The sequence below is a fragment of the Nelumbo lutea genome, chromosome 3 (genome assembly GCF_056320005.1).
Source record: "Nelumbo lutea isolate HS-2025 chromosome 3, American lotus-T2T, whole genome shotgun sequence".
Taxonomy (NCBI): Eukaryota; Viridiplantae; Streptophyta; class Magnoliopsida; order Proteales; family Nelumbonaceae; genus Nelumbo; species Nelumbo lutea.
The window spans coordinates 115,279,977-115,406,623 of NC_142686.1; the positions used below are offsets into that span (position 1 = coordinate 115,279,977).

A 126,647-nucleotide genomic window follows, 5' to 3' on the forward strand; every position below is an offset into this window, starting at 1 on the left:
CATAATTGATAATCTCCTTTATTTTGCCTTAAATTTTTTATTTATAAGAAAATTCCCCAGTAAATGATAATACTCCATTGAGTGATTATAATTGATTTTCCTCGTTAATTTATTCAAATGTATAGCATTCTAAATTCCACTATTTTTGTGAATATTTCCCATCTCTTGTCCCTGTGGATTTTCACGTGCCAAAATTTTGGCATTTCATTTTAGACGGACAACATGAAACTAATCAAAATCTCAGTTATTTGGCTGAAGTTTCAGATGCTACCAAGAACCTTAGAGCAGCCCCATTAATAAATGATAAAATGGTGGAAAGTGGATTGAGATGGTCTCGCCATATGTAAAAAAGAAGTGATAGGCTGCAAGTTGAAGGGCTCAGAGGAGTATGCAGACCCCAAAGAGGACATGGATTGAAGTAGTGAGAGTGAGAAACGATTTGAGGGCCTATAATTTAATAGTGGATATAGGGCATTAAACAGAAGTCACATCTGCCCCTACAAAATGTGTCTCAAAAACGTCCACAGCACCCAATGACAAGTACGGAAAATGATTTTAATACACGCTCAGATCTGCATGTGGGATGTTCTGTGAGGGCAGATGTGAATTCCATTAAACAGAGTGAAATGGTAAAGTAGGATTCATGAAACTTCCCATTTGACTAAACAACTGAACATATTATATTGATTTCAGCTGAGACCTTAAACTGAAATTTTAGTTAAATTTCAGGGGTTCTTTTTTTGGATTTTGAGAGGGGGGAAAGTTGGTCAATGGGATTTTGGTTCGTATTGATCAAGAATCCTATGTTCTTTTTTCAGCTTTATGTGGGGATCAAGGAAAATTTATTTTCCGGGTAAGTGATACCTCCTATCTCATAGGTGGGTAAATAACCTTCCCACTTGAAGGTAAAGTTGTTAATACTTGAATGAGACAAAAATGACCTTTTTAATAATGGATTTTTATGGCTAAAATGGTCATTACCTTATTTACCTAGGAAATAAAAGAACATGGGTAGATGAACTTACCCGAGTAAATATTTCCTAGGAAAAAATTACCCAGATAATTACATTTACCCAGATAAATAACTTACCGAAAAACAAAAGGGCTTCAATATTTCATCCGAAAGTTTTTAGGACAAGACAATCAAATTCATTTTGTTCATCTGCAATGGATCCATATCCATTAGTAATCATAGGCTTCCATGCAAGTTCAAGGACATAATTAATACAGATTACATGGCTCCTTGTATGCATCATTGTGCGCCATACTGTTATGGTTTGGACTTTAGGCTTTAGGCCTTAGATGCATCCAATCTGCAGCAGAATGATTCGTTTGCATCTCCAGAAATGAAGTAAGCTTAAAAGTTGCTTAAACGAAAGTAGCGGCCATAATTCACACAATACACGTAAAGGAAAGTGAAATGGAATCCGACATTCTCAATTGCAGAGGAATATGCATGGGTGCTGCAAGCGTAGTTTTCACACGATTGACCTGTTGTTATCTCAGTGGAAAACATTCTCCACAAGATATCTCTGTCCTTGCTTTTGAAATTCTGTGTGGGTCAGTGGGTATCTGAAATAGTAGCTAACATCAAAATCAATCACAGGCTAAATTTCGATTATTTGAATGAAATGAAAGAAAAGAAGTGTTGGCCATGACCGTGAACCTGTTGTATGAAAACTTGACAAAAACAAATATGAAATATGCCTACAATAGTGGTTAGTGCTAAGATATGGATATACATGCACATGGGCCAGCCCGCATGTATGATTAATTGGGACAATTGGGTCTGACGCCATTAAAACCGATTAAACTTAGCACCTAAGTACTAACAATTTACGACTTCACCTTGATAATTGAACTTTAATAAAACTAAAAAAGATTAAACTGTATATATGTTGATAACAGCAAGAACTGCTCCCAACCAGAATTAATATTACAGATTCTATTAGGTAGACTGACCTATTGACAGAGTTCGGATCTCCTCCTAACAAAAAACCGTCCCAATAGATTCCAACATATTCGGTGTTTGCACATCTCATGCATCGTGAATCACAGTCCTTTGGTGAGATGTGCGGACAGATCATTTTGGAGCCATGTTGGTAGGAGATCCCAACTTCTATTGACAGCATAGCCCCATCCACGTTTACAACATTTTAAAGGTTACCGATCGTTGATTCTATTTCAAATGTTAGTGTTTATAACATAAAAATTGTGGCTCAAGAGTTGATTAGAGGAATATAATTGTAGAATAGAATACCTATTGACCCATATTGATACTTTAAGGCTGTGTTTGGTTTGAAGGAAAAGATAAGAAAAGGAAGAGAAATGTAGGGAAATTTTTACAAACCTTGTATAGGTTTCCTTGCCTTTCCACACTTTTTCCTTCAAACCAAACACAATCTTAAGGGTCTGTTTAATACTTTAATTTGTGATCAGAATTATAATTGAAACCCAAATCACCTGTTCTACTGCCTGCTAAATTCATAAGATATGCATGACTTTTATAGAGGGTTGGTGTCGAATAAAAAGAAATAAGATTCGGTGATTTTTAAGTCAAGTGTCATTTATTTTCTATTTCTTTTTTGGCCACATGAAATAAAATTCTCATTCCCAAATGGGGGAGGCTGGAATGGCCATTTCACAAATGGAAGAATGCCATTCCGCCAGAAGTGTGAGTCAGAATCCCACTTCTTTATCCAACCAAATGGCTGAAATGGCAGAATGACCCATTTTAATTCCGATTCCAGACCAGACCTATTCCTGCAAACCAAATGAACCCTAAACCTTGAATGTCATCCACTCTTATATATGGTTGCAAGGTTCAAAGTATTGACTCTCGATCAGCTTAAAAAATATGGACTCTTGGTACGAAAATTTAATATATCAAGAGTTCTAAACAAATACTATTCTCCATTAGACCAGATACTTTGTTTTACATGTTACAGATTACAAGGGGATTAATGGATAGGGATTAGGGTCAGCAGGGTGCACGTGAAATCCACTGATCTTACCAAAGAAGGCATGCACTCACGTGGGTTTATTTGATCCGATGCCTCCATGTTGGGAGAGACACTGACCATCTCAGCCAGTCAGCTAATGAGTCATCAGCACTAGATTAAGAATCTGTTTGGTACTGTAATCACTTAATAAACGTTTTGTATGGGATTTATCTTGAAAAATGAAAAAAGTGGCTGATAAATTTTTTGATGTTTGACAACTAGGCACCACATAAGCTGAACAATAAAAGCAGAACACCTTGGAATGGGGAGAAACATTAAAATGGAGCTTCCCCCATTGATTGGCTCTCACACAAATGGAAGAAACGTTTGTTTAATAAACAATTTATCAAACAGTATTTCAGAATAAATGCCTATTGACAATGAGCTAGTGGTTTCAAATAAACAGCAACGACACCAACTAGATACTTAAAACACACAAACCTCTGCATTTTACGACTAATTAGAGAATATATCCTCGTGCACACTCCAATCTCTGAATTTATCACTATAGGGGGGAGGGGGCAGCTAAAAGTGAACCACATACATCAGTGACTATGCAAGATCATTAGCCCTTCTGAACAAACATCTCAAGAGCTACTGCTAAATTTGCGACCAGACATCTTCTCAGATTCATACAGAATATGATTTATAAGTCCCCTGGCAGCACTGCATACACAGAAGGCCACAGTAAGGTGAAAATTATTTAACCCTGTTTCCTAATTTGATACAAGAAATAAAATAATGAACGGAAGGGTGAGCTAATACAGGATTTAATCTTCCGGGGAGACGGCAAAAGTAGGAGAGGTGTTAGTTTGACTGTCAACTTTCTTTCAATCCACCCCCCAAACATTGGTCAATAGAAACAAGGAATATAAGTGATTAGGAACTCACTCATCCTTTAATTTCTGAATCTTCTCTGGATCTGTCTCATGCATGTGTTTTTTGAACTGCTGCCTTACCATATCAACAACAAGCTCTGTATTATGTTGCTGCAGATTTAAGACAAAGAAAATAAGGTTAACCTAGCACTTCAATATACAAACTGAAATGAAACCCCAATAGAAAGTAAGCTCATGAAATCTATGCTCAGTAGAAAAAGTGAAACAAATAGAGAGAAGAGCAAGTTTCTCAATGCAGTAACAACCGGATCAGATATTCGGGGTAAGAAGAGTTAACCTATATAAAATGGTAAAAAATTACTTAACTTGAATTCTAGGATACAACTAGGACAAGAGGATCTTGAAATCAGTACCTGCCAAAGTTGAGTAGAAGACTGGTGCCAGTTGAGACATAGCAATCCAGATTAAGTCATCCAAAGAACACTACTTTAGGTTTCACTCTTTCCAGATTTGCAGTTTGCTTATTAAATGGAAAAGAAATGCAAGAAATGGAAAACTTTGTATTTACAGACATGTATACCTAGGGCAAGAGTCAGATGTTTTGGTTCAACAATTTCCATGACCTCGCCTCGTGCTCACACCCAAAACCCATGCAACGCCCATTGTACAAATAGATACACTCTAAATACTTCATTTGATAAAAGTATTAAACACCACTAAGCCACTCTCCTTACCTCAGTTTTGAGCGTTACCACCACCCATACTTGTTTCCAGCTTCTTCAAGTAAACTGAAAATCTGTTGTCCTCTTCTATATGGATAATATATCATGTTTCCATCTTGTAATCCATCATGTATGATGACACACCCTCTGGATTAATGAATTTCTTTTCTGTTGATGTGAAGTTTTGCAGAGGGGAGATCAAATTGGCAAAGTTCAGGGCTGCACTGCAACCCTCTCCAATTAATTACTTTCAACCCAAGGACAGTGGTAGTAGTATGCTATATAACAGAAGACAAGAGAATCACTTGAAACTGTAATCCAATAACTTGCATGTGCTTCTTGTTAGATAGCTAGACAAAATTTCCTTTTTATGCATGGCTAGAAACAGTAAAAGTGGAACCCCATATCTTTTAAAACCTTAGGCCTGAAAACCACAGCCGAGTATATTATTATTATTTTTTACAACTGATAAAATAAAATACTATAATATAATTTTTTGTGACAATGAATATAAACTCAGATTAAATTTTTGGGCAAACCCAAACACCCGGCCCAGCCCGCCTAGAACCAGGCCTAGGTATGGTGCAGGCCAGGCTGGACCCAAGCAGTTGAAAATGCTCTTATAACCCTATGAAAATCCAGCCCAGCCTGGTTCATGATCATCCCTAGTACATGTACAAAAGAAAATAACAGTCATAAGCTGTCCAAAAAGTACATTAAAAAAAAACAGGTTCAGTTTTGTTGTTATAACAACCCTAGGCTTGGGCTCTCCCATGATAGAGTCCGGATCACCTGCCAACAAAACATGTTCGAACTCCCTACCAACATCATCTGACACCATACATCTCATACATGATAGGTCCCACTTTATGGTGGGCCCTAGTTTTATAGTGAGATGTGTGGTGTCAGATCGAGTTGGTAGGGTGTTGGAATGCATTTTGTTGTCAGGAGATCCCAACTCCCCATGATAAAGCAGACCTTCCAACTCCTCTAGCAGGTAAATCTGCTACAGCATTAACAGATCAGGGGGCCACCTGAAAATTCACATTTGGCATCTCTAAAGAAATAAATCCCACCAAATAATACATTAAAAGTTAAGAGCTTCTTAGATTTTTATTTTTCCATCCGAACAATTGTTGGAAAGGTTTGCCACCTAAAGAAGTTGATGTAAAGACAATAATTTCATAACAGTCTGGTTAACAACCCTTGAAAGTTAAGCCCCACTTTAGGAATGCATATTTTTAAGCATTTATTGGAAAAAGCATTTATTTTAAGATGGGACCACACCAATAAGAACTTATATACGTTTGGGAAATATGCCTGCATAAGTGGTTTTTCAAGAAATAAGCCCATTTTGAATAAGCTCAAAATTTTGGCCTTTTTTCAAAGCGCTTTTGAAAAAGCACTTGCACTTATTGGCATCTCTGCCCTGTCTTGGCTGGCCATGTAATTTCCAAAATACCTATACTACCTCGTTTGAAAGAAGCGCTTTTCCACCAAACACTCGTGCTTATCCTAATAAGCACTGAAGAAATAACTGTTACAAGAACTGAACTCTCCAGGAAAACTAAGAAACCTAATCAAACATAGTCAGCCACAAAAGGAAAAAAGAATCTTAAATCAATCAAATTATAATCCCTTTATTTTGTTAGAAACAGTCTCCATTTTCTTTGAAGCATGGCCTCAAATTTTCACTTAGATCTATATAAAGAAGAGGAACAGACTGAATCACAAGGTTGAGACCATCAATGCAGTTGGACCAGCCTGTGATGTTGTGAGGTTATTTAGCAATTAGCATTAGCACTTAGCAGCATATTTTCCTTTTTGTTCACATAAGTATTGCAATTTCACTTTCATAGATTGCATTTTAACAAATACAAATATATACAGTGCAAATACAGGTTTGTAAATACAAAATACAATGCTTTGCACTGTACATATTTGTATTTGCCCTCTTTCCAAACCGAGCCTTAGGAAAAACAAAAAAAACAAAATATCAGTCCCATTATTGCAAGATCAATATTCAAAATAAAAAAAAAAAAATAGAGATGATTTACTTCTAATATATTTCTCAAAAATAAAAGTGGAGACAAAAACGCTGTTGCTTTGTTGATCCAACTAAATCTAATTTGATTAGGTATTAAAATTTTGCTGTACGCCTTAAAAGTAAAGTTCAATTAAAAACATTAAATGTAGCTCCAAAATGTGAAACCCTACGTGCTTGGATTGTGCTAAGGTTGAAATTTCAACAAAAAGATGCATATCAATTTCACAATTCAAGAAAATTAGAGACGCATACCCGATGACCAATGAAGCGAGCTCTTCTGAGGCATTCACGGTAGAGCTACAAAAGAAAAAGGAAAAAAAAAATCCAGGCCTTCAAATAAAATTAGGACATGCCAAAGATTCTCAACAGAGGACATCTTTTTCTTATAGAAAGATTGGAAGAGAGGGTGTTGTACTAACTCTTATCACATTGTTGGCGAGTTCGGGAGGTAAAGCTGTTTGGAGGGAAGGCATGCCTTCTTTTTCCTTCAAATCGTTTCTGAGAAACAAACATGTAGTTCCCAAATTAACTCCTAAACATCAAGAAAAAAAGAAGAAAGAGAAAAGAATATGCAATCCAGCACTGAATCAAAAAGTATCAAACCCAATTAGGCATTCAAATCCAAGCAGAAATGAAATAATTCCATTTCATAAGCTACAAAAATACAAAAAAGCTTCTGAATCAGCAAATTTATGTACTAAAGACATTAAATCGAACAAGAGATGTATGTAAAATACGAGTAGGGATTGGAAATAAACATGACGATTAGAAATGAACAAAAATTACCATCACATTTTAAATTTGACCCGAGAATTTAAATTTTCAAGAAATATAGTCAGTAAAAAGAACAGGATTTCAAGGACGATTAAATTACATGTTCGTTCAATCAACCCTAGCTCCGCTTCAGTCTTCGCGTCTCCCCTTCGGCCTTCACTAAACAATGACACACGCTTCAAACCAAATGAGAAACGAAAACCTAAGATGGGCTTTGGGAGTATGCTGCAAGTCAGGCTGCCCAATTGATTCGGGCCCATTGAAATCTTAAACAGATTTCCAACCCGACCCAAGTAGGAAGTGGTCATGCGGCCCATGGTCATTAGGGAGCTACCAGCACGGCATCACCGTGTAAATGGAATATTTTTTCGAACTCAAATGTATGGTAATTCTGATTCATCATTCACGGTGGTGGCGGTTCGGAGAAGACCATAAACCGTATTTACAGAATGGCTAGCAAGGTAAACTTAGCGTCTGTTTGGCATTGATGCCTTTGCTCCAGAAAATGGCAACCACCATATCAAAAAAAATGGTGCTCCAGGAAATGCCTGTTTGTTTGGAATCATTTTTTTATAAAAAAAACGGTACTCCAAGCCATGCCTTAGAAATTGGGAAAGCATGGCTTGGAGCAGCGCTGAATTTGACGTTTCCTGGAACTGTAGTTCGTTACTGTCAATAGGGACATGACGTGGCACTGGATAATAGGTACCGGTGCTGAAACCGTTTCCTAGAGCATTGGAACTAAACAGAAAACATTATTGTTGCTTCAGGATATGTCCTACCTGATAGCAATGCTTCCAAACAAAAAAAGACACTGTTTTCTACTTTCAATCCACACAACAGGACACACTTTTCTGAGAAAACAGTGCTGTATTTGCAACATTGATGCCAAACATATACTTAAATTTTGAATCCATTTCTAAAAGTACTGTGCATTCATCATCGTTGATTTGTTAGATCAATGCCCAGCTTCGACTATCATATGGAAAAGATATCATATCTGAAATTTGTTTGACCAATCAACTAATATAAAAAATCATGGGTGGATTTTGATTAGTCAAAATTCTTCTGATATCATATCTTTCTCGCATCATAGATTTTTTCTTAATAAATATATAAAATTAGAAAATCAATAAATATATGGCTAATTATCAGTCAAATGAAACATGGATAACTTAATAGGATCATTTGTATCATTTATTTTTAATGTAAAATATATTAAAAACTCTAAATTAGAATATCATGTAGGATAGCATTAGGGGTACAAGTCAAGCCGGATTAGGTTAGGTGAGGTTAAACCTAATCCAACCTGATCTGTGGAACCCCAAACCCGACATTGAATTCATGTTGGTCCAAACTTCTCTACTTCCTTTTTCTGTTCTTATTACCTAGATTCAAAGGCTCGAGATAAATTCAGGTTTAACATTATTATATATAAAAAGACATAATTATCATGTTTAAAAAAAAATTGCCCTTAAATTGATATACATACATAAGCATTTATTATATACATATATAAATATTTATATAATATTGAATATAAAGTCAAGTGCGAGTGGGGTTGGTAAAGGCCTCAACCCTAATTCAATACAAAGTTAAGTTGAATTCATTACTTCTCAATCCTAACCTTAACCCAAATTTCAACTCGGACCAACCCAACCCAACTTGGGGCTAACCCAGCCCAAGTTGGAGCCTTAAATACTATATGGCTATACTTATCAATCACTATATAAAACGATATCTTATTTAACCTTTGATAAATTAACGCAATATATATATATATATATACCATAAGCAGACCTCCTTTAGTTTGTGATATAAAACGATAACCTATTTACCCTTTAATAAATTAGTGCAAACAAATTATTTAAAACAATATCTTATTTACCCTTTAATACATTAACGCAAAAAATCTATATAAAATGATATCTTATTTACCCTATAATAAATTAATCCAAAAAATTATATAAACCATAAACCAACCTCCTTTAGACCATAAGCAGACCAAACACAACCTAATTATTAGTGCGACAAGCCTACAAGAGACTAGTGCTTTGGTCTAATTAGTAGTAGGGATGGAAATGGGGCAGGTTCGAGGAGGGTTTTGTAAATTTTAAACCCTACCCGCCTCCCTAAACTTCCAACCCATACCTGCCCCAAAACCTGTAGTAGGTTGGATTTTGAGAATCCAAACCCTCCCCACACATCAAAATGCAAAACCCTCCCTGAATTCAAGGGTAAGGCGGGTAAGGTTTAGAACCTGGATCTAATTTCCTATTATATTTTGTTATATATAAGTAATAAATAAGTAAAATAACACAAATTTCAATTGTTTGATTAAGACATGTAAAAAATACATAAGCTATTAATTATCCTTCATATAAAATTCAGAATGTTATTAAATTTAACACCTAATACATAATGTTTATATGCTTGCCAACAATATATATATAGTCAGGGAGGGTTGAGTTTAGCCTAATACCGTACCATACCTGTACTTGTATAGGTTATAGAATCCCAAAACCCATCCCCGCTCCAAAACTCATCCTCCAAGTAGGTTAAAAATTGCCATCCCTGATTAGTAAGGTGGAGCACAATTTGCATGGGCGCCCCACAGCACATCCCAAGAACTCCCATTGATAAATACAAGAAATGTTTCCAATGCACACTAAGATATGCATATGGGGCGTGCTATATGGGAAACCAACTTGAATTTGGTGGAGCCAGTTTTCTGGTTTTTTTAGTGGGGGAGAGTTCTATATGCTTATCTTAATAATATAAGTGGGGATTCTGAGAAACTTTAAAACATAAGGGGACCAAGCTCCTTTAGCCTTTAGCTCTGCCCCACCTAGTTCAAAGGATGAAACCAAGATGGATTTCTTTTTCCTCTTTGTGCCATATATCAAATTGAGGACTTAGGATCAGTCCAAAATGGCCCACCTTTAGCCTTCACAGGTAAGGCTCAGATTGGAAGGAGTACAAATGCAAATATGTAAAGTGCAAAAACCTTTATTTGTATTATTTGTACCTGCACAAATAAAGACATGCACCCACACGAATATAGGTAATGCTCCATGATGCATGAACTATATATATATATATATATATATATATCGACACTTTTGCACTCTATCACACCCTTAATATGATTAACTAGTGGGGACTCGTGCGATGCATAGGAAAATCTGAAAGATTGAATAATTTTATTTACTATTAATTAATTGATAAATTAATAATCAAAATTTGTTGTTAATTAACAAAAAGCATTCAAAGTTATTGTAAATATTTAAAATTTTAATAATTGTATTTTTCATTTAGTGTTGATTTACAGAAAATAATTATTGTTAATTAATATGAACATATATTTTTTAATAAGTTTGATTTTATTAATCATTTGTAGAAATTTTAATAACTATCTTTATTTTCATTGTTTTTAAATGAAATTTTGATTGACTTTAAATAAAAAAATAATAACAAAAGCTAACATTTTTATTAATTTCACTAATAATTAACAATTATATAGGAATGGAAACGGGGCGGGGCACTCCATCCCTATCCCCGCCCCAGAGTCAAGACACTCTACTCCATATCTGCCCTATCCCAAGTGTCAGGTGGGTTCAGGGCAAGACAACCACTCCTCATCAAGGACGAGGAATCCTCAAATTCTCCTCGCCCCGTCCCTAGTGTTGTGCAGGTTCAAGGCAAGACACCCACTCCCTGTCAACCCAACATTCAATTTGATGACAAAAATGATCAAAAGGATATACCGAGTATCAACCACATGGTAAATTTCTAAAAGTATACTAAGTTATCTTTAATTTTCAAAGATGTGATTTTATGAAAATTTTAGAAATTTTATTACATTTGTGTAATTTTGAAAATTTATTCAAATTTATTTTTAAATTGCTATTAAATAATTTATTTCTTTTAAAATAATTTACTTACAAAATTATACTAACTTATCTTATATTTTCTAATATAAACTAATCAATAATTTCCTTTTTCCAATATTATACTAATTTATCTTAATAATTTATGTAATTATTGGTTCAAATTACAGTTTTCCCTTTTCCATGCTCATTTATCTTTAATAATTTTCAATATTTTATAATGAAAATACATAATTTTTCAATAGTTTTCCAAAATCTATCAAATGTAATAAAATTTCCTAAGCTTTCCAAAATATTACAAATACATTTTGAATAAACTTTCAAAAATTTTATATCTTTTAATTTCCAAAATGTTATTTTATGAAAATATAGTTCTATGATTTTTTTTTTGAAAATTTTATTACATTTGTGTAATTATGGAGATTTATTAAAAATTACTTTAAATTGTTATTAAATATTTATTTTTATTAGGTAGTTTACCAACAAAGTTGCATTCTCCTATTTGCATTCGATTATTAACTATAATAATAGCAATAACTAAAATTTTATACTTTTTGATAATTGTTAAATATAATTCTCAATTTTATAGAAATTAGTTAAAGAGTTTTCAATTTCTATAAAATGTTGTTATTTAACATGAATCTAATGGTATTTACCCAAAATACTTTAAAAAGTCATGATGAGTTAATTAATAACAATATTTATTAATTTTTGATAATTCATTAACTGTATTTATTAACTTTTGGTAATATGGGTTGGATTAAATATTAACCATATTTAACTATTTATTATTTAATATGAATATATTAAACAAGAGAGAATAGATATAGATTGGGGGAGAGATTTTGTGAATTGATAGGGGAGTGGGGTAATACGTTTCTAATGGCTTAGAGAATATATTTTAGGAGAAAGATTTTAAGAATATTTTTAGATAATTGAGTTGGGAATAATAGCATGATTTAGTGAAAATGGTGGGAAATGATTTAGTGAAAATGGTGGGAAAGGGAGAACGGAATAATAAAGTAAGGATAGGCATTACATATTTACATGGAGTTGCTTAATTACCACAAAACCTCGAATTACCACTAATATATAGCATATTGGCAGTCACTAGTGCAGCAAACCATACTTCTATTTCAGTGCATGTGTAAGTTGTTTCCATCCCAAGTCGAGCTTACTTTCATTTGGCTGCTTTTTATTTTCCCTATGTTGTTTCACGTTTGTGTTGCTTTTGTTACTGGTTCAAAATCATCAATAACAATAATGCAGATTTTTTAGAATACCCTTAACTTTTAGAAATGGATTAATTATACCTTAATCCATTCACATGTGACACAATCTTTTTTTAAACCCAAACGTGAAACAACATAGGGAAACGTGGTGATATGATGTGTTTCCGTCTTGCGTCATTGTGTTGCGTTCCGGAGTCTGCGTAGTGTATTACTATTAACAGTTCATCGTCAATTAGGAGAAACGTGGTGATATGATGGCTTAGTTTTTTGATACGCTCAAGTTATCTAATAAGAGGGAGAAGGATCTAGAATAAGGAGAAGAGAGAGAGAGAGAGAGTTTGTTTGTAGAAAAGCCAATGCCAGCTCCATTCATTCAGGCTATATTTATAGTCTTATGGTGCTACAAACTGGGAGTAGAAATAGGAACTACTGCCGCTTAATCTTAGGAGCTTATCAACAAAAAAACAGAATGCACTTATCTAGGAACAGAAATTGAAGACTTATCTAATGCACTTATCTAGGAACAGAAATTGAAGACTTATCTAATGCACTTATCTAGGAAACAGAATGCACTTATCTAGGAGCAGAATTGAAGACTTATCTATTCTAACAGAATTAAAACTGAATGGATAAGGCTTATCCCAACTAAGAGCTAACATGACCGGGTCTTCTGCTGCTATCCACTTTGACCGGGTCTTCGGCTGCTGCATGCATGCACGTATCATTCTCCTCCCCCCTGAAGGACCCTTGTCCGCAAGGAAGTCGGGATAAGCTTTTCTGAAGCGCCATTCATTCTCCCAGGTTGCATCCTCAGCTGACGCCCCAATCCATTTGACCAAGACTTCAGATTTTGGGCGGTATTTGCCCTTGTGAATAATACGGCGATCCAGGATTGCTTCCGGTTGGGGTAGGATGGTCGAAGTATCCGAGATTGGAGGAAGTTGAGTGGAAGTAGGGGTGATGGGTCCCAAGTGCTTCCGCAGCAAACTGACATGAAACACATTGTGGATTTGAGAGCCGGGGGGCAAGGCTAAGCGGTAGGCTACTGGACCAATCTTCTCAATGATTGGGTACGGCCCAAAATAACGTGGGGCGAGCTTCATGGAACGCCGAAACGCCACCGAGGTCTGCCGGTAAGGCTGTAGCTTCACATACACGAAGTCACCTACTACGAACGAGACTTCTCGTCGGTGCTGGTCCGCTTGACATTTCATCCGGTTTCGGGCTACTTGGAGGTTATGTTGTAGCTCGCGTAGGATGATGTCCCGGTCACGCAAGTATTCGTCAACTACCCCTGCTCGAGCTGTACCCGATACATAGGTCAGGAGACTAGGGGGTGGGATTCCGTAGACTGCTTCGAAGGGTGTCATTTTGGTGGAAGAGTGAGTGGAGGTGTTGTAGCTGTATTCTACCCAAGGAACCCACTCTACCCATTTTCGCGGCTGGTCACCTGCAAAGCACCGTAGATATTGCTCCAACGTTCGGTTAACAACTTCGGTTTGCCCATCGGTTTGGGGGTGGTAACTGGAGCTCATACACAATTTCGTCCCATGCATCTGAAAAAGTGTCTGCCAGTGAATGGGTGTTTTAAGGGAATGAAGTGGTCATATTTTGTCAACCGATCCACAATTACCATGATAACCGTGTACCCATTGGAGGAAGGCAATACTTCGATGAAGTCCATGGAGATGTCTGTCCACATTTGAGTAGGAATTGGTAATGGCTGAAGCAATCCCGTTGGTCTCATGCAATCTGTTTTGAAGCGCTGACATACGTTACATTGTTGCAAGAACTCCTTCACCGTCCGACGCATGTGGGGCCAAAGGAAGCTGTGCTTGATGCGAGAGAGGGTCTTATAAAACCCAAAGTGTCCCCCTACAGGGGATGAGTGGCAGTCCGCCACCACCTTTGAAATCAAGGTGGAGGTGCGGCTCAAATAAATCTTGTCCCCCTTGAACCATACCCCATCCCGTTGAAGCAACTTGTGGGAGGGTCGCTTTTTCATCAATTCCCCATAAAAGGTGTCTTGTTTGACCTCTTCTTGTAGCGTCGGCCACCAGTCTGCGTGTGGTATAGAGATGGAAAGAAACTGAAATTCAGCCATACGTGATAAGGAATCCGCACCTTGGTTCTCAGCCCCTTTTTTATACTCGATCTCATAGTCGTAGCCCAGTATCTTTGGCAGCCACTGCGTTTGTGCCGGTGTGGTTATCCTCTGCTCGAGTAAATATTTAAGACTTTTTTGGTCGGTGCGGACTGTGAATGGTTTCCCAAGCAGATATGGGCGCCATTTCTTAACGGCTTTGACAATAGCTAACATCTCCTTCTCATAGGTGGATAATGCCAAGGCTGAACCTTTCAATGCTTCACTGAAGTAGGCCACCGGTCGGTTTTGCTGGATGAGGATGGCGCCAATCCCGGTTCCACTCGCATCGCATTCAATTACAAACCGTTGGGAGAAATCTGGTAGACGTAGGATTGGCGGTGAAGTGAGTGCCTTCTTCAATTGCTGAAAGGCCAGCTCTACTGCCTCGTTCCATTGAAATCCCCCTTTGGTCAACAGTTGGGTTAAGGGAGCTGCAATGCTTCCGAAGTCGCGGATGAACTTCCGGTAATATCCTGCTAACCCGAGGAAGCCACGGACCCCCTTTGCTGATGTCGGTGTAGGCCATGCGAGAAAAGCTTGTATTTTGGCTGGATCAACGGACACGCCTTGTTCTGAAATCACATGACCCAAGTACTCGACCTGCGAAACCCCAAATTGACATTTTGACATTTTTGCAAATAATTTGTTAGAGGATAATACAGTTAGAACAACTCTCAAATGAGATAGGTGGTCTTCCCATGATTTAGAATAAACCAGAATGTCTTCGAAGAAGACCAAAATAAATTTCCGGAGGTATGGGCGGAAGAGGTCGTTCATGAGGCTTTGAAAAGTTGCAGGTGCATTCGTCAAGCCGAACGGCATCACTAAGAACTCGTAATGCCCTTCATGTGTTCGGAAAGCCGTTTTAGGAACGTCTTCTTCTTGCACTCGAATCTGATGGTATCCCGACCGTAGATCTAGTTTGGAGTAAAATTTGGTGCCGTAGAGTTCATCTAATAATTCATCAATCACGGGAATGGGATACTTGTTTTTAATAGTGATTTCGTTCAGTGCTCGGTAATCCACGCAAAACCGCCAAGCTCCATCAGCCTTCTTCACTAGCAAAACCGGCGATGAGAATGGGCTATTGCTTGGTCTTATCAGCCCTGTCTGCAAAAGCTCCTTCACCATCTTCTCTATTTCGGTCTTCTGGTAATACGGGTATCGATATGGCCTCACACTCACCGGTCCTTTGTCGGGAAGCAGTGCAATCCGATGGTCATGTGGTCGTTTAGGAGGCAGGCTTGTGGGCGGCTCAAACACATGGGAAAATTCGGTGAGAAGGTGGTCCATCTCGGGTGGAAGAAAACCTGGTTGGCCGCTGCTATGTGAAGGAACTATTTGAAAAAAAAATCCCGTACCTTGTAACCCATTGCATTCCTTGTTGGTTAAGGCTTCGATGCTGGCTCGTCCCAATCCTTGGAAGGTGCAAGAGAGTCCCTACTTTTTGAACGTCAAGGTTAGTTGTTTGTAATCCATCTCGACGGGTCCAAGCGTCTCTAGCCACTGTACTCCCAACACCAACTGGCATGCTGCGACGGGAAGAACATAATAGTCAGCGGTAACGGGGTGTCCTTGAATGGCGAGGGTGAGAGATCGGCACTGCCCCATACACTCGATCTTTTCACGGTTGGCCACCATAACTTGAAATTTCTTGTCTCGGTTCACTGGCAACCCGAGCTTGGAGACGATGGCTTGGTCAGTGAAGTTGTGGGTGCTACCGCCATCAATTAATACGGTCACGTTCTTGTTTTTCAGTTTCCCAAGAACACGTATGGTTTGCGGGTGCTCAGCTCCTGCAATAGCGTGGAAGGAGATTTCAGGGATGGCTTCTTGGTTTTCCTCCTTTGATTCAACAGTCTTCGCGTCCGCCGGTTCCGGATCCTCAATCATGAACAGTTGTGGACGTGCACAACGGTGGCCGGAGGTGAACTTCTCATCACAGTAGTAACACAGCCCCTTCTCACGACGTTCTCGCGCCTCCTGGTTGGTGAGTCGCCGGAATGTTGAGGATGGAGCACTGGAAACCTGGTTCGCGTGCGAGCTTGGTGGAGGCCCAAGTACACCGGCCATGGGGTTGGGCGACGCCTTCTGGGTTGTCATGGCTGATGGGGATCGAATCGGTTGGCTAGCTCTCCGCTGTAAGTGATTTCGTTCCTCAATTAACCGGGCCACTCCAATCGCCTCTATCAAAGTTTGAGGCTGCTTGATCTTCACATCTAAACGAACGTCATCACGAAGTCCTGCAATGAAACAGCCAATGAGAAAGCTCTCGGGCAGGCCGTCAACTTGGTGAGAGAGCCTCTCGAAGGCTTCTTGATAAGCCGTCACAGTGGTGGTTTGCTTTAGGCGGGTTAATGCCTCTGATGGGTCCTCGTAGTCGGTGGGGCCAAACCGTTGTAACACCACTTTGGAGAGTTCTTCCCATGTGAGCGGTCCGCGATGCTTGGTCAACCACCTGTGCCACTGTAAGGCGATGCCTTCCAAATGGAAGGAAGCTAGCTGCACCTGTTGGTCCGGAACAATATTTTGAAATTCAAAATACTGCTCCGCCTTGTAAATCCAACCGCTCGGATCATCCCCATTAAATTTTGGGAATGACAGCTTGACGTGTTGATGAGGGTGGTCATGGGTGGAGCTTGAACGGGAAGTATGGGGCTGTGAGGATTCTTCATGGGCGAAGGGGTTGGTCTCGGGAGTGGTATTGGGAGTGGTTCGTGAGGCTCGAAGGGCTTGGAGTTCGGTTAACACTGCTTGCAAGACAGTGTTCATTTGGTCGAAGCTCGACTCATGTCGTGCTAAGGTTTCATTGACCTCATTGCGGAACTCCGCGTTCGTCTTTCCACGGGTGTCCATGGTCGAACCGGCTCTGATACCAATGATACGCTCAAGTTATCTAACAAGAGGGAGAAGGATCTAGAATAAGGAGAAGAGAGAGAGAGAGAGTTTGTTTGTAGAAAAGCCAATGCCAACTCCATTCATTCAGGCTATATTTATAGCCTTATGGTGCTACAAACTGGGAGTAGAAATAGGAACTACTGCCCCTTAATCTTAGGAGCTTATCAACAAAAAAACAGAATGCACTTATCTAGGAACAGAAATTGAAGATTTATCTAATGCACTTATCTAGAAAACAGAATGCACTTATCTAGGAGCAGAATTGAAGACTTATCTATTCTAACAGAATTAAAACTGAATGGATAAGGCTTATCCCAACTAAGAGCTAACATGATCGGGTCTTCTGCTGCTATCCACTTTGACCGGGTCTTCGGCTGCTGCATGCATGCACGTATCATTTTTTTGGGGAAAATTTTCAATTAGTCCCTGTATTGTATTCTGGGCTAATGTCAGTTTGGTTTCCAAACTTTAAAATAAGGTTTTTGAAATCGATTTGGACAATGAACTGATTAGGGGTCCGATTTTCGAGTTGACATCTGTTTTGACAAAAAAAATTTAAAAATGAAAAACGGTCAAAATCATTGAATGGTTCAACTGCTTAGGTCAATAGTTTGCTGATTAAATCAGTGATTTTTTTGGAAAAATATCCGGTTTGGGGGGAAACCGGAATCAGTCACCTGATTTGTTCTTGATTTTTCTGGTCCGATCGTTCGGTCTGGTCAGGTTTTAAAAACCATGCTTTAAAATGTGATAATTCAATATCCAAACTTTTAAAACATGACAATCTAGTATTTGCCGTTAACTAGCTGTTAATCCGCCGTTATATGGCATTTGAAAAAGATACAAATGTCCTTCAAGTATTATTTAATTTTCTTTATCAACCATCTAAACATTGACAAAAAATTAACTGTCTTAAATCTTTGCCTTTTCCATTCAAAAAAGTTGGGATTACGTTTGAATGAACATTTTGGTGACTCCAACTTTCTTGAACAGAAGAGAAAGATTTGAGACTGTTAATTTTTTGTCAATGTTTGAATAGTTGATAAAAAAATTAAATGACTCTTGAAGGATGTTTGTGTCTTTTTCAAATGTCGCTTAACAAGTGGTTAATAATTAGTTAAGAACAAGTACTGAATTATCACATTTTAAAATTCGAAGATAAAAATAACGATAAAGCCAAAGTACAGGATACTAATCGCAAAATTTCCTTTTCTTAGTTTGGAGACGTTTATGGTTTACCAAAAAACAAAAAAAAATGTTTGAACGACTATGCGTCGTGCATGAGTGAGGGTGATCACCGGTGAATTTTCTTCGGCAGGGCGTCTTGAGTCACACTCTCGTCCTCGGGAACTAGGATTCCTATAATCCAAGCCCTCGAGTTTGCCACCTGGCGTTTGTTACAAGGATCAAATTAGAAGCAAGATGAGATCAGTTCCAAGTATTACAATGAGCTACTACTTTGAAAAATGTAATTTGGGTTTTAATTGTGGCCTTGGAGGACTATTTTTTTTCTTTATAAGACTATTTGAACGTCAGTACAAATAGATTTAATATTGGTCTAGCGGTTTGACCCATCCATTGGTACGTTTTGATTCTCAAGCATGGAAAAAGGTGGCAAGAGATGGCTATAGGCCCCAACACCCATGTACTAGTTCAATAGCTTTAGCCTTTTTTTCCTCGATTTCTTTTGAAAACTTTGATTCTTTTTGTTTATTCTTTTCTTTTCGAATATTATGCCAATAAATACAAAGGAGGGATCGTACACAAAAACTTCCCAAAGTCACCTATCTTGACGCTATTTTCTATTTTTCTTCCAAAACATACATATGCTCAGAATTTTGTTGAAATCCGGTACATTAGTGCTTGTTCTGTCGCATCTAGACATTTATTCTTTACGTTACATGAAAATTCTTGACCTGAAGGACATCTATTAGAATTGTAATCGGATCGGATCCCGCTACATTCTCAACCAATTTGATAGTGCTTAAAATGAACAACAATACATCAGGATTGGGTTCAGGATTGGGTTAGGGTTTAGACTCGGTGAAAATTTAGCAACTACCAAATTCAACCCGACCCATATTAGGATTTTTTACAAATTAAAACTTTGTAGACACTTTGAATGCATGGAAATTTAGTAGGGTGTCAACGGTATTTGAAAATCCAATATCAAACTCAATATTCGATATAATCAAATCGAATTCGGATAATACAAATATCTAGTCAGTCAAATTCAGATTTAACTTGATTTGATTCAATAAATATCTGAATTCGACCAATTTTTTAGTTCTTATATATAATATGTAAAATATTTTATATGATCTATATATAATAATTAAGTTATATAAATAATTTATATATTTATATACTTTATATCAATAAATATTTTATTTTATATATTTATTAATTATCTAAAATAATTAATTAATCAAATTCGAATATCGGATTTTCTAGTCAGATTCAAATTCGGATATTACTTGATCCAATTTACATTCGATCCGTTTACACCCCTAAAATTTAGTCGCATATTAGAAATATCTCCCTATAAATTTAACATATATGTATAAGAGATGTTCCTTTCCATTATCTAACTGGAGGCTAATGTAAACATAATTTTGCCTATAAGAGATCTGGACTCACCTAACCCAAGCTGCAACCAAGTGTATAGTTGTGTAGAGAAGAACCCTGAATGATGTCTCAGGATTTTTTAACCTGGAAAGGTTATTTGACACCTTTTATTCATGGTAGAAAGTTTAGTTCAAGTCCTAGGTGTGAGTCCATATTAGTTAAACTTGATGGCTATATAGGGGTCGTTTAACCAATAATAGTGCCCCATGTCTACCCAGTCATCAATTGCTTAGCTGACTCCAAACGTTAGGACTGTGTCCTCACCTCCCAATACCCAAGACATACATAGCTGGGACCAACATAGAGTAATGGCTCAAATTGTTTGTGCCATTATTCCATTTTATCATACCATTTGAAGATTTGTAATATGAATTCGTCTTTTTCTTTTGTTTTTAAAATATTGCATATGGTTTCTTTTTGTAGGATGAGATTTTCCACTTTGAAGAAAAAAGTAGGGAAATGAAAAAAAAATATAGGAAAATCTATACAAGGTTTGTAAAGGTTTATCTACTTTTTCCTTCAAACCAAACTCATCATAAGTATTTTCAAGTAATGTTTATCTAGGTAAGTGCATTTGATTGTACTTTTTTCTTATTAAGTATTTTTTTTTTCATTTTTATTCTTGTACTTTTTTTTTTTGTTTTTAGCATTTGTTTAAATAATAAGTGTTTTTGTGTCATTAAGGTGTCGTTTGATAACACTTTTCAAACCTTTGAAGTTTGAAAATGTTGCTTTTCAAACGTCAGAGGTATTTGGAAGTGCGTCTGAATTTAGGTCTGAAAATTATTTTCAGATCTAAAACAAGCATTCAAATGCGTTTCAGACCAGCCTGAAAGTCCAAAATACCCTTGAAAATGTTGCTTGCGTTTCTCCCTCTCACCGTTTATCTTCTCCACTTGCCACAACGACAACAAGTGACTCCTCTGGCAAACTAGCGACGATGAGTTCCGACCTTCTCTCTCTCTCTCTCTCCCTCTCTCGTCATTGCAATCGAATAGTCTAATTTAAGGGTAAAATAGTAAAATTAGTGAATTTCAAATATTGAATGTTTGATCTAACACAAACAACCTTTTTTGTTCATAGCCTCTAAAAAATCAAAAAACAACTATTTCTTTTCAAAATTTAAACACTTTTTATATCTTTTTAACTTTTCAGATTTCAGATTTATCAAGCACCACTTAAATTTTAGTATCTTTCTTTTAAGATGAAAAACTAACGCACCTAGAAAAAGAGTAAGACTTCTTTTGGTAGATTGCCAAAAATGAAATTTATCTGAGGAGTAAAGTTATTTCACTTTGAGTCCCACATTTAATTTACAAATAAAAAATACAAAAAAAAACTTGTTGAATTTCCTATGGTAAAAGAGCAAGGCCTAAGTGAAAATCCTATTAAAAACTAGGGCAAACTAATTAAAAGAAATTAATTTCTCGTGGCTTCCATATCTTTTAATAAAATAATAATTTATTTATTTGAAATTATTACACAAAAGCAATCATATATGACTACTACGTACCCAGATGAAATTTTAAAGTTAAGGATATGAATGTAGAATGCGTGCCGTAAAAGAGGAAAAAGGACATATTAGGCCCCTTACCCCATTATGTTATGTGATACATAGAAAAGAAAAAAATTAAAAAAACTTAGGCCATAGCCCTCCCTACTTAGTACTTAGTGCTGCTGATTTTTGGGACTTTGGATTTCCTTCTGGTCTATTATTAATGCCAGTCTTTCATTTGTTCCGTATATATAGGAAAATGGGGTTATTTGCCCCATTTAGTTTTTAGAATGTTATTTACCCCCATTCAGTTTTATTGAGTTTATTGTCGGGTAAATCCGTTTCCAAGATACAATTGTTTAAAAAATAGTTAAGAATTAATGACTATGAATAAAGTGGCCTCATTCCGCTACACGCATGTTACACAATATCAAACCCTCGTACTCTACTCTGTTATTTAAAAAAAAATGTAAAATTAGCTTCTATTAAAATATTAAAAAAAATTTATAATTTTTTAATGTGCCAGAAGTTCAAAACTGAACTTTATAATTACCAGATTAAAATCCAAGAATATATCCATGAAGAATACGAGAGGAGATGATGATGAAATTCTTATGCTAATGCTATTCCATTGTTTATTAAACATTGTATTTGTGTGATCTCTGTGATCATACAAGCTCACATTAATTAGTAATTACATCCATCGTAAGGCAAAATTCTCAGTCCGTTCACCCTTGCAAGTAAACCTTCTAGGTGAAAAGACAAAGGAAATGGAGATAGGATCGTTCTTCTTTTACTTCCATGCTTTTAATTTAAATGCACTAGAAAAAAGGGAAGTCATACATATAGCAAATGAAACCAGCAATTCTCCATGGCCAGATATGATCCAGAAAGGACATAAGAAATTAAACGATGAAGATGGTAGCTAGCTGGAACATAAGGAGAGTTTGAGAAATGGTAGCTAGCTAGATCATAAGGAGAACTTGAGATCTAAGTCGTCGTCGTCGTCAGATTTTTTATCTTTTGGTTTATTACTCTGTTCTTCGCAGCTGGAAGAGGGTCCCTGAAACACTGACAAAGGGCTCTTCAATTGGAAATCCTCCGCGAAATCTTCCCATTGGAACGACAGAGTCCAGACCGATTCTTCTTCTTTGGATTTCTCTCTATCCTTTTCCTTCTTGGATCCGTTCACTTTTTGTCGCAACTGATCACGAACGCTCCGGAAGCTTCTAATCAAATCAAAAAATTTCTCCATCTTCTTCTCTTCATCAGCATCGTCTTCTTCGATGACTTGGCTCTTTCTCTTTTCTCGTTCCATAATAACTTTCTTATCACGACAGAACACAGATGAAAAGATAAAAAAAGGAGTGAGCTAGTCTCGCAATTTCTTTTCTAAGTACAAAAGAAGGAATAGATGGGGCAATTTATAGTTCCACTGGACGAACTCCTGCACTAAAATGACCACAAGGTCCACAACTATAATCCCTCCCAAGTCCCAGCACAACTCATGTTTCATTACCTGCTTTTTGGTGGGTATAGTTGTAAATTCATTGTGATTAGATAAGTCTGCCGTCACCCAGCATGCGTCAGACTGTTGCCCTTAAACGGCGATCTCGTTGATGAGCGCGCCCTACTTTAACCGTGGGTGAAACCGATACTATTGATTTTTTGAAAGTTGGTAATCGAAAGCGAATTGAAATCAATCGGTTGATCGGTTTCGGTTGATTATCGGTTTGGTGTGTCGATTTTTTAGTTTTTTTTTTATAACATATAATAAAAAATTATAAATAATATATATATATATATATATATATAGAAATATATGTATACCGGTCGGTTTGGTTAACTATTGATTTTCTATATTGGTTAATTGAAACTGAATCGATCCATCTGGTTAATCAATTTTTTTGTTCAATTTTTATCGGATTAGTTTTTCAGTTTTTTTTGCTCACCTCTATCCTACCAATTTGGAAAATTTGATATCCAAAACCAATAAGAAATTATAATTTTATATGATATATTTATATAAAAATTATAATTGATAAATTTAATATTTAATATTTATTATATATTATAAATTAAAATATTTTTTATTATTTTTTATTTTTAAACATAATAAAATAATTATATTATAAATTAAATTTAAATTTGACTCAAAATTTATAAGAATAACAATTTCTACCATACCCAATAGGTACCGGCCCCTACCCTCCTTAATTGGGCAGATCAGATACCTTCCTCATCTGAACGATACCACAGTCATGGAACCATTCTCGGCTGTTGAGACATTCAACAATAAAAGGGTCCCACCCATGACCTATCCCATCCTAAATCAAACCATTATCACTTGAGATTGAGATTGAGGGGAGTTAACATGACCACAGGTTCACACCGGATTGGTGCATAAAAGCAACTGCGCATATGCCAGAATTAGGGCTGTTTGTGGGTTGGGTTGGGTCGGTTTACTATGGATTTTTCAACTGACCCGACCTGGTCGGGTTACCTGACATAGAAATCAAAACCGATCTAGTGTTAAGTAAAACCGACCTGGTCGGTTTGAGTCGGGTTGGGTCAATTTCGGTTCTAAGTTCATCCCTATGATAAAATCTTGCTAATTTAAAAAACAATCATAAATTGAACATCATTTCAGCCATCTCCTATGATAAAATTTAAATGAAAAAGTTAATAATAAAGGTTGTTCACTAATCACTATTTACTAATCCAAAGTTTCTTGCAACCATTCAAAAACTAGGTGGCCTAATGGTCTTTGGAACTTCATGTTTGAACTAGGAACTAAATCGGTTCGGTTCAGGTTGGTTTCGGTTTTCTTGTGTGAAAATCGAAACTGACCCAAATCATCGGTTTAGGAATTTGCACAACCCGAAACCAACCCATGCTGATGAAAACCTGATTGACTCGGGTTGGGTCAGTCCGGGTTGGTCAATTTGGTCGGGTTGGGCCTTCTTATGAACAACCCTAGCCAGAATATGGTCAGAAATTGGTACAACTAGATTCCAATATGCTGATAGAAAATGACCGCATATAACATATGTGATAGGCTCGCTAAATGTAGAGAGCTTTATTTAAACTAGAAAATGAAAAGATCCTTATTCAAGGTTTTTAAAATCGTACCATGACAACCAACCGGTCAAGAGTCCGGTTCTTGGGTTGAACTGTTTGATCGTTCAAATCGAATAGACGACCAATTTAAAAAAAAAATAGAAAATAAAAAATGGTCAAAACCGTTGAATGGTTTGAATGGTTCAACCACCCAGGTCAGCAATTTGCTGATCAAATCAACGTTTTTGGCAAAAAATTCAGTTTTGGGAAAAAACGGTCACCTGAATAGTTACCGATTTTCCAGTCCAACCATCTGATCTGGTCCAGTCTGATTTTGAAAACCATGCCCTGATTACAAGTTTATAATCAAAGCCAACCATCTAAAATGGTGGCGGGTCCAGGTCTCCTACACCTGGGTTGCAATGGTCTCTTTATGGATGATCTAAATTGGATTCATTTATAATTGGATAAAATATGGACTGGTCGTGTGCAATTTAATATAATTTAATTCAATTATATATAATGCCTGCACTATTAAAAGTATGAATGAATTTTTATTAAAATGTATTTATTTTTTCAGTTTGGTCTTTTTTTTTTAATTATGAAGGAAGAAAATATATAATCGAAAATACTACTTTTTACCTCATCCGGTTCTCTTTCATTTATGATATTAATCCCTCATTTTCTTTCTTGTTATGCCTAGTTTTGAATTTGGTTCATTGCAAGCATCGAAAATTTCAGTTACTACTTTTTTGCTTCATCCAATTCTCTCTTTTAAGTTTTATATTTAAAGTATAAATTCTCATTTCCCTCATTATATCCTATATTTAAGGTTTCTTTTTCACCAATAAATTCTATTAATTAGATTTATATCCAATATTTTTACCTTCAAGAATTAAAATATATATGAAAATTTTCAAATAAAACCTTACATTGTTCATTAGGATGCACCACTACTAGTGGAACTAGAAGGTACTTGTTTGTGTTCCTGGATCTGCTAGGTGACTATTAGTTGGATCCATTGATACAAGATCCCAATTAGACCTGTTCATGGGCTGGGTAACTTGACGGGCTGACCCAACCTGGCCCAATCTAAGTTAGGCTTGGACCTAAAATATCGGGCCCAACCATTTTTTGGCATCAGGCTCGGGCTTTCTAAAAAACCCCGGCCTAAACTTGAGCTTGACTTGATAATATATTATATAATATATATAATATTTTTTCTTTATTTTTTTTCTCTTTTTTCAAGTAATAGTGAAATCTTTCATTTTTATTTTTAGGTTTTGAGATCTTTTAATATAAATAAAATAGTTTTTAATTGAATAAAAAAAATTTGTTTTTCAAATTCCTGACTAAGCTCGAGCTCAGGCCTGAATATATTCCGTTAATATAGAAGCGAAACCTGACCCGGTCTGACCTGTGGGCAGGTCTAATTGGAATGCACATAAATCATGCATTCATGCAACAATTTATATCCTGCTAAGTAAGCAACAGGAGTGCGCAACCATTCAATCTCTCACTATGTACCTTGCATTTTATGACTGACTTGGGGTATAATCAATGTTTTCACAATATGCTGAACTGCCAATGCATTTAGCTAAACTTGCTTAGAATTGGAAACAAAATCTTCATGAGCACGGAACTCCTGAACCAAAAAATCATGTACACATCAGGAGATATTCCATACATATGGCTGGATGCTATGCTCTTAGGGTGCTACATCATTTTTTGCTTTCAAGACATCCTGTCATGATCTTCATTGGTAAAGGTAAAGTGTTAGATCCAACAACCTTATTTCAATTTCTTAGTTGGTTCAGCTTTTATGGAAGGAATGTGTTCGTTGATATCAAATTTCAAACCATTGGATTCCAGATCTTTAAAATACGCAAAAAAAAAAACAATTTTTATTTAAAATATATTTAACTAAAATTCATTATGACTTCTCTAGTGAACTAAACAAAGCCTAAAGGTGGAACTTAGGTGGGCTCGGGCCTGGGTATGAATCCGATATTTAGAATTTTAGATCGGATTTGAACATAGCTGAATCCAACCTTATTATATGCGTGTGCTTCATCTTATCCTCCTTTCTCATATATGTGCATATTTCTTTTTAAATGAAATCATTAAATATATAACAACGCAAAATTAAAATTTTTATGGATTTTCATTGTCTCTCATAAAATTCATATTTACTCCCTAGGGGTGTGCAAAAAAAAAAAAAAAGAAAGAAAAAAACCCAACCAACCGAAATTGACTAAGAAATCGGTTAACCCAACCGATTGGTTCGATGTTTTTAAAAAAATCGAAGGTACTGGTTCGGTTTCGATTAACCAATATAGAAAATTGGTGGTTAATCGAACCAACTTGTATACATATATTTCTATATAATTTTTATATATTTATATACATTATATATTTTATATTTTTATATATTATAAATTAATAAATATGCAATATATATAAATATATATAATTATAACATATGATATATTATTTATTATTTAAAATATAATATTCTATATATATTTATAATTTTTTATTATATATTTATATATTTTTATAATATATACTGTAAAAATTAAAAAATTGAAAACACTAATGAACCAAACCAATAGTTAACCAAATCGGTCAACCGGTTAACCAGCTAGCTTTGGTTTGGTTTTGGTTACCTGTTTTCCAAAAACCAGTAGTACTGGTTCGATTAAGCACCCCTATTACTCTCTAATAAGATCATTCTCTCTCTCTCTCTCTCTCTCTCACACACACACACACACACACCCCTTAATAGTCAAAGTTTGTAACATCTCCCCTCCCCATTAACACCTCTTATGTAGGGGTATTAATTAGATGGGTCGGATTAAGTGAAGGGCCAATCTAAATATGAACCTTGGCTTGAACCCAAACTAATGTCAAAACCCAAATTTGCCCACCAATTGTGGGGTGAAACAATTTTCTTCTTATATAAAAGTCTAAAGAAACAATTTCTCGTTTTCATGGGTTATAAGTTTTTTTCTCTATTTTTTTTTATTAACTTAATGTAGATTTGTTTCATGGATTCTTTTGGTTCAACAATAAAATGTAGTAAGAAAAAAGTTAACGTTAACCGTTGGTTATCTTTGTTAATTTAATTTTGAAATTGTTTTTTTACTTGGTTATTGATCTCATATTAAGCACATTTTTTTTGGCTTTAGAAGACTATAGTGGAGAGTAGTCCATCCCCCAAATCCTTAAATCCCAACCTTACCCTTTCTATTATTTAACTTTCGTTTATTAAATCCCGTTCATCATCGCACGGGGTCCCACTAGTAACAGAAAAGAAAAAGGAAGAAGTGAGGTGAGGGATCCATTACTAATGTAAGAAGTCACCACAAACCTCCTACTTTTAAATTAAATCATAAAAAAATATAAGAAGTCAAAATAAAAGAACCTCTCCCATCTTAATTATTTCTAATAAAATCCATCTATTCCTCAAATAAAAACCTCTAAGTCTTAATCGTTTCTAATTAAATCCATTACTGATGTAACCTGATGTAACCGTTTTCGATTACGTACCAATGTTTTGTGATGTAAAATTTTTTGGCTAAGTACCTCGTTATTTGACCTAGTGGTGGCGTGCCTTAGTGATGAGCTACTTGGTGGTGAACTGCCTACTGGCAAACTGCACGATGGAGAACTGTCTGGTGGCAAACTGCCTGGTGGTGAGCTCCTTGGTGGCGAACTGCCTGGTGGCGAACTGCTTGGTGGCGAACTGCTTAGTGGCGAACTGCCTGGTGGTGAACTGCTTGGTGGCGAACTGCCTGGTGGCGAGCTGCTCGGTGGAGAACTGCCTGGTGGTGAATTGCCTGGTGGCGAACTGCTTGGTGGCGAATTGCCTGGTGGCGAACTGCCTAGTAGCGAACTGCCTACTAGGCGGCCGGTGACTTAGAGAATGCTGGAGCTCCCTGGTGTGGCGCAATCCGACTGCCCTCAGCATGAGGTGGTCTTCTTTCCTTTGTAGGCAGTGGGAGCTGAGGGACCTGCGAGAACTTCATCTTTTCCTCCTCTTTGTAGGTGGCGGGAGCTGAGGGACCTGCGGGAACTTCATCTTTTCCTCCTCTTTGTAGGTGGCGGGAGCTGAGGGACCTCCGAGAACTTCATCTTTTTCTCCTCTTCGTAGGCGGTGGGAGCTGAAGGGCCTGCGAGAACAGAATCAGAGGTCTTGGAGGTATTTTCCCGGTGGGGGCTCTCCGATGCTTAAGTTAGCACTCTTATTGTAGAGAGCTTTGAAGATAATATGAGAGAGCTAGAGAGCAGAGTTACTTCCCTTTTTTCATCCCCCTCCCCTTTGGGGGGTGATGTCTTTATATACCGGAGTCCTCGCGGGTTAGGTGGGTGAAAAGCCTCCAAACGGTAAGACTCGTCGCATCCTGTCAGAACCGGGGTACAATGGTGAACTCCTCGAGGTCGTCAGGCTGGTGCTTGTGTCAGGCGGCCATGTCGGCGCCTGGGCCGGGTTGTCAGGGGGCGCCTGTGTCAGTCGGCGGGTCAGTGTCTAGGTTAGGTCGTCAGGTCGGCGCCTGTGTCAGTCGGCGGGTCAGTGTCTAGACCAGGTCGTCAAGCTGGCGCCTGTGTCAGTCGGCGGGTCAGTGTCTAGGCCAGGTTTTTCGGTGGGCGCCTTATGGGCGGCTTGGCCAGATCATGCGCTAGGCTGGTCCAGGTCGGCCAGGTCGCGCAGGCCGTGCGCGCTGCGCAGGTTGCGCGTGCCGCGCGCAGTTTGCACAGGTCGCGCGCGCGCGCCACACAAGTCGCGTGTGCCGTGCGCAGGTCGCGCTAGGCTGGCCAGACTGGTGCCCGGGTGGGTCACCAACTTCGTAAGTTTGTTGGCTGGGTGTTTTCCTAGTTGTCATGAGGTGCCACGTGTCACAATTTCACTGGAGGGCCAAATCTGCCCTCATCAATAGCCCCCTACTCCCGAGCTGATAGTAACTCAGCGAAGGGAGTAGATTTCTTTTGGCCCTTAAGTCGATGAGCTAGTAAGTGCTGATCCAATTACTAGTGTGGCCCGTAGGCTTTGGTAGCGACTCGTAGTCTACTCTTCTTTGACTTTTGCCCGTGCCGGAGAGGCGACCGGGTCTTTAGTAGTAATGTGGCCCGTAGGCTTTGGGAGTGACCAGTGGTCTACTCTTTTCTAACTTTGCCCATGCCGGAGAGGCGACCGGGTCTTAAGTAGTAATGTGGCCCGTAGGCTTTGGGAGTGACCCGTGGTCTACTATTTTCTAAATTTGCTCGTGCCAGAGAGGCGATTGGGTCTTAAGTAGTAATGTGGCCCATAGGCTTTGGAGTGACTAGTGGTCTACTCTTTTCTGACTTTGCCCGTGCCAGAGAGGCGACCGGGTCTTAGGTAGTAATGTGGCCCGTAGGCTTTGGAGTGACTAGTGGTCTACTCTTTTTTGACTTTGCCCGTGTCGGAGAGGCGACCGGGTCTTAAGTAGTAATGTGGCTCGTAGGCTTTGGAGTGACTAGTGGTCTACTCTTTTTTGACTTTGCCCGTGCCGGAGAGGCGACCGGGTCTTAGGTAGTAATGTGGCCCATAGGCTTTGGAGTGACTAGTGGTCTACTCTTTTTTGACTTTGCCCGTGCCGGAGAGGCGACCGGGTCTTAGGTAGTAATGTGGCCCATAGGCTTTGGAGTGACTAGTGGTCTACTCTTTTTTGACTTTGCCCGTGTCGGAGAGGCGACCGGGTCTTAAGTAGTAATGTGGCCCGTAGGCTTTGGAGTGACTAGTGGTCTACTCTTTTTTGACTTTTCCCGTGCCGGAGAAGCGACCGGGTCTTAAGTAGTAATGTGGCCCGTAGGCTTGGCCTGCATCAGCTTCGTAATGTCGGTCACCTACTCCTACAAGAAGCTACTAGGGGCTCGACCTTCGAGGGCAGCACTACTAACTTTAGGTTGCTAGCTCACATGGGAGCCTTGGAAGGCTCGACCGGTAAGGGCGCCTATGTAGTCAGTTGGCTGCCAACTCCCGCGGAAGCCACGAAGAGCTCATCTTTGTAGGGGGGGACCTTGCGGAGAGGACTGATGTGGCATTATCTGAATTGAAAGTAAGGTTGGTAGAGCTACTTAGTCCGTTAGCTCCCTGCATAGTCTCTGAGTTCATATAAAATGTAAACTATAAAGTGATAACTTCAATTTCTAAAAAGTGAGGACTTAGTTTTGGCAAGATGAGAACTTAGCTTTTGTAGGATGAGAACTTAGCTTTTTGTAGCGTGTTCCCACAGACGACGCCAATTGATGTAACCGTTTTCGGCCACGTACCAATGTTTTGTGATGTAAACTTTTTTGGCTAAGTACCTCGTTATTTGACCTGGTGGTGGCGTGCCTTAGTGATGAGCTACTTGGTGGTGAACTGCTTACTGGCGAACTGCTCGGTGGAGAACTGCCTGGTGGCGAACTGCCTGGTGGCGAACTGTCTAGTGGCGAACTGCCTGGTGGCGAACTGTCTAGTGGCGAACTGCCTGGTGGCGAACTGCCTGGTGGCAAGCTCCCTGGTGGCGAACTTCTTGGTGGCGAACTGCCTGGTGGTGAGATGCTCGGTGGCGAACTACCTGGTGGCGAATTGCCTGGTGGCGAACTGCTTGGTGGCGAATTGCTTGGTGGCGAACTGCCTGGTAGCGAACTGCCTACTAGGCATCCGGTGACTTAGATAATGTTGGAGTTCCCTGGTGTGGCGCAGTCCGACTACCTTCAGCATGAGGTGGTCTTCTTTCCTTTGTAGGCAGCGGGAGCTGAGGGACCTGCGAGAACTTCATCTTTTCCTCCTCTTTGTAGGTGGTGGGAGCTGAGGGACCTGCGAGAACTTCATCTTTTCCTCCTCTTTGTAGGTGGCGGGAGCTGAGGGACCTCCGAGAACTCCATCTTTTCCTCCTCTTTGTAGGCGGCGGGAGCTGAAGGACCTACGAGAACTGAATTAGAGGTCCTGGGGGTATTTTCCCGGTGGGGGCTCTTCGACGCTTAAGTTAGCACTCTTATTGTAGAGAGCTTTGAAGATAATATGAGAGAGCTAGAGAGTAGGGTTACTTCCCTTTTTTCATCCCCTCCCCTTTGGGGGGTGAGGTCTTTATATACCGGAGTCCTCGCGGGTTAGGTGGGTGAAAAGCCTCCAAACGGTAAGACTCGTCGCATCCTGTCAGAACCGGGGTACGGTGGTGAACTCCTCGAGGTCGTCAGGCGGCCTTGTCGGCGCCTGGGCCGGGTTGTCAGGGGGGTGCCTGCATCAGTCGGCGGGTTAGTGTCTAGACTAGGTCGTCAGGTCGGCGCCTGTGTTAGTCGACGGGTCAGTGTCTAGGCCAGGTTTGTCGGTGGGCGCTTTATGGGCGGCTTGGCCGTATCATGCGCTAGGCTGGTCTAGGTTGGCCAGGTCGCGCAGGCCGCACGTAGTTCGCGCAGGCCGCGCACGCCGCGCAGGTCGCGTGTGCCACGCGTAGGTCACGCTAGGCCGGCCAGACTGGTGCCCGGGTGGGTCATCAACTTCGTAAGTTTGTTGGTGAGTGTTTTCCTAATTGTCACGAGGTGCCATGTGTCATAATTTCAATGGAGGGCGAAATCTGCCCTGATCATAACCAATGAGATCAAACAACAATGAAAAATGTACAATACAAATTTCACCGGAAACTTCGATTATCAGCTGCCCAAGTAGGGGGAATCATTGGCCGGGATCAGACCGGGATAGAAAAATGATCACCACCATGTGCAATTCAAAATCGAAGGTACTGATCTCTGAATCGCTGTTGTTTCGGCCTGTTTATTGGCTCTTATTTCGGCCAACGACAATTGTTTATAATTTTCAATCTTTTCTTAGTGAAGAAAATAATGAAAAATAACAACGGTTCTTTTGATCATCTCGAAGTTTCCATTCAAATCAGAAATTTATCATTTAATTTACATGGTCATAAAAAATTGCTGAAAAGAGTAATACCCAATAATAATAGTCAATCAATTAAGAATGGGTGTTAGCGACTTAGCGTAAAGAAAGGAAAAAACAAGGAAAGAAATGAGGGTCTGCAATCAATTTTTTTATTTTTTATTTTTTTTTTATTTCTTTCTCTTTTTGTATACGATTGCGAAGGATGGTGTTAGAGGGTCAATTTCAAGTCTAAGGTACCTTCTCCGTCTTCTTTTCTTTTCTCTTCTTGCTTGTAACGAGGAGGTAGGAGCTGTATCAGAGGCCTCGTAAACTTGATTTCTTCCTCGAAGTCTACCATTTCGAACTTGGGAACCCAGCCCGACTTCTTCTCCTGCACATCCATCAGCTTCGTCCTCTTCCCCGGAGGCGAATAGGACGACTCGTTAATTTCCAATCTTCTACGATCGCAGCCGTCTCTGAAACTTCTGATCAACGCAAAGAACCTCTCAACCTTCTGTTCTTCTTCGTCTTCTTCCTCTTGGATCTCTTGATCACGTACACATTTGTTGCTCCTAACCTTTCCCATTTGTGGCCAAAAACCTCTCAACTTCTTCTTCTTCTTCACCTTCTCGATGTTTGGTTTCTTTCAGCGATGAAGCGCAGAGGTAGATGCTTATATATACACGGTTGTGAGTGGCGTAGCCCTGCCGACCAGTTTTCGTCACCAGAGAAACGTGGAACGCGGAACGGATGGGACATTTCGGCTGAGGCGTAGCCTCTGACGTAAAAACAATCACGTCATGGCATATCGAATCCATGTGTAGAGTGATGACGATGATTGAGTGTCAGTCCACATGACGGGACAGACAAGAGAGGACAGATGATGAGACGACGCTTTTCCTTTCTACCCTGTCTAGGCTAGAGTTTATATTGTGGACCGAGTCGTCATGTGGGCGCTCGCTGGTTTCATTTTGGTTGTGGGTTTGGTTCGGCCGACATCCAAGGTTCAACAGCCAAGTTGGCCTTCTTTGGCGTTCCAATGAGCTGAATCGAAACAACCGTTGATCAGACGGAATGAGGGGAAGTTGATTTGATACATCGTCATCTTACGATCACATCACGTCACATCACATTCACAAGTAACAGGGTCAATTAATTAGTTAAAAAATAGGGAAAAGTACGGAAAGACACTATGCAGAATTCTGAATTCCAGCCCCTTACAATTAACCCTGTCCCCCTATAAACCACTGCCCGTGAATTTGACAGGATGCATTCCCCTCTACGCCTAATAAATTCTGAACTGGGCTGATTTGTATTTCTCCGTAAAAAGTATGGGTATATTTATGAAAATATAGATTCAAAGGCTAATCCATTCGTTCGTCAAAACTACGTGCGGTTGGACATCGCATTTAGAGATCCATCCATGAATGGTCATTTCCTATTCTTTTCTTGAGAATGAAATCTCATTCTTTTCATTTCTATTTGTATTGAACCAAATAGATTATGAAAATAAACCACTTCAATTTCGATTTCAATACCAATTCTGATTTCAACAACAAACCAAACGGACCCTAAGAAACGAAGAACAATTGTACTTTAATTGTAAAACGAGATGTAGCACGAGCAACATGATTAGCTTTTCCAAGAATAAAGAGTTGAAGTGTTCACGTTGCAAGCATCAATTAAAATAATACAATATCAAAACGATACGAGTGATCGGATCAGCTGCTCACTGAGCACGCTCCACATGCCCATCCCCTCTGTGCATTGAGAACATCTCCCGTGCATGTGATTGGGAGATATTCCTATTACACGGAGGGGATGGGCGGTGAGGCGCCTCACTCTGTGGTCTCTCGAATCTCGACAAGTGGGTATCGATACATATAGATGGAGGCGCCTCACGAGTCGTAATCTGAGGCACTACCTGCTCTGCCCCAAAAACTGTGGTCAGATTAGCTGTGCAGCCGATTGTATAACCAAAGACAACGCCTCATTCCGGCCATAAATTCTAAGCGAGAGTGATTGTAGGCCATATGTATTTAATGATTAGGATTTGAGTCGAGAAAAGTCGAATAGTACTAGGTTCAAGTTCGGTTTGAGATTGTTCTATAAAGTTTGAGCGTGGTTTGAATTAGAATCTTGAGCTCGAGTTTGGATCGAGTAAAAAATTCATAAGTTCAAGCTCAATTTTGAGAAAAAAATATTTTAAAAAAATTATATATAAAAATATTTTTTATTTGATATTTAAAAAATTAAGAATTATAATAATTAATAATTATAATATTTCTATTATATATATTAAATATCAAATATATATATCCGAACCAGCTCACAAGCTGATCTCTAATAGGCTCGAGCTTGACTTGTTTAATAATCAAGCCAGTGAATTGAGCTCGAGCTCGGTTGAAACCGAGCTGAACCGAACTTTTCATAAACCGAGCTTGAACAGTTCGTGAAAATCTCGGCTCGTTGCCACCCTACTGGCATGGCATATCTATAGAAACAGATATACAAGATTATGGCTACATAACAGATTGGACCCTATTGGATACAACTAGCTAGTTCTAAATTTAGTTTTTTCAATATTTGAATTCCAACCGAATTTTGTCCATTGGGTTTGGACTGAATTTAGATAGTGATTATCATGAATCAAGTAAACTGAAGATAACTTGTGTGATTATCATGAATTCAGATGAAGGATGTACCATTTGCAGGCATAGATAAGATTATGGTAGTCACGTTTTTTTTTTTTTCCTTTTATATTGATAATTAATAATGATGATTATTTAAGTTTTATAATTTATGTAATAGTTTGCCTTTATTAAGAAAAATGATTTGTTACAAGTTGAAAGGGACGAAAAGAGCTGATTATAGGTAGACCCAAAAAGATATGAATGGAAGTAATAAGAAATGATTCAAGTATCTATAATTTAATGATACATATGACACCGAAGTAGAACACAATGGTAAAATAGAATTCATGTCACTGACCCCATGTGGTTGGATAATCTCTTTGTTCATTTCCACAGTTGATATAGGCCTTATGTCTACGGGTGGCTACGAGCTGAGCTCAAATAATAATAATAATATATAATAAAAAAGTATATATAATAGTAATTAATTATTATAATTCTTAATTTTTTAAGTATCAAATATATATATATATATATTAATTATTTTTATAAAACAGTTTTTTCAAATCAAACTTGACCTTGAGCTTAAGCCTCGTACTGCCTTGGTGAGCCAAGCTTGAATAGCTAGTTATTTGGCTCGACTCAATTTGAATTCATCCCTACTTATGTCTCACCCCACCTTGTATAACGAATGTTAATAATATATTTATGTACCAATGCCCGCTCGTAAATTAAGATCAATTCCAAATTGACACCTACCCCAACATTACTGCTTTCGTCCCTCGTATTCCCACGCCGGTGTTATATGGCATATGCCAAGGTCTAGATTCTAAGTTCTAGAAGCTCCGGATGTTGTAACACAAATAAATGTGACCGGAGAATGCAACTTGCTTAATTTGAGAATAGAAAAACCAAGAACGGAGGGAGCAGGGTTTGGTGTTTTAATAGACGTTGGAAAGAGAGATGACAGCCCACGTCCCGACCAAATGTTCAAGAGTAGGCAACTTTCAGCCCACTAGCCCAGTAGTGCTCCACAACTTCAACTTGGTAGGCAAGGCATGCTTTATATATGTACATATTTTAACCTATTTCTATTAAAAATCAATAAAAACAAGACCTTAACCGCTTTCCATGTTTGTGCCTCCCATGTGAGAGATTTCTGTTTTTCATTAAACTACAATAAACTTTTACCCCACAATTTTCCATTCACGTGTTTGTGTTTTCAACCCCTTATCGACCCAACCGGTCGTACAGGTATCCTCATCACAGTTTTGGTTTTGGGCTATTAGCCAACCCATAACCCGTTATATGCATCCATCTAATTAAGTGTTTTCATCCACCCGAACAATTGTACTGTTTCCCCATTGACCCGTTCAATAGACAGATTGCCATAATATATATATATTTTTTTCAAAATTCTTATATCAACAACATCATGAGTCCACTCATTGATACGGAGTTGAATCACAGACGTATAGTAGGGGTGCCAATTGGACCAGTCCTTACTCTGGACCATTTTGGACCTGTCCAATTTGATGTCTGGACCGTCCAATCTGTTCAAATTGTTTTAATTTAGATCGGTTCTAACCCAAACCTGGTTGGATGGTTCATTGACACCTGTATTCTTATCCTCTATCACTGGATTAAATATTAATGGGCTAGATGTCATTTCAATTTAACCAAATCCAATATAAATCCAATGAGAACTGAGAATGGACCAGGTCCAATCCAATAAATACTTTGGACCATTAAGTCTGGATTGGTCTAATTCAATGTTTTATTGGTTCGTCCAATTGATCCAAATTAGATTTTGATTTAAACGGGGTCCAACCCAAAACCAATCTGCTGACACCCCTATGCATAGAACGTATGGACTGGACTAGAGGGATAAGTAGGCGTGTTCATGGTTAACCAAACCATGGGACTGTTTTCCAAATTGAACCAGTATTACTAGTTTTTGGAAAACCAGTAACCAAGATCAAACCAAAGCCAATTGGTTAATTGGTTGACTAGTTCGGTTAATCCCAATTCGGTTTGTTGATTTTTTATATTTATAATATATATTATAAATAAATATATAAATATACAATAAAAATACTATAAATACATATACAATATTGTATTATAAATATATATATATACATACATACATACATAAATATGCATATAGTATATGTATACCGATTGGTTTGATTAACCGAAATGTTTGGTTTAGTCTCATCGGTTTAATTTGTTTGATTTTTAGGTTTTTGATGATCACCCCTATGATTGGTCTATGAAGAACAAAGCATATAACAACAAGACAAGATTAAAGTTCTTTGCATCACCCCTAGGTGCCTGTCTAGGCGTCGCCTAAGTGATAGGTATGGATTTTTTTTTTTGAAATAAAAAACGTATATCCTAGGGTAGTTCCCTAGGTTCCATAACCATATTTCTTTAGTAATTAATCATAATTTTCACAAAATCTTTGGAGATTCAATACAGCAGTTAGCAATGTTTATGTTGATTAAACCCTAACAAATAACGAAATAATACAAAAAATAGTATATAAATGCATAAAATGAATATTTTATTTTAAATATGTCTAATTTATAATTATAATCTCAAAAAAATTAAGAGTATAAAAGTATTTTATAACATAACATATAAAATTGCTTGACGATTAGGCGAGGTAAGCTTCCAAGGGTGCCTTATCACCTAGGTGTCACATCGTCACTAGGGGTGTCAATTGGATTGGATTTGGTCCAGTCCATTATAAATGGACCAGGTCCAATCCAATCCAATTTGGACTGGTCCAATTCAATGTTTGGACCATCCAATTTGTTCAAATTCATTTTGATTTAGATTGGTTTCAACCCAAACCTGATCCATTGACACATATATTCTTATCCTATATCAATGAACCAGATATTGGCTTAATCCAATCCAATCCAATATAAATTTGTTACGAACAGACCGGGTCCAATCCAATCTAATAAATATTTTGGACCGGATTGATCCAATCCAATATGTCTTGTTGGTCTGTCCAATCCGTCCAAATTGATTTTGGAATGGATGAGGTTCAATCTAAAACCGGTCCATCAACACTGTTAGCCGCCACCTTGACAATCATGTTTCCTACAGAATGAATGTTCTTAAAAATACATGGGATGAGCTTTTTAATAATGGGAAAATCTATGATGACAAAAAGACATGGTAAAAAGAAAAGCTTTGACCAATCAAAACTCACTCGTGAATTTTGATAAATACCAATCAAAACTCACTTGTAAAAAAAGACCAGTTTTGATTTGAAGAACCATAAAAATGTATCAACCATTATATATAGGACTTCAACTAGGACACTTCATCATGCATGGTATTTTCATAAGAGGCCTCATTGTCCACTTCCTTCTCTCTCAATATATATCCACTAGCAAAACAATGAATCATCGCTCTCTATGGTAGAAAGGGTCTCCGTCCCTTCATCACCCCCAATCACTGCAATTAAAATGCATATTCCTCTTCCACTTCTAGCATTAACAAATTTGTCTTTGTCCCATATACTATGCATTGTTACTTTCATTCTAACTTTGATAATTATATCACTTTCAAGCAATCCTGGTGTTTTCAGTTTGACAATGTATTCAGGTCCTATAGTTCAAGGCAAGGAGCTGAAGCTTGGGAAAACATTAAACTAGAATAACCTGTTGTGGGAAGGTCATAGTCTCCATCAAGGTAATATGTTCAATTGAAAAAAAGCATCCGATTCAGTTTGGAAGGAGTACAAATACAAAATACAAGGTTTTGCATTCTACATATTTCTATTTTTACTCCTTCCAAACTGAGCTTAAAGATTTCTTTGCAGGGTAATATTTTGTAGTCTTAGTGAGCATCTTCGTGTTCTGCTTATATTGACTGGAGCAATTTTAAATCACCAAGCTTAAAAACATATTCGCAATATGACTAAAATATAGGCAATGCACATAGATTCTACTCTATATGGTCTTATGACCAACAACAACAACAACCTTGAGGTAAGGAACGAATAAATAAATTTTCAATTCAATTAAAAAAAAGAACAGCTTGGTAGGCATAAACTTTTGATGATTAATACAATAAAGTCAAATTCCAAGCAATATTAACGTAGGGCTACTTGGCGGGCCTTTGTTCGCACCATGTGGCATCGGCTAGATCAAATTCTGACTAACCATCATCACTTTTTTCAACCACTCATAAGGCGCAGTTAACTAAAAAATGTGGTGCTTATCTCAAGGTAACCATATTCAGAATCTCAAGAGAATCATTCTTGGCTATTAAGGACTAAACTCTGAGCCCTTGTCTCTTGCCTGGTCTTATGACCAACCTTAAGCACTCGACTAACTTTACCATCAGAGTCTCTGCCTTTGGGATAACACCCGGGGCCTTTGACATGTACTCTTCTTTTGTTTTTAAATCGGATCTGTCGGCCTCGAACACCAATGAAATCTCCTTGTTGCCATCGGCATCATATTTGACAGCAACAAATATCAATCTAAGATCTTAATCCATTAACTTATTTATCGAATGCATACCAACATTCTGCAACCATGGGAAGCAAGAAACTTTCACGAATTCTTATTTCAGATGCTTCTTTAGGAATTTTTACTTCATATGATAGCAGTGTTTCTGATTGCTCTTGCAACTCACTCATCCCTTTACATTTTTCTGTGTGGATTTAATCTGAAAATTGAGCTTCTCAAGTATCAAAAAAATTTGGCTGAAATTGGCAGTAGTACTACTACCATGGAACCAGCACGACGCAATTTGAAACAAACCAGCATGCATTATATATGTCTCGAGTACAAACCAAAAGTGCATCTTTCAACTTCATCAATTTAGATCTACCAACTTATTAATCGCTTAATAAATGGAACTTTTATCTATTAAAAAAATCGGAATTCGGATAATCATGATAAGGAATTGAAGTTGGAATAGCCAAATGGAAATGAAAGGGAAGAACATCTTATCAGTGTACTTACAAAAATACTACCAATGTGAGTCCATTACAAATGGATCAGGTCCAATCCAATCCAATAAATATTTTAGATCATTTTGGACCAGTCTAATTCAATGTCTGGAGCCATTGAATTGGTATATGTGTTGGTAATAAGCATGGTTTTTGAATCGCTATTGATGCAGACAGTCAGACCGTTTGGCCAAAAAAACCATTAAGGCAACCAGTTCTGTTTTACCCCAAATCCCGTCTCTGACAAAAAACCATTGAAAAAGTCAATGACCCATTGACCGGGGTGGTCGAACCATCGACCTGTCAACCCATTCAACAGTTTTGGTCGTTTTTTATTTTTAATTATTTTTTAAAATTTTTGTCAAAATGGGCCATCCATTTGAACCAGACAGTCGGATCGTCAACCCAGAAACCGGTGGCCAGAACCATTCCATTTCCGGGTCATTTTTTAAAACCATGGTAATAAGCATCAGCCATCTGTAGCCAGGTTCCCTAGTTGAGTGCTTTTCAAGATCCATTGGAAATTAAAGTTTTATATAATTTGTTTTCCTTGTCTATAATTAAGAGTGTAAATCAAATTGCAACCAATGTTTTATGCCTGATGTTCACTCTTTAAATGAATGGTAAAGCTAATCAATTCTATCCCTGTTATCTTAGTCCATTTAAATGAATAATTCTCTCTCTCTCTCTCTCACTCTCTCTCCTAAACATTTTGTTGGTAGATAATTCAACAAGTTGCAGCTTCCTTGTCGGAGGTACTTGCATCAAGCATCTGAAAACTTTCTGTTAAGAGGAAAAAAATTTATGGATTGTGAAGCAAAAGAAAGAATTTGGATATATGGAAGGGTGAAAGAAGAGAAAGATATATTACAGTCGTGTATTTTCTTGGTCCCTGATCACAAAAGCAAACCCAAATCTATAATTGGCTGAGTGCATAAAAATGCATTATCTATGATGTAGTTAGTTTTGTGTATCATCTATATCTATATAAATACTGGAACTGTATGCTACGTTAGACGGATTTTCCCATCTTCTTTTGTATTTCCAACCCTTATTACATGTTTTCTATTTTAAGGTGTTAACCGTTCTTCATAGATAGTTGCAAGCAATTTCATGTGTTGCACTGCATGTAAATATGTAGTTCTCTTTTCCTTTTTTCTTTACAGTTGATGCTCATCTGGTCTTTCTGCCACATACATAAAACTTTTCATCTTTCATCTTTCTTGATTTTTGTGTAAATTGGGTTATATGTTCTTAGCAGTAGATGCCATATGTACTCTGTCCTTCAATTTCCTTCTTGTTCTGTTCTTATTGAATCACGTTTGTTGCTTATAGAACACTGATTTTTTTCCCAACAGCATCATTAGCAAGTTAATAAGAATATCAACTCAAGTAATTCACTAATTTATTTTTGTTTCCGGTCATTGTAATGAGTATTAATGATTTCTTCAATTTTGACATTTTCATTGTGGGGAGACAAGAAAAGATTCCAAGATTGTATAGGGTTAAGCTTTTGCAGGAATAAGAATATATTTTTTTCCTTCTGAAACAGGGCAGTATTTTTCAGGTAACTGCAGCAGGAAAAAGACTGATAAAAAGAAGAAATAAAAGCAAAAAAGAAAAAAAAGGAAAACATTAAAAGCTACGAGCAAGAGTCAAGAGAAAATAACCCAAAACAGACAACGAAAAACACAGTGTTGGCCATGGAGGGCAACTCTTCAATCTGTAATTGCTATGCTGTACCATAACTTTTTTGCAGTAACTTTCAGAGACAGAGAGAATGTTTTTAGACCCAAAAGGATGGTTCACACTTCCCAGAAGTATTTTAGTAATTCAGTCTGCTCTTTTATCCTATCTGTACCAAAAACCAGATAGAACCTTCAAAACCAAACAGCCTAGTTGAATTTATAAACCGACCAATCCATGGCGCAACGTTAGCCGATGATCAGTCTAGTTGAATTCTGGACTAAGCTTGAACCCATCTAAGATTTTGTTACTGGATGGAGCAGGAAGCTTTATTGTGAATGGCCTGGTATTACGAGAAGAACATTGAAAGATTCCAACTCCTCTGTGTCAGCTGATGTCCATCCATATAAGAGAAGCAGAAAAGCTTTTTATATGTTAATGGGGTTCCACGCAACATTGTATTGTATAAAGTGTGTTAGTGAGATTCTCTCTCTGTCCGTGGATTCCTTTCTCTTTTGGGTTACTTTTGTGCAGCTTTCGATATCCACATTCTTCCTCCTCCAGCAGTCCAGCCCCAATCCCTGGCAGTGAGCTTCAAACCTCAAAGTTAAAGTTTCAAACAAAAGGGTCCCCTGCTGTCTCACAGTGCCACAGAAGTGCCCATTTATATATATATATATTCAGAATCTTTTGATATAATTTGCTTATGCATAATAGATTCAATCCAGTCAGGTTGAATCATGAATGGAATCAGGTGGGACATGATATTTCACATAGTATGATGATGATGGTGATGATCAGAAGGTGGAGATGATAGACCCAGTGTAATGCACATTGTCTTTTACAGTTTAAAACAGGTATGCCAAACTACTTTATACATCAAATTTCTAACCGGGTCTATCATGCCTTCCTTCTGGTAGGGGTGTCAATTGGACTGGACTGGTAGGAGTTCATTACAAATGGACCAGGTCCAATCCAATCCGATGAATACTTTGAACCATTTTAATTTGGATCAGTCCACTTTAATGTATTTATACTGTACATATTCTCCTATTTGTATTCCTCCCAAACTGAACCTAGCTATATGGAAACATCTTGGGAATGGGCTATCTGTAAACTCTACAAAATTGTTTCCTCCAGGGTTCATCAGCTAGCTAGCAGTTAAGAATTTGCAATTTAAACAGTAACAGAACCGATTAAGGAACTAATTAAAGCCTGATTAAGACAACGGCAAAGAATTAAAAGTGATACAAGTGGGAGACCGAATAGACAAGGAAATGGGTGACTCTATGAGGGGCTTTAAACGGCAGAATCCAGTGACTATTTTCTTCTACTCTCACTTTTCTAGAAAGAATGAGTATTGAGTAGCACTAGACGGAGCACGTTTGTTAAAAGTTAGGTGGTCTCTAAGAAAGACCCACTTCGGGGAGATCAACATCTTGTCTACTATAACTTACAAAACAGCCAGAGAGAGAGAGAGAGAGATGAAAAAAAAGGTAAGTTTGGTGGGTCGCTTTTGGAATTTAGGTCGTGCACCGTCCTTACCTTTTCAGAGCACGTAAGCCTACCTTCAACCCATGATTATTGTAGACGTTACGCGTGAGAGAGAGAGAGAGAATAGCCATCCGCCGTGCACCACTTCCGCACTCACATATCGAAGTCACTGTGAGATCATGGTCAAAACCCACTCTCCTTCACTCACTCTCAAAACATATTCTCTTCGTTTTCCGTTATTATTGCAGTCCTGTTAATGGGTTCTTTTTTAATTCATGAAGACATGAACAGATGAACTAACTCACTGCCGCGTTATATTCTTCTGTTTATCTTGCTCTCCTCAAAGGTACTTAGGCCTGAGCAACAGGTGGAGTATGGAATCGAGCATCTATAGATTATCATCTATATGTGGGCGGCTCTTTTCATGCAGAATCAAGACAGGCAGGAGCAGGATTTGTTATTAAATCAAAACTTGACACACTTATTTGCACAGGCAGCAGAAGAGTGGATGCAGTAGACAGTACTAAACATGCAGAATGGAGAGCCTAATTATTTTTTGGTCTCAATCAGGCAATCTCGAAACAGATTAGATCTCTGGTAGTCTTTACTGATGCAAGTGCTTGGCTTCTATAATCAGACGGAGGAGGATTGGATTATCAAGCCCATCAAAGATGAAATTATATATGTCTATGTTTAAGTTTTTTGATATTATATCTGCAAATCATATCAGTAGAACTCTAAACTCGGCTGTTCTTGAACTTGCTCATAATGCATGTAAATATAATCATACTATAAATTCTCGACCTTAAGTCTTCTCAATCTCCCCATCCTGATATCCTTTCTCTGTCTCCCGTATATAAACGAACATGAAACTATCTACTCGCTTGCTGAAAAGTAAGCAAACCCACGAGACAGAAAGCATTTAATTTGTTGTGTGACTATCAGTAATTATTTTAATTATCTAGATTTTATTGAGCAGGATCATGCATAGAAAGAAACGGAAAGGTTCCTATTAACAAGGTGATAATTAATAATTGTCATTGATCAATATTTAATGTTGGCCAAATCTTAATGGATAGCCATATGATATAGGCCAACTACTGTGATACTTCGCCTGTTCACACCCATTTCAATATACAAAAGTGCTCCAAGTTTTCTGAACTTGGATATAAATTAAAAGCTGTTGTATCTCTCAAGACTATATACATTAATGTCGTCTCTAACTTTTCTAGGAGTGATAACTGATAAGTTTGAGTGATCGCCAGAAAGAAAAAGAAAAGGAGTAGAAAACTAGTGTAGTGGAGTCTGGATGAAAAGTAAAAAAAAAAAATCTCTTAAACTAAAGTTACAGTGGAAACAAGGTATATATATGGTGGAGCATAAATAATACAGCACTCCTTAATTTTCCCAACTATATTATATTATACTTTTCATCTCTTACACTTTATGAAATTTTTGTCAGCTCCTAATTAAGTTAATATTATATATATATATAGAGAGAGAGAGAGATTTGCTTTACATGATGTAGTCTAGTGATTCAGCAGTGTTCTATGTCATTCTCCAGTATCGACCTTGGTATACCATCCAGCAAGCAGGAGACTGGTGGAATGGTAAGCGTCTCTGAAGCGCCATAAGCATTCCAACAAAATGGATCCAACACAAACTCTCCTTGAGCAGGAAGAAGTTCCACATCCGAGAGGGTTAGGTTGGTGCATGGGACTGAGTCACTGCAGGCAAAATGCATTGGTGGGCTCCTCACATCATAAGTCCCCTTGATGTTTGTATATGAGATATCCGAGACAAAGACCGCAGAGGTTTGGTTGAGGCAGCCTTTGGTGAGGCAGTAGAACTGGTTTATTATGATGGGATTCCTCACAGTGTCCATTCGCACATTGTTGAAGCTCACCCCAGATACAGACCCTGATCCTCCTTGCCATGTCTTAATTCGAACTCCATTATCTGAGTGCTTTATGACTGAATTGGTAACTGTGATATTGGAAACACAGGCTCGCGAGTTACGGCTACCTAGACTCCCAATGCTGAACAGAAGGAAAAAGTATATATATATGAAGTTTGTGAGCTTCAAATGAACATAGGTGATACATTAATTCATCCACAGAAGAGAGAGTTCATCAGGGTCTGTATATATATATATACCTGATTCCATGGCTGGGGCCGCATGTGATATTGTTTATGTCTACGTCATAACAACCAGATCCAATCGATACACAATCGTCGCCTGTAGTGAGGATCAGTTAGTGCACAACACAGTAAGATGTATTTTGTGAAAATATTGAGAGATTCTCTGCATATATATACCATTTGAAATGATGGAATTATATATCCGGACAGAGTTGGTGTTCTCTATGTGAATTCCATCAGTGTTGGGACTGTGAGAGGGTGACTTTATGGTAATTGTATCTACATGGACGTTTCTGCAGTTATCAAATCTGAAGTGGAACTGGGGGCTGTTCCGAATCTTAAGCCCCTGAATGGTTAAGTTGGAGCTCATGAAGAACCTTATGGCCTGCATTATTACAAGATCATGTCTAAGAAAAAAAAATCTTTGGTGCATTAATTAATGTATAACGTAAAAACTAGGAAATAATTAATGGTCGATCATAATGAACTTACTACAGGGCTATCACAGGGTCCGGGCAACGTCGTTCCATTAACTCCCTGTATCATGGAAACAGTTAGTCATCAAAATTTAGACCCCTGAAAATTGAATTTGTGGAGTTCAGAAAGAAATTTAGCTTCTCTACCTTGTGGGGTTTACAGGGAAGATTCCACCACTTTTCACCTCTCCCATCAATAAGACCACCCCCTTGCATTGTCATTCCATTGATTCTGTAGAATACCAGCCACTGGCGCCTACTGTAATTCTTAGGCCAAGACTCAGGCCCATCAGGCGGCATGAGAGCACCATCAATCTTCTCATGAGTTTTGAAAAAGTACCAACATCCAACACCCATCAGCATTTTCTTCTTTAATTTCTCTATGTAAACTAAAGCAAATTAATATGAGTTCAATTACAGATTAACTTTGAGATAATCAATCTCATCACATTACCTGAAACACCAAGCCATTTTGACAAGGGCCTGTGAAAATTGCAGACTGGATCATGAAGGAGTAGCCATCAGGAACAAGGAGGACTGCCGATTCGGATTCACAGGCTGCATCCCATGCCATCTTGAGAGCTGGAGTATCGTCTGTAACGCCATCTCCAACAGCACCAAATGACAGTACACTGAAGATACCACTAAAATTACTAGCTGCAGGCTCAGGTGGTGGTGAAGGGGGCTGTGAAATGAAGGAGACTCGATGGCCGTGCTTGTGCTTGGTATGGTTATGATGATGTCTAGCTTGAACGGAAAACAAGGAAATGCAGAAAACCAATAACAGTGCCCGGGCCAATTCCATGGCTGATCCTCTGGTTTAACTTAGATGAGATGAGATGGGAAACAAATGGAATTAGCAAAGATGTATTCTTATTTATAGGGACAACAACCAGTTGGTCAAGAATCAGAACCGTGCCCAGCTTCAAAATTCAAAGAACCCGACTGGGATTTGAGCCCAGGTTTGGACAAGCTTTGCCATTGTCAGAAACTGGAACAAGGGACGATAAAAAATGAAGTTACACACTCGACACTTCTGGAAGTCGGAGCACACTCGACACTTCGTCTCCTTTGTATACGTGACCACTAACTTGGAACAAGTTACAGTGAGAGACGACAGAGAATCGATCAGCAAGGTCGGAGCCACATTTATAAATACAGTGAAGTAGTGGGAGTAGCTCTTTTGAGGTCATTTAATTTACACCCTGCAAATATTTTAATGGACCGAGAACCGACCAATTGCATTGACACATATCTTTTAGAGAATGTGGAGTCCGCATATGACCGTCCAGGAAAAAAGGTGGAAGGATGGGATATGAAGAGATGGGATTGGGAGCAGGCGGTAATAGTCTAAGATCATCGCCCCCATGTTCTTCCCCATAACTTTCACTTTCTTTGGTCCCAAGTCTAGTTATTACGCCGCAGTAATATATTATTCAAAGCTTCTTTTAAAGCAATACCTTTTCAGTTTTCAGTTTCAGTTTGGTATCAGAAGCCCCATTTATTGAAGGAATCACAATTGCACTTGGCTGACAAGGAATATCAAATAGTATATATACCATCTGCACCGAGTTCCAGAAGCATTTGAATCGATCCAACACCACCCTAAAAGAACAAAGAGCTCATTCTGATAATAATCAGCAATGATCATTCCAAAAACTATCACATTCATTAACTCATAATTATAAATATATTCTTGCTTGATGAGCAGGAGCCATTACTCATTTACTTGTAGTTGTCAACGATCAGAAGATTCAGATTCAGCTAGCTAGTAGCGAAGAATTTTATCTTAATCAGGTTTCGCGAAATTTAACATTTGATAGTACTGGTGACTGATATGGGGATGGCGGTCTGGTTTCGGATTACAAATATTTAATTTTAGACAAGTCTTTGTTTAACAGGCCTGAAAGGAATAAATTAATTTTTCTTTTTCTTTCTGCTGCTTGTCTGGAGTCGTGGACATTGGACAAGCCACGCTGAGAATGTTGTTGAGAAGCGTAATCTACTGACCAATAATATTGTATGTGGTCGGGTTTTTGCCTCAGTCTCTTTTTCTCTGAAATATGTTAAAGCCCACTTCGGTTATCTTTTTGTCTGAAATGGGTATGTGCTAGGATGCTTGGCTTTTAAAATGAAACAAAATAAAATAAGAAAAGGCATGCATCTACTAATTAAAGTTGTAAAAAAAAATTAATTCAACGAAAATGGATAAAGTTTGGGACTGAAACATCTTCTTTGTATGTATAGATGCATATCTACAAGAATATCATAGTTGCTGAAATATTCTTAAATTAATGCATTTTGTAGCTGATCAAAGTTTAAATAAAAGGGTTAGGATGTCATAATTTAGTAGATTTAATGACTTGAATTCGTGTTTAATTCATCTAGGAACATTATTATATAATTGTCACTGTAATTGAATCATGCAGCGAGATGGAGCTCCTTAAATCGTACATATACTTGATGCAGCTTTCTAAAGTTAAGAATCTATCAGGTTTTCTCAGATTCTGAAAGCTTTGAGTTTAAGTTCAACATTGTCAGCAGGACGTGTAACAATGAAGGGTTTCTCTGAACAGAACTGTTTGGTTTGGGTTCCCCCCTCCTCCCCACCCACGACCATTTGGCTAAGTCGTTCTAACTTCTAACCCCTCCTCATCATCAGGCTGCTGACCAGCTGGGGTTCAGCTCGTAGGCAGGTCAGCTTTGATCTTGGTGTCTTAGATAAACTGTCTAGCTTTCACTTTACAGTTGAGTAGCGAACAATCCATCTCAACAAGTACTGAATTCAAGCACTGAGAAACTAAAATATATATAGAACACTCATGGTGAAATTTATCATGCTTAACAGTTCAGCTGCAGGGGCAATCTCCATGGTTCCAAGAGGTAAAGTTTCCAGCCTTTTGCAGGTCTCCTGCATCAAATCGACCCTGTTGTATGATTTTAACGCATCGAGTAAGTTATGACCAGGGGCCCTGATTTGGTCACACCCCTAGAACCGCAATGTCTAAAAACCTAATAAAAACCGGCTGACTGTTCAGTTTAACCGAAAAATCTATGAACTGGTCCTGCTTTCATGAAATCACCTAGGTTACTAAGTAATTGAAATTCTAAAATGAGTGTAACAAAACCTAAATCTAAGTGTGCACAAAGGTTGTCATGGTAATGATTAAACTATGACAAATTCAAATTGGAGGTTCAACTGTTCAAGTAAGAGAGAGACTTTGAATAATGATTTGTGGTAAAGAAGGACAAATTTTCAAATTAATGAATCTTGAATTACCGTTTAAGATTTATTCCTAAAATTGCAAATACGACTGAGTCACCTTGTCCATAATTCATCAACAAGTAATAAGATTCAGGTCTTCCTCTATGGGAATCATAGTCACCAAATATGAGGGCTAAAATTGTAATAAAGGAGGCATAACAAATCACCTGTATAACAAAGAAATGAAGTTACCTTCTTTAATGTGGATTTTTTGGACCGTCTCTGCCCGGAGCCTCTAAATGTATGTATTATAGTAGTGAGTGAGGTAGACACCTAATGATAGATGGCAGTAAAGAATTTTATGCAATGGAAGAAAGCCAATGAGAAAATTTATGCAATGGTACAAAGCCAAGACAACAAATCCAGAAGGACCAGAATCCATGTCTTTAATTCCTCTTTTACTTCCTAAAGAAGAATTATATGACATATTCGACAAATATTGATCAACACAATGATTGAACTAATAAAAAGATATATGACACAATCAAAGGCAGCTCTCTATTCTCGTTCAATAACAATGGCATCATATGGCTTCAATGGTTAATATAAATAAGCACTAATATCATGTCTTCAATGACATCATATGGGATTTAATCGTTTTTTGCCCTTGAGAAAATCTGCTTAATTACCAATAAAAAGAAGAAGATGATTCAAGGAATAAGCTATCCTTCATTTCTTCTCAAAATTCACATTCCCGGAAGAGTTCAATAAAAGAAAAAAAGTGAAAATTTACAACTCTAACATCCTCGCTTCCTCTTCCTCCTCCTCCAAAGGAGAGTTCATACTCTCGTACCCGTTTATCACTCGGCTCGTCTCATAACAAGTAGTAACAGGCATGATGTTTATATGAAATTTAAATAAGAGCAAGAAATGAAAAACTTAGTTATTTGTGCCCAAACGATAAGCCTGCAGATGGATTCTCAGTAGCTCTTGTTATACCGTCTGGCCAATGACTGCAATCAGCAACTTTGGGTTATTAAAGTCCTGACTACTATTACTTTGGGTTATTACCATGGTTTTCAAAATTGGACCAGTTCCATTTTTCTCTAAAATCGTTTTTTCTTTAAAACAGTTGATTTTGGTCAATAAACCGTTGAACTGGTTGGTTAATCATTCGAATGGTTTTGACAGTTTTTTAAATTTTTTATTTTTTTGTTAGAACGAGTTGACCGTTTGGGTCAAATGATCGGACCATTCGACCCGATAACCGGACCCCTAACTGATTTGGCTGCCTGATCAATTTTAAAAACCATGGTTATTACTACTACTTGTTGGGTTGGCCGAACACTTAAATGTCGGATGAGTCCAAAGATATGCAGCCTTTAAAAATGAGGGTATTGGGCCTCAAAAGCACAAAGACAAAATCGTGAATAATTGATTTAAGTGATAAATTAAAATAATAAAAAATAAGAAAAGGAAATGAAATTATATCGGAGAAGAAAAGGTTTTCTAATATTCGATTTGGTTCTTCGTCTCGATTTCGTGCTCAAGACTGCTTTAGACAATCAAATGATTGTTTTTGTGGTGGATTTCATCAAAACCTCAAATTTACTTAGGGCTTTTTGCTCTAGATTTTAGATCTTACAACTGTTCTTCAACAAATAACTTCAAAAATCAGATGTCAATCCCTTTAGGTTCAGTTTGGAAGGAGTACAAATACAAATATGTATAATGTAAATACATACAAATAATATAAATTTTGTAGAGCGCAAAATCTTATATTTTATATTATTTTGTATGTATTTACACTGTACATATTTATATTTGTATTCCTTCCCAACTGAACCTTTGTTGAATCTCTAATGTTGCTGCAAATATTATCGTTCAATGGTTGCCCTTTATATAATCGAATCAGTTCTCGGATTCTTGGGGTGAATCGCAGAGGAGGCAAGTCATTCTTGGATGTGCAACGAATCTCCAAAATCAGTAGATCTATACGCTAATCGTTTGAGAGAACTCGAGCAAAAAAGAAAAACAAAAATAATGGAGCCTTTTCATCAGCGTATGAAGAAGAACAAGGCAGAAGAGTAGAGAATAAAACAAGGGTTCGAGCGATGGAATGGAACCTATTCAAGGGTTTCTTCCCATCTCCAACTGAACCGCATGTTCCAGCGACTCCCTCTCTCTAACAATGCTGGACGTCACTGCGAGTACGGTAACTTTAATGCCATTCTGTTCAAAAGAAAGAAAAATTCGAATAAAGCTTAATGGTTCTGGTTCTGCTCTTGGGTCTCTGTATTTTTTGTCTCTTGGGCCCACTGTCGTCCACGCCGGTGTTGTTGTTGTGGTTATGATCGTGTTTGCCTGAGTTTGTTGTGCTGAGATACTTGCCCTCATTTTCTGCAATCTGATTTACAGGAGGGAAATTTTAGAAATGTCGATAAGGAAAGTCGTGAGAATGGAAGAAGTGGAATAGTAACCGTTCACTTTATGGGGAATAAACAATCGTGGGAATATGATCTCTTTGAATGTGGAAGATGAAACCACTCAGAAAGGTACTCAGAAGTGGAATAGTTTGTGAGAGATGAAACCATTTGAATTTGCGTGGGAGGAAGGGGATAGTAACCGCTCACTTTATGGGGAATAAGCAATCGTGGGAATATGATCTCTTTGAATGTGGAAGATGAAACCACTCAGAAAGGTACTCAGAAGTGGAATAGTTTGTGAGGGATATGAAACTGGTTGAATTTGTGGTAGTGAGGGCATTATTTTCAATTTCTATTGCCGTGAGAGTAAGGGACATATATGCCCTCTATATGCATAAAAAGGGAGGACAGAACATATCCAGTGAAAATTCTAAAAATAGGGGCATTCACTCTTTTATTACGCACATTTAAAAAATGTAAATTAAAAGACTTGAACCTTGGTTATTTGTTTAAAAAAATAAGAAATTTACCATCTATCCACTATATTCAAGTATATTAAAACTTAAATATATTATATATAATATTTATATAACCCTAATATATACATATATGCCACCTCATCAGATGTGAACCGCTTTCTTCTTTGATTATATGACTGGTCCGGTTCTCTGAAAATTGGTTATAACATGTTTGCCATAACAAAAATCCTAATATCTCACTACATTAAGAGACGCGACACAATTTTGTTGCATTCATGTATAACCTCTGGCCCTTACTAAAACGTGTGAAAATCTGAATCGGGTCCAATTGTGTATCAAAACAACCCATTACAGTTCAGAATCCTCTACTGGCAATGAGGTGAGTAGAGCCGTAGAGGATATGAAGCACTCATTTACGCATCCATGCACCTTCTATTTTGAAAACTGTGGTTGTTCTCTTACTGCATGCAAACTCATTCCCATGGCCTCCCTTTATTCGTCAAATCTAAACATTTTAATGTTTAAGTTTAGTTTAGGAAGAGTATAAATACAAATATAAATGTATAAAGTGCAAATACAAGGTTTTGCATTGAACATATTTGTAATTGCATTCTTTTCAAATTGAGCCTCAACCTGTGTTTGCACTATACAATATTTGTAGAAAAAAGAATATGAATTTTATGTATGGTGTTGAATATAATAATATTTTGAATTTTATGTGAATGATAATTGGAAATGGGTTGGGATGGTTATGCGTTTTTTACAAGTCTTAATCAAATAATTGGAAATTTTACTGTTTTTCATGTTATTTTACTTATTTGTTGCTTATATATAACAAAAAATAATAGAAAATTATATGTGGGCTCTAAGCCCAACCCACCCCTACCCTTAAATGCCGGGAGAGTAGGGTTAGGGAGGGTTTAACATTTTCATGTGTGATGAGGGTTTTGATTCTCAAAGTCCAACCCACTAAGATGCTACGGGTTTGGGGCAGGTATGGGTTGGGATGATTAAAGAGGCGGGTCTAGAATTTACAAAACCCTCCCTGAACCTGCCCCATGCCATCCCTACGAATGAATCCTTACCTCTTTGAGCTTCTCTGAGGTTTGTTGTTATAAGTGGTTGGTCTGGGTTTGAAATTGTTTTCGGTTGTTTTTCAGGCATGGGTGCAGATTCTCAATGGTGTGGATGGAAACATCATATGCCGGTCCAGTTCCTGATCAATCCTCTTACACACCCAGAGTGAGGGGGGTGTGCTTGGGTTTAAGGCCATGCTTGGGAGTGCTTAAACTAAAAATAAGTGCTTATTTTTGCATTTGGCACCTAACTTTTTCAAGTGCTTATTTTTTAAAGGAAACACTTATTTTATATTGGGCGTTTGGTAGTCTTTTCCTCTAATAAGCATTTGTGACTATTTTGTCCTTTATTTTCTTACAACTTTTCAAAATATACCATTTGAAAGTATTTTTATAAAAACACTTTTATGAAAGTACTTTTATGAAAGAACTTGTAGGAAAGCACTTTACAAAAGTACTTTTATGAAAGCACTTTTACAAAAGCAACTTTATAAATGTACTTTTACGAAAGCACTTTTGTGAAAGTACTTTTATGATAGTACATTCGTAAAAGTGCTTTCATAAAATACTTTCATAAAAGTGCTTTCATAAAAGTACTTTTGTAAAGTGCTTTCCTACAAGTTCTTTCATAAAAGCATTCTCTTAAAAGTTCTTTCTTAAAAGTACTTTTATAAAATTCAACTAGGGATAATTTTGTAAGTGACGTTTTAAAATTCAACTAGGGATAATTTTGGAAGAAAAAAATTGAATAAGTGCTTATTGTATAAGCACTTAAAAAGTTGGAAATTTGGGCTTAAAAAATAAGTCTTTGCTTTTAAAATAAGCACTTATTTCAGGCTTATTTCCCAAATACCAATAAGTGCATAATGGACCAAATAAGAACTTATTTTTAAGCACTCCCAAACATGGCCTAAGATCAACTCAAGCCCAATTCTAAGAGTCAGGCATAAGACCTAAGCCTGGACTGAGCTCAAGGGATACCCTGATCTGGCCAACCTATTGAGACACTCAGGTTTGCCCATTAAACTTAGGTGGACCTATTAGGCCCAATGTATTAAAAATGTTCTAAACCAATTTAGCATTGATAATCTAAAACACTAAATAGAAAAATTGTATATTTTTGTGTATATACAAGTGTGTATGTATCTGTATGTATAGGGGTGTCAATTGATTGATTTTGGATTGGACCCTGTCCAAACCAAAATCAATTTGAACAGATTGGACTGATCAACAAGACATTGAACTGGACTAATCCAAACTTAATGGTCCAAATTATTTGTTGGATTGGATTGGACCTTGTCCATGTGTTGGAACCAATCTAAATTATTTATATCAATGATATAAGATAAGAATATAGGTGTTGGTCCAGGTGTTGAACAAATTTGGATGGTCTAGACATTGAATTGGACCGGTCCAAAATATTCATTAGATTGGATTGGACTTGGTCCATTTGTAATGGACACACATCGGATTGGATGGGATTGGAACAAATCTAGTGCAATTGACACCCATATGTATGTATGTAGTAAGGCTAGGTTTGAATTGGACTGTCTAAAGGCTAGGCCCATCCTCAGCTTTAAAGAAAAAATGTCTAGGATTTCAAACTTATAAAAGTTCAAAGTCAAGCCTACATATATTATTTCAGAAAAGAAAGGGTGGAAATCTATGATATAGGTGCCACCTAATTGGTTACTACTTTAGGGGTGTTCCTTTTTTGGATTTTAAGAAGGGAGAAAGTTGGTTAATAGGATTTTGATTCCCATTGACAAAGAAACCCATGTTCTTTTTTTAGATTTATGTGGGAACTAGTAGGGGTGGCCACGAACTGAGTTCTTCATGAGCTACTCGAGCTCGACTCATGAAAAGCTTGGCTTGGCTCGGCTCGGTTTCAACGAGCTTCAAGCCGAGCTCGAATAGCTACATAATAATAATAAATTTATAAAAAATAATATATAATAATAACTAACTATTATAATTCTTAAGTTTTAAATATCAAATAAAAAATATTTTATACATATTTTTTATTTTTATAAAACATTTTTCTTAAGTCGAGCTCGAGCTCAAGGTTCTAGCTCGAACTGAGCTCGAGCCTCATACTACCTTGGTGAACCGATCTCGAATATCTAGCTATTCGGCTCGGTTAGGCTCGAATCCACCCCTAGGGACTAGGAAAAGTTTATTTCCTGGATATCACTTACCCGAGTAAATGATACCCATCTCCTAGGTGGGTAAATAAGTTTCCCACCTGGGGGGAAGTCACTAACACTTACACGGGCAAGTGCATTTCTCTGGATAAGTAACTTACCAAAAAGAGTGATACCCATCTCCTAGGTGGGTAAATAAGTTTCCCACTGGGGGGAAGTCACTAACACTTACACGGGTAAGTGCATTTCCCTGGATAAGTAACTTACCAAAAAGCGAACGGGGCCTTTATAATACATGCTGATTGGTTAAGAATATCTCCGGTATAATAGTCGAGTCCTTTAGTATTTCTAATAACCCTAGTTTTCCTCTATTTTTTTTCCGGAAATTGAGCATTGCCTAACCAACCTATTTACATTCACAACCTTTTTCCAAAAAGGGGGGTGGGGTGGCTAAATTTCCATCGCTTTTTGGATGGCAGAATATGCAAGCGGATGAAATAATTTAAGGGTCCGTTTGGATTGTAGTTGGAATCAGAATCAGAATTAGAATCTTCGGAATCGGAATTGGAATAGTCTATTTTCATAATTTGTTTGATTCAAACAGAAATGAGAATGAGATTTGGAATCAGCAAGAATGAGATTTAATTCCCAAGGGAGGGGCAGGGAATAACCATTCCCTCAGCTGTCACTAAAATAGATCTCCCCAGCCCAGCAGCAGAGATCTCTTCTCTCCTAAAAGACATTGATAGTGCAATGGGCTTTATGACTGTTTCCTTTTCCTCAGTTAGCAGAAAGCGCAGAGAGGTATGCAGGATCGAGGTTTATTTTTGTTTGATTGCTCGGAGTGGCTCACAAATTTAGCTGGAAGTGATTCTGCATAGCTTTTTCTGTGTTTTTCCTCTCTGTTGCTTTTTTTTTCTGTTACATGTTTGTTAGTCTTATTTGTTTAAATGAAGTACTCCTTTTCCTATCCAAAAAAAAAATTCAATTAGTCTTAACCGATATCCTAGGTCCAAACCCATTTGTGATCATCCTTCTCAAAGCTTATTTTATCTAATAATCTGAATGGTTACCAAAAACCAGCTTATCTAATCTAAATTAGGAAGAAGATAAAGAGCCCAGGACAACATGACACAGAAATCAGGTTGGAATTAAGCAGAGCAGTCCAACCCAAACCTTACAGGCACCAGCTTGGCGGAGAGCCAAGAATAACCACCCTGAGTAATGCGTGAGTATGATCCTGTCTCTGTCCCTGTCCCTCTCTGAATTGATTCCAATCCATCTTATCAAGGTGGTTTCGCCCATAGACAGTGGGAGATGTGCTAAGCTGCACCCATTTTCCTCGAACCGATAACTGATGACTCTCAGTCTCAGACAATACAATCTTTTATTGCGTTGCTAACCTGTAGCACAACTCTTGTCTTTCTTGACCTCAGTATTCAGAGCTCTGGTGCCCATTTAGATTGCCCGTTCCCTGCATCCCTTCCCTGGAACCATTCAAGCAAGGTCTCCCCTCTCCACTTGTCTAACTTGGACATCAGCATCTCCATGCAATCCAGAAAGAAACTATACTGAAAACCAGAATCATTATTATATATCAGATTCAAATGCTCTGCTTCTATAACTATATCAATCTGGATTCTGGCAGATAATTTAATACAAAATGAGGTACTAACAATAAGCCCATTTCTGCTACATCACATCACTCTATAAGGGAAACAAACCCCAAAAGGGATGGAGCCTAGGCCAAGACTGTGAGTGACACAATTAATGTCCACTAAAAGTATGGGGCTCTTGTAGTCTCTGTACAGTATTCTCCCATCGATTATCAACGTTCAAAGTTGCAAACATCAAACACTCCCTAGCTAACAACCAAAATTTGCGGTTTCCGAGATGGACTGAGGTTCTCCGTCCAGCAAGCAACTAATGGGAGGGATGGTAAGGGTTTCTTGAGTCCCATAAGCATTCCAACAGAAGGGATCATCCACCAGCTCGCCTGCCGCAGGCAGAAGCTCTACCTCAGAGAGGGTGATGTTAGTGCATGCTACCGCGTCGCTGCATGCGAAGTGTATAGGTGGGCTACGCACATCGTAAGTACCCTTTATGTTCTTGTAGGACACATCGGTCACGAACACGGCCGAAGTCTGGTTTAGGCAAGCTTTGGCCAAGCAGTAGTACTGGTCTATGATGATACAGTTCCTGACGTTCTCCATCTGAATGCTGTCGAAACTGATCCCAGACACAGACCCCATTCCCCCTTGCCATGTCTTTATTCGGACCCCATTGTCTGAGTTCCTTATGAAGGCGTTGCGGACTGTTATGTTTGACACACATGCTTGTGAGTTATGCACTCCAAGGCTCCCAATGCTGCACCAAACCAAAACCAATATCAAGACTTTACTCACTCACCTCATCGCCACTCTAACGAATAAACAATTCACCTCAATCAACTAACCCTGTTCCTATTATATGCTTAATTGCGCTACACTTACAACAAGTCAACCCATTTCAATTTACAATAACTTTGGGTCTTTGTAAAAGTAAATGCAATGATTTCTTTTAAGGCCCCATTCATTTATCAGTATTCTTATGCCTTTATATTGGGTCCTACAGTAAACGAATTTTTCAGAAAGTATCAATTCTCCGGGTTACCGACACCCTCTTGAAGGATGGATAAATTGCTTAACATTGGCACTGAAGTTAATCGGATAACTTTTGCCCAAAAAACACTTGCCCAGATAAACTCGCTTACCCAGGTAGGTGACAAAGAATGGAACTAAAGTGGCTCAGTTTTGGATCAATTGAATCATAGGAATATGATCACGTAAACACATACCTAATCCCATGACTAGGCCCACAAGTGACGTTCTCTATGTCGACATCTGAACAACCTGGTCCAATGGAGATGCAATCGTCACCTGTTACCCAAAAAATAAAAACAGGGTCATCATGTAGTCAAGAATTTAAGGTGTACTAGTTGATCAAACAATCATGGTGAAATTAAATTAAAGAATGTGGGTTGGATTGTTTTCTACCGTTTGCTATGATGGAATTGTATATTCCAACGGATTTCGTGTTCTCAATGTGAATTCCGTCTGTGTTAGGACTGAGAGCAGGGGAGGATATGGAGAGCTTTTCTATCAGGACGCCCTCGCAGCCATCGAATTTCATGTGGAATTGGGGACTGTTTTGGATTCGTAAACCACTGACCACCAGATTGGAACTCATGAAGAACCGAATTAACTGAAACAATAAACAAATAAAAAGATCTCCATCAACAATTATCAAACCTTCTTGATTGATGGAAACTTAATGAAATTGGGGTTTTGCCAAAACATCACTTACAGCAGGACTGTTACATGGTCCAGGCAATGACGTTCCATGAGGGCCCTGTAATGGCGTTTCAGCAGAGTTAACTACCATACGAGCAGAATCCCATTGAAAAATTGCAGAAAGGAAACAGTAAAAATACCCTGTGAGGCTTGCAGGGAAGCTCCCACCATTTCTGTCCATTCCCTTCAATGGTACCACGCCCTGTAAAAGTCATCCCATCCACTCGGTAAAACACAAGCCATTGCTTATCACTATCGGATTTCGGCCAGTTATCCGGTCCGTCCGGCGGCATCAGTACTCCATCCACCTTGTCATAAGAGAAATTTTCCAGTTTAATAAATTTCATCGTAATGCAAATAACATTCAGTGTTTTGGAATTTCTGGATGGTTATGTTAATACATTCAATAAGCCACTGATAAATGAGATGCAAGAACAATGGTGGTATGCATTGTTACCTGAAACACGAAGCCCGGCTTACATGGGCCTGATAAGATTGTTGAAGTAATCAAGAAAACATGATCAAATGGTGCAAGAAGAACGCCTGATTCAACCGCACAAGCCGCTTTCCAGGCTGCCATGAAAGCAGCAGTATCGTCGGTGGAACCATCTCCAACTGCCCCAAAGGATGTTACATCAAAAACACAGGGCTCCGAGGTTGAATTCCCTGGATCCGTGGGAGTAGGATCAGTGGGAGTGGGATCATTGGAATTGGGAGGAGTAGCAGGAGGATAGGCAGGGGAGAGCGAAATAGGACTTTCTGCATTAGAGCTCCTACTCTTCTGTTTCTTGTGAATATGCTTTCTTCCTTCCACATTGCCCGGATTGAATGAGAGAAAGGTGAAAACCACCCACATAAGCAATAACCCACGAAGGTCCGCCATTGGAGGTGAGATCCGAAGGGGTTAATTAAACAGGCAGTTCTCACTAGTAATGGCGAAACCAAACTTGAAGAACTATTCAGAGTTGGGTAGGAACCCAACACTTCTATCAAGGTATCCGGAAAATGACAGAAATTCAACGGAAACGTTTCAGAGGGGTTAAAACTTAAAGAGTCCAACAAAGAGAAGAGGAAGAGAAAGCACAAAGAAAAAGGTAAACGGTCATGAGCCTCAACTCAATCCCTCATGAAAAGTGTAAACCGGCCCGAGAGGGAAAAGGGATTACGAATACGAAACCTGAGCCTGAGATTGAAATTTATAGGGGTGCAGTCCATAAACAGAAGTACCCAACTTTGCCATGGAAAGGCTGATACTTGTCAAGTTCTTATTGATTACAATGTCAGTGTCACCATCTTTCAGGGAAACGTTTTGAGGCTTTTGGGAAAGCTAGCTTTGGCCTCTGGCATTTAGGAGGGAGGAGACGAGAGAGTTCTTCTGTGGCAAATTTTGGCATGAGTTGTGCTGTTGTCAAGTGGGCTTCTCGGCCAGAATCTTATGATTTCCATTTTATTAAAAATTGTTTTCGAAACTTTTCTGCATTTTGATTTTATGTGTATAGAGTCTGGAGACCAGAATCCAGCTGACGTGTGTTTTTCTGTTATTTTCTATTTATTTTTCTTCTTTGCTCAATTTGGTTAATAGTTGATTAATGGGTGAATGTGGAACTGCATCTTCAACCGCATTAATCAGCTTGTGACTTGTGAGCTGTTATTAATTTGTTCTTTTTAATGGGAATGGAAGTTTCTAGACATGAAAGATGAAACTCCCTCCCGAGTTCCGTCTCCAAACCTAATCCATGCTAATTAAGCCGGGCCTCACTCGATGCCCAACTATGGGGCCGAGTTGAACATGATGAACCTGCAGGGGACCAAGCTTAACGTTTTAATTGGCATCTATAAATCATCAATGCATCATCAAAGGCTATGGTTTTTATTGGCAGCATTCGGATCACCTACACTTAACTTTTCTCTTGTAAGGTTTTAAAAACCGGAGTGGAACCATTTTTGGCCACCAGTTCTCGGGTCAAATGGTTTAGTTATCTGGTGGTTTGAATGAAGGGTCAGTTCTGATTAAAAAACTAAAAAGGTCAAAATCATTGTTTGGGTCGATCCTGTCCAGGTCAGTAAGTTGCTGATGAGCACTTGTTACATACTGAATGTTTGAGTACAAGAGAAAAGTGTAAGTGACATGATCTATCAACTGTTAAATAAAAGATGTTACATACTGAATGTTTGAGTACAAGAGAAAAGTGTAAGTGACATGATCTATCAACTGTTAAATAAAAGATTTTAGGTCCTGAAAGACAAGAAGCTTCATTTTTTGCTAGTTTTGGGATTTCACGACTTTTTCAGGACACCAATCTTTTCAACTTCTTATATTTCATTACCGAATCGAAAAAGACCAAAATTTGGCCTTTTGAGATTTGAAAAAAGCCCAGCGAAGAGACCAGATAGTAATATTCCACCTGGCCAGTTGCTCACTTGTTGGGAGTTTCAAATGTATGGGTTGGTTATTTTGTTCTTTTGGCTCTGTTTGGAAGAAGTACAAATATAAATATATATAGTGCAAATACATATAAAATAATACAAAATACAAGGTTTTGCATTCTACAAATTTGTATTTATACTCCTTCCAAACTGAGTTTTTGGTTCTTGTATTACATATTGCTTATTGCAAACTAGAGAAAAGGCATCGTTTTCATTTGGTTGGGATAAACTAGATATATATAGAAGCTACTTCAAGGTTGCCATGGTCCAAATATATGGCATGTCAGCCAATTGAGCTAAGCTATAGGGTCAGTTTGGAAGGAGTACAAATACAAATATGTAGAGTGCAAAACCTTGTATTTTGTATTATTTTACATGTATTTGCACTCTATACATTTGTATTTGTACTCCTTCCAAACTGAGTTATATAGGGATGTGCTTTTTCCAATTCTTTACTAATTTTCACATACTTTTTATTTAAGGATAAATTTTTTAAACTATCCTTATGGTTTAGTTAATTGACTAATTTCTAGTCTAAGAATAGAGTTAATCAATAAACTAAACATAAGGATAATTTAAGAAAAATTTTCCTTTCTTTAATAATGAAAGATTTGATCATACAACACAATAGACTAATATATACTTGATCTTGGAAAGAGAGACAATCCAATAGAATAGACCATATATGGCCTAATTAACCAATTTTAGCATAACCTTTGAGAAATATACTGGCTAGAAGGAAAACCTCTTCAAGGAAAGCCCTGAAACGTTACCCATCTTTCTAAATTAACAATAAGGATTTGAAGCACATGCACTCTTAGAAAATAAAGATCACTAATAAGGCTTATTAATTTCCTCTTTAACATCATGACCCTTAAGTATGTGTTTGGTGTTTTCTCTAAAGTAGCGTCATGTAGGCATTTTTTTTTCTCATTTTCTAAGCATTTTCAAACAGTTTTAAGTGACATTCATATCTTAGGTTCTTTGAAATAATTTCCTAAGAGAACATAATAGTGACATTTCTTATAATGTAGAAAATGTTTCTCATTAATTTTTGTCTATTTGGCTTCTAATGGCTTTTGTTTAAATGACATCAAATAACATTAAAAAATGTGCACAGAATCCAGAATATTTTATGGAATTTCAAAGCATTGTTGGCAGTCTCTTTTTCAACAAGTGTAATAATATGAAAAAGTTCAGCCAGTTGGTAGTTTAACCATGAACTCATTGTAAAGGATGTGTTGTTTCTCCATAAATGGGATGTAAAATTTTTTCAGATGGAGATATGTTTCAGTTATTATTGCATTCAACAAAGAAGATGTAGTTCAAATTAATATTTCAATCTGAAAATTTTACCTTCCATTTTGAGATTGAGTTGAAACAAATAGAGCCAAACAATTAAAAATAAATAAAATTAAAGATAATATGGGAGCAACAGTCATCAGTAGTCTAGGTAAGGTAATGCAGGAATCTGCAGTTCAGCAGCTTGGTCGGTGATCAATAAAGTGGTTGCATTTGTTGGTCGTACGTGTCACTCTTAATGGAAACAAACAAGATTTAGCAAAACAATCTTCTATCACTTGATATCAATCAAGGGTTTCTCTTGCAGGCCGCATGGTTGATGTGAATAGAGAGGAACTAAACATTTGGCAAACCCATTTACAGTTTCTGTATATTGGACAAATGATCCAAATTAATTAAAGGGAATGGCTACATTATCAAGGAGGCTGAAAAAGGAGGGAGAGTCACCCATCACATAAACCCTCTCTGAGAGCTGAGAGACCCGCTTGGATAAGTGTGCACCCGTGAACTACCACTAAAATGGAATCTTAGACCCAGTAAAGGAAAAGAGAAAGCAATAAAATAGAGCACTCAGTCAGTCTTTCAAACTGTGCCCACAAAACTTAAGATATTACTTTTCCTCAATACAATATCCCCAGGAGTCTAGTGTCACCGCAAAAACAGCATATCATCCTTAATTAATTAATAATAACCATTTCCAATTAGTCTATCAATTGTTTATTATAAACTATAACGTTGGATTTCAAGATTATTTTTTAACAGTAAATGAGGCCTACTTTTCTCAGTTTCTGAAGCTAAAAGACACAGCACACCCAATAAAAAAAAGAGGTCGATATGTTGTTATTATTTTAAATTCTCATAAAAACTGATGGTTCAGGGAGGAGAGAGAAGAAACAAAGGGTCCTTCCTCCTCCTTTTACAGTGGGTTTGGTGATCAATGTGGTGATAGGGAGAAGAGAAGATAGGATGTAAGGCAGTGAAGTGTTGGAATGTGATTGATGAAATTGCTCCATGTCTCGTGACTCTCTATTGTACTTTAGCTTCATATGGACTTGGGGAAATGAGTGGGGCTGGGCTGCTCCTGGTCCGGCCTCAGGCGCGCGACAACAGAATTAAACCAGTCACGGGTAGATTCTAAACTTATGGCGCCCAAGAGATGGCCCCCAACCCATTATTAGGCCATTGCCATTTATTAATAGCTAAGCTGCACTAGGCTAATAGCTAGGGTTTCTTGAACATCTCACCTCACCCATCGATTATCAAACCAAAGACGTAACAACAACAGCTATATCTTTATTATAACAAATTACCAACTTCAGCCACCTCTGTGTTCGTCGTCGTCGTCTAGGATTTTACAATGTTGGAGATTTTCCGGCCATTTCTGCATAGGAAACCACCGACAGCACCACCATGTAAACTAGTAAAATAAGGCTGGGCTGGGTCTAGACTCTAGAGTTTAGATGTGCATGTGCTGTCTTAGCATGTCACGTGAGAGATTTCACGGGCTCCAGTTAGGTTTCCGCCACCACCAGTATGTAAGACGTTGGGTTTCTTTCATCTGATGAAGTGATTCCGGTGATTGGTAGGGGATTCAATTTTCGACACTCGGATTCACATGGTGTCTGATGATTGTTTCTCAAGTATATTTAGGGAGGTTAATGTGAATGGGCAAGTCTTCTCTCTCCTCTCTCTCTCTCTCTTCAGAGTTTGGACGAACAGCTCTCCCTTAATTATCTGATGTAAGCAAATCCATGTGGAGATGACGCGTATGCCATTTTGAGGATTCACGGGTTGGTGTGTTGTGTCACGGGTGGAACCAGCGATAGGGTTTCCACGATTCCACTCCTTGTCTTAGTTATTTCATGGAGGGATCCAGATACTATATATAATTAATAACATGGGCATTGGGCATCGGGTTTACTCCTCAAAGCTTTCTCAGAAACAATAAAAAGGAACTCGACGATCACCGGAGACAGGCACGTTAGATTAAGAGAAAAAATAAAAATAATAATAATAAGGGACAATAAGTAACTTTTGGGTTTAATATCAATAAAAGTAATATTTAAAAAAAAATTAAAAATAGATTAACATTTTAAAAATAATATAAAGGATAAAACATTGTTCATCATCTTCTTCTTGCCATTTGTTCACCAGCACTGTCATTCACCCTCGCTTGCCACCACCTCTATTTCTGGCAACGTTGTCGAAGGTGGTCGGAGGTAGAGGTGGTGGCGGCGGCAGTGGCGTTGGTGGTCATTCCTCTGCCCAGTGCCACCGCTACCACCTCTATCTCCGCCCACCTCCGGTCATGTTGTCGGAGGTGGAGGTGGCGGCGGCAGTGTTGGTGGTCATTTCTCTGTTCAACGCCACCACCTCCACCCACTTCCACCTCCGCTTTCGGCAACCTTGCTAGAGGTGGGTGGAGACAGAGGTGGCTGTGGCGGCATTGGACAGAGGAATGACCACCAACTCTGTCATCGCCACCTTTACCTCCGGCAACGTTGCCGGAGGTGGAGGTGGATATGGGCGGAGGCGACAACAAACAATGGTGGCGGGCAGCAGCGAACGGCGGTGCTAGTGAACAAATGGCAAGAAGAAGATGATAAACAATGCTCTTGTCCTTTATTGATATTATTTTAAAAAAGTTAATCTTTTTTTGAATTTTTTTTTTAAATATTTTCCTTATTTTCTATTACCCTAATAATAATAACAGAAAAAAGAAGACATGAAATCAAATAACAGAACTATCGAGAACGAAACGTTAGTGCAATGGACTGTCTTGGTGAAAATGACTCTTGAAAGGGTAAATAAGCCATTGATCTGGTCAGACATTGCTGGTCTGGGGTGGACTCGAGTTCAACCAAGTTGAATATATGGTGATTTGAGTTCGATTCACAAAATTATGCAAATAATAATATAGCGGGGCCAAGGCGTTGGAGTGTATAGATTTTGAAAAGTCATACCAAAAAAAAGCACCTTAATCAAACATGAGAATGTAAAGTCATGATTCCAAAAGTTTGAATGCATTGAACATACAACCTCAGACTCAATCATCAACTCGAATGGATCAACCGTTAAACTAATCGGATCAAAACGATTCTTAACCAAGTCAACAATTTTTGACCGCTTGTTACTTGAAACCATTTAACCGACCGAATCAACAACGAATTGAAAACATTGTATATAATCGACGAAATAATATTTTATAGTTCAATTTATTGCTTGAAAGAAAGTTGTTGGTTGATTTGTAAAGATTCTTTCCTCTTTTTTTATTCTTTGGTAACAATCGGTACTTGTACTACGACTAGAAGGAGACGGGCATCTCACATATGTGGTTGGGGGAGTCAATTCAGCCAGAATGGTGATGGGATGATGAGGTCTTACCATGTGGGAAGGTTGCCGCAGTCGGTAACTCCATACCACAATCATCAACTCGTGAGTCGCCGTGTAAGACAATATATTCATTCAAATTTACATATTCTATGGTTGAACCCTTTTTTATTATTATATTTATATATAATACATTGTTTGTATGGTTAAGACTGCATATACTTCCATAAAAGCTTTAGGTGGGATCTAGCAGGGTCGTTATCTTAGTTGGAAGACAAAGAGACCGCCGTGATTATGCACTTGCAATCGTACAACGACATCTGTCAATTGCCGCTTTGCCCCACCATACATCCAGGAGTTTTCCATCATATATATTTTCGTTATATCATATATAACTAACATAATTTTTCTGGCAAAGGACGGTGAAGGAAAGAGGGCGATAAGGTGAAGCGCCCAAAAACAAAAACAAACAAAGCATGCATATATGCAGATATAGAATTCGCTACTCGCTAGGGGTGTCAATTGAACTGGATTTAGTCCAATCTCAATCTAATGTGAGTCTATTATAAATAATATCAGGTTCAACTCAATTTAATTTCTGGACCGTCAAATTTGCTTTGATTTAGATAAGTTTTAATCCAATAATAATTTATCATGGATGGATCAGGTCAAATCCAATCTAATAAATATGTTAGACTGGATTGGTCCAATCCAATATGTCTTGTTGGTCCGTTCAATCTGTCCAAATTGATTTTGGATTGGATGGACTCCAATCCAAAACCAGTCCATTAACACCCTTTGAATTTGCATCTGCTTTTCACAGCACATCCCAAATGTGTATCTCATGACAATTACAACAATTACGTGAGATGTTTTTAATGCATGTTGAGATGTGTATATATGGGATATAGAAGTGTTCAGAAAGAATTAGCTGAATTGAATGCAATGGCTGTTTGATAGACTGTATAATCAATAATAATGTCCAACAACAATCATAAAATACATGAACTTACAACCATTCAACCTCTCAACAAGTATTTCGTCATTGCTTTGCGATGTTATCATAAGTTTCACAGCGAACGAGCTTCCACGTTATCAAATAAAAAGGTGGTATTGTAGAGAATGAGAGAGACCTAATTGACCCAATTTAGCCGCTTTTTACTCCTTTGCAATGTCTGTGTCACAAGAATACCTAATAACTGTCACGACACTAATCTAAATGCCTAAACATATTATGTGGTTGAAAACTTTGATAATAACAAACAAGAAGTGCTATTAATAAACAGGGAAAATCTATGATGTGGGAAAGATGTAGTATCCGAAGAATTTTGATCAATCAAGATTCACCCATGAATTTTGATAAATAACAACTGATTGGCCATCACGTTAAATTTAAGATTCTGGTTAACTGGTCAGATGCTTTTCAGATACCATAACATTTTCATATCATAATCGAATCTAATAAAAAAGAATAAAGTATAATTGAGTGATCTTCTCCATTAAGGAACAGGATCTGTTGTGAATACAAGTGTATGAACTAAGCTATATAATCAACCACAAATTAATATATCAGTGTTCAGTACATGTGGGGCCACACCACATGTATTTTCATGTGTATGACAACAGAGTTTACACCTGCCCCTCACAGAATGCACCCCAAAAACGTCCCACTGCACATCCCAACCATGTATTAGAAACATTTCCCAATGACAAGTATGAGATATGATCTTCATGCATGTAGAGGTATGCATGGGAGGCGTTTTTGGGGCGTGTTGTGTGAGGAGCAGATGAGATGTGAACTCATACAAACGCTAATATGTTCACTCATGGTTGATTAATGTAGCCCGACTCACATCACAATCAAGTGTTCATATCAGGCCCCCATTTGCATGTGTAGGTAGATAAGGATTGATGTTTTAGAGAATCCAGATCTGCTTCTCACAGAGTGTTCCTCACACCTCACAGTATGTTGCCAGTCATACATTAAGAACATCTCCCCATGAAATACAAGTAGGTAGGGATGTCAACCAACCAATTTTGGTTTGGATCGGATTCCAAACCTTATTAAATCGGATTTGCACGGTCCATTATAATTATTAGATTGGGTCAATCCAAAATAAATTGGTTCATATTCTTATTGGTTTGAATTGGACCTAAACCAATTTTTCAACAATCCGATCATGAGGCCAAACCCTTGTCCAATTTAAAATCAATCAAAACTGAAGCCAACATAAAATCACTCTTATGAAAGTACTTTTACGAAAACACTTATAAAAAGTATTTTTACGAAAGCACTTTTATAAAAATACTGTTACGAAATCATTTTTATAAAAGTACTTTTATGAAAGCACTTTTATAGAAGTAGTTTTATAAAAGCACTTTTACACGAAATCACTTTTATGAAATCAAACTGACGAAAGTATTTTTATAAAATTACTTTTACGAAAGCACTTTATAGAAATACTTTTATAAAAATACTTTTATGGAAGCACTTTTATAAAAAAAAAACTTTTACGAACACATAAAAGCACTTTTATAAAAAAAAAAAAAAAAACTTTTACGAAAGCACTTTTATAAAAGCACTTTTATGAAAATACTTTTATCAAAGTACATTTAGAAAAGTGACTTTTCAATGCCAAAAGTGATTTTATAAAATTTTTATAATTCATTCGATTTGAATTGGATCCAATCCAATCCATTTACATGTTAATGGATTGGACTGAATTTGTTTTGTATTGGATTTAGACTGGAATGGATCCAGTCCATTTATAAATGGATTCACATTGGATTGGATAGGATTGGACCAAATCCAGTCCAATTGACACATTTACAAGTAGGGGAGATATTGGCGTTGTGCAACTGCAAATCTGCAACTTGCAAATGTTGTGAGGTTGGATCTGTGAAAGAACGAATCCAAATTCTATTTTAGGGTAGAGGAGTCAAGTTTCAGAATCCACATATCTGAAAAGAGGAAGCCCAGAGGTATATCTAATAACATGAAAATGGAAATGGAACTAAAAATCAATAAAAAAAAAAAGAGGAAAAGTTTTCAAACCTGAAGCAACTATACGATATTCCTTGGAGTTAAGTGTGGCTTCCATTTCATTCAATTCGTTCTTTTGCAATAATGTTAAAGCATATACTCTTGGTTAATATGTATTGTACGTAATGTTGAAAAAACTACCTTTATGCCAGCTTAGAAAGCCCGGTATTCGGAACCCAACCCATTTTGAGTTATCTCAAAGGCCCAAGCCCAGATTATTGAGATTCATGGTGCTACGGGATCGACGACCCAGTATAGATGTGATGAGTTGGGATCTCCTATCAATAACACACGTTTCAATCCCGCCATCAATTTCATCTAACACCGCACATCACACCATGGGACAGGGACCCACTATAAAAATGGGATCTGCCATGTGCGGTGTTAGATCAAGTTGGTAAGATATTGGAAAGTATCTTGTTGGCAGTTGATCCGGACTGCACCCCACAATGTCCCACGATGCATCCTCGCCGTATATTGGGAATATCTCCCAATGATAGTACCAGAAATGATGATGTCATCATCTGGAGATGTTTCCAATACACGACAGAATATGCTGTTAGACGTTGTGGGGTGCGGTTTTGTGGGGGACTGATTTAACTGCCCTTCTTAACCCAAGAGTGAGATAAGGAAGATAACATGGTTAGTGTGTTAAAATTTCTAGATTTAGAGCAGCCCTAAGATTGATTCACATGGTCAGACCAGTTCTATTTCACCCCTGAATCCGCTCAATTCACATAACGGTTTTTGGCTATTTTTCATTTTTTATATTGCAATGGACTGTTCACCCAAACCGGATGGTCAAACTGATGGCCCAAAAACTGCTGGTTAAAGCGGTTCTAGTTCTAGGTTGGATTTTAAAACATTGTGTATAATGCATTGATAATTTTGTACTGTGTAGATGTTTTTAGGTCCTGACATAAACTTTTAAATATTCTTTTTATTCTATTTTCTATCACTTCTAGGTTTTGAGTAGGGGTGCCAACCGTATTCGAAAATCTGATTGCAAATTCAAGATTCGACATAATTGAGTCGAATTCGGACAATTCAAATATCTAATCGTCAAATTCCGATATGACCTGATTCGATTTGATAAATATCCAAATTCGACCAACTATTTAATTCTTATATATAATATATAAAATACTTAAATGTTTTATAAAATTTATAGTCTTATATATATAATAATTAAATTATATAAATAATTTATATATTTATACACTTTATATAAATAAAATATTTATTTATAGATTTATTAATTATATAAAATAATTAATTGGTCAAATTCAAATTGAATAAGATATTCAAATATTTAATCAAATTCAAATATTAATTTTCAACATCGATCTGATATTGAATCAAATTCGGATACCAAATTTTTTAATTGGATTCAAATTTAGATATTGCCTGATTCTATTTGAATTCGATCTGTTTACACCCATACTTTCGATAATATGGATCAATTGTTCTTATTGATTTCTTCCCTTCCTATAATTGCTGTTGCTGGTCTTGTGAATTTTGGAGAACGATGCAATTTTGGCACAACCCCCATGATTAAGCCCAAAACACCAAAAAGATTAAGATTTTAGCCTAAAAACTTCACTCCGGCTAATATTACTCTACCAACAGATTTAGGGAAAAAAAGAAAAAAATTAATGAGTTCTAAGTTTGCCATCTTGATTCCAACTCCAGCGGAGCATCTTTAACTTGCGTCTTGATGAGCCAGAAATAAAATTGTATACAGCGGGTTAGGCTATTATTTACCAAGTTCACCCCTATCTATCATATTCATTAAGGCTATGTTTGGTTTGAAGGAAAAAGTAGAGAAAGGAAGCCTGGAAAGGAAATGTAGGAAAACCTTAACAAACCTTATATAGGTTTTTCTATATTTCCCTTACTTTTCCTATCTTTTCCTTTAAATCAAACATAGCTTAAGGATCCCATCTAGACATCATCTGTATTGAACACGGGATATTCATTCGTGATAGATAACCCAGCCCAGTGTACATAATTTTGTCTGCAGCTAATCCAGACTCCCTTAGCATCAGATAAGTAAAAACTTAGTATGACCAAGAAAAAAACCAGATGTTACGCTGTAATTTTCTACACTGAATTAAAAATAAGAACCAATGGTAAAATGAATCGTCAGAAACATGAATCAATGAAAGAGACAAAATATTCCCATTGAGCTCACCAAGTCCATAGGCAAGGCAAAGCAAATTAAAGTATATCCACTCTTCTTACTGTGATTCATGAATCTTTCAGAACAAAATTTAAGACTTCCATATCCTACCCACTGCCTAAAAGCTCACATCAGCTTAATAAAGATTTCAAGTAGAATATGACACGGCAATACCTGCAACCACACAAAATGCATAGTTGTAGACTTGTAGTTTATAGGAGATGGGTTGGATCTTTAGACCGAACCCGCTACAGTTTGGGCTCTGACCAAACCCTGTTGGTAGGCTATGACGGTTGGTGGGATGTGAACAAACACACTGCAATTTTTTTCTCAAAAAAATAAATAAATAAAACCCCCGAAGAGAAGGCTCGTCTTAAGCTCAAATCTGCGCCCCACCTGCTCTCGCCCCACACGGCGAGCGTCCGCCATCTCTCCCTTTGCACGCAATTAGCTTGTCCCGCGTGCGGGCTGACGGGATGGCCGTTATTTCGTCCCGTTAACCCCCAAAACCGAGTCAAACATTCCCGCGTGCTTGAGCTGTCGGTCCCCTGAATCCCGTTCTTCTCCCCTCACCCGAGTTCTCCTTCTCCGGCACCGGCGACCGCTCCGGTCAGTTCACCTTGACCAGGTACTCTCCAACATTATTCTTATGTGTATGATATTTGGCTACACTTCATTCAGTTACCCAAAGTAATACCAGCCGTCGACGCACCGGGCTACACTTCATTCAGTCGGGCGAGCTGCTATTACTTCATTCCGTTACCAGAGCAGAACTCCATGACCACGCAAGCGTAATGCGAAGCTTCCAATTCTGCATAGAGAGTAGGAAGGAATGGATGGTCCAGCATCTTCAGAATCCTCTTCTCCGTCTCCGCCCTCTCTACCTTCTTCAACGTAAGCGCTTCTTTATCCACAACCTTCATGGCGTAACGGCAGCTATCATCGCCGGCACCGGAGGTCCTAAGACGGCACAGGTAGACGCTCCCAATTCGACAAACGAGCTTGAAATCCCTGAAAGCCAACCCGCTCTTGCAGCGGGAAATGACGGAACGTATAGCTTCCCACGCGAAGTCCGACGACCGGTGGGGCTTAAAGGCAAAGCTCTCAGGCGAGTAATAAGACGAAGTCTTGGCGGAGATTTCGAGAGCATCAAATGAAAGACGACTGATGCTACTGCAGCTATCGCTGCTCATCGAACTCTGGCTAGAATTTAGTGTCTCTGCTGAACCGATTTCACCTTCTGAATCCTGCAAAAACTCGTACATTTTAGGATCAGAGACTCCACTTCACCTCTTCAAAGCTCTTCTACGTACGTACGCTTGAAAGGTTCCTACTTCCTACACAATACTACATTGGGTTTCTAAGTTTCTTCTGAAAACGCTTTCAGCAATATATAAAGCATCACCTTCTTTTCCCCAAAGACTCAGAACGTAGCAAGCAGAAATGCAACAAGCAACTACCAGTCAAGGAAGTAAAGAGCAGCAGAACCTAATCTTTTCTCCACCAAGAATCTAGGCTCTCAAAAGAGAGAAAATTGAAAAAAGAAAGCTTCCAGAAAGCAAAGAAGGAAGAACGAATAACCGAGGATTTTGCTAGTATTTCTTTTGTACGATCTCCGCTAGTTTTCGAATCAGATTCGAAGATGATCATAGAAATCCAAGGATTATGACGCGGGAACAGGCTTCGATTCTTTGAGAGCTTGGAATCGTTGCTCCCCAAGTCCAAGTTCCCATCTCTGAACAATTAAAAAAACAGTCCAGATTCGATTTTCCTCAACGAACCGTCAAAGCAGCTTCTCCTTCGCCATGAAAACACCTTGGAAGTTAGTTCTACTCACAGCTTCTTCCTTCTCCACCGAGAGACAACATGCATTGTTCGAACCACCATTAAAGGACCATCAACTTCAACCCCTCGTCAAATCACTGCTCGTTGGAGAATACCAGGTCAAGGTGAATTGACCGGAGCGGTCGCCGGTGCCGGGGAGGGAGACCTCGGTGGGGAGAAGAACGGGGTTCAGGGGACCGGCAGTTCAAGCACGCGGGAATGTTTGACTCGGTTTTGGGGCTAAGGGGACGAGCTAACGGCCATCCCGTTAGCCCCGCACGCGGGACAAGCTAATTGCGTGCGAGGGGACAAAAGGAGAGTGTGGGGGCGTTTGTAGGGCGAGAGGGGGTGGGGCGCAGATTTGAACTCCTTAAGCTAAGCGCAAGCTCTGGCTTAGGTCCTAGGTTCAATGCACAATAATACTAGGGCTCTCACTCCTGCAACAACAATACTTGAATTCAAGTTCGATTGGGCTTGGCCCATTGTCAAATGAATTATTTCATATTTGTTTGTATTTGCATTTCACATCCATAAATTTGACCAACTAACAAATGGTGCATAAAATACTAATAAAAAACTGGCTTTATCTAGCAGAAACAACAAAAATTGAGGGTTTAAAAGGCACTTAAGTTGTGTTTGATTTAATAACAAATAAGAGAGACAGAAGATTCTTCAAGTTTTATAAAATCCCTTAATAATTTTACTTAACAAATATTACCATCATTCTATTTAATGACATTATATTATATTTTATATTAAAACTACATCCTCCAAGTAAATATCATTTTATAATTAAACTTTATTAACCATACGAGTTTTTCATCTCGCATTAATATTAGATTAGATTTTTTAATAGAAAAAATAAAGCCTTATTGGTACACCACCATTCACCAATCCTCTCTCCCTCTCTCTCTCTCTCTCTCTCTCGACATACCTCTTGTTTAACTTTGGATCAAAATGGAACAAACCCGATTCGTGATCGAATCGGCCGATGTCCGATCAGTGGCGGAGGAGTCAGGGCTCTCACTCCTGCAACTCCTTACATCGTTGGTCAAATCCACACAGAACCTAGCGAGCCCCCCCATCTCCAAATACCATGTCGGAGCAGTCGGGTTGGGATCGGACAGTCGAATCTTCTTGGGAGTGAACCTCGAATTCCCTGGACTCCCTCTCCACCACTCCATTCACACCGAGCAATTCCTGATTACCAATGCAGCCACCCATGGCAGCACCCAGCTTCGATACATCACCGTCGGTGCAGTGTGGCCATTGCCGCCAATACATACAAGAAATACATGGGGCTTCCAATATGTTCTCCATGTCTACCCACAAGAACTCTGCCCACGTCTTATTGACTCCGGATCACCTGCCCACCAGAACTCTGCCCACGTCTTGGTCATGTCGACCAAAAACGAGGGAGACAACCATGAAAACCCAGCGTTTCGGATTTCCTGCCCCAGAGATTCGGTCCCGACAATATGCTGGACAAGGATGTGCCATTATATCTGGAGCCCCATCACAACAGCGTAACCTTCAGTGACAATGACCACGAGGTCCACGACGACAGTGTTGTCAAGATTAACAGCGAGGCCAATGCTATAACAACGGCAGAAGTGTAACAGATCATAACAAGAAACTGAAGTATGCAGCACTGGAAGTGGCGAACAAATCCCACGCACCTTACAGAGGATGCCCATCTAGGGTGGCTCTAAAGGACACCGAAGGGAAGGTCTATAAAGGGTCAGACTCCTACTGACTCATGTATGCTCATGACTCCTAAAATGTTAAATCCACTCACCAACTGGACTCTTTACAACTTGCAACTAACTTCTAATTTCTAAAGACATGGTCCACTGAGACTACTAACAACTCATTATAACTAATGACTCCATGCTACAGTGACGGGCTAACATTGTAAAGCATCTCAAATTCTCAAAACTTTAATATTGAAAAGTTGGTAGAATCTCTAACTGGTTGTTACAGAGGCCTAGATCAAGCTGCCACCAGAGTTGGGTTCGGGGTAATGAATGCAAAAACATTATGAATTCTGAAGTGGGCTGCACTCAAATTAGCCCATGCAATTATATAAGTGTGAACTGGATTCTAGGATTCTAGATACTAACTCTTCGTACCAGAATTCATTTCTCATGGTCATGACCTTTCCTAGGGAAAAGCTAGGCATCGAGGAGAGTAGAATATTAGATAGAAACCTGGAAAAGTGGAAATGCCCAATGGAACTAGGATTTAATAAATTAAAGGATGTAGAGACTTAATAAAGGACAAGATGGTCTCATAAACACGTGAGAATACGTGCTTCAATCCAAATGACTGAGAGAATGAGAAATTGGCTGGAGTGAAGTGTTGATTTGTAAGTACTTCATTGTCACAAATGAAAGTTGAAACCGTCACTACCCTCAAAACACATGGTACCTCCCCTGTAATTTTTCCAAAAAAATCGAGCATATCAACAACTCTCTGAAAGAATCTGTGCTGTGATGTGCTCTTCGCTAAATTTATTGGAAGGGGCCATAGAGAGAAGGTGCCAAGGCAAATCGTAATACTTCCATTACTTGAGAGCAGGGGCCATAGAAAGTAGAACTCCACGTCCATACCCTGCGGCCTGGGGCAAGCCATGAAACCAGATATGGATCACTTAAATACAACTATTCTTTGCGTTCCATATAATGTTACATCCTGTTGTTGTCTTGTAACAAGGGTAAGTAAAATATACCCAATGAGGTTTTGGGAAGATGAAAGCAGAAAACCTTGTCGATCTGCTTCTTACAAAATTAAAATAAAGGGGGGAAATGAACGTCGATGGTAACAGCAACAACAGCATGTCACTTGATCCTAGGAAACATGGCGACGCTGAGATTATGCACCAGTTTTTAATAGCCATACATTACACATCGTTGAACAAATGGCGAGTTCACAACCCGAGGAAGGCACACTGCTTCCTTGCATGTTCAGGGATCAACTTCAACAACATCTCTTTTGGCACCCCTTTCAGTTCTGATCAACGGCCGGACATCATCATATACCAACAATGTTAGGCATGCACAGCAGAGCTCAGATCTGCTGACCACGACATATTGCTGACCACATTCACCCAGCCACACATTGGGAACATCGGTTGTACTTTACATTGTTGATATTCCCGATGTACAGCTGGATGATGAACATGGCCAGTGATGTGTTGCGGTCAGCAGATCCAGACTGCACAGCACACACAAAGTAGTTAAATAAAAAATTGTTTCAATATCTAAAAGAAGGTACATACCATGAGGCTTGAAGTTGAATAATGGGGGCATGAAGCGTCCATTTGGTAAGCGAGTATTTGGGTCTCGTAGCTCATCGAAGAAGGGATGAATCAAGGCTTCTAGCTGCATTACATATTGTCAATCTCAATCCTAATTTCATTAGAGGGGAAACAAATGAAAATTATGCAACCAACATGCAAAGGAATCCATTGTGCAATGTCTAATGCTGAGGCCTAGTACCCACTAACCTGGCAGCATCCCAAAGTCCAACAAGGAAGCGATTATAATGTATGAACTAATTTGAATCAAATTTGTCAAATGACCATTAAGTTGAACAATAAGATGGCGAGTATGCCCTACATTCCGTTCATGAGTACACCCACGTTCACACTGGTATCCATGAAAAAAATGGAATGCTGTTTGTAGACCACGTGTAAAAGAAAGCGATCTACTTTGTGTGTTGTAAAATATATGACTATTCTGAACTTTGTTAGAATTCAGTCCTCTTAACTAGATGATACCCTTAGTGGGAAAAATGTTACTATAAAAGGTATGAGTAAGGTGGCGTTTGATGAATCTGAAGTCTATAAAAGTCAAAAGGCTATTATTCAGGTCTGAAATCTGAAAGTAGAAATGATTTTCTGCTTTTTAGAAGGGCTCTGAAAAGATGAGATTGTTTGAGTTGGAGCAATTCTCCAACATCTATAACTGCAAAGTCTTACTTACCCCTCAAAATAAATTGTTTGTAAATATTAAAAATAAATAAAAAATATTAAATAAAAATGTTATTACAAACATTATGACTTCTTGAAATAAATAATTATTTTAATTAGTTAAAATTATTAGTTATTGTAAAGAGACTGTGCCAAATGGGTCCTAGTATCTTCTCTTGTAATATTTTTTTCTATTTTCCTGTTAGCTAATGGGCCTGTTATTTCTTTTTGTTTGATCTCTTTATGTTACTACCTAGCTGGCCACCCACTTAAGGGCACACTTGTAATTATTTTAACATTAATTTTTAGTAAAAAGGATTAGAGAAGAAAGGGAAGGATTATTCGAACCTTTCTTCATCTTCCTCTTCCTTTCTCCATCTTCTTCTCTTTTACTGCTCTTACTTTTCTTCCTCCGTTTTCTCTCTAATTTTTCAAGTTTACACCTATTTTTGAGGACTGGTTTACATCTTGGTATCAAAGCAGGTTTCTTTCTTCCTTCCTTTCTTCTTCTCTTTTACCATACACCCTTAGATTAAGAGAGTGTATGGAGAGATAGGTTCTCTCTAGCTCAAAGGATCTCTGGCCTAGTTGGTATAGGGTTTGGAGAGTTTAAATCTGGCTAGATATTGCCAAGAAGTGGGGTTGTTTTGTTACTGCCCAAAACCCCAACCAACTAGAGATTTTCGAAGGTACAGGTAAAGGTGAAGCTTTGGGTGCGGCACTCTATGCTTGGGAGGTGTCTTTTGACTCCTAAAGGAGGGCAATTCAGGTTTGGAAGAGATTGGGAAGCTCTGGTAGGAGCGGCTGCATCTTCTCTCTTCCTCCCCAACAGTTGAATGGAGTAAAACCCTAGTTTTCAAGCATCTGGGTTCTGGTTTGACTTCAAGTAAGTTTATATAGACCAGTTCTTTGATTTTTGTTTGATTAATGGAGCCATACGGAAGTGAGTTCAAGCAAGTATCGGTTTCTGGCCTTGGATCTATAGATTCCGTTTTGACTGGTGTGACCACAATCAAGCTAGATGGGACAAATTATCTTGCTTGGGCACAATCTATAAGAATTTATGTTTGTAGTAGAGGAAAACTCGGGTATCTCGCAGGTAGTAAAGTGAAACCCGAAGAGACAGACCCTGAATTTGAGAAATTGATGCAAGAGAACTATACAGTCATTGGATGGTTGGTCAACTCTATGCAACCTCATATAAGTCAGCATTATCTCTGGATGACTTCGGCTAAGGAGATATGGGACAGTGTTACTGAAACCTATTCACAAAAGTTGAATGTAGCCAGTCTACAAGTTGAAAAGTGACGTGAAGAACCTAAGACAGGGAGAGAAAAGTGTAGCAATCTACTATTCTATACTGAAATCCCTATAGCAAGAAATTGATGTTATGGAAACAGTTGTATGGGAGAGTAAGAATGATGCTGAAATGTATAGGAAGTTGGTGGAGAGAAATAGGGTGCTTGAATTTCTTACTGGACTCAACTCTGAGTTTGACATCATTAGGCAAAATATCTTGGCCAAAGATGAGGTTACTCTTTCCCAAGCATACGCTATGATAAGCAGTGAGGAGAGTAGGTGGCAGGTTCAATTACAGAGTCCACCTACAGAATACATTGCACATGCTGGAATAAAGCCAAACGGTCCTACTGAGAAAAAGGAGCAGATATGTGAATACTGCAAGAAACCGAGGCATATAAAGGACACTTGCTAGAAGCTTCATCCTGGGCTTCTTCCTAATAGGTTTAAGAATAACAACAGTTCTAAGAAGGGCAGTTAGGTAGGAAAGCCTGAGACAACTAATGTTGCTATAGTACCTGAAGGAGGAAATAAGGAAAGTGAAGAAAAATCAACCATTGAGCAGTTGGGAGGCTGCTAAATCACTTGGAAGCTATTGTTTCTTCATCTCACTCTTCTAGCAACACATCATCATCATCATCTGCATTTGCTAACTTAGGTATTCGTGCTTCTGCAAATCATGCTTCAGTTTCAGATAATCATAAAATCCCTTAGATTATTGATTCCGGTGCATCAGACCATATGACTAGCCTATCTAATCTCTTCTGCTCATACCACCTTCTCTCTGGTAAAGAGAAAATATCCCTTGTTGATGGGTCTCTTGCTCACATTTCTGGCAAAGGGGATATAAAGACCTCTGACACCCTTTATTTATCCTCTATCCTTCATGTCCCTAAACTTAATACAAATCTTTTATCTGTTAGCAGCTTAACTAAATCCATGAATTGTAGCATAACCTTTTTTCCCACCCATTGTGTTTTTCAGGACCTGCAATCTCAGAGGATGATTGGGAGTGGCCATGAGGCGAACGGAATATACTTGCTGGACACACCGGATAAAGCTTTTGGACCACCTCATGGAGTTGCCTTGGAGTCAGTCTTGTCAGAGTCTATTGACGGTCTTGTTATGTCACTTTCGGTCTGGTCATTTGTCTTTTTCTGCTTCGAGTCATTTATTTCCAGATATGTTTAAGGGAGTGTCTTTATCGAGTCTTCATTATGAGCCGTGTGAACTGGCAAAACATTGTAGACATTTATTCAATAAGCAATAAAAGATCTCCTTCTCCTTTTCATATTGTTCACTCTGATGTGTGGGGGCCATATCATTTGCCAACTATGGGGGGTTACAGGAATTTTATCCTTTTTATTGATGACTACTCTCGTTACACTTAGATTTATCTCATGAAATCCAAGGATGAAGTACCAGCTATTGTGCAAAAATTTCATGAACTCATCCTCACCCAGTTTAACACTCGGATCAAAATATTCCATTCTGATAATGCTAAGGAGTATTTTGAGAAAACCCTCTCCACCTATCTTGAAACTTTTGGGGTTATTCATCAAAGTTCTTGTTCCTACACTCCACAACAAAACGGAGTGGCGGAAAGGAAGAACCAACATGTGGTTGAAGTTGCCAAATCCCTCCTGTTTGCATCTCATGTTCCTAAAAAATTTTAGGGAGATGTTGTTCTTACTGCTACCTTTTTGATCAACTGTATACCCTCCTAGGTTCTTACTGCTGCCTTATCTTCCACTCCGTGTTTTTTGCTATGTGCATGTTCACAGCTATCAAATGCACAAATTTAAACCTAAGGCTCGTAAATGTGTTTTTCTGGGATATGCCTCCACACAGAAGGGATATTGCTGTTTTGATCTAGTTAGTGGCACATGCTTTGTATCTCGGGATGTCACATTTGCTGAATTGACTCCTTTCTTTAGTATTTCTCCTGAGGGGGAGAAATCTAAAGAACCCTTTGCTATGTCTCCAGTTGTTCCTCTTCCCATCCCTCTTGAGTCCTCTCATGAGGTGTCCACTTCTCCCACTAGACCTACCTCCAATATTCCTGTTCCTCCTCCACCTCATTCTCTTATAATTCCTCATCCTGTTCTCCAAAGGTGGCACCAAAGGCACAGATTCAGACATGGGCAAGTTGTTTCCACTCCTACAGAAGAGCCTCTTGGTCCTCCCATCATTATTGAGGTAACAGGTCAGCCTTCCTCTGACCCATCTACATCTTTCCCAGACCTTGACCTTCCTATTGCTCTCTGCAAGGGCAAGCGAAAGTGTACAGCCCATTGCATCTCCAAACACCTGCCTTACAGCCTTCTCTCTCCTTCCTACTACTCTTTTCTTGCTTTTGTTTCTTCCCATGTGATACCCAGGTCCGTACCGGAAGCCTTATCTAAACCTGAATGGAGGGATGTTATGAAGGTTGAACTAGATGCTTTGCATAAGAACCATACTTGGGATATTGTTGACTTGTCTGAAGGGAAGGAACCAATGGGTTGTAAATGGGTGTTTACCATTAAATATCACTCTGATGGATCTATTGAAAAGTTTAAGGCTAGGCTGGTTGCTAAAGGCTACACTCAGATGTATGGTATTGACTATCTTGAGACATTTGCTCCTATAACTAAGATAACCTCAGTCCAGGTTTTGTTATCTCTAGCCACTACTTTTGATTGGCCCCTACACCAGTTTGATGTTAAAAATGCCTTCTTGAATGGAGACCTACATGAAGAGGTCTATATGTCTTTGCCTCCAGGGGTGTATGGGAAGGAAATGCAAGGCAAGGTGTGTAAACTGCAGAAATCTATTTATGGTCTCAAACAGTCTCCTTGGGCTTGGTTTGAGATGTTCAAGGCTGCTCGTCTCCTTTGGTTACACACAAACTCAATCTAATCATACCCTGTTCTTGAAGATAAATGGCTCTCTGGTGACCTTTTTGATAGTTTATGTTGATGATATTTGGTCACGGGTAATGACACTCAAGAGGTCAGTAAATTCAAAAGATTCCTTAACTCTGAATTTGAGATCAAGGATTTGAGAGATCTTCGATATTTTTTGGGCATTGAAGTTGCTAAATATAAGGATGGTATCTTCATTTCTCAACGTAAATATGTCATTGACCTCATTGCTGAGACTGGTAAACTTGGAGCCACTCCTATTGATCCCAATCATAAGCTTTCTGCTACAGATGGTGACCTTTTATCTGATAAGGGGGTGTTTCAGAGACTGCTTGGGAAGTTGTTATATCTTTGCATGACTCGGCCGAACATTTCCTATGCAGTAAGTGTTATTAGTCAATTTATGCATTCTCCCAGAGATACTCATTTATCTACGGAAGAAAGGATTCTGTGTTACTTGAAAGGTACTCCAGAGAAAGGTATTCTATTTGCCAAACATGGACACATGAAGCTAGAAGCTTTCACTGATGCTGGAAGCTTTCATTGATGCTGATTGGGCAGGATGTATTGATGATAGGAGATCCACCTCAGGTTATTGTGCTCTAGTCGGTAGAAACATTGTGTCATGGAGGAATAAGAAACAGTTTGTAGTTGCTAGATCCTCAGCTGAAGCAAAATACAAGGCAATGGCACATGGTGTGTCAAAATTACTGTTGCTACGATCCCTTTTAGAAGAATTGGGGGTTGACTATGAGAAGCCAATGATGCTTTACTGTGACAACCAAGCAGCTATCAATATTGCACATAATCCTGTTCAATATGATAGAACTAAGCACAATGAGGTCGATAGACATTTTATAAGGGAAGAGTTTCCTCAGGAGAAGTTTGTTTGCCATTCATCACATTAGACAAACAATTGGCTGATATCTTGACCAAGGGAGTTCTGAGAGGGAAAATGACACTAATATAAGCAAGTTGGGCATGATTGACATCTATGCTCAGCTTGAGGGGGAGTGTAAAGAGACTGGGCCAAATGGGTCCTAGTATCTTCTCTTGTAAAATTTTTTTTCTATTTTCCTGTTAGCTAATGGGCCTCTCTTAATGGGCCTATTATTTCTTTTCGTTTGATCTCTTTATGTTACTACCTAGCTGGCCGCCCACTTAAGGGCATACTTGTAATTATTTTAACATTAATTTTTAGTAAAAAGGATTAGAGAAGAAAGGGAAGGATTATTCGAGCCTTTCTTCTTTCTCCTCTTTTCTCCATCTTCTTCTCTTGTACTACTGCTCTTACTTTTCTTCTTCCTTTCTCTCTAATTTTTCAAGTTTACACCTATTTTTGAGGACTGGTTTACATATGTTATTTACATAAAAATAATATTATTTGCTTTTTAATTAATAATAAATAGTTATTAATAATTATTATTTATTATTAAATAAAATATTATCATTACTATTAAACAAAAAAAATAATTATTAATATTATTAATAAGCAAATTATTAAATATCATTGTTACTAAATAAATATTATTGTTTAACTAAATAATAAATATAATATTTAATTAATAATTATATTTATTATTACTAAATAATATTTAATAATATTATCTAAATAAATAATATAATTATTTATCATTAAATAGATATTATTTATTATTATTAAATAGATGACGACAATGAGGGCATTAACATCATTTCATCACCTCTGAATTAGTAGGACACAAGACCAAGTCTTACCATTTGGGACGTCTTTTCTCTTATTAGACCTTGGAAGTATACGTGATCTCAACACACCTTACCTCTAAAAAGTGTTATCAAACTCCACCTAAATACGTTTTTCACCCCTAACCTAATGACAAGGAAATCAAAATGACATCCAATTGGACAATTAACATTTTAGGTCCACGCGTGCACACACACATACACACACAAAGTAGGGAATATAATTATCAAATTATCCCTTCCACAATCTAGAAACTAATTTTCAAAAAAGTTAGGCTGCAAATGAATTAGAACAAATCGGACATAAATTAGATCCAAAAAGATAAAAATATATATTATTAACAAAAGGAATTAAAAATGTCTTTGATATTGTATACCATTAACAAAATATATTGAAGATAAATTTTATGAAAAATTGAGCTAATTACTCTTCAGTAAAAACATAACATTGAGAGATTTATCAAAAAAGGGAAAAAAAAAACTTAACATCCAGATAGAATGTATATATTTCAAGGATTCAACTATGATAGGGGAAAAACTTCTGACCAATCTACCAGTATCATAAAAGTGATAACCAATCAGGTGATATTAATCAAAATTCATGGGGGGTTTGATTGGTCAAAGCCCTTCCGGTATCGCGTCTTCCAGCAGCATAGATTTTCCCTTCTATTTTTTAGAAACGATTAAGGTAAATCATAAATGTATTCAAAAAGAAGAGAGAGAGAGAGAGAGAGAGAGAGAGAACAAGAATGTACAGCAAAAGGCTCATGTAGGGGCCCAAACACACAGGCATACCCCTGAGCCCACCAACACCAAGTGCAATCAATGACAAGCCCAAGGATAAAAAACTGAAGAAAAAAAAGCATTTCCAATCCAGTTCAGATTATGTAAGATCGGATAAGGGTGGATCCATATTCAATCCAATTATAAATGAATCAAATTAAGATTACCCTTAACAGGATTAAATTCAAATTCAGATTAACGGTTACCATTTCTTTTTTTGATAAGTCAGATTAACAGATACCATTGGCATCCCCTACATGTAGGGCAAGTAAATATCAAAACTATCCTTGACTTTATGGTTAAGAATTTAAGAACTAATGGAACCTTATATTCCAAGAAATAAGAGATAACATAAATATCATCAAGTCATGAATGAAAAATGAAAATGGTTAAGGAGAAGAAGTGGTGTCTACTCACAGCAGTGCATCGTAGGTTAGGAGAGTACTGTAGAAGCCTGGAGACAAGATCAACAGCTTCTGGTGGCATACGCTTATGAAATATCTGAAGAATGAAAATTTAAATATATTTCACGGTCTGAACCAGGTAAAAGAAGATACAAGCACAAAGATGAAGTCCAATTACCTTGTGCCAAGGGTGAGCTTTAATTTGAGGGAATTTAAATTCTGTGTAATTGGGGTTCATGCACTTGATTTCCTCCCTTGTTGGGGTACCCAAAACCTATGTTAAAGAAAACACATTGTTATAAGAAGAAGAAAAATATAAGGGTAATTTATATAGACACCTGGTATAACTTCACATATTTACTGAAGTCTACCTCTAGTTTGTGCATACTAAAACACCCCCCATATAGTTTGCAACTGCTTTACTTGATTGACCTTCCATCAGGAACCATTTGTATTTCCATCTGGGAATGGTCCCATGACCTCTTAAAAGGAGTGGAAAATGTTGGAGGGCATGGATCCAGGGATTTTTATTTTGAAAATACTCCTAGTAGTTCTCACACTAACCTTTTAGGAAACAAAACCCTCGCACCAAATTATAACTTGGTCTGGAGAAGGTATGGAGTGCACGTGACAATGAGAACAGCTAGGGATATTTTCAGAATAAAAACCCTGGACCCATGACGTTTCACATTTTCCTCTTGTTTTAAGAGGTTACATGACCATTCCTAGAAGGAAATACAAATGGTTCCTGATGGAAGGTCGGTCAAGTGTTGGTAAACCATAGAGGGTGTTTTAGTGATAATGCAAACTAGAGGGTAGGTTTAAGTAAATATGTGAAACTGTAGAGGGTGTCTAAGTAAATTACTCATTATGTTGATTAGAATTAGTAGAACATACACCTTACCTTGATTATCTCAACAAGCTGGTCTACTCCACTCTCACCAGGAAAAAGAGGCTGCCAGATATTAAAAAAAAAAAAAAAAGACCACATATTTCAAAAAAGCAGCATAGAGGCCAGATTCCAAGCTGCAAACATAGGGCATGTACCACATACAATATGTGTACCTGTCCAAGAAGTAACTCAGCCAAAACACAGCCTGCAGACCAAATGTCAATGGCTGTTGTATATTCTGTTGCTCCAAATATAAGCTCAGGTGCTCTATAATACCTAGAGCAAATGTAAGATATGTTTGGTTCACCTTTTACCTGTTAAACCAAAAATTACATGAAAAAAACTGACCAGAAGCTCATAAGGTATAAAAGAAGAAAAGGAGAACCCCAAGGTGTAATGACATACCAAGACCTTCGCACTTCCAAAATCACATAGTTTCAACTGATGCGTATGTGGATTGACCTGTAACAAAGAATGGCATTTTAATTACAAGATGTTGAAAATCATATTGACATAAACAGAAAATGATATCAATCTATTAACAATCACAGAAATTAGACATTAAAAGCCTAAACTATTTAAATGTCACCCAAAGGGGACTAGAACCAATTTGTGAAAGCTTTAGAAACTCACCCAAGTGATTTTAGCAAAAAAGGGTTGGTTGTTTAGCTTATATGGTTGACAAGCTAAGAGAAAAGCACTAGGTCATGACAGTAAAGACAAAAGCATTGAACCCAGACAAACTCCTATGAAAAAAAACCACAGTTGCTCAGATCAACACGTATGATTCTTCTTTTAGAAGAGATAACAGACATTTCATTAAATAAAAGAAAAGCAAGATTTGAAGAATTTACAGAGACTTCAAAATTATTGTATATTTGAAAATTAATACCATTAAATCAATGAATGGATAAAAACCATATCAAGGCTGTATTTATACAATGCAAAAGGGGCAGAAAACGATAGCACAACCATATAAAACAGTAGAAATATAGCTGAAATGTTTCAAAGTGAAATTTTTCCTGCTTCGTTAAAACAGAGCCTAAATTTGAAGTACAACTAGTAGGTTCCCTAATTTTCCAACCCTTACAAAACAGGAAACATATATTTTAGGAGTATAAGAATTACATCTAAAGTAAATTACCAAATGACATACCAGAAGATTCTGGGGTTTGATGTCCCTATGGCACACTCCAATGCTACCATGAATGTAAGCCAACGCCCTACAAATCTGCCAGACAAGAATATAAGATAAGAAACCCTGAAAATGAAGTTGTTACAATTTACTATCTGTCCAGAAAATATGCAAACAAACATTAGCAGCTGATCAATAATACATTTATCACCAAAAAAAAATAAAGCAAAAGAAAAAGATAAATTTTGATCCAGCATACTCTCATAAACAGGAAAACTTAAGTGAGGAATAAAGCAAATGTCATGCAGGGCTCTTTAAAATACAAAGAAAATCAGCAAAACTTACAAAGAAGATTGTACAAAAAAAAAAAGAAGAAAATACTCCTCATCGTAGGCCTCCCCAAAGAAAAGTTGGGGTGGGGTGGGGTGGGAAATATACATAAGGACCATCACCTAATGCTGGTCCTGGCCATCTAGGGTCTTGAGAGGGACGGACTGGATACAGACCTAACCTTTGGCATATTCTTGCACAAAGGGGCTACTCTCATACTCAAACCTGTGTTCTTATGCCTGTCTGCCCAAGATATTACCATTGAACCAAGAAATGGCCCCTACTAACTATAATAGGTTGAAATATGGTCTATAACTCAGAGGCAGATAAAACAGGCAAAATTTACCACCAAATAAAATGAGCATAAAACATATCTAGATGTTGGGAAATCCTACACATTACATTGAGTAATAGGATTTAGCACATACCTGATATGTATAAAGTTTCACATATATAAGCGGCATCCGCTGGTTCATCTTATTGTAGTGTTTGATCACACGATGAACAGTTTCAGGTACATACTCAAGTACCAGGTTAAGATAAAGCTCCTCCTTTTCAGTTGTTGAGAAAAAACAGTGCTTCAAAGAGACAACATTTGGATGGTCTAGAAGGCGCATGGTTTGCAACTCACGATTCTTATATCTCTTGTCTTGAAGAACCTTCTTTATTGCTACAGTTTCTCCTGTCTCTAGGCATTTGGCCTGCACAACCACATCATAGGAGCATTAACAAGTTAAAACATGGAACTGAAAATGGCTCTCAATCTCTCATGCATGTTATGTGGACATACATGATACATACAACACTAACAAATTGACAAACTTACCTGAAAGACAATACCAAACGATCCATTGCCAACAACACGCTCGGCCATATAGCTTATGGTCTGCAATATGTAAAGTTTATTGTAAGATCCTCTGAAATATGACAGCCTCAAAAGAAATAATAGAAAAATATACATGTCAAACAAAAATTACTGTACAACAAGATATATAGTAACATATATCTGTCATAATAAATGAAAATTCCGTACATACAACCAAATACAAGCACTGTTTTACATGCTATACGATCAAAAAAGAGAGACAATAACATCACAAACATACCTGCTTAGGCTGGCCATTTCTACCACCTATGGTTGTCACAATTATATGACCTGTCTCTGTCCCATTTCCATCAACCACAGTTGCTTCCATTTCCTATAGAGAAAAGGAGGAATGAAGAAGAAGAAGAAACTAGAAAAAAGTTTTCTTAATATCTACCTGGGAAAACATGCTCCGAAGAAACAAACCTAACAAAAATAATTGGACAAGTTATAGAAACCAAGCATCATCTACCTTGTCATCTCTAATTTTCATGCCATTCATCTCTTCGGGCAACTTATCAACCCCAACACAATTGCCGCTGGGTTCTTTGACTCCAGAAGCAGGTACCATGCTCACTGAAGCCATTTGCTGAAAGCAGAAAATCGATTAAACCTAGTTCCAGCCCTTTTTTGATAAGTCTAGTTCCAGCCCTTTTCTTCACCTCAATAACCAACCTACCTGATCACACAAAAACATTACTTATTTTTCCAAATTCCAACCATATGACAAGCTAAGACAAGGAAGCAGATAAGACAGAAGTCTAGAACTTGTGAAGTGTATGCAACATGACTGAAGACTTTCTTGTAATAGGGATACAGATGAACACCCCAACTAGTGGCAACATATCCTACAGGTGAACGAAATTAAAAAGACTTCTGTGGGATTTGTTCTGAGTGCCTCTATAGAGACCGCAAATGAATCGAGAATATAAAAAATATGCCAATAAACCAATATCCTTTCTTAAAGACAACTTCAATATATGGTATACATGGTCGATTGTCAATAAACAAATATTCTTCCCCTAAGTACTTAAATAGACGGCCTCACATGTTATCCAAGGAATCAGCACCTCAGCCAGCCCCAACTTTGTTAGAGAATGTAAATAGAGACAAATTGTAACAGACTAAATAAACAGATTTATTGGCCCAAATAAATGCAACGTTTCCTCCAAACACCAACATGACACAGCAAAATCTTAAAGATGCTCTATGAATGTTAAAAGTGCAAGTTCATGTTCAACCTCAACTTTTGGTGCTCCATGACTTCCTCCTCGTCTTGAGACAATAGAACAAGAAAAATGGGGTTCCTATTCCATAAGTCAGAGGACCCCAAACTCTACGACACTTTGGGAAAGGCACATCTCAAAAAACACGGTACACTGATACAACATCACTGTTCTGATCAAACATGTAAGACTTTGGTTTCAAGTCCCAGTTTTAAACCGTAGAATTGAACTTATTTAGCATTTTTATCATCTGATCTTCAAAATTGAAAAAAGAGAAGTGAGCACACAAAAAGCAAGGAAACAATTAAAAGACGGATGGCTTAATTGAAGATTTTCGCAACAAAAAGAAGGAAAGGGACAGATCGCTGAGCAGAAATGCGCACTCAAAATATCTCCCTCAAGCAGATGAAGTGAACCAGAAATTTTCGCTTAAGGAAAACAAATAAAAAACCAAGGCAGACAAAAGGACATTTTCTGAACCTAAAAGCCCCCTTTTTTGTAAACTCCTAAAGTTCGTTGTTATCCGTAATTGCAACCACTAAAATGCATTCATTATGGGATGATAAACACGATCAACGGTAGCCTAACTCCCTAAACAGAGGTCGCGTAAACCCCGCGAAATTAAACCGCATCTACGCCCGAGGAGACAGTTAGCTGGGGAAAAAACGTAAAACCCCAAGCTCAGATCGCAGATTAGCACTCATGACCAGTGACAGAAACTGAATAATCACAGTAAATGTATTCGATCCGAATGCAAGCCCCATGAAGATTAAACCCAGAGCTTGAAAAACCACAAAGTAGCGAAAGAAACACAAATAAGCTAATCCTTCTAAATGAGAAAGATGAACGAACAGAAATATACCGATCGGATCAGGATTTTCAAGAGATAAATCCCGCGTCGATCATGGAAACCAATGGCCCCAACGACTAACATGGTAGAAAGCAAAATGGAGCTCGATCCATCCACTTTGATCTTCAACCTTCCTTCTTTTTGCCTTCTAATTCATGAAACGGAGGAGTAAAGTTGGGCTCTCCTTCTTACTCGGGTGAGTTGGACGACAGTCAAGGAAGAAGGAAAAGCCAAAAGCCCCAACATCTATGTGTTTTTTTACCTCGTGAAGAGTCTTTCCCTTTTGACCGTTCAAACCTACCTTTAGTCTTCCTGGATTTTACAGACGCAGAACTGGCAGTCACCGTATACTGAGTTGGAATTGTGGCAAGAGGTTGAAAGGAAAATTATCGATTAGTATTCTATATTTTGGGTCTAATCTCATTTGACCAACAAACTTTAAAACGTGTTAATTCAGTACTTAAATTAAATTGTTAATACCCATCGTTAACCAATCCTAAATTGCAAATGAAAAAATACAAATGTTTTAGGTATGGGTTATTGGGTCAACGGTTCAATTTGATAAAAAAATTAAAAAAATATATATATTATTAAAAATATTGATGGGTCAAATGGATTGATAATTCAAGTGCCCAGGTCAATGAGTCATTGATCGATTCAACAGTTTTTTATTAAAAATCGTATATAAGGTAAAAATTCAAGGTTCAAAGTATCGATACGATACACATATCAGCAGTATCGTGTTGGTACTTAGAAACGGCCAAAACTATATTTTCTTTTAGTTTTTTTTCAAATTTTGGTTTTTTGGAAAGCTAAAAACATGTTTTTTATTATTAAAAAAAAACTAGGATTCCAAAACACCTGAAAACAGGCATTTCGGAGCGTATCTCTTTCAAAAGATACAATACAATATGCCCGATATGGGGCATATCGTATCGATACTTTAAACCATGAATAAAATAGAACCAAGTGTCTAAACGGTTCCAAGGCCAAACAGTCCAACCGTCTGCATTAGCGGTGGTTCGAAAATCATGGCTGCAGGTTTGTCCGTCAATGATTTCTCAGGTAAAGGTACTTCAATTCTTCTGCATTTGCTGGCAACCCTGACTCTGTGGCTCTCTCCTCAACAATCCGTGTAATTATACTACAATTATCTTTGCTCTTGTGCTTCTATATGCTCCCTGGTGTTTGCCACCGCAGCGACTATCAAGGCCAAATCATTTAAGAGACTCAGTTCACATACATGGAAGATGACTGCATTCCAGAAACTGGAATTCATAACATGGTCTTTGATGTGCTAGAACGCATGAAAGACAACAATGTGATAGGATGGGGAGGAGCTCGGATTGTATATCTAGATAAGATGCTAAACGGAGAGGAAATTGTAGTGAAGAAACCGCTAGGACTAGGTAATGCCAACCACGATCATGGATTCAGGGCTGAAATTTTTACAAGTCCAAATATGAGTCTATTTGGAATAGGAAAAATCTATGATGTGGGAAAGACATGATATCGAAAGTGTTTTGACCAATCAAAATCCATCTATGAATTTTGATAAATAACAACTGAGTGATTACCACAAATGCAAATATATACAGTAATATGTATAAAATAACACAAAATACAAGGTTTTGTGCTCTACGTGTTTGTACCAAATGAAACCTTTGGAATAAATTTCGCAAAATAAGATCTAACAAGCCAAAGTTTTATTTCCGTTAAACAAACTCAACCCAACCAAAAGTTCAGAATTATCATCTTCCACCCCAAAGCCAGTTCAATCGAATTGGTTTGTTTTATGTTGGGGTTGGAAACCTCAAAAACATTAATGGTCTAGAACCAGGGGCTTTGATGGCACAAACCTTATATCATGCACGGTGTTTGTTTAATGCAAGTATTGCCGAAAACTCAATATCCAAAACTTACATCTCTGTTTTATCTTCTTAAAGAAGAAGATGATGAACGGCGATCTATTTGAAAAGGTAATTTTATTATTTTCAACAATTTTAAATCGCACATGATGCCACGTGATAAACATAACTAACGACTGGTTAACTGTAAATACTAAATTGACACGTTTTAGAAGTTTAGGTACTAGATTGGCATGTTTTAAAGTTTGGAGCAAAGTTCAAAGCATTATTGCATATCGTATCGGAGCATTCTCAATACACCCCTATAGGGGGTGTTTCGGGTCGGCAAGTGATTCAGGGGGTAGACCGACCTTAAATCAGCCCTTCTGAACCAGATTAAAAAAATAAATAAAAATAAAAAATAAAAATACAGAATACTGATAGGCCAGATACTAGCGTACCACCTGTATTGATACTTTTAACATTGGCTGGAGACCAAAGTGAGACTAAGCCCAAAGTTCAGGGTACTAATGTGCGTACTAATGTGCAATTTTCCCTAAAAAATAATTAAATTCTAATATGCAATTTTCCCAAAAAATAAAGTTAAATACTTAAATGTCCATGTGGTTTAGCAAATGGGCAAAAACGTACCTACTGTTTAAAAAATTACTTAAAAGTATTCCTAAGTTTGTAAGTTCTATGACATTAGACATCATCCGTTGAAGGAAAAAAAATAAAAAAAAAACAAAATGTTAAATTTGCCCTTCGTTATTTCTCAAATTTTCACAATAAAATCCAAGTGATAAAATTTTTTTCATCGACTCTAATTTGTTGGCATTGTCATCACTATTCAAGCATGGACCACCGGCAAATTAAAACTCCAGCTCCAACACAGTCGAAGATGTGATAATAATTATAAAAAACTCAAAGCTCAACATCAACTCTGCAAAGAAAATTTGAAAAAAAAAAATTATTCTAAATTTCAGACCCGACTGCAACGCCATGATGAGCAGCAATTGTTTTCCATGCGAATTATGAACCGTCGAATTTGCGGATGCATGGCTCTGGGCATTGCCAAGTCCAGGGCTGGGAATTCCGGTTCTCTCAAGTCTCAACTTCATTCTTGCACCATAAAGGAAGCCGGTGGTAAGAGAAGCCATCAATTGCCACACGGATCGACCAAGCATTCACCCAATATCTACAACAAATGGGAAAGGTTGCATGAAAATCATTTGCCTGTTGCCTCTTGCCTGTTGGATCATCTCCTTGGTCAAAAACTATTTTGGATTACCCTCCAATCAATCGCCTACAATAAGGACACTCCAATCAATGCGAGTGTACAGAATGCTCTCAAAACACACGTCATAGTTGTTCTAATAGCCAGTGTTACATTTGCTGCCGGCGTTAACCCTCTCGGCGATGTTCACCAAGATGGACCATTTGCTGGGAAGTCAATGGAAAGGACCACCCATTTCAAGGTCTTCATGATTAGCAATAGCATGGCACTTTTCCCGTCACTTGGCGTCGTCGTTGTCTTGGTCAGCATCATCTCTCGTTAGTTTATACCTCCTTAGAGTCAACAAAGTACAACAATCATTGTTGGGATGACCATTGCCGAGAGATATCAATTTCCGAATTGAATCTGCACTCCACAGAACGGAATACCCGGATTGACTGTCAATACCTAGTTCTAATAAAATAGAACAAGAACTTCAGTTTATGCTGAAAGAAATATACAGCAGATGATGATTGGAGGGGGATTTACAAAGGTTGAGAGAAAAATGGTGCGTAGCATCACAAAGGGAAGATATCATCATCAAAAATCCCAAATGAAGGGGCTAGACCAAAAGAGGTGGTCGATCTCAAAGAGGGCCAAAAAAATACCAGGAAATAAGAAAACCACCCAGGGAGAACATAGCCCCCAAATAGGCCTCACTCTCGACCCCACTTTTGGCCATAAGGGTCTTCCAAAGAAATAAACAATCTTGGATGCCATCAGAATTCTGGAGGGCAAGGATCTAATTCACATTTTTTTCTTTTCCCTCACTTCAGAGCAGTTTCTCAAGATGCATGGAACAATTGTAATCAAAATATCTTTCACCAAGCAGGCTTAGTTACTTCAGCAACCTACAGGATCCTGTGCTCATATTCCATGTCCAATCAATCAGATTTGACCAATTCCATTGCCACCATCATGTTTCTCAGGAAACATTAAAAATATATAACCATAAAAAACAGCGTGTTTTGCTAGGTTGGACACTAACCAAATGGAGTCCAACTTAAATCACAAAGAAAAAATTATTCTCTTGGTCACTACACCTCACCTTCTCGATACAATGAAAGAAATAATCCATCGGGTGAAATGACAACAGGCCCATTTGGTAAAGCTTTTCCATCCTGGCAGCATGAAACATGTAACCAAATTGCAGAAGAAATAAATGCTACAACAGTTTTAGTACGATAGGGGCCATTTCTTGGTTTAACGGTAAAATCTCGACTGATAAGCCTGAGAACCCAGGTTAAGTCTCAGAACAGCCACTTTGTGCATAAAAATTCCAAAGGATGGGTCTCTGTCCAATCCATCTCTCCCAAGACCCTATATAGCTGGGACCAACCTTTTTTTTTTTTTTTTGATAGATATAGCTGGGACCAACCTTTTTTTTTTTTTGATAGATATAGCTGGGACCAACCATTGGGTAATGGCCTTTTAACACTTTTGCTATAGTATTCCTCCTTGTGTGTCTAGCAAGATAGGATTTAACAAGAAAGAATGGTAAGGAAGCATGCAAACAGAGCATGGATGCATTACTCAATGGGCAGGTTGACAGAGGACTCCATCCCTCATAAATAACAAATCCCAGCATCTGTCTCACACCCCACCCAAAAAAATAAAACAAAAGAAACAACTATAATAAGATGGACCATTATAGCCAGGGTATTCAGATTCCAGGAGGGGGATGGGAAGAGTTTGATGTCTACAAATAACCTCCAAGAACAAAAATGAAAATCATAAAAATACAAGTCAAGGCACCATATTACCTGTTTCAGATTGAGAAGCAAACTTCTAGTTAGATAGGCCTGAACAATTGCACGTGCACTAAGAAACAGTAACTGATAACCATTTTCCTGCATTTGATCACAGTCCAGAATTAGTCCCAATCTCAGACTGCAAAAGGTGCACAATGTATGAAAAGAAAATTAACAAGAACATGGCATACAAGTTCACTTCTCATTATCCATACTGCTTGATGAAAAAGCGCTCAAACTTAGAAGCAGCATAATACTAATGTATTTATTCAGAGCAAAACTTTCGGAAGTGGGTATCTTATCTGCCCTACAATATGCATTCTGAATCTCTGATGCCTCCAAAGTCCAAATTTAAGCAACCAAAATTGATGTGGATCGCCAAGAGTTTCATGGGCAAGACTAGAGTTATCCAATTGGAGAACTCTAATAATTAAATATATATGAAATAAATCATCAAATTTACTTTCCAACCAGGCAGTGGGGTGGGTAGGTCCAGCCCTGTCAATTATTAAGATAGCATGGATAATGTGACAATTTATGCTCAATATAACATTTTTTTTTTGAGAAAAAGGTAGGTTTATTCTAAAAAAAACAAAATGTACATGAGAAGATGTACAAAAAGAGGCTAAAAACTCTAAGAGTTGTACAGGAAGAGAGCTATCACTGAAAAGATAATCCCTGTGAACACCAGCCTTTGCTAGGCAATCAGCTACAGTGTTTAGCTCCCTAGGGATCCAGCCCAAGTCTGCATTTAAAGAGGAAAGGATGTCTCTGGCTTCAGTCAAGTGATGAGCTAAAGCCCAGGAGCCACCGTCCGGTTCAGCTAACCAATTGATAGTATTAGCAGAGTATCCTATGATGGTGATGTTCGAATAACCCAAGTCTCTTGCTATCCGGATCAGTTAAGGCTGCCAAGATTTCAGCCTTTTTTGAAGAGGCTATCCCAATCGATATACTGAAAGCCCAACTAATGTTTCCACCTCTTCTTCTAAAAACACCTCCAATGCCTGCTTCACCTGGATTACCGAGGGCACTTCCATCAAAATACAAGGTTATCTCCCATTCCTCAGCAACTCTGAAACTGTGGGTGGGGGGAGTGCAGAAAACATGTTGGGAAAATAAAAAGTTTACTGCATTCCTATGAAGATCAGAGATAGAATTACCCCACCATAAGCCAAAAGGAAGCATCTGTGGGTGATAATGGAAGTTAGCTCCAGAGTAGAATTACCCCACCATATGCCTGCCCAGAACTTAATCCTATCCCTATTTCCCACTTTATATCTAATAAAAGAGATGAAACAATTGTAGATTGAGATTATACCTTTCCAAGGGTTGATGTCTTTGACCCCATTTAGAGCCACACACCTCGATTAAGATACCAATTTTTATTCATGGTGGCATGCTTCCCTTTGAGTCCTTGGGTCTAGCTGATAAACAACATCAGCAGTAAAATATTAGATCAAGACAAAGGGAAGAGGAAAGGGAGTTTTCTGGTGTAACAACCAGAAAACAATGATATGTAACAACCACTTCTAAAACCCACCCAATGATTTCTGGTGTTTTCAAGTAGAAAAACATCTAAAGTTTTAGAAAGAGGGAACTTTGACAGAATGCCCAAATAATTAAAGATAAAAGTTTTGATAGCTGAGATGTAATACTTTGGATGGAGAATCCTATGAAGAGAAAGCATAAAATGAACAAGATCTGAATCATTTAAACAATTGATGATATCATATGCTAAAGAATAAGAAAAATAAAAGCTCTGGGCATGATAGTTAATTGGGATGTCATTGCAAACGGTATAGGCCTATGTGAGTCAATAGACAACAAGTAATTATTTATCAAATAATTTAAAAGTCAAAGCAACTTCAGTCAATTTATTACACCCTGTCCAAGGAAAGGAGAGCCTAAATCAGTTTTGTTTGGCTTTAAAACAAGCACATCATGAGCGCAAAACTGAAAAAGGAAAAAGAGGTGCCAAGATTCAGAAACTACCAATAAAAAAAATGAAGAAATGAGTTTCATCAATCAACAAACTTGGCAGCTACATGGAGTGAATTTATCACAGTTTACCTTTTGAAAACATATAATATAATCTATAATTTAAAGGCCATTTGATAACCGATGAAATGGTTGAACCATTAAAAAGCTTATTGCTTTGTCTTCTTAATAAGCTTTTGTGGAGGGGAGCCAAAAGCATTTAAAAGAAAATAGTGAAACACTGAAACTATTATTACAGAACTGAGACACATAGAAGTGTACAATGCAAAATTATTATTTAAAAGAGACAAAAGCATTCCATTGGGGGGGGGGGAGTAATTGAACCTGGCAGTGCTTGAACCACAAAGGCAACTCCACAGCAATGTCCAGCAGCAGTGGCATTGGTAAGTGCTCTCCCCCCTCCTCTTCCCAACAAACTTAACCTAATATTCCCATCTAAATGTGTCCTCTCACTTTGACAGTCTGGCCCATTCAACCCGGATGATCAAACTCTTCCCATCACCGAGGTCACAGTCTGGCCCATTCAACCCCCTCGATTATTAGGTGTTGTACCCCCAGTTGGTTTGCAATTTGGACCCCTTGTACAACAGCTAAAAGTTCTGCCTTGATGGAATTCCCAATTCCCAAGGGACCTGAGTAGAGCAACAAAATCTCTCCCTTCTCATTTCTCAAAGCACCTCCCACTCCGGATAATCCTGGATTACCCATGCTGCTTCCATCAAAGTTCAACTTTATTGAGCCTTCGGGTGGAGGAGACCAGCTTGTAATTGATTTGTCCTTTAGAGATGAACACCTTGCTACTGCTAACCAATTTCTCCAAATGGCATTAAAGGAGAATTGATGAAAGATTTCCAAGGTCTTCAGCCAATGTATTGCCCTGTTTAGCACACAGTCTTTCAAATCTTGGTTGTTCCTTTCCTTATCTTGAAAAATTCTAAGATTCCTTTCTTCCCAAAGAGTCCAAGTCAAGGCAACACGAGCACATCTCCACATAATTCTCCCTATTTTTGTAGGCCAATAAAAGGTAGAATGGTTGAAGAGCATGTGAACTTCTACTGGTAGACTCCAACTACCCCCAAACAACGAAAGTAGCCAAGCCCAAAGGTCTGCAAAAAAGGGACAAGATACTGATAGATGGTAACAATCCTCACAGTGAGCTCTACAGAGGATACACCAATTAGGAGAAATACAGAGAAAAGGTCTTCTCTTTTGTAGGTTGTCTAAAGTGTTTACTTTCCCATGGAAAACTTCCCAACAAAAAGCCATAATTTTTGGGGGAACTGGCCTACACCAAATTTCTTTTGACGGATAGGGTTGGTGAGTAGAAAGTTGAGAGATGGACTTGAAGAAAGAAGCACAAGTGAAGGTTCCATTGGGTCTAGGAGTCCAAACCCTCTTATCTGGCTTGGAGGGATCCAAACAAACCTGATTAAAACAACCAAGCAAAATAGAAAGAGACTCAATTTCAGCATCCCTAAGTCCTCTACGAAACCCAAAATCCCAAGTAGGATCTAAGAATTTTACCCTGCTCACACTTATTTTGGCTACAACATCTTTCTACAAGTCCTTCCTTTTTCTTTTGTTCCTCCATCATTGTACAGATCAACTTCCAAATTCTATCCGCCTCCCCCTTACTACTTCCTTCCAACACCCTCTCTCCTCCTTTCACTATCACCCTCTCTCTTGCATCAGAACCTCCTGGATGGGAAGCTAGGATATCTATTACAGGCATAGCAAACAAGTCAGTACCTAAAACAGAATTGACACCCATACCTGATAGAACGAGGGTAGGACTAGAGACACTGGAAATGACTTGCTGACAGGCGGCAAATGGTTTTAAAGCCTTTCCCCTTTTTGGACAAGGTTGTGAAGTAGACATGGTGAAAGAATCACTTCCTGACGACCTACCAACTTGGAAAACCTTTCTCTGTGTTTCCAACACTAGAATACCCGCATCCATCCCCACGGCCGATTCTTGTCCCTCTCCACCAACATCCTGTAATTCATTAGACTCAAGGTCAGCTCCCTCGACGAAGGGAGGAGTTTTCACAGCTTTAGAACCATTTTCTTCACCATTTCTAGTCTTCCCGCCACCTGCCTCTTCAGTCTCTTCCTCTAAAAACAACAGCTATGTATGCAAACTTTCTATTTCAAGAAAATCATTGTTGCTTTTCGAAGACAAACTTCCCAGACTTACGTTTCGTCTCTATCAGAAACGTCATTGCTGTTTTGTTCACTCAACCAATCTTCAAGCCCTGTTCTGTTCTCATCACTAGGCTTCAAGTATCTTGAGTTGTGCCTATCTGGTGAGAGACGGTTTGCCAGGTTGGATGGGACCCACTGTAGAGAGCCTCGAGACTGTGAGTCTTGAGATTTTTTTGCCCCTGATCTGTTCGATCGAGAGGAGTTTGAGGTTGAAGAAGATAGACGCTTTATCTCGTCTATTAGCTCATCCCTCCTCCCAGTCACGTGCTTACTTAACGTGTTCCTCGGCCCATCTGTCTTGTAATGGGCCTTGGGCTCAAGACTATAGGAGCCCAATTTTAAGGCCTTTACTTGAGATGCCTTCTCCGGCCCACCATAAAAGGGATCCACTTGATTGGGCCCTTCTTTTCGTCCCACGTGACCACTTAAAGAGTCACACCCCCCTGTTTTAATGGCCGAACCAGCAACCTTCCTTGTCTGAGGTTGCTGGTTCAGCCCTCTCCCTTTCGACACTAGAAAATTTTTGTTTGTTTCCCCTGACACCACCTGCGCAAAGGATCTGCCATTTGTCATAACCTTTTCTTGCTTTCTCCAGGTTTGACCTTCCAACTGCCCCAAAGCTTTTTGGCTTCCCAGAATTTGTTGACCCTTCTTAGTGAAACATCCCTTCCCATTTGAATTACCCAATCTCACAAGTCCACGTAGTGCTTCTTCTTCCTCCTCCCCTCCTACCATACGAGCCTCCTTCCACAGCCCTGCTTCAATGGAGGAAGCTAACCACACAAAGACAAAGCTCCCCCCTGTTCGTACCTCTACCTTTCGTGGAATTTCTTCTGGCTTCACACCACTTAGCAGGATTGCTACTAAATAGAGATCGCCGCAGAAAGCACCTTTCAAGATTCCTCCACACAACACAGCTATAGACTCTGCTATTTCTTGTTTCCATAGATGGAATGGCAAGCCTATTACACGCACCACCACACCATCTTCGACAAAAAAATCCTTGGAGTTGGATGTTGGATTCCATTTGAAGATTGTGAATGATCCGAACTCAGCCTGAACATTGATAGCTGATATTTCCAAATCATTCTCTATTGGATCTAGGATGGCTTTACAGTTATCGAAGGGGGTTACTATGAAAACACTCTTCAACTTCAACCTGGTTGCCAGTAAGTCACCTACCCTCCTCCAATCATTAACCTTTTCCTTGGCTTGTATCACAAACTTACTATCCCACTCCTCTCTCTCTAGACCTCCCACCATTCTGCAATGGCCTTTTGTTTTTGCCATGACCACTGGCCCTGGTTCTACCCTGCTGTTGCTGAGATATGCCTTCTCCTCCCTTATGGAGGCTTTTTTTCTCATTTGCTACTCTTTGAGCTAAGAACTCTTTGATCAACCAGTCAACTTCCCCCCAACCTTGGTTCTGTTTTCCTGCTGGTAGGCACACCAGTTGCCTTTGTCCCTTACCAAAAAATTCAGCCAAAGCTATGAAGAAGCCCCTTCTATTCCTCTTACATTCAACAACATATCTTCTCCCTTCTAATGTACTAAAATCCTGCCAGTTTATCTGCTTACCCTTTTGAACAAGCTCCAGCTATGAACTCTCTTAGCCACTCGATCACTTCTAATCCTTCCAGCAATATTGTACCCTTTTTCGCTTCCCTTACCTTCAGGCTTACCTTCCCCTTGATTCTCATCTCTTCGAACAAGAGATTTTTTGCTTCTATCTTCAAGGATCTCCTCCACTGACCTGCCTGCACGAACTCCATCACTGACCTGCCTGCACTCTACACAAGTTTTCCTCCCCAAGGCTAGAAGGCTACGTAAGCAGCACAGATGAGTTCCATAAAGCTGAAGGGACAAGGTAGTTCCTCCAACCTGTTGGCATTAAAATGCAGTGCTTCTTTTATTTCCCTTTCTTTCTATTTATTGATCCAAGACTAAAAAACTTATGTGCAGAGTAAAGTATTAAAACCAATAACTAAAAAACAAGGTTTATTTCCTTGATTTCTAAGTTTCTTATCATTTCCATCCAATCCCAGACATAACTATGATAAAATTTAAAGGAGTTCTATTCTTTGAATTTAAAAGAAAAATCTCAAGATTCACACTGCACCGTTATCTGCAACAAAGGCAAGCTTTTGAATATCATCTACCAAACAAGCCCAAGTAATGTATGGGATAGGTGGAGCCAGTGTGACAAAAGCAGTCATAGAAGTATAAAACACCACAATATATAAGTTGCTAGCGTGAAGTAAGCTACAAGAAGGTAAGGGCTTCCTAGGTTGAACATATACAGATACAGGCTCCTGAAAATAAAACATATAAAGATATTTGCATGAATTTCATGATTAACAAGGAGTTTATGCATAAATAATTTCTTACCTCTAAACCACTTTTCATTATCAAACAGCCAAAAGATCAAGCTCCTCTTTGACAACTTTTTTATCATTTACTCTGATGACTCTAGAATTGGGTGTTTTGCATCACCAGTAATCCCCACATGAACAAGAACCATTGCTGAAATGATGAAATCGGTTGGTGTCTCTCACGATGATCTCTCTATCCATCACCTTCGAGACAAACTTGATTGCCGAATGGCAATCACCACACATTCTGATATTCTTTTTTATCCTAATGGTGGATCCAGGGGTTGTATTTAGAAGTGCAAAGGCTAGAGCAAGCTTCTCACTATGGTACTGCAACTTTGCTTCCCTCTCCTGCTGATCCACAAACAACAGCACATGGCTTGGGTCAGGGACATACCCAACTTCCTTGATCTTCCCACTTATCTTCTCCCACATCCTATGGATCTCTTTTCGTTGGGGATGGGTGTCATCATTGGCAACAAACATGTGAACTGTATTCTCAATTTCCACCCAACTACAAGCAGGTTCCTTTTTTACCCCACTCTCTTTCATCATCTTTCTCACTGTTGCAGCATCTACCCACCTACCAGCAGATGCATAGATGTTATAAAGCAACACATGTGGGCCAGAATCATGGGGGTCAAGCTCAAAAACACGTTCGGCAGCAAAAGTACCCAACTCCATATTCCCATGCATCCTACAAGCACCAAGCAAAGCTCCCCAAACAGCTGCAGTTGGTTCAATTGGCATCTCCCCAATGAACTCCTTGGCTTGGTCAAGAAGCCCTGCTCGACCAAGAAGATCAACAATTGTCACATAATGCTCAACCTTTGGTTCTACCTGGTATTTCTTCATCAATTCAAAATAGTGTTGTCCTTCATTCAATAGGCCACCATGGCTGCATGCAGTAAGGACACAAAGGAAGGTTATCTCATTAGGTTTTACGCCGATCCTTAGCATTTCTTCAAATCGACTTAGGGTTTCCCTTGCAAGCCCATGTTGTGCACAACCAGTAAGGATAGAATTCCAAGAAACAACATCTCTTGTTTCCAACCTATTAAAAACTTTCCTTGCATCATCTATGCTGCCTGACTTTGCATACATGTCAACAAGAGTGTTACCAAGAAATGCAATGAGTTTGCCCCCTGATTTTATCATGTATGCATGCACCCATTTGCCTTGCTCTAGAGCTCCTACACTAGCACAACCACTGAAAACACTGGAATAAGTAAAATGTGTAGGTTTATAATCTTCCCTCAGCATCTCCCAGAATAGTCGAAGAGTGTTCTCCCCTTCACCCTTCCTCGCATGTCCAGCAATCAGAGCATTCCATGAGACCTCATTCCTTGTCACCATCCCATCAAAGACCAACTGAGCCGCCTCCATTTTTCCAAACCTAGCATACATGTCCAAAAGAGAACTTCCTACATAAACATTTGATTCATAACCATATTTTGTGCAAAATGCATGAATTTGCCTACCATTTTTGTCACTTGGTGCAGCCCCAGAAGCCTTTAAAAGGCTGGAAAATGTATATTGATTCGGCTTTAGTCCAAGCTTAAGCATCTGAGGAAACAACTCAATAGCTTCTTCTGCTTTATCATTCTGAGAGTACCCAGTAATCATAGCAGTCCATGTGACCATGTCTTTCAGAGGCATTTCGTTGAACAATGAGCGGGCATCATCTAAACAACCACATTTTGCATACATATTGAGGATGCTATTTTGAATATAAAGATCTGACTTGAACTTGGAGTTGAGGATGTGGGCATGAACAATCTTTCCTTCTTTAACCCTCTTCAACTGGGTGCACTTCTTTAACAATTTATTGTATAGCATAGGATCTGGATCGATCAAACCATGATCTAAGAGGTCAAGGACATGAAGCCCACTTTCAGTATTGCTTGAGCAAAGAAGGTCTTTTTCTTGAATAATACATGAAGCATAACCTTCTTCACAACTCTCATATTCAGTAAGGGAAGCATGAACCACAGAAGAACAAAATGGGAGAGAAAGCAATAATTGAACACAAAGTCTTGTAGGCATGTGGACTATGCTCAAGGAAAGAGGACCAGTGCAAAGAAACTTCTTCATTTGGAGGGAATTAAGAAGAGAGGTAGATGTTTCTTAGCAGCTTTCAACCTATAATGCCAGAGACAAAAAAAAATGAAAAGATCAGGTGATTCAGTGGCAATATTCCTCAAAAAGGGCCTTAGAGTATTAGGAGAAGCATGCATTTTTTTTATTTTATTAAAAGGTACTGTAATGTATTATAAACAAAACTATAACTCATATACACCCAAAAAGGGACTGTACAATTGTTAACAAGCAAATAAGAATCCTTGTCTAAACATCTACTATGACTCAAATCTAGTTCCAAGGCGATTCATCCAAGTGAACAAGACTTCCCTAATTAATAACCAGCCCATTCCTTGATACAAGACATGGTTACAAGGAATCAACCTTCATTCTTTTGTGATTCTTTGAAATCTCCTTTTGCATAATTACTCTTCCTAATCATTTAAAAATAAGTTGATACACTTGCAGCATATGAAATCAAATATACTAACAAATCTCCTTTCCCCTTTTCAGAACCAGATTTAATTCTGTCATCATCTCTAAGCCTTGTCCAAATAATTCCCTGTTTCACCACATTAGTAATAACAATAGATACCAATTTTAAATGCAAATTCATTCACCAAAATATATATTAAAATAATTGCATTTCAAATGTGAGCAACTGCTTCCCTTTATGTTGCATAGACAGGTATAATAAATTCAACTGATTAAATAGTTGAAGATAAAAAAGCAACTTTTAACTCACAAGCTTGTGTGAAGCAACTAACCAACATAAACAAGGGCAACCATCAGAAAACAACAGACATTTGGAAACACTCAGACATTCTACATTTTTTTTATCAGAGAAAATGAGAAATTTGTTCACTTAAGAGTATTACTACAGAGATACAGCAGATAAAACATAGACATTTCAACAGAGAATTTTTACAATAAAGCCCAAAAAAGCTGTTGCCTTTGAACTCCCTGTTTAGCTAGAGAATCAACCATTCCATTTGCAGTTCTCCTAACCCATGTAAACGAGGCATTAAGTTCCCTTGCTAATGGTTATTATCTCCCTTAACTGATGCCTGTAGTACCAAGGAACATTACTGCTTGAATTGATCCAAGATACCACTGTTTTTGAGTCCCCTTCTATTTCCAAGTTCTTAAAATCTGCTTGCTTGGCAATCTTTAGCCCTTGAAGTAGAGCTAACAGTTCAGCTTTTAAAGAGTCACCTTCCCCTAAAGGTCCTGAGTACATAGCCAACACTTTGTTTGAGGAGTCTCTGATCATACCACCAATGCCTGCCATACTCGGACATCCTACATGATTAATTGGGGTACAGTTAGGTTTGGTAATTTGAAGTTTGACCTCTGTTCTGTTCTGGTTCAAGCAATCCTGAATTCCCCATCTACTGAGTCTTTGTTATCATACATAAAATCTAATTGTTATCATGCATAATATTAGTGGCTGTCATATTTTAATCTTTTCATTCTCCACATCCAATTTGAATTAGGAAATTCAAATCATGGCATGATTCAAACACCCATGATGTAGGGGTTAAGGAATTAGGGTAAGTTTTAGTGAAACTATTGAACGTCTCTTGCAACTGGCATTCAACAAGTTGATGAAAGCACAACAGGTGGTTATAAAGCCAATAAATTGAGTTTCTGCAACACTTGGACACCTTGTCCTAAATGCATGGTGAGACCAATGAAAAGACATGCTACAGGACAAAATTAGGCACAACTGCTACCTCGTCTGTGGGGAAAAACTGCTTAAACTCATTTTTTACTAGCATCCTTCAACCCCCAAATATCCTCCAATCAGTAACTGTTGCAGATGTTATACAAGCAATTAGTAAACATGACTTCTACTGTGCATCCACCCTGTATGACATTGTTTCCAAACTAAATGCTAGTACTTTTGAAAACGTTTTGGACTGGTTTTTTCGAACTGATTTTGCATTGTGTTTTTCAGTCAAGGTGGTTCTTCCTAATTTCCTGTTAGGATTCTGGTTAGTTGAGATAAAGTGATACACTAGCTAACTTTAACAGAACAACTCACCATATCTTCTCATGAATAGCCAACTCCTCTTGACAGGAGGACGTTGTAGTCTGTACTCTCCACCATCATGTTACACAATGGAAGTTTGCTACGTTAGAAGATCTTTTTAGGAGAGAAGTAAGAGATCTAAGATAGGCTCAAGTGCCTTGAAAAAGACTTCTTGTCCTTAAAAAGACTGGATCTGACTGAACAGATTATGCAAGGACTGTCATTGGAACAATTGACTCTTGAGTTGAGGATCAGCCAGAAGTATTGATCACTGTCAGCAGGGTAACCTCTCATGGGATGGTCTAGGTTTAGTTGGAATCAAATAAGGCTGGGTCAGAGTCAGGGTCAGGGATGAATCCAAGTTGTTTCCATCCTTGGTGAAAGTGTGAAACCAGAATTAAAATCAGTTCTCTTGAATCCTGTTTCAGATGTACGAGAACTCCATGACTGTCTTGTATGAAGGAAATCACCTAAGGAGGCAATGCAAAGTAGTGGAACAGATATGACACTTTCTGAAGAATGATGAAGAGGCCAGAATTTTTATGGGGGCCAATGGGTTTGTTGAGGCCCTTGTCCGGTTTTGGGGGATGGCTGTTCATGAGTGTAATGAAAAGCTGTGGAAATTGGAGCTATGGCATTTTTCAACCCTGCTGTTAACAATAATAGGTTTGCACTTGTTCAATAGTTTTCTTGCTTTCCTTTTTCCCCCCTCGGGACATGACCACGCTGGCAGGGAGGCTCCCTGTTCCCAGTAATGGAAAACTGGTTTGCATTGAATCGAAGTCCTTCGAGCTTGCAGGCTCCCGGGCCACCGAAGGTTATTGTGACATCACAGAAAGGGAAGAGGCTACTGGACAAAACTTTCGCTAGGTGCCAAGGAATGCTCGGAACTGAGTTCCTTCTTGTCAGTCGCCACTACAGGCCAAAAGGGACCTTTGGATAGGAAAATTTTGGTGAACAACCAACATACAATCTTCCAGTCGAAGACAAACAACCGAGGGAGATACATTCGTCTGGCCTCTTGGAAAGGCTCTGACAGAATCAGGGGTAATTGCATCCCAGAGGGGATGAAGGAGCAAGGATGGCGATCCTTTTTGACTGCTTTACAGGAGGTATGACAACTCCCAACGGACCCAATCCTCCTTCCCCCTCCCCCACAGGCTACAGCTTTCACAACACCCCCCCCCCCCCGGGTCCCTAAAAGAAAGTCAAGTCGTTTCAGTAGGTGGGGGAAAGGTGATTAACATCGTCCACAACTCAAACCCCTTTGGTTTGTGGAGCCTTCATTTGTGAAAAATCGTCGGGTATAAGTTGGGAATATGTAGGTCTCACTGCCAACCTCCACCCCCACTCATGGATAGACGTTCACCCTTTTAGTAGTAACTAGGCAATCGGATTTACTGATTCAGATGAACAACTCCAAAAGTGGCTGAGACTAGGCTCTCTCAAGCTTTTCAGTACAAAGGTTTCTATTTGCAGGTGGTGGCCTTTAGTAAATTCTGCAGATGACCTCCTTAAATTTGTTGGCTGGACCGAAATCAGAGGACTCCCCTTTCACCTCTGGACTCGACCGACCTTCAAGTTGATAGGTAACCTCTGCGGAGGACTCAAGACAGTTCATATGTCAACCAGATTACTAAAAGATCTAAACAGGGCAAAGATTCGGGTTCGGAGTAGAAGACTTCATAGTGTTCCCAGATCGATTCTCCTCCATGAAAGAAATATCTGGTTTAGTATTGAAATCTCAGTGGAGAAGAAGACCGAGGTTAGTCTCCAGACTCATCGAGTCCTTGATAGTCGTCACCAATAGCAACTCGGTAACTCAAAAGCCAGCTGACACGCATGAGCCAATGATAAAGACCGACACTGCTCTCCCGGTTCAGCGACCAATGCACGAACCTACAAATTTCAAATTGAAGAGTTCCAAGTCCCCCCCCCAGTGATTTAAAAGGCACGCCTAGGAGCATTTTAGGGTAGGCCCCTTGCCCAAGCCCTAGGCGCAGCCCTTTCAAAAGGCGCACGCCTGGTGCGCCCGCCTAGTGCGCCTTGCACCTCAGTGGCACAAAGGCGACTCATAGAATCAGGAATGTAATATGTTTTACATTACATTAGCTACTTGAAGTAATGCAATTGAGAAAAAAAAAAAAGAAATTGTGGGTTTTATATGCTTGAAAGTGTTTTATATATTTGATTTTATTTTTAAATCCTCATTTGAATATGCTTTACATGTTATATTTATGTATTTTAATTTTAGATAATAGGTTTTTTAAAACATTTATTTTAAAATATATGTTAATATTTTTATTAATATGATGTTTAATAATTTTTATTTTTTTTTGCATTTTTTGAATTTTTTGGCAATTTTTTATTTTTTAGTTTTTTTATATTTTTTGTGCCTTGCTTAAAAAGGCGTGCGCCTCACCTTGCACCTCAGGCGCAAATTGACCCCTGCACCTTGCGCTTTTAAAGCACTGGACCCCCCGAGCCCAACAAAAGTCCCCTAGAAAAGACGAGGCCCAAACAAAATCTTTTGAAGGTGGGACCAAACAAGATAGGCCCTTTTCCCCAAACTACTTTGCAGGATAAGTCAACCCTTGGTTGAGAGATTAGCTGCCCGAAAGTTTCTTCATCCTTCGATCCAAACTCTTCGGGCCTACAACTACTTGAGGATGCCAACTCATAAATGTCGTCCTCGCCGCAAACCCCACTGTACCCTTTGGGAGTTTCAGTAAATACCCCCCCTCCTTTTCTAGGAGAAGAAAAGTCCTCAATGTTCTGCCCTTCAACGCCCTCCTCCTTCCCCTCAAATTCAGAAGCAGATATGAGTTCAAAAGAGGAGTCGGTTCATATAGATCAGAAGTGGAATGTCCAGAGGAAGAAGGTCCTTTATCAGGAATGAAGTCTCTCTTCAAAGAAAATCAAGAGAAGGCCCATCTCTATGGGAATAGCGGTGAGAGGGGGGAGCTGCCCATTTGCTAGGAAAAGGTCAGAGAACTCAGTTCAAACCACAAGCCCGCCTTTCGTGCCCCAATCTCAGTCTCCAGGTACTTCATTCCAACCTCTTGTTCCCTCTGTGCCCCCCCCCCTCTAATTTAGTAGGTACAGGTAGAGTGGACCCCCACAACCACTGCCCATCTGCCAAGAGTGACCATGTTGAGGGCCCGAGAATAGGATCTCGTCACGGGTCGGTCCACGGGGAAAACCTCATGTTTTCCCTTGTTCCTTCCTGTTCGTGATGAACCTATCTTGGCGCCTTTGGTGATTTGTCCAAGAGATCACCAACTCTCCTAACTCATTGACTGAATAATTTGATGATTTCATTCAATAAGGGTGTCTCCTTAAATAGGAGATTACAAGAGTCCTAATTTGAGGGAGTCTCCTTGTTGAATAGGGAGACTTCCAGTTCTATCTTGCTCGGGATAAAATAAGCTAATCCTAATCCGATAACTTACTAACAAGATAAGATAAGAGCAATAGAATAAGATAAGAACAAGAAGATAAGGACAAGCAAGATAAGCTAATCTAGTCTGGATGAGATTGTTGTTGCCGAACTGGGTAGACTGAGAATCACTGAATCATTACTGCTGCTTGCAGTGGGTCAGGTTCCTGCTGTTGCCGACGGCGATGGTATGTCTTCCTGAGGAATGCGTCCATAACATTACTCCCCTCCTGGACTAAGAGCTTGTCCTCAAGCTTGAATTCCGGGTACATGGCCTAGAACTCTGTCAATGGGATCCATGTGGCTTCAACCGATGGTAAGTTACACCATTCCACCAAGACTTCAAGAACTCCTCGATTGAAACGAGAGCGGAGGAGAGCTTTAGGTTGGGGGACCAGTTTGTCATCTTTTAGGGGTGGTAGGGGGGGAACTTGGTCTGAAGGAACACCTGTAAATGGCTTCAGTAAGGAGATGTGGAAGACATCATGAATCCGGTTGGACGCTGGCAATTCCAGCTGGCAGGCCACACTGCCAATCCGTCGTAGAACCTTGAAGGGCCCATAGAACTTAGGGGACAGCTTCGGGGCAGCCCTGTGGCGCAAGGAGGGTTGCCGGTAGGGCTGGAGCTTTAACCGAACAAATTGTCCTGGATCGAACGACAGTTCCCGGTGGTGCTTGTCATAGGTGAGCTTCATGCGGAGTTGGGCCTGCTGTAAGCAAAGGTGGACATCGGCTAGGAGGGCGTCGCGTTCTTGTAAGGAGTGATCAATTGCGTCCAAACGAGTAGAACCAAGCTCGTAGGACAGCAAGCGGGGAGGGTCCCGGCCATAAACGACGCGAAAGGGAGTCATGCCGAGGGAAGAATGGTAGGTTGTGTTGTAACAGTACTCGGCCCAAGGGAGCCAATCCACCCACCGTCGCGGTTGATCGCCGATGAAACAACGGAGGTACATTTTGATGGTGCGGTTGACCACCTCTGTCTGACCGTCGGTCTGCGGCCGGTAAGCTGAAGAGTAAGCCAGGGTGGTGCCATGCAGCCGGAATAACTCCTTCCAGAAGGCACTGATGAAAACCGGGTCCCTATCGCTGACAATGGATTCTGGTAACCCATGTAAACGAAAAATATGTGTAAAGAAGACGAGGGCAACTAAAGTGGCATTGTACGGGTGTGATAGAGGAATGAAGTGGGCGTATTTAGAGATGCGATCGACTACCACGAAGAGAACTGATTTGCCACCTACCTTGGGTAGTCCTTCAATGAAGTCCATGGAGATGTCGGGCCAGATCTGTGACGGAATGGAAAGGGGCTAAAGGAGGCCTGCTGGGTGTAGGTTTTCCCATTTATGTTGTTGGCATGTGGAGCATTTCTGGACAAAATCTCGAATAGAAGTTTTCATACCTCGCCAATGGAAATCAGTCCAAATGCGGTGTAGCGCTTTCTGAACACCTTCATGGGTGGAGTTATGGATGCTGGTGATGATGGTGGAAATCAACGGGGAGTCGAACGGAAGATGGACCCGTCCCTTATAATAGTATCAACCCGTCTTGAAGTGACCAATTGGGGTCGGCAGTGCCTAACTGGATCTTCTGGACCAAGGGTGACCATTCCGGAGATTGTGGTGTTGCCTTCTTAATGTCGTCAAACAAAGAGATCCGGGGCTGGGAAATGCCATACAGAGTCATTGCGTCTTCATCTCGCCTAGATAAGGCATCAGCTACGCGATTGGAGGACCCCGCCTTGTACTCCACCCGGAAGTCGAACCGAGCAGTTTGCTAACCCAATGCTGCTGAGGGGCAGTGGTGAGACGTTGCTCTAACAGGTATTTGAGGCTGTAATGATCAGTTTTGACGACGAATGACCGCCCCCACAAATATGGTCTCCAGTGCTAGACAGCTCGGGCGAGGCCAATCAGCTCGCGCTCATAGGCTGGAAGCTTTAGATGCCGATCGGCCAATCGGCGGCTGAAGAAAGCAATTAGGTGCCCTTGCTGCTGTAATAGGGCGTCGATACCTACTCCGGAAGCATCGCACTCGACAGTAAACTCGAGGGCGAAATTAGGTAACTGCAGGACCGGGGTGGAGGATAGTGCAATCCTTAGCGCCAGAGAAGCTTCCTCTGTTGTGTCGTCCCAGCGGAAGGAATTTTTCTTTAACAGGTTGGTTAACGGTGCTGCCAACAATCCATAGTTCTGAAAAAATTTGCGGTAGTAACCCGTTAATCCGAGGAATCCGCACAAGGCCTTGGTTGATTGAGGTTTGGGCCATTCTTTGATAGCCTAAATCTTGGAACCATCAACTGTCACACCCTGCCCATGGATGACGTGGCCGAGATAAAGAACCTGTCGCTCCCCGAAGGAACACTTGGACCTTTTGAGGAATAATTTGTGTTGGCACAGGAGCTCAAAAACTGATCGCATATGATGCACATGCTCTACCCATGATTTGCTGTAAACGAGGATATCGTCAAAGAAAACTAAAACAAATTTGCGCAGATGGGGCTGAAATACCTCGTTCATTAATGACTGAAATGTGGATGGGGCATTGGAGAGACCGAATGGCATGACCAAAAATTCGAAGGGAAAGGTGGGTGCGGAAGGCAGTCTTCTTCACGTCACCGGGAGCCATGCGAACCTGAAAATACCCTGATCTGAGGTCCAACTTAGAGAAATACTGCACACCATGCAATTCGTCCACAACGGGAATAGGGAACTTATCCTTGATCGTCTGGTCATTGAGTTCTCTATAGTCAACACAGAACCTCCACGTTCCATCCTGCTTTGCCACCAATAGAACCGACGAAGAGAAGGGGGAGTGACTTTTGCGTATAATTCCTTGTTGCAGCATCGTTGTACACTGTCTTTCTATCTCATCCTTCTGTAGGTGAGGGTAGCGATAAGGCCGAACAACGACTGGCGCTGACCCTGCCACTAAAGGGATGCGATGGTCGCAAGCTCGGGGAGGAGGGAGTCCCTTGGGTTCCTGGAATAAATCTGAAAACTCGGCGAGGAGTTTTTCCATAGCTGCCAGTTCTGTCTGAAGAGTATGGACCTGTGGTCTCTTTTCTTTAACCCTGCAACCGTGCCATGAAACTTGTTTCCCATTTAGGTGAAATGTCATTGTGAGTGCACTGAAGTCCCATAAAATCAGCCCTAGGGTGATTAACCACTTGACCCCAAGAACAATATCGAACCCATCCAATGAGAGTACAAATAAATCAACAAGAATTAGTTCAGAATTGACCTGTATCGGGACGTCCATACAAATCCCTGGACTATGAACTTTCTCACCATTTGCGACGGCTACCTGTAGTCGTGGCCGGAGTTCCATTGGTAGTTTTAACTGCAGGGTGGCCTGTTCACTTATGAAGTGTGTGCTCCCTGAATCGACGAGAATGCGCACCGGCTGACCTGCGATCTGTGCCTGTAACTACATGATTTGAGAGGTTTTAATACCGATGATCGCATGGAGAGAGATCTCTGGCTCGAATGTGGCGGGATCCCCTTCCTCCTTCTCTTGCCCATCGATGAGAAGGCAAAAAAGCCTCTTGCATCTATCTCCTGCGGAGTAGAGGTCATCACAATTGAAACATTGACCTCTCGCTCGACGTTCTGCCATTTCTGCTCTGGTCAAACGCCTGATGGGAGGAGTGGTCATGTTACTGCCTGTACTTGTCACTGCTCTAGAGGTGGTGGTCGTGTGAGGTTTCAGTTCCCGGCTAGTAGCAGAAGAGGGGGTCGTTGCTGCTGATCTTGGGGGCACCCACGAGTTCGGTGGACAACCCACATTAAAAATTTCGCGGCTAAGCTGCAGCTTGCGCTCAAATGCGCGGGCTAAGTTCATGGCTGTGACCAAATTTGGGGGATTCTGCATCTCGACATCCACTCGCAGGGGTTCTACTAGCCCTGCTGTGAACATATCCACTTGCTGGTCAGGTCTCACGGAGGATGCCTCGCAAGGAGGGTTTGGAACTATCGCTGGTATTCAGCAACTGTTCCGGTCTGTTTAAGGTTAATTAGCTCGCCCACTAGGTTGCTGGTCAGTGGGGATCCGAACCAAGGAAGGCAATAGGATTTAAACTGGGGCCAACTGAGCCCGAGTTCTTCTTGCTCTAACCGATAAAACCAAAGTTGTGCTTCTTCTGTTAAATGAAAGGTGGCTAGGCTTACCTTATCCCAGTCATCTGTCCGTTGATTCCGGAAGAACTGCTCACAACGATACAACCAACCTAGGGGGTCTTCGTTGCCGTTGTACGACAGGAACTCCAGCCTGCTGTACTTGGGGACGACGGTTGCTCCATAACTAACGGATTGTTGTTCGCCGGAAGACTCCGGCAGATCTAGTCGGCGGTCGTTAGCAGCTGTCCCTCCTTCAGAGTTCCTTTCCCTGCTAGAAAAGAACATCTCCATCAGACATCGCAGTTCCCTCACTTCGCCTTTGATCTCACGAACTTCAGAGCTGGTCTCCACGAGTTGGTGCTCGAGGTCGTGGACCCTGGATGGTAGCCGTTCTAGATCTCCCATGACGCCCTGCTCTGATACCAAGTTGTTGAGGGGCCGAGAATAGGATCTCGTCACGGGTCGGTCCACGGGGAAAACCTCCTATTTTCCCTTGGTCCTTCCTGTTCGTGATGAACCTATCTTGGCGCCTTTGGTGATTTGTCCAAGAGATCACTAACTCTCCTAACTCACTCGTTGACTGAATAATTTGATGATTTCATTCAATAAGGGTGTCTCCTTAAATAGGAGATTACAAGAGTCCTAATCTGAGGGAGTCTCCTTGTTGAATAGGGAGACTTCCAGTTCTATCTTGCTAAGGATAAGATAAGCTAACCTAATCTGGATGAGACTACTACTGCCGAACTGGGTAGATTGAGAATCACTGAATCATTACTGCTGCTGGCGGTGGGTCAGGTTCCTGCTGCTGCCGGCGGCGATGGTATGTCTTCCCGAGGAATGCGTCCATAACAGACCAGCTGAAAACATGGGCTCATAGAGAGTTTGCCCGGAAGCAACAGAAATCAGAGAACTCAGCAAGCAAAACAGATAAGGTAACAGGAAATCTAGGCATATCTACAATGGATTCTCAAGGGAAGAATTGAAAAATAAAGGACATCTTAGGGGAGAAGGGCAACACCCTCCATCTGAAGTCAATGAGAGAGTTGAAGAAGCTAAGGTGTGACTTGAATTGGAAGGAAGCCAAGGAAAGTGTAGGGAGGAAAAGAAATCAGGGAAAGAAACCAGCTGAATCTTAAAGAAGCTGTTGACTTGGAATGTTAGAGGCTTGGGAGGGGGTCAAAAAAGAAACTTAGTGAAGGAGACTCTCACCCGAGAAAACCCAGACTTAGTGGTAATTCAAGAAACCAAGAAAGAGAGGATTGATAGAAGGTTGATAAAGGCAATTTGGGAGGTCAGAAATAAAAATTGGGCATGGCTTGCTGCCTCAGGATCGTCAGGAGGTCTTCTAATTATTTGGAATGAAAGTGTCTTGTCAGGGGTTGATATAGATAGAGGCCAATATTTCTCCAATTTGCATGAGGAAAAATTCAGTCATACGAGTTCAAAAGATATCCTCATGCGAGTTGGAGCTCAAAATCTGTCCCTTGAGTAGACATTAGTGGAAAAGGTTTCTATTTGACTCTACATGATTCTTACTTATCTAGATACTATAATATGTTATGTTTTGTTCAAGAATCAGGCAGTTTAAGTTTTATTCCAATCAACGGGAGTTGTCACATACAAAGACACATCAAAGTGATCAAAAAATCAAAGTTTATATCATTCTTTGGAAACTTTTTTAGAGACTAAACTAAATGTTCAATCTCATTTCTTTTTCTTTCATCATTGTAGCTTATATTAACTTATTTGTGAGATTACATCAATACCTTAAATTCTAGAATATATCTAGTGTAGGACTGCTGTGATCCAAAGCTGGACTGATGACAAATTTGAGGGAAATTGATAAAATAAGTGGTGATAGTAAGGGGTTAGGTCCAAGGTTTTAGGTTTGAGGGGCTGGGGGTAGGTCTAGAGAAGGGAGGATGTGGTTTTGGACACAAAAAGACTAGAGATGGGAGTCTCAAAATTAGAAACTTTTGTGAACTCGGTTTTTTGGTAGATTTTTTCTGAACTGTTTTAGTGGGATGAAAAAGAACCTTAGACATGTGGAATGGCTGAATCAGTTATGGTTTTTCACTTTTTTGCAGTTGCTAAACTTGTAAGCTGTAACATGTATTCCACAGAAAATTGCAGAAAAAAAAAAAGAAAAAATACGAATATGTTTCCTAATTCCAAGTGAAACAGAAATATACCAGGTTAAGCTTCAAATCAAAATTGAAAAACAGGGGATGTGATTCTCAGATTCTGCAGTGGCTCTCGGCTCCAATGGAGTAGTCACCGGCGCAAATGGCGGTTCTGTCCCTTCACAAAAAATGAGAAATCATAGTATTGCAAATAATAATAATAATAATAATAATAATAAATGAGTTAATGGCTTAATGCGCATATCAGATCAGAGAAAAACGAAAAAAAACACACTTATTTACCTGAATAGTCGTCGCTGTACTCCTTTCAGACTGGTCGCCGGCATCCGCAGCGGAGATTGATCGCCGGAGGTTGGAGGTCCACAGTGGTCGCCGCTATCCCCTTGAGGAGATGCCGTTGAGCCGTTCCTTTCAAGAGATCAGAGCTCAGTTCAGACTTCAGAGATGTCGGAACTTTGGTCGCCGGTGGGTACTTGTTCGGGTTTCGGGAAGGAAGGTGCCGGTGTGCCGCCGCCACCGTCTTCTTCGGTGAAGGTCTGAAGCTTTGTCAAGGACTGAAGTGTTTTGGGCTTTTCTCAGATGAATAAAAAAAAGTGTTTTGGGCTTGGCGCAACAAAACTCAGGAGAGTCATCGAACGTAGTTAGGATATGTTTGTTATTTCCTTTGTTTTATTTTTATTTTAAATCCAAAATTAAAAAAAAAAAAATGCCTAACCACTAACCGTTGCCCGGGTCGACGGTTTAACAATTCGAATCACCGTTTTTTTACTTTTTCAACGGTTTTGCATTGGAAGACTGTTGAGGGTAAATTTGGAACCGTTCGAGTGACCAGTTTCTGGTCCAAACGGTTTGACCATCTGAGTCAACGATGATTCGAAAACGTTGTTCAGAAGACATTCTGTCCTTTCACAATTCACATGCCACTTAGCAGTTGGTTAATGGTATTAAATTGGCACGTTTTGGAAGTTTAGGTATAGGATTGACACATTTTAAAAGTTGGGGGCCAAAGTAATGCTAGGGTATTAATCTGAAATTTTCCTGTTATCCTCCGTTGGGAAATCAATTTACCCAAATTTGAGAAGGGTATCACTTTCTTGGGTAAGTGATAACCAGAAAAATAAAATTTACTATGGGTCCCACTTATTCTTGAAATCTCATTGTCAATGGTTAAGTGAATCCCATTAACCAATTTTCCTCCCTTCATTTCACAATGTGTCCTTAGAGATATTTAAAGATAATTGAGGAGAAAGTGAGTGATGGTTAGTTTCCTAATAAAAATGAGAGGAAAAAGCCATGCTAACTGGCACCTCCATAAGCTTCTAGAGGGAATCTTGCACCCCCTCCATAATTGTCTCTTTAGGGCAATGGAGCACAAAGAAGTCATATGAGGTATCATAACATTGATTTACTATATACATACATACATACATACATATATATAACACATATATATATACATTTATAATATATATAGGTAATATAAAATATATGAAAAATATATAATATACATAAATATATGTATACCAGTGGGTTCGATTAACCATCGATTTTTTTTATATTGGTTAACCGAAACTGAATCAATACCTTTAGTCTTTCTCAAATACCAAATTGATCAGTTCGATTAACCAGAATTCCCGGTTTGGTTTCATCAATTTATTCAGTTTTTTTTTTTCCTTGTCGCCCTTATTAGTACCTGGCCCAGTTCTTACCAATTCAAATATGAAAAGCAAGTTTTTCAAACGTTTGAAAAGAGTTATCAAATGGCACATCAATATCAATCTCTCCAATCTCAAACTTTAGTTTGAAACTTGGAATGTTCAACAATAGAAGTTGGGTAGCTTTTGAGACATGATGTATTGGAAGCAAAAACCATGTTAAGGCTTCGAGAGTTTCCAGATGCACATCGGGAATATCTACCCATGAATTTAACACAAGCATAGGAGATATTCACATTATGGGCTTGCTAGCTAATATAGCCTAAGGCCAAGTTTGGAGTGGTTAAAAATAAGTGTTTATTCTAATTAGCACTTATTTTAGGCCAGAACCACACCAATAATCACTTGTTGACGTTTGAGAAATAAATCTAAAATAAGTGCTTATTTTGAGAGTAAGCACTTATTTGAAAAGCCCAAAATTTGGGCATAATTTTAAGTGCTTATTTTTTGCTTATCTTGGCTACCACATTAATTTGAAAATACCTATAATACCCCTATTTGAAATAAGTGATTTCTCATTAAATGCTCATAAGTACTTATTAGAATAAGCATTTATTTTTAAGCAATTATTCAATAAACACTTGTTTTTCAAATAAGCACATTAGATAACGCTAAACTAGGGGTGAGCAAATGGGTAGGTTCTACCCAAAACTGAATGGAACCGACCTTGAAGTAGCCTTGAACCGACCCAGGCTGGTTCCAAATTCTTAGAACCGACCCCCACCCAGGCCAATTCTAGGGTCTAGGGGTTTGCCTTACCCTAAACCGACCCGGTGAACCAGCCTTGGTTGGCCTTGGTAGAACCGACCTTGTTGGAACTTGCCTTGAAATAAACCCCAAAATACTTTTGGGGGATGTGGAGATTTGAACCCTGAATATTCATGGTTACAAAGGCCATGGTCTCACACTCTCACTTAACCATTGAGTTACTTAAGTGATTTGATCATTTGTTTTCATTTTAATATTTGAATGTGTACAATAAGTAGTGTGCAAGGTAATATTTACAAAATTTAAATTTAATTTATAAGTTTTTAACCATATAATGATAATCTACATGTTAAGTTATCCAATTTAATCAGTAAAGGTAATATAAGTTTTAAACTTTATATTATATATTTATTAAAAACCAAGTTTTTAAATAATATGTTTTTTTTTTTGTGAAGGGGAAGAGTAAAGAAAGTACAGGTTCCATGGGTAGATCCTGGAACCAACCTCGAAACCACCAAGGCCAGAACAAACCCTGGAATCGACCTTCACAGGGTAGGTTCCAGTTCCAAAAACATGGAACCGACTTCATGGAACTGAACCGAACTGGCCCTGCTCACCCCTACGCTAAACCATTGGATTGAGAACTTTGTAAAGATGGAACATGGAAGAATTGTAAACCGTAGGAATTTTTTACAATCTTGACTTTCATATTTTAATGCATCAACAAGAATCTAATTGGTTCCTAGTTGAAATTAGAATCAAAATCCATTTGAATTGGTATCAAAATGGTTTATTCCCCATAATTGTTTAGTTCAGATAGGAATTGGAATTGAAATTGGAATCGATTGGAATGGGATTCTCATTCCCAAAAAGGGAGAAAATTGAAGAATTGAATAATGTCATTCCACCAAGAATGGGAATCGAATTTTGATTCTATCTAACCAAATGATTGGATTCCGAGTCAAAAGTTCCATTAGGCGAGCCCGCTCCCCTTGCTAGCTTCCGCTACAACAAAACCCCCCTTTTACTTGTTTTAATACTTCATCATTTATAAATTGAATTATTATTAAAAAATCTAAAATGTATATAAATTAAGTAAAACTAATTTTATTTCACAAAAATGGTTATAAATGTAAAATACAATTAAAAATATATCATATTAAAAAGAATATAATTTAATAAAAAATAAACATATGAATTAACTATAAAAATATATTTGAAAAATATACAAGGAAATTAAATATAAAAATGTATATATATATATATATATATATATATATGATTAATTTAGGTAAATTAAGTAAATGGATAATTTTATTTAGGTAAAATTTTACCATAAAGCATATGCTAATTTTAAGACAAAAAGTGAACATTAATATAAAAATTACTAATAAAATAAATAAATTGTACCCTTAATGCATAAAATTTTACAAATAATTTTAGTATGTATGTAATATTAACTAATTTAGATAAACAAAGCTATGAAATATAAAAGAAAAAAGAAAAAACATAAGGCTCGTATTAAAAAGAATATGTATGTAATGAAAATAAAATATATAAGCTATAAAATAAAATAAACTATGTCATAAACATACATATGTGCATACATTATATTTATATACATAAAAGTTAAAAAAAAATATATTTATACTTTGAGAGTTATGCTTTAAACCACCTTCCCTCTTTAGCACCCAACCGCCTGACCTCCGCCTTCAGCCTTTTAAAATCTTGGGTGTATTAACATAAAACGCTATTGCTTTTCTCAATGTTTGAATCTAAAATGACAATGGTGACAAAAACAACCAAAATAAGGGGGTGTTTGACAACAAAATTAAATTTGTCTTCATCACATATTTACATCAACAAAATTATATTGCTTTTGTAAATGTATATGGTAGTTGTTTTTCTTTTCAAAAAATAAAACCAACCATATTGCCAAACACCTCGTAGGTTTCCTATGTTTCCTATGTTTTTATGAGAGTTTGAAAATCATTCCATCTATTAGGCCAGCCAAGGTCTCCAACACATTTTCTGATTGAGTTTTTTCTAGGAGTTGTGTGTGCATAATGGCACACCTATACTACCATGGACTACACCATGCTTGGGAGTGCTTATTTTTAAGCAATGCCCAAAGAATCAGACCTGACATATCAATCGCAGTCAAATCAAAAGTCAAATTATGATGATGTGGCATATACATATATCTACCATGGGGTCATATATTATATAACATATTATACAAATAATTTTATACTTGAATGTGATCAATAGATAGCCAGGGCTTTGATATTTAAAGCAATTAACCATGGTTTAAACCCCTTAACTCACATTTCTTAATGCAATATGCGCATTAAAGATTCACTAAGAAAACACAAATAATGAAGTCGATTAATGATAACAAAGTAATATGCATGGAAAAAAGGCCATGGGTTTGAATTTTTCCATTCACATTTTGAAAATTCTACACGATTGAGACATGGGCGGTTGTAGGAAATCAAGACCAGTTCATCAATTTCCTAGTTAAACCAGTTTGTTAGTTAGTTTTGGATGGTTTTTCACCTATTCTGATTCCTAAGGTATGACTAAACCAAATATAGGCTTGGTCACAGTTCAATCGACCAATTCAGTTAGGTTTTCTAAACATTGTTTTATGTGCTTATTTGCATAAGCATTTATTTTGGGTCGTGACCACACCTATAAAAACTTATTTGCATTTGGGAAATAAGTTTGAATTAGTGTGTGTATTTCAAAAGGTACAAATTTTAAGCTCTTACTTAATAAGTACTTATTTTCTTTATAACCCATCTCGATCTGCCGTGTTATTTTAAAAATACCTATACTACTCTTTTTGAAATAAGTGCTTCTTCACCAAATACTCTTAAACACTTATTTTTAATCACTTATCTATCAAATAAGCATTCCAAACAAGGGCTAGAAGTGTAGGTAAAAAAGCCTATGGAATCTAGACTCCTTTAGCTTAATAAATCTAGTAAAAGCTCTACAAAAAGGTTTCAGTTATTCCCATCTTCACATCAAATAAATATCACATTATATCATTATTACTTATCACTCTAAAATAAAAATTCTCGAATGATTACAAAATTACAAATTGTAATCAAGTTCAAACAACTATTGGAAGCTTCAGCCTTCTTACGTGGTGGGACACACTACAAGATAAAGTTTGAAAATGTCTTATCATAAGTCACAACATTAGGATTAGTAATGTAAAACTGAATGTGCTATGAATTCTTTTTAGCTCTTTGGTGCTTTGTCTTTTCAAAAGTTAGGTTGTTTGCTAAATAGAAACTGGTTTTAGTCTTCAGAGTGTCTGTGTTGGAGTTTTGCATGCCGAAGCCTGGACCATGGAGGGAGGAGCAGCTGATGGAGATAGGGAAGAAGGTCGTCTCGTTAAAAAAGGTATGGAAGAAAGGTGTGGTTGTGCTCTATTCAAGGTCTTACTAGACAAACATATGAGGGCCCACAGAGTTTTGTAGAGGATGAGAAATTTCTAGGAGAACAATAAATATGAAGTGGGGTAGCTAATGGATGAGGTGATGCAGATTTACTGTAAGAAAAAAGGGATTTAAAGAAATTTTTGAAGCAAGAGCTGTGATTGGTGAAATGGTACTTAGTCTTGTTTCAGAGATGGTATCCCAGGGCTGATACAAGGACAGTGGAGTTCTCTGAACTCTCCATTAGTGTTCGAATATTACGAGTCCCACTGAGAAAATGACGTGGGACTGGGGTGCAAACATTGTTCGATGCTTAGGAACTCCAATCAGAGAGTTCGTGGGGGATGATGAATTGGAAGGAGATGAACCAATATGGAATAGGTTGTTTTGAATAAGAGTTCAACTAAACACTGGACAACCTTTAGTTCTAAGTACTTTGGAAAGGGATGAAGATAGTGTTGAGACCTAGTATGACTTTATGAATGAAAAGTTATCGATTGTCTGTGTTAGATGTGGTATTATAGGGCATGAAGAAGATAGGTGTGAAGTGGTCTCGATGGAGAACATTGTAAAGCAATTAACAAGTAGAATGGGTAACCAATCCTTTGATAGAGTTGGGAGTTCCGGTGCTCTTGGTGTCCATATTAGAGCGGAAATGGACTATAATCAGTTTGAGTATATAATTAAAAGAGGAAACAAAACCGATCCAAAACAAGCGGAGGGTCCTACAACTAAAGAAACTATGAGAAAGGAGTCGCTAAGACCTTAACTCCTACTTGGGAAAGAGAGAATGGAGAATGAGCAAAGTGGCTTATTGGAGAGAGTGGTACAAAGGGACACATCGAGTGGAAGTGGGAAGTCGGTCAGGAGAAGGCTTTTCCAAGAGGAGCAGGAGCACTTGACTACAAAAGTCCATTGCGTTGTGGTTGGAGAACACCATTATCGAGTTCTGATTTTGCCGAAGAAGGTTAGTCGAAGTTTGGGGGGATTAGAGAACGGTCAAGGTTTGGGTAACGTGGCAGTTGAGGGAGGTACAAGTCAAAATCAACCATCAATGGAGTTGGGGCAGAGCAGGTGAGCGCAGTTTCATTCATTCTTCAGTTTGAAAAGATATGGACTACCCTAGTTTTGGAATTTTCAATAGCCTTATAATGACAACAAATCCAAAAAATTTTGAAATCTTCAGAAATCTTACTTGGAAAAATAAAGGTAACAAGATTGTAACAAAGGAACAGGATTATGTTGAGGTGATGTGGAGACAAAATAGGAAAAGAACAAGTGTTGTGATTCGAGACATCTCTGATAGTCAACTAAGACTTGGAACTAGTTGGGTGGGATCAGTTAAGAAGATGCAATATGAGCATGCAGGGGAACTGTTCCAAAAGCCAGGGGAAGTTGGAATTGTTTTGGTATGTTCGATGCAAAATCCGAAAAGGAAATAAGTTGCACAAAATGAAAGCGAACCTTTTGGCATAAATAGCCTAATCAATGTAGAAGCAGTTGAAGAAGGGAACAACTTAGAAGAAACAGGTGAAGCTACCGGAACTCTGGAAGGTGCAACCATGGACCTAGCCAGATGTAGAAGTTTTCCAATTGAAATCTAGTAAAATTGCTTAAGGAGAGGCAAGTCATATTATTTTTAAGAATGTAAAGGCTAATGTTTTCTTTAAATATTTTATTATGATTGGAATTCCCCTTGTAAGGTTGTAACTTCTACTAATACTCGGTCAATCCAAAAGATCTAGAAAAGTCACAAAAGGAAAGATCCTTGGATTGAATTATCAGATTCGAAATGAAGCAGAAGAGTTGCTCCAAGAAAAAAAAGAGAGTAGTTTTCTACCAAAAATTTTACTCCAATCCTGGTCGTGTTGTTAAAAAAGTTCAAAAAAGAAAAATGGAAAAAATTCTTTGAATACTATTTTAAGCCCCAAAATCCAAAAAAAAATCGTAAGGTGACCAGGATTGGAGTAAATTGGCATGATAAATTAACTTGGACTTTAAACAAAAATGGTTGTTTCTATGTCAAGTCAACTTACTTAGTTGCTAGGAATTTGGTAAATAAGGATGGCAAGTCGACTTCTCCAACTAGTGTTCCTTGTAGTATGAAAAAGCATCATTGGAAGGAATTGTGTTCTTTAAAAATTGACCCAAAAATAAAAAATTTTACTTGGACATGTTGGAATGCAGTAGTTGTGAATGCAAGCCTCTTTAAAAGTGTAATTGGAGATGTAACAAAGAAGAGGAATCCCTCTGCCATGCTTTATTTTTCTTTGATTATGCTAAGAGGGTGTGGTTTGGATGCGCCTTAAATATCAAACTTGTGCTTCTGTTTCTTCTTTTGCTAATTGGTTCAGTTAGTGGTTTGATCTATGTAAAAGCCAAGGTTATATGAAGACAGATTTGTTAGCATTATCTGCTTTTACTATTTAGGTTATCTAGAAACATAAAAAATTTATCTTTGAAAACTCTGCTATAAGCCTTGGTGTGGTGTTGCTTTCTATTGATTGGATGACAAAGGAGAGGGCCATGACTTCCCATCAAGGATGCAACCCTCCTTCCCTGCAATTGATCCTACATGGAAAGACTTTTTTTGGAAAGCCCCTAGTCAAGGAACTATAAAGATCAATACAAATGGGAGTTTTTTTTTTGTTTTTTTTAAGTAGATAAGGAAGGTTTTGGAGTCAATGCAAGGGAATCCTCAGGTATGTTGCTGCTATGTTTGGAAGTATACGAGTGCAATCTGAAATCCAAGCAGAAGTTGTGGTTGTTTTTCAGGGGCTAAAGTTGCTTCATTTTTTTTTTAATGATTCTCATTTCATTTTGGAAAGTGGTTGTAGTAACTTGATTCATGCCTTCTCCATTGAAAAGTTCTCCCTCAGTTTCTAGTGTATGATATTGTAAATTGATCAAAAGACAAGAATGTTAGTTTTTCTTTCACTAATAGGGCTGGGAATGTGGTAGCCCACAAGTTGGCTAGAATGGGTATCTCAGGTTTTGGATTTTTAGTCCTAGATTGTCCAAAGTGAGTACAAGATATAGCTGACCTGGACAATTCTAATGTATCTAGTTCTTCTTCAATACAAAGCTTTCTTTACCCCAAAACAAAGTCACAACACTAAGTTTACTATCAGTCCGCAATTTTTGTCATTGTTATTGATACACTTTTGAATTAGGGGTAGGAGTGATCATGGGCCGGGCCGGGCTTTGCCTTACAACAAGCTTAGGCTAGGCCCGGGCCCAGCCCGACCCGCATTATGGGCCTAAAAATATAAGCTCGGGCCCGGGCCAAGATTCTGGCCTAATTATTGTATTTTAGTTCCAAAATTAAACAATTGTACTTTTTTTCACTTATTGTCGTGGAGACTATAGTAACTTGTAAGAAACTTTAAACTTAATATCAAGATAAAATCTTCTAATATAAAAGAAATTAAATAACTATACTTTGTAATTTATAAGTTTCAATTGGTTATTAGTATGCTAAAAATTATAATTTTAACAAACCAATTCTTCTATCAACAAAAAATCAACCTAGAACATATAATATCCATAAAAAAATAACCATCTATTGTCATTTAATATCCAAAAAACAACTTTAAACATCTCTATAAGGGGCTCCATCTTCTATTAAATTCCTACAAATAAAAAGTGAAATAAAAAAGATATTAGCAAACTAAGAAACAATCATTCAAATTAATGTAAATAAAAAAGTAATAAAATATTAAAATTGGTTTCAATTTTACCCAAAACTTACAATCACTCTAAACTTCAAATTTATCTTCATCAATGGAGTCTTCATCACTAGAAGATGTCTTTTGGTGAGAGAGAGAGAGAGAGAAAGAGATTGGGCGCGACGGTGGTTTTGTTAAATTGGTGAGAGGAAAAGAGTCGAGAAGATTAGGGTTTAGTAATTTCTATTTTTAAATAACATAAATACATATCTTATATATATATATATATATATATATATATAGTATTATTTATAAATATCCAAGTAGGCCAGGCCTAAAAAATTAGGTCCAAGCCTGGCCCTAAATTTTGCGGGCCTGATATGCTGGCCCAGGCCCAAACTGGGCCTTAACAAAAAACCTAGGCCTAAGCCCGAATTTTCCAGATGGGGCCGGACTGAAATGATCACCCATAAGCAGGGGCTTATTGAAATAGCTGCGCTAATTTATGGGCCTCAAGAGTGGCCTACAAAAACTTACCTATATGATCCCTCACTATACAACCAAAGGCACACTTGTATGATCTCTCACTATATCCTCCTCTTTTAAGAGGCATAATGCGGGTCCAGAGTCGTCAAACCTACTGTACAAACTTGTATATTATGATGATGTTTGGTTTAACAACATGCATTATATTATATTTTCAAAAATGGCAAAAAAAGCATCAACATATGTTGTTTGGCAGTTTCTTTTTTTTTTCAAAAAAAAGGTCCATCTCTTGAGATGTATGTTTTCTTTTTTTTTTTTTAATTTTTCAAAGCGTTTTTTGGTATGATGGCTAGGGGTGTTCACTATATTCGAAAATTCTATTCTAAATTCAAAATTCAACATAATTGAATCAAATTTAAATAATTCGAATATCATAATCAATCAAATTCAGATATCCTATTCATAGGTTTTATGTAATTGAATTGAATTGATATGAACTTATTAGATTCTATAAATTTCATCCATGCTGCTCTCTACCAATTATATCATACCGTAGCGATTGTGTTTTGATGGATATGAAATTATGAATTGATATGGGCGCACTGACACATAGACCTCATAGGAACGTTTTAAACCACAAATTCTGGCTGAATTTATGGAGGAACTCTAATTTAGAAAGCAACCTCAAGAAAGAGATTATCCATAAAAAATAAATAAAATATAAAAAAAAAACTCATGAAAGAGAAAATTTGATTAAAATCCAAGAAACTTCATCCAAGCTAGTGGGTTAGGGCACTAAAACACGAAAACGGTATATTTTCTTGTGTATTTTATTTGGTTTTTCATTTAATTACACGCATGTTTGGCCGTTTGACATGCAATATATTTAACCTCTTATGATGATTTTGCTTATGCTAAATAGGGGTGAACAAAAAAAAATCGAAAAACTGAATAGACTAAAGTTGAACCAAAAAATTGATTAATCAAATCGGTCAGTTGGTGTTTATAAAAAATCAAAGGTATCAATTCGGTTTCAGTTAACCAATATAAAAAACCAACGGTTAACCGAATCAACCGGTATACATATATTTTTATATATTTTATATATATTTATGTATATTATATATATTATAAATCAATAAATATGTACTATATATAAATATATTTATATTTATAATATATTATTTATTATTTATTATTTAAAATATAATATTATATATATATATATAAATATTTATATATTTTTATAATATTATATTATAAAAACTAAAAAAACAAAAAATCGACAGTTAACCGAACAGGTCAACTGATTAACCAACTGATTTTGGTTTGGTTCTAGTTACTAGTTTTCCAAAAACCGGTACTACCGGTTCAGTTCCAAAAATGCCCCATGGTTCAGTTAATCGAACCATGAGCACCCCTAATAGTAATTAGTAGAACTATGAAGTTTTTTTCCATAAAATACATAAAAAGAGAATTATAAAAATAATTTATTTTTTAATATCTCAAATAATTTTGATGGTAGGAAATAATTATAATAAGATGGATAAATAAGTAAATAATCACCCATCTACGAAGGTTTCAACTTTAAAACCATGAACATGATTAATTGGCACCATTGCTTTGTTGAAGGAATAATTTATATTACACTTGAAATGCATGAGCAGCGCTCCATGCAGGCCAATTGCATCTAGCCATGAGGATTGAGGCCTTGACTTGAGAGGAGTTCAAATCATCACCCTACGAGATTGCCCTCTACAATGTCCTATAGCACATCGTCGTGTATTGAGAGCATCTCTTGATGATGATATCATTATTTTTGAAATTATCATTGGGAGATGTTTCCAAGGATGTTGTGGGGGGCTGATTTGATCTCACTTGAGAGTTGAGGGTTGAGGGCTGAGGGTGGGTGAAGAATGAAAAACCTCGCTCAACCAACATATATGTAGGAGGAATAACTGGATGTGATCAGATGGCTTTCAATAATAAAAAGTTTAAAACCGAAAACGTGGGGCATTAATGCAGGAAAGCTTCTCGTGGGAGAAGCCTGTTGCATGAAGCTCGTGGGATGCAAAATTTGGTTAATTAAGGCTCACTTTTATTAATTTGAACGCAATTAATTCCCCATCTGTTCAACAAATTAATCAAGTCAACTACTCTCCAGCTGAT

The 126,647-nt window shown here is 38.4% G+C and overlaps 6 protein-coding genes and 1 pseudogene across 15 annotated transcripts; 1 reads left to right on the plus strand and 6 right to left on the minus strand.

Moving 5' to 3' along the window:
- Positions 1 to 3,317: 3,317 nt before the first annotated feature.
- On the minus strand, positions 3,318 to 7,675 carry EMB2786 (COMPLEX 1 LYR-like protein). Of its 2 annotated transcripts, XM_088975808.1 has the most exons (6): positions 7,485 to 7,628; positions 7,030 to 7,108; positions 6,863 to 6,907; positions 4,255 to 4,275; positions 3,894 to 3,991; positions 3,318 to 3,668 (listed from the first exon to the last, which is right to left on the minus strand). In XM_088975808.1, the coding sequence occupies exons 2-6, from the start codon at positions 7,081 to 7,083 to the stop codon at positions 3,590 to 3,592; spliced, it is 297 nt and encodes a 98-aa protein (XP_088831934.1). In that variant the 5' UTR covers positions 7,084 to 7,108; positions 7,485 to 7,628; the 3' UTR covers positions 3,318 to 3,589. The 2 variants fall into 2 exon arrangements, with proteins under 2 accessions (XP_088831934.1, XP_088831935.1); XM_088975809.1 differs by lacking the exon at positions 4,255 to 4,275 and having other exon boundaries at positions 7,485 to 7,675.
- Positions 7,676 to 44,722: 37,047 nt separating this feature from the next.
- On the minus strand, positions 44,723 to 47,189 carry LOC148867831 (polygalacturonase At1g48100-like). Its single transcript, XM_088979354.1, has 6 exons — positions 46,485 to 47,189; positions 46,178 to 46,345; positions 46,047 to 46,091; positions 45,732 to 45,939; positions 45,570 to 45,651; positions 44,723 to 45,451 (listed from the first exon to the last, which is right to left on the minus strand). Exons 1-6 carry the CDS (start codon positions 46,833 to 46,835, stop codon positions 44,950 to 44,952), a joined length of 1,356 nt encoding a protein of 451 aa, XP_088835480.1. The 5' UTR covers positions 46,836 to 47,189; the 3' UTR covers positions 44,723 to 44,949.
- A 9,740-nt stretch (positions 47,190 to 56,929) lies between these two features.
- LOC148867832 (polygalacturonase At1g48100-like) lies at positions 56,930 to 60,071 on the minus strand. Its single transcript, XM_088981306.1, has 6 exons — positions 59,150 to 60,071; positions 58,833 to 59,000; positions 58,706 to 58,750; positions 58,396 to 58,603; positions 58,197 to 58,278; positions 56,930 to 57,727 (listed from the first exon to the last, which is right to left on the minus strand). The coding sequence occupies exons 1-6, from the start codon at positions 59,573 to 59,575 to the stop codon at positions 57,226 to 57,228; spliced, it is 1,431 nt and encodes a 476-aa protein (XP_088837432.1). The 5' UTR covers positions 59,576 to 60,071; the 3' UTR covers positions 56,930 to 57,225.
- An 11,651-nt stretch (positions 60,072 to 71,722) lies between these two features.
- Positions 71,723 to 72,241, minus strand: LOC148867833 (protein kinase PINOID pseudogene; annotated as a pseudogene).
- A 1,511-nt stretch (positions 72,242 to 73,752) lies between these two features.
- On the plus strand, positions 73,753 to 74,556 carry LOC148867834 (cytidine deaminase 1-like). The gene is made up of 2 exons (XM_088976514.1): positions 73,753 to 74,326; positions 74,412 to 74,556. The coding sequence occupies exons 1-2, from the start codon at positions 73,758 to 73,760 to the stop codon at positions 74,554 to 74,556; spliced, it is 714 nt and encodes a 237-aa protein (XP_088832640.1). The 5' UTR covers positions 73,753 to 73,757.
- An 889-nt stretch (positions 74,557 to 75,445) lies between these two features.
- Positions 75,446 to 89,336, minus strand: LOC148867835 (shaggy-related protein kinase alpha-like). Its single transcript, XM_088981307.1, has 13 exons — positions 89,198 to 89,336; positions 87,582 to 87,788; positions 87,351 to 87,443; positions 87,071 to 87,130; positions 86,673 to 86,945; positions 85,936 to 86,010; positions 85,185 to 85,241; positions 84,953 to 85,093; positions 84,792 to 84,842; positions 84,066 to 84,161; positions 83,901 to 83,984; positions 76,081 to 76,183; positions 75,446 to 75,812 (listed from the first exon to the last, which is right to left on the minus strand). The coding sequence occupies exons 2-13, from the start codon at positions 87,693 to 87,695 to the stop codon at positions 75,730 to 75,732; spliced, it is 1,230 nt and encodes a 409-aa protein (XP_088837433.1). The 5' UTR covers positions 87,696 to 87,788; positions 89,198 to 89,336; the 3' UTR covers positions 75,446 to 75,729.
- Positions 89,337 to 91,832: 2,496 nt separating this feature from the next.
- On the minus strand, positions 91,833 to 115,102 carry LOC148867836 (pentatricopeptide repeat-containing protein At3g24000, mitochondrial-like). 9 transcript variants are annotated; one of them, XM_088974699.1, is made up of 7 exons: positions 114,732 to 115,094; positions 114,498 to 114,600; positions 100,654 to 102,779; positions 95,381 to 95,486; positions 94,072 to 94,158; positions 93,357 to 93,429; positions 91,833 to 92,674 (listed from the first exon to the last, which is right to left on the minus strand). In XM_088974699.1, exon 3 carries the CDS (start codon positions 102,729 to 102,731, stop codon positions 100,755 to 100,757), a length of 1,977 nt encoding a protein of 658 aa, XP_088830825.1. In that variant the 5' UTR covers positions 102,732 to 102,779; positions 114,498 to 114,600; positions 114,732 to 115,094; the 3' UTR covers positions 91,833 to 92,674; positions 93,357 to 93,429; positions 94,072 to 94,158; positions 95,381 to 95,486; positions 100,654 to 100,754. The 9 variants fall into 9 exon arrangements, with proteins under 9 accessions (XP_088830825.1, XP_088830822.1, XP_088830818.1 ...); XM_088974696.1 differs by having other exon boundaries at positions 114,498 to 114,606; positions 114,732 to 115,070; XM_088974692.1 differs by lacking the exon at positions 93,357 to 93,429 and having other exon boundaries at positions 91,833 to 92,338; positions 92,423 to 92,674; positions 114,498 to 114,606; positions 114,732 to 115,055.
- Between the last annotated feature and the right edge of the window lie 11,545 nt (positions 115,103 to 126,647).

Coding starts and splice junctions, on each gene's coding strand:
- LOC148867835 (XM_088981307.1), bottom strand. CDS start 87,695: ATGGCTTCAGTGAGCATGGTACCTGCTTCTGGAGTCAAAGAACCCAGC. Junction 85,242..85,935: donor TCAAACCCCAGAATCTTCTG/GTATGTCATTTG, acceptor TCTTTGTTACAG/GTCAATCCACATACGCATCA. Junction 75,813..76,080: donor ATTCAACTTCAAGCCTCATG/GTATGTACCTTC, acceptor GCCGTTGATCAG/AACTGAAAGGGGTGCCAAAA.
- LOC148867832 (XM_088981306.1), bottom strand. CDS start 59,575: ATGGCGGACCTTCGTGGGTTATTGCTTATGTGGGTGGTTTTCACCTTT. Junction 59,001..59,149: donor AGCCGGGCTTCGTGTTTCAG/GTAACAATGCAT, acceptor TCTTATGACAAG/GTGGATGGAGTACTGATGCC. Junction 58,751..58,832: donor TTCCCTGCAAGCCTCACAGG/GTATTTTTACTG, acceptor ACGCCATTACAG/GGCCCTCATGGAACGTCATT.
- LOC148867834 (XM_088976514.1), top strand. CDS start 73,758: ATGGAACAAACCCGATTCGTGATCGAATCGGCCGATGTCCGATCAGTG. Junction 74,327..74,411: donor TGGAGCCCCATCACAACAGC/GTAACCTTCAGT, acceptor TAACAACGGCAG/AAGTGTAACAGATCATAACA.
- LOC148867831 (XM_088979354.1), bottom strand. CDS start 46,835: ATGGAATTGGCCCGGGCACTGTTATTGGTTTTCTGCATTTCCTTGTTT. Junction 45,940..46,046: donor GACCCTGTGATAGCCCTGTA/GTAAGTTCATTA, acceptor GTAATAATGCAG/GCCATAAGGTTCTTCATGAG. Junction 45,652..45,731: donor TAATTCCATCATTTCAAATG/GTATATATATGC, acceptor TCCTCACTACAG/GCGACGATTGTGTATCGATT.
- EMB2786 (XM_088975808.1), bottom strand. CDS start 7,083: ATGCCTTCCCTCCAAACAGCTTTACCTCCCGAACTCGCCAACAATGTG. Junction 6,908..7,029: donor TCGCCAACAATGTGATAAGA/GTTAGTACAACA, acceptor TTTCTTTTGTAG/CTCTACCGTGAATGCCTCAG. Junction 4,276..6,862: donor CTCGCTTCATTGGTCATCGG/GTATGCGTCTCT, acceptor AACTGGCACCAG/TCTTCTACTCAACTTTGGCA.
- LOC148867836 (XM_088974698.1), bottom strand. CDS start 102,731: ATGAAGAAGTTTCTTTGCACTGGTCCTCTTTCCTTGAGCATAGTCCAC.